The 144,179-nt window shown below is 39.6% G+C and overlaps 3 protein-coding genes across 4 annotated transcripts; 1 reads left to right on the top strand and 2 right to left on the bottom strand.

The window, feature by feature from the left end:
* Window positions 1–5,770: 5,770 nt before the first annotated feature.
* On the bottom strand, window positions 5,771–13,252 carry FBXO4 (F-box protein 4). The gene is made up of 7 exons (XM_061352169.1): window positions 13,057–13,252; window positions 12,724–12,959; window positions 10,922–11,142; window positions 9,840–9,915; window positions 9,141–9,319; window positions 8,066–8,241; window positions 5,771–6,658 (listed from the first exon to the last, which is right to left on the bottom strand). The coding sequence occupies exons 1-7, from the start codon at window positions 13,240–13,242 to the stop codon at window positions 6,569–6,571; spliced, it is 1,164 nt and encodes a 387-aa protein (XP_061208153.1). The 5' UTR covers window positions 13,243–13,252; the 3' UTR covers window positions 5,771–6,568.
* A 260-nt stretch (window positions 13,253–13,512) lies between these two features.
* Window positions 13,513–17,370, bottom strand: RIMOC1 (RAB7A interacting MON1-CCZ1 complex subunit 1). The gene is made up of 6 exons (XM_061352170.1): window positions 17,115–17,370; window positions 16,569–16,669; window positions 15,932–16,078; window positions 15,408–15,539; window positions 15,082–15,196; window positions 13,513–13,807 (listed from the first exon to the last, which is right to left on the bottom strand). The coding sequence occupies exons 1-6, from the start codon at window positions 17,221–17,223 to the stop codon at window positions 13,518–13,520; spliced, it is 894 nt and encodes a 297-aa protein (XP_061208154.1). The 5' UTR covers window positions 17,224–17,370; the 3' UTR covers window positions 13,513–13,517.
* Window positions 17,371–35,192: 17,822 nt separating this feature from the next.
* Window positions 35,193–129,018, top strand: OXCT1 (3-oxoacid CoA-transferase 1). 2 transcript variants are annotated; one of them, XM_061352168.1, is made up of 17 exons: window positions 35,193–35,350; window positions 37,831–37,939; window positions 39,342–39,432; window positions 50,741–50,876; window positions 53,540–53,689; window positions 55,376–55,482; window positions 58,828–58,888; window positions 77,252–77,359; window positions 79,963–80,074; window positions 80,555–80,649; window positions 81,303–81,351; window positions 84,607–84,679; window positions 85,403–85,478; window positions 104,851–104,940; window positions 110,565–110,645; window positions 113,651–113,752; window positions 128,630–129,018. In XM_061352168.1, exons 1-17 carry the CDS (start codon window positions 35,267–35,269, stop codon window positions 128,657–128,659), a joined length of 1,554 nt encoding a protein of 517 aa, XP_061208152.1. In that variant the 5' UTR covers window positions 35,193–35,266; the 3' UTR covers window positions 128,660–129,018. The 2 variants fall into 2 exon arrangements, with proteins under 2 accessions (XP_061208152.1, XP_061208150.1); XM_061352166.1 differs by lacking the exon at window positions 128,630–129,018 and adding an exon at window positions 120,165–120,608 and having other exon boundaries at window positions 35,194–35,350.
* Window positions 129,019–144,179: the final 15,161 nt, after the last annotated feature.

Below are 144,179 nucleotides of genomic sequence, written 5' to 3'. Positions count from 1 at the left end.
TTTAACTCAACTGCACTTGTGTTTTGGAAATACAATATTTGTTTAGCTTACAGGACATTATTACTTGAGGCCTACCTCCCATTAATTTATTTTGGAACTATTTCATAACATTTTAACCCTGTGTTAAACCCAGTGTGCTGATGCTCTTTTCCCAGGATGCGAGTATGTTGTTCTGGTGTAGTCTGAATGAACAAAGTGCTCTTATATTGGAATAGTCACACAGTAATGAACTTGCAGTTTTTTGAGAACAGCAAATTTGTCCTGAATTCACTCCATAACTGAAGGCAGCTTTCAAATGTGTTAAGGTATTTCACAGAGAAGTCAAAGAGAAGATACCCTTCCTTAGGAGTGGTGCCCTAGCTGTCATGCCAGCTTCTACCTGCACTCAGATAAATACGCAGCCTGACATTCTCTCAGTATGATTCCAAGTGCCTCTCTGGAGCAAACTGGCCTTTTTGCCATGCAGGTAGCGGTGTGACAACACTGATATTCCAGCATCCAAATATCTCCATTCCACCTTGAGGAAACTAAACTAGTAAGGTACAAATGCACAGAAACACCTGGGCAGCATTTTCACTAGGAATACAAGATCAGACCAGGAATTTCATGGGATATTGTGACATTCTGTGGATTTGGCTCAGTTCTGCATTTTCTTCCACTCCTGATTTCAGGATCATCTGCTCAGCAAATCACAGGTCAGGCCAATGAAATGAATTTGGTGCACAGAATAATAGAGCAGGAAGGAAACTGCTGTGCTGTACTGCTCAGAGACACATGGAGTATACCCCTGGGGGAAAGTGAGGCAGGAGCTGACTGAGTCTTGTACTCAGCATGTGAGACATGGCAGATGACTCAGGTGGCAGTAGGGACACCCATAGACAACAAACACTGTGGAAATATCAGTATCGAGGGTTTAGATGTTAGGCAGAATTTTCCACTTTTGGTGACTTTGAGTGCCTACCATGAGTCTTGTTGGCTGCTGTGGCAGCAGTTTCCAATGCCTCCTTTTATGCCTCTGCATACTCAAGCATACCAAGATACTCTTAAAAATCTTTATCCCAATACTTCCTTAAGCTTATTTATTTCTAACTTATTAGCTGATTGTGACTAGAACAACTGGTGAGAGAATTGCTAGGAGAAAAAATGTGTAATTGTGTGTCTGTACACCAGCTGATTTGTATCAACCCACATCCTGTGGTGAAAAGTGAATTAAAAAACATAAATACTTAGTGGATGTTTTTGGTTTTAGTGAGCTCAAAAGCAGTTTAAGTCTGTCAGCTAAAAAGAAGGATACTGATATTTTCTCAGCAGCAATTCTTTTCAACAAAAGACTGAAAGACGCCTGAATTTAAGCGCACAATTCAACCACGTTAATTAAACTCAAGAGCTGTCCATCTTATTTTACATAAATGTAGCAGTAATCAGGTAATTAGCTTCTTTGCCCTCAATAATTTCTGTTTTTACAAAATTTGAGTCTCTAATTGCAGAAAAAAAGACAAGATTCTTTTTTTTGTTAGTTAAAATTGTAATTTGCATTTATCGTCTTGCAAATAACTTGTGCTTTTTAAAAGCAGCATGATGTGCAGCTGCGTCAGTGCATCTTTATGCTCTGTTGTGCAAGGTTTGGACATGTGATGAATGAAGTTTATACTCTAAAATGAGGATTCTCAGGCAACTCATTTACTTAAATCCTCGTGCTTCCAATTCATGGCAAAATCTGAAATAATTTATCCCACAGAATTTAATGTATAGCACATATGCAGGTTAAATTTAAACTACTGCTTTCATGTGAATTAAAATTACTTACTTTAAATCTCTAGAAAATATAAGAAGAAACCAGTTGAATTTCAGAGTTAATTGGCTGTGAATACTACCACTCTTCAGGAGAAGTCTCTAAGCAACTGCTGTTTCTAGACTTATTTCCTTAGGAAACCTGTATAAAAACCTTTCATAAGACAAGCTGGATTTCATTCAAAGTAGAGAAAAAGGCTTGGTTTTGTTCTTGGCGAGTAGCCATTATATGCTCACATTTGTGGAACATGTCTCCCCTGACATCAGGCTGTAGGATTGCCTTTGTAATTCAAGTCTGTGGAGAAGACATGAAAGATGCTATACTAAAATTGTATCTCTTTACAACAGAACATTACTGATAAAGAAATACAGCCCTATCCCTCAGCCCTTCCCTATCTAACTTAGTTCCTTGATTGTGATTCCTGAGAACAGGGGGTTTATTTTATTGTTATAATTTTTTAGAGAGTAATACTAAATAATTTAGTGAATACAGTAAGTGTTTCTGTGTTGTCACTAGGATCATTTCACAATGCTACACTTCTCAGAGGCTGGTGAAATGTACTTCTGGAACAATATCAGCCTTTCATACTCACAGCCATCATCTCCCAGTTTGCCAAACCATGGGATTTATTTTGAGGCTCTAATACTGTATTGTTCAACCTTTTTGATGAAGCAGATGTCTTGATAGATTTCAGCCTTCCAGAAAAGACGGAATGCCTTTCTCCCCCAACAGGTAACTGATTCTGCATGCTCTCATGTGCAGGGCCAGTGCTCCCAGAGATACTAGGCTCCTTGTGCACAGCCAGCCAGAAAGATTGCATGCATTCTTACATGCATTCAGTTGGCCAACAGGTGCTTCAGGAACCTCCAGATGTTGAGCAAAGACGAATGCAAAGTCCTGCATCTGGGAAGGAACACACTAGGCACCAATGCAGGCCAGGTACTGGCTGTTTTGAGAGCAGCTCTGCAAAAGATACCTGAGCTCCTGGTGAACCAGTGAATCAGGATTCAGCAGTGTGCTCATCCAGTGAAAAAGGCTAACCACATATCAGGCTACACTGAGGACAAGTGCTCATTCCCCTCTGCCCAGGACTTGTAGGTCTCAATCTGAAGCAGGATGCCCAGTTTAAAGGCTGCAGTATGTGAGATATAAACTACACAGAATCTAGAAAAGGTCAAGAGGCTGGAGCACCTGCCCAGGGACCTTCGCCAGCAATGCTCAGACTAGTACCTGCAAGCAGTTGCACAGGACAAACAAACAGGGCTTTCTCCCTGACCAATGGATCAGCTGTGACCGCCTTGTTGGGAAGGATAGAGGTAGCAAACATAATGCTGGAAAGGATTAGTCTATCACTGGTTCCTAAATATACCCCTCTATCCAGACCCACTTCATTTTGCTGTTTGCTGTGTCTCACCTGTTGAACATCTCTGCTATACACCTGCCTGCATTCTTGACTTGTAGTTTCATCCTCCCAAGGGAACTGAGAGCAGCCTGTGTACAAACATCCTTTGGCCTGAGATTTAAGCATAAGTTCTAGGTATAATATCATCTTCTGTAACTGGCTGAGGAATATTATTTCTTTGATCTCATACATGAGGAAAATTACTTATCCAGAACCACTAGTGCTAAAATGACACAAAAGACAAATCACAGACCAAAGTATCTATCACCTTGAAATGACACCAGCAATTATTTCCATACAGCTTCCTGACAGTGACTCCAACTATTTTCTGTTCTACCCATCCTACCATACAAATTGATACTGATATCCACCAGCATGAAAGAATAGGCAGCACATCCCCTGTCTATAAGCCTTTGAAAAGCATGCTGATTTTCTCACAGGCTCTTCTGCAGCTGCAGCTGCTTCTGCCGTATCTGAGAAGGGATAAATTGATTACTTCAAGCAGTTTTGGCACAGGGTGGTGTAGGGATGCTGTCTGAAAAGCGTCAGAGGCTGATGTGGACCAGCAGTGCCATCCAGTGGGACACAACGAGACACAAGTCCCCTCTGAAGCTGTAAGGGCACACGGAGTCCCCACTGCCGCTCCTAGTTGGACCCGAAGGTCCACTCCATTAGAAGAAATGGCGAGAAACCTCTCAAGTTTTGGGAACACTGTCAGTGTGCTGCTGCCTCTGACCTGTGAGCTGGGTAGGTACCCTCACGTACTGCCTCTGAGATGGCAGCAGGCACTTCGATTCTTTGAAGTTTCAAAGACTTGAAAATTAGCACCCCCATAACCCTTCTTTCTGGGAAAGCTGCTCAGGTGAAGCCTCAGTAATTGAGTTTTATAAATCACAGGTATTGTCATTTTCACGTTTTGCTTTTATTTTGTGAATGCTGTTTAGATAAACATCCTGTGGGCAGGAAAGTGATTTTCTTTATAATACTATTAGAATCCTTCATCACAAGATTTCTGGGCTCCAGATTCTGATTGGGGGGGGGGCCCCCCCCATTTTATTTCACACAAATGCATCAGTTGCCTTTACTGTGATAAATACAAAAGCAAATCTATTTTTATATATATATATATATATACACATATGTGTTTAAAAATACATTTTAGTGATGTTCTAATTCCGTATCAAACTAATTTTGAATTTGTAAAAATTTAAGTGGCAAGCATAATTGACTTACAGTTCTGAACTAGCAGACCTGGGAATTTAAATAGTACAAAGGCTTTTAGGTGAATTCTAAGACGTAGTGCTAGGTGAAATCTGCAGTGCATCCATCTCTGCAGCTATCTGACACATGAATTCTTAACAGGCTGGTTGCCTCTTCCATAGCATACCTCTGTGTATGTAAGCTGTTCATTTGCACAGCACACACACTCATCTACCTTGTCTGCATTGATTCACCACAGTACTCAGTTACACAAACTACCCCACCATCAGCTCTGCAATTCCTAAGAAGCTGGAGTACTATCAGCTCTGCACCTAGGATTTCCTAGGTTTGTTTCCTAGGTTGCATCCTTAAAACTTGCAATTCTTAAGTTACCTATCTTTAAGCTAATAAAACTGATGTTCTTTAGATTAAGAAAAATGAAAATCCCTACATTATCTTGATCGTTTAAAATCACAGTGAATTACTATATGCTAATCAGAAAACATACACTAGCATTGTTCATTAACAACTAATGATAATGTTATCTGTTATGACAGCATAACTGCAGACATTGCAAGTGTGCCCATGTGTGCATGCAGATATGTGGGGGCTTAACACACTGAGAAAGACTGGAAATACTGTTCTTTAAAAATTAATTTATTCCTTATGAAGAAAGCGGAAGAAAGATTTTGCATTAAAAAATGTATTTGTTGCAGTTAACATTGCAACTGCTGGTTTCAACACCCTACAGACAGATCATTATGGAATTGTGACTAGCAGGAAAATCACATACAAACAACCAGAAAGCATGGAATTTTCCCCCAGCTACTTACAAGCTTTTGTGTCTTCTCTATTTTAAAGGGCAAAGCACACATACCCTACTAAAAAAAATCCCCAAACCAAAAACAAGGATAAAACACAAAATTACCATATCATAGCTTCCCATGGATTTTCCCTTGAAACTCCCTTATGTGCTGGTTAGAAAACATACAAAATTATCTAGAAAGCTGAGTTGTGCAAAGATGGAAATAAAAAAAAATAAAAAATACACAGTTCCTGTGTCTGTCTTTTTTTATTAAAAAAATTTTAAATTTCTCAAATGTCTTGAATGTTTCTGACATAGCTGTGTTTGTGCATCACATAAACCAGACTGAGGGCAGTTACAGCTGAAGACAATCTTATATTTAGGCCCAAGACAAGACTGTAAGACTTTCGTATTTCCATGGAGAGAGAGATGAGAAAACAACAACAGAAAACAAAACAAAACAACAAAAAAACAAACACCCAGAAACCCAGAACAAAACAAACAAAAGCACAGGCAAAAAATCCGAAAAACATTAAAAAAGGCGAAGACTAGAACTATCCCAAATGACATTAACATAAAAAATGCAATTCCAGCTCTAAAATGTTGTCCTTTTTATAAAAGTACTTGTAACCGCATAGAAAATTTCAACTCACAACTATTCAAATAACTGATAGGTCCTATGTATTCAATAAATTTCCTGAAGTACTAACAATTCTATTCAACATTTTCTCATTACATCAAAGGTTCAAGCTAGTAATTTCACTGAAACAGAAAACAGAGTATCAGTTGAAGTATTTTGTGGTTGGTTATTAAATAATACCACAAACAACTCATATATGGTACCTTGTTTGTTTACTTCTAAGAATTTTGGTCTGGAATAACTTATTGTGTAGGTGCTATTTCTTGTCTTGGTATTGTTTCTGGAAAAAAAATACATGGGAATTTACTCTTTTGAAAGAGATAGAGTATTTCTTTCAACCTATCACCATACAACATACAGTACATCTTCTTTGGTTGGGAACCGTCGCTGTCAAGATCTCCACCAGAAGTATTTACTAAATGAGCGACATGTGCCATAGTGTTATGTATACTTACAGAAGAGATTAGATTATCAGATATACTGAGATTGAATCTTAAATGCCCCATCTTGAAAGAAAGAAGAAACCAGAACACCCAGAGTGCCCCCCAAATAACTTCTGCATCAGCTGCTGGAATCCAGGTAATCCTACTTGTACTTCTAATTCAGAACTACAGTTGGAAGAATATTAAAGTATGTGCAGAGAAATACATGCAGGTTTGTCTTTAAAATCTCCAACAGTGCTCTGTCAGGACACAAAACCTCTATGCAGTAAAACAGTACACAGTTCCATTACTGTGCATTTTTACAATTTGCCTCTTCCAGGAGCCACTCAATTCCATTTAGCAATCCAGCTAAAGTTGCAGCTACAGTGTCCTGCACCTGTGAAAATAAAAAAAGCTGTAGTGGAGATCGCAGAATTTCAAAATGGTGGGGGGTTGGAAGTGACCACATCTAGACCAACCCTCTTGCTAAAGCAGCTTCATGTAGAGCAGGCTGCACAGGATTGTATGCAGGGGGCTCCGAGTATCTCCAGAGGAGACTCCACAACCTCTCTGGGTAGCCCATTCCAATGCGATCACTCTCACAGTGAAGTCCTTCCTCATGTTCAGGTGGAACTTTCTGTACTTCAGTTTGTGCCTATTGACCCTTTTCTTATCGCTGGGCACCACTGAAAAGAGCCTGTCCCTGTCCTCTCCATACACGCCCTTAGGACATTTGCACGCCTTGGTAAGACCATCTCTCAGACCTCTCTCCTCCAGGCTAAACAGCCCCAGCTCTCTCAGACTAGAGAGATAACATATAACAAGATCTAACATTTTAGCATCACTCCATCTATCCTTAAAAGTGAGAAATACTCGTACCAAGTCTAAATTTTTATCACTGGTTTAAAGGTCCTTTAGCCAAAAGAGATGTCTTAAGAGTTAGGTACAAAAAGGAAATACTACTGTACAAAATTAATTGCAAGAGGCATTAGGCAAGCCTTTCATTCTTTGTATCAAGGTGAATTTTATTCATTTAACCAGCTATTCTGGAACATTATACTTACTTTATGAATGAAAATCTACTTGAAAATTCTTCTCATAACTCTTAAAGTAAAATAGCTGCTAGCTTTGCAATTCAAGGCACATTCTCCTCAGATTTTGTAATGTAGTATAAGGAGGTATGTTTTTTAAAAAGCCTGTAAACATTTTCCTCATGAAATCAAAGGAATTAAATCAGAATTTTGGGGGGTTTTATTAAGTATTATTCTTCGGCTACACAACACCACAAAAAAGAAATTATGTGTGGCTGAGACATACTGATATATACTGTGCTTGACAAGCATAAAGGAACAGGTTCAGGGCTTCACATGCTAGGTAAAAACTGATTTGTCAAAAACTCACAAACAAGTAACAATTAAATGTGCCCTGAAAATGGCAGAAAAATCTACCGTGTCTCCAAGACCTTGGATCATGACTCAGAAAACTCGTATTTAAATTAACTGAAGCTTCCTTTTAGTCTCTTCATGGCCAGCATTTTGTCCTTCCTTACATTCTGGGTCCATCTTAACTTTCTTGTGTGTAAGTGGGCAAGCCATGTAGCTCCCCTATGTTCAGCCAGGCTAATGCTTCATCCTAGAGGACCAGAGAAATGAAATTCTTCACTTCACTGGAGACCTCATGTACTAGCTTTGAAAGCTGCACGCTTGCTTAGGCAGGTACAGTTCAGAAATACAAGAAGCCTAAATTAAATTTAAGCCAGAGAGATACAGGAAAAAAGAATAATAAAAGGTTTAAAAGCAAGTACCATCCAGGGCTGATGTAGCAGATTTAGTTGCAACTGATGTGCCACGTAAACACACGGAATTCTTTTCACATCAGTGTGAGAGACACAAGACAAAACCAGCAGAGGTCTGTTTGGAGGCCCGAGGGCTGGATCAATCATTGCCAAAATATGAGCCAGTTCCTCTTGACGATCATGCTCTAAGAAACAATTTTTAAATACAAGAGTATTAATTACATGCAAATTGCAAGGAACTATCTTTTTTACAAGAATTCACAATTTTATAGGTGAGGAAATAGGGCTGGAAGGGACATGACCTTCCTTGTCCCAAGGGTGGATCATCCACATTCATGTCATCACACAGATGGATCATGTAATACTCAGATGTTCTTAAAAGATCTCCACGGATTCTACAGGCAGCCTATTCCCATACTCAGCATCTGAGTGTTTTTCAAGTACCTCCAAGAAATCAAAACTCAATAAGCCACTAACACTCACACACTACAAAGTCAGTAGCCCTTTCCCACTGACCATACTTTTCTCCTTAGTATATTCCTTCACTCTTTTTCACTCTCTTCTGAGCAATCCCCTTCTCTCCATTTAAGTTTATGAACATTAAGACTATTATCAGAATAGGTATTTGACTTATCCTCTTATAGGACTACCCTGATTTGGACTAATTGCATCTTTACTGTAGTTTTACTGGTGTAGGTTCTATTTTGAGGCTATTAAGCCAACAGCAATTCATTTCAGGCTGCTTCTAATAGCCATGCCTAGGGTTTTTTGGTTTGGTTTTTGTTTTGGTTTTGTCTGCTTTGTTTTTAATCTGGATCATTTTACTCCCATAGCTTAGACAGCAACCTTATCAGTATCTGTCACACGAAAAAGTGCCATAAATCCTCAAAGAGAAATAAGGGAGAGTATCTCAGATAGGGAACCTCTTTTACTGGATAACCCATGAGGAAATAGCATTAGTAAAGCTAATTAGTGAAGAAATTTTTAAAGAATCAGAACAGGGATTTTGATGTATTGCACATTCTTTACATCTTTTATGACGTTCCAATCATTTGCAAAATATGAATAAAGAGAAAACCCTTACTTTTATGAGCTTCTGCATTAGCAACGTATATGAATCCATCCACTACTTCGCACACCTTTTTAACTTGAGCTATTACACTGTAGTGCACGGCTTGCTGGTTCCCTATGATGCTGTTCTCTTGGTAGAACATCTTATTCACAGCAACAGCTTGCTCTGCCTTTGCTCTCCTCCTTTCCACACTGAAAGATATTTCAGTATTTTAGCAGTCAGGTTATTTGAGAATGCAAAAACTGCATTTTGAGTCCTGGCAGCACAGGAGAGGGAAAGAAAACAGCCTGAGCCAGCAAAACAGTTTTCTTTCTCCCTGCCCACTCCCAACCTTACTTTTTTTCTAGTGTACCCACACAGATGGTTAGCAATCTGAAAGATGCGTATGAAACTACACCGCAGGATGAGTTTATACAGTGATGCAAAAGGGACCTAATTAACGCATCAAGTGAGCCAGAAGCACCTGTCATGTATTTGTCATAGCAATTTACTGTGCGTAAGGTTTGGAAAAAGTTTCCATGGACATTTATTATGTGCACATCAAAATTTAACAGCTGGAAAAAGTGAAGATATGCATTGAAGCTTTAGACTGTGACAGCCATGCATGTGAATGCACACATAAAAATCACATGATGAAAATATGCAGAAAAGTGTACACTAACCTAGAAATTGTACTTTTTCTTTTTTTTTTTGGTGGAGACCGTATCTTACCTGGTGGTTGAATACAATGTCAGAATATTGAATTTTTGATTGTTATTAAGCTGAAAACTGACTCCTGATCCAATTCCTACAGGGGAAAAATGATTATATGAGGTTACAACCATTTGGTTACTGAATTCAACTAAGTGGTAGGCTAAAAATTTCAGTGATGCTATAAAATGGGTTCATCTAAGCCTACGGTGTTGCTGCTAAGGGTAGCATATTTTCTATTTTACAATTAAATTTTATACATGCTCTGATATGACAATTTAACTAAAATCAATTAAATGGTATTAAAACATCACAAGGGGGAATTTCTGTATTTCTGATACTTAGATTGAACCTTGAAACCTAAGTCAGAGAGGAGCCAGACTTGCATTCTTCAGCTGAAATAGGGAAATGAAAGGCTCTGGTCTGTTTACTACAAACTGTATTGAAAAGGATGTGAGAGAGAAAAAAAGATAACGCCACTAAAATAGTATTTTCACACTTTCTACACATAGTGTAATTATTAAAATTCTCCTGTGCTGAAAGAAACACTAGTTAAAATTAAGACATTTTTTACTCTGGTTTGGACTGAAGTAGAATTACAGATGTTCAAGCCTATTTTTTTAAACATTGAAAAAAAATCCTTCCCTCCTCCTGTAACTCTTCTAAACTAAATTTACACCATTTGATACCAAAATACTGAATCATATGGGATCATTCTTGACTTCTTGTATAAAAACAAGTGTGGTTTTTAGCCACTTACTGCAGGAAGTGCGTAAATAAAGTTCTGTCTGCATTTATCTATTAGAAAAGCAGATATAACATGGAATTCAGGATCAAAATAGAACTACAAGGCGCAAAATGAATCCTCTGATATTGTCCAAATGTAATCATAAATGCACTGAAGCTATAATTTTATCTCAAATGCTTACTGCAATTATTCAAAGTAATACAAAGACAGATTATTTTTCTACCATTATATTTTCTACTATTATTATGAGTTTCAAGCGAAGAATAAAGCATCCTTTTTTCTCCATTTCTCCCCAAAGTTTCTTCTGCTATATCTCTTTATATAATAAAAAAGCTGAAAACAAAACCAGCATTACCATGAATTTGCCTTTGAGGTAGGCCAGCCAGCAGCAGAATTTCTGGGCATGTCATCATCTTTTGTACTAAAGAGTCGTCAAACTCTTCCAAACCTGGCCCAAACATAGCAAAGCGAGGTTCTACCTGAGTGACCAGTGATTGCAAAAAGGAAGTGACAGCCCCATACCGGGGACGGCTTGATTTCAAATTTCTTCTGCTCTGGGGACAGCATTTTTTGTATCTGTGTAAAATAGACATAACTAGAAATTAAACACAAATACAAAAGACATATTAACCAAACAACATAAATTGATTCAGGTCCCACACTTCTTGTACTTTGTCACAACTCAAGCACATGTCAAAAATGATGAAAGTTCCAAACTGATGGTTTCAAGCAGGAAAGGCATTAGTCCTTCTGAAGTCCAAATACTGACTATTCATACCTTAGTGCACTTCTGTCTATGGATCTTTTAATTCACTTTAAAATATAAAGTTACAAATTCCCCACCCTCACTGAACACAACTGGTAAAGTAACATCCAAGCTGATAAGTCACATACAATATAAAAAGTGTGAGACTTCTGAGTGCATTTCCATTAGACTGGTTTTGAATGTATTAACCATGAAACAGGTGACACCACCTAAAAAAGACCATTTCCCCTGTAGGCATAGAGAACACATGTTGTGAGACAGGTGTTGGCTGCAAGCTTATGATGATGTGCTTGTCTGATGCAGAAACTGGAAGGCATGGAAAGGCTTCAGCAATCAAAGGGAAGAGGTAACAGTCATACAAATGGCAGACATCCTAGTGAAGTAGATTCAGTCTCTGCTTCTGTGGTCACAGTAGGCTGCTGCTGGACAAACCTGTTCTAGGAAATCCTAAACATGTGCTTCAGCTGACCTCAGCAAAACCATTAAGTGCTCACAGATACAATGGGAATCAGTGGTAGGTGGTTCCCAATATGTACTGTACAGTATTCAGGCCTAAAGAGATTTAAATCCAATGTTCAAAATCAGTAGATACTTCGCACTTCAAATTCTGGGTGTGTTCCTCCCTCATCTGTAACATACAGATGAAGAGCACAGAGACTGCAGAGGTTAGGGCAGTTATCCTGAAGCAACAGATCCATAAAAATCAGATTGTAAAAAAACTGTAATCAAAACAATTAAGAAAAACAAAAAAAAAAAAACCAAAACCACCACCACAAAAACTATCTATTTAAGAGATCTTAATCATCCAAACACATTATGTGTTGTTAGACTTCAACTATACTAGCTGAAACCACAGTCTGTCTTACAGCTATTGAGCTAAAGCACTACTACTTGTTATTCTGTGCACAAAGAAACCCTCTTTTTTTTTTTTTTTTTTTTTTTTGCCCCCCCCCCCCGGTCTTCCAGGTAAGATTAAAAAAAAAAAAAAATCATTCCACTTGCTGTAAAGACTCATTAGTACCTTTATTAAAGTAAGAAATCATGTCGTACTGAGAGTGAAGAACACATCTTTATCAAGACTAACAATACACACAGATTCTGAGGACTGTATTCCTGTGGCATAATAAACATGCAGTTTACAGAGGGTTTTATTTTCTTTTTGTAGTGTTAGCTTTGACTGTTCCAACATTTTACGTTCTTTGTTCCAAACAAAAAGAGCTGAACTGTCAAAAAACAGGCAACTGTATTTTTAAAATAAACAGTGGATTTGAGACCCGTCAAAAATTTAAGCAGTAGCCTAAAGCACAGAGTGTTACTGCTGTAAATACGAAACATGCCTCTGGGCTATTACTGCTGTAGTAAGTTGTGCAAGAGGATATCAAGATACTTACACTGCCATGTAATCATACAGTGCATTATCGCTGACTTCTGAAAAGGCTTTATTAAAAATCTCGACATCTGGGAGTGATTTCCAATCAACAGATGTCCAAAAAGGGAGATCCCTCAGGAGAAAATACCTCCATAACAATGGATCTTGCACAGCAGCCCTCCAGTAACAACTCGTGCTTCCCAAATGGCACAAGTCTTGTGGCGAGAGATAGGACATGATGTTCAGCTGCACGTCTATCTGAAAACCGTCGAGAGCAGCGGTTTAACAACCCGGGACCCGAGCAATGAAGATCCAAGAGGCTTTCCCCCCTTACCCCTGCCCGGGCCTCACTCACCGGCAGTGTCTGCAAGGCGCTCACCTTCTCCGCCTCCTCCGGGAATGAAGGAGGCGAAAGACCCGCGAATGCGGCGGCAGCGCCGCCTTCTCGGGTCCCTCGCCTCCATCGTTCCCTAAGGATACGAAAACGACCTCGCACAGCACCCTCCAACCCGCCCCTCTCTGCCGTTCCACCAGCCGCCATCGCACCAAGCCCCACTGCCTCTGCCACCGCCCCTCAGAGCTACCGCGCCGGCGCTGGGGCGGAGATACAGGCGGTCCTCCGTGTGTGCCAGCTCACTGCAGTTGTTTGTGGTTTTGCCTTAGGAATAGTTGATACGGAGCTGTATTCCGGGAGTTCTCTGAATGCCCCTTTTTAATGCAAGAAAAGTGTAGTTTTGATAAGAAGGATGGTCATATCCTGAAGCAGCGAGCTAAGCGAGCTCTTCAGACACAAGATTTTTTCCAGTGCAGCCTGTTTCAGTTGTGGGGTTTCATGAGGTAACACAACATTTGTTTTGCAGCTGCTGTGTTCCACCCTTGGCCTTTTAAAGGTCCCTCGCATGCAGCCACATATTTCTCTAACATGTTTTTGCCCGTTTCTCGGAAATCCAGCCAGACACTCTTTGATCTGCAACCCAGGTCACTGTTAGAGACAGGATCTGTTGTTTCAAGGCTTTCCTGCTTCCCTTCTCCACAGTGTTGCAGTCCCCAGTAGCACATTTCTCCACCGTACATCATTGCCAGTAAGTGAGTGTCACTAAAGACACCTGCAAAAGCAATTTAGATCAAGGACTTTATTGTTCTAAGTAAGTACACAGCTTAACAACTTCAGTTTCTTTTTTCAGTAACATTGAAAAAAAAATCCAAATAGGTAGCGTAAGCCTATTAACGAGGCACACCAAAACCCCCAAGATTTTAACTATAGGATGACTGACACTGCCCAGAAGAGAACCTGGATCAAGTCCTTGATCATAACTTTATCCATTTTGCCCCTCCATACTGCTAAAGTCTTTTAAGACTGCCATACAAATGTTGTTCTGACAATTGCGTTAACCTATTTATCTTAGAAAATTTCTGTATTTCTTTACAATCCGTTTAGCACAGGCATGATTATGCATATTTACTTTAGAATACTTCTTTGCCTCCCCCAATTTAAGCCTAAAAGATGATGCTGTTTGATGATCATCTTAACTCGGGTCAATCAGCAGCAATTTGAATATTGTAATAGAAAGCCACATGTGTGTCCATGGTCATTGAAAAAAAAAAACAACCCAAAAATAAAATAAAAAAATATCAAAATATCCTGCTAAATAAATCTTTGGCTCTGTCTGTGGAGCTTAAATGGAGCAATGCCACTTTCAGATGAAATTAAGCACAGCTAGAATATGGCTAGTTTTGAGTGTGTACGATGAGGGCACCATGTCCTCAGCACCAGCCCTACAAATCCCCTCCTCCTGCACCACCCTACCTGCATCACACTCATGCAGGCGCAGATCCTCATGTACATGTATTATAGTAATGCAACTTACATAAAGCTACCTAAAGTGCATATAGAGAGACTAAAAGTTTGCCAAATCTAACCAGTTCTGTACATACACCTGTGGGAAGTCAGTAATTCAGTGCTTGTGTCTGTGTTCCCCTATATGTAAACAGGAAGGCCAATATGAGAACATGTAGCACCATCTGCTGTCATGATCGTGCTTTCAACATTTGTCAGTTAACTGGATGGCTGTAAAACACTCGTGCTGTGCATAAAACATTCATTGCCTCAGATTGTCTTCCTCCAGTGCACTCAAAAACACAGAGAAAACGAGCACTGCCACCTCCTAAATTCTGAGTCAAGAAGAAAAGGGAGAGGACCAGACAAAGCTCTGCTGCCAGCTTATCAATTTCATCTGTTTTGTTTTAAAAACTGACAGTTTTTGAACATAAATGAAGTCAAACAACAAAAATGTGCAACAAAGCATTTCATAAACTGGAGCAGTTAGTAAGAGGAGCTTGGGGTCACCGGGTTTTTGGAGTTGTTCAGGGTTTTTTTTACCTTCACTGAGTAATCTAGCTGAGTCTTTATCTTGAAGTGAGACATCTTCATTTAGCTGAAGAGGGCATCTAAAGCTGAGCATCTTCATCAGGTAATGAACTCCATCATTAAGACACTATGTACAGTTAAAACAAAAAAAAGGCAAAAACTAAGTTCTAATTAGTTAAATGACAGCCAGAAATATTTCTTGCTATGAATTTCCCAGAACACTATTTAAAGGGGGAGGAAATGGGTAACGGATGGGGAAAGGAAGCTGTATTTTCAAAGCAAATAGTCAAATTTAAAACTATATTCACATGCTGATAGAACTTTTCAATCTCCTTTACCTTCTTAAATATGGCAATGTTTTCTCGTAGCCATTCACTCCTTTCTTTTGCTGTATGACAATACATGTAAAGCAGGGCTCCTTTTCTCCAGTAAAGACATTCTAACAACTCTGCACCAAGGATGTTCACTGGCTGAAATAAAATCCAACAAACTAGACTAATCCCGAAAAACACCTGAACTACTCATATACATACTTACACATACAAATAGCATTATATTAAGCCTCTAACTTTAGAGGCTGTAGTTGACAGCAACAGTCACAGACACAAGCTTAACAGTTTGGATTTCAATTGCCAAAAGCACAGAGAATAATGAAATATTAGCAAGAAAAAAATGTGTGCATGCAACAGGCTGTTTGAAAAAAAATATTTTCAGGAATTTAAATACAAATAAGACTTGAAAAATTTTCAGAAGATCTTAAATACTGCCCATCAAAAACACAAATACTCCCATCCTGTTATAGATTTTTTATTTTAAAATACTGCAATAGCTAATTCTCTAGCTGAATAGCGTCAGTACTCACTTCTTCATTTATGCTGCATTCCCTCACTAGGGCTTCTGGCTCTGAAAGAATACAAGTAAGTTCTTTAACTTTCTGCAAGGAGGATTCTTCTGGAAAATCTTCATCCACAAGCTGGTTCTCCTCAAAATATGTAATGTCTAAAACAGCCTATGAAAACAAGAAGATAAACAATGTAGAAATGCTACCAGCAAAATAACCAGATAGTAGTGTGCAGTAACAGACAAACTTGATACAGTTTATAGAATTTTATGATTTTAAGGTATTTTTTCACATTTAGGTTACAAATGCTGGAAGAAATATTTCAAGAATGTTGACAGTGAATGTAAATTCAAACCCCTTTCTGACCTTAGGTTTTTAGGTTACATTTAGGTTACAAATGCTGGAATTAAGAAATATTTCAAGAATGTTGACAGTGAATGTAAATTCAAACCCCTTTCTGACCTTCAGTACCAGCACAATTATTACTGACTCTTATCTTCTTACTGAAACAAATGCAGTCCTGCACTTCCTGGATGTGCATTGCAGACACCAAGTTACAGAGATCTCCTTCTGATATACCCTCTTGCCTACACCCAACCCTCACCCCCTACACAGCAGACTTTCTTGAAAGGGAGCTCTTAAGGTCTTACACATATACCTGTGTATAGAGCTGCAAAAGCGTGGAAGGATGTTCTTTCCCTTCGTTACAGAAGTCCTTCAATTTATCCAGAGTAGCAGAGCCCTTTGCTAAGAAGGTATCTGAAGGAAGAACACAATGCTTCCTTAGCGCTGGAAAGCACTCAAAGCCTTGCTTACTCTCCCGTTTCATTTCATGTGGCTTTATCCTCCCTTGCACAACCTACAAGAGCAGCTGAATACAGCATTTCAACAGGCCCACTGTCCTGTCAGATTACACCTTTCACTGCTTAAGGGAATTCATGGCTGTGGTCTGATGCTTCAAAACCAATTCCACACACTCCATTCCCAAAGAAGTCGTGCATTTACAGGCACAACTCGCACACTTCAGGCCTCCTGCAGGAGGGAGACGCGGAGCCCTCAGCTGCTGTCCCAGAGCGGGCTCCGCGCCCTGGCCCGTCTCGCGGCTCTCCAAGACGCTACACAGAGCGGCGGCAGCAGAAGGCGGAGCTGCCCCGCGAAGCCGGGCAGAACCCAACCCCGTCCCCTTTCGCCTGTGGCCTCTCACCGCCGCTGCCCGCTCCCCCGGATGCCGCCAGCCGCCGGCCCAGAGCTGCCAGCCAGGGCCGCAGCACGGACACGGCACCCCGGGCCTCTGCACCGCCCGGCTCCCCCATCGCAGCCGCCCGGCACCAGAAGAGAGGGCGGGCCTGCCGCGATGGCGGCCGCTGGGAAGGTGAAAGGCACGCAGGCGCAGCGGCGCTGTGGCCTCGGTCTCCGGCTGCTCGCGCTTCACCGATGGTGAGGGGCGCCTGTCCCGGCAGAGAGGGATGGGACCGGGCGGATGCTCGTGGAGCTCACTCCCCGTTCGTACCAGCTGGGCATTCCGTAGCGACAGCGAGGACCAATAGGCCTCGCCTGACCTCCAGGGCGAGGCCGCAGGAGGAGGGCAGGCCTGCTGGGCAGGCCTTGCGTCACTGGAGGCGGGACTTCGGGGTTGGTTTTATGTGGGGTTTAAAGCTCTCGGTTACAAGAAACATTTATGGCTCGTGCAAATCTGTTTCGGGGCCCCCAGAAACACATGGCGTGTCCATATGTTGCCCCCAGAAGAATGCTCTACAGCTTCACTGTGAGATAGGGCTTGCCCATAGGTGAACTAAAACGAAAGGCAGTGGTGTTTTTTAAGACCAAACCCGTATTTTCTGTTGATAAATACATTGGTGGTTCTGACTTACATTTTAGTATTGAATTACTTAACACGTAGAGGTACAGCTGTGAAAGTACACTTAAATAATCTTGAAACTATAGCTTTGGTTAGAGACATTGGAAAGTTTTGCTCCAATGTTTTGTTCACCTTTAAATAAAACACTTGAGAAGTGCTAAATAGATTCCATATAAGTTTTCCTTCTGTTTTTAACAAAGTCTTGCTACTGCCTCCTCATCAAATCAGCTAATACTTCATGTTGTGTAGTTACAAAAATGCTGTAATTCACTACATTGCTTCTCTATCTTTCTCCACCTCTCTACCTGCCTGGAAAAAGCTAATGTCTCAGTGTTCACTGGCATAACTTGTCACCTCACAATATTCTGGATTTGTTAGATTGATTATTTTAAAAGAATAATTGACCAAAGAATTTTCTTCAAGTCATAGTGTGCATTATGTTTGTGCCCATGTCCCACTGAATTACTTAAAAACAAAAACCCAAAACAACATAAAAAAGTGCCATTTACTGAATAAACTACATTAGGTAGTGGAAAGCTATTTACTTACAGACATAGGGGTTTTTTTGCTGTTGGCTGTGTTAGCTGTCCTGGAAGAGTTGCCAAACAGATGATACTCAACAAAAGAAAGTAAACCCTAAAACGCAAAGTTGTGTTTACTTCCAGAAACAGTCTATTTCTAGGAGAAATCTCTTAACATTTTGGTTGGATGTGTATTGTCATGCATTCCTGCTTAGTCTGTAGCCAGATACAAGGAACAGACATAGGGAACAGCTGTGTTGCCAATACAAAAAGTACTATGGTAGTTAACCATATCATACCTAGGAGCAGAAGATGTGGTGCTTCATGTTTGAAGTGGAATACAACACTTTCCCTATTGTCAGTTTTGGGGACTTTCTTCAGATCCTTTGCTTGCTTGGTCCTGCCTGCACTTCTCTGTTTCAGTACTGTGTTGCTTTCTTAGTTTATTTCTTCATAACCAGTTGAGTGAGCAGGTGGGTCTGCCCTTAATGGTGCAGGATATGTCATCCAGCTTTCAAGATGTCTCTTGAAAAACAAAACAAAACATAAACCTAAAGTGTTTGTGTGCTGAGTCATTTGATTAAGGAAGTGGTCCCCTTTTTCTTACTGTGCTCCAGGCACTGTTACAGTTTATCTATATTTTGAAATCTAGATGTTTGTGCAATAACTTTTTTTTCTCACAGAATTTGTTATATACTCTTTGTTTAAATATACAGTGAAATCTGGTTTTGATGTTTCTCATCAGTGTCTGAGATGAAAGAGGTGTGTTTCTGTATATAAGCTGGTAAAATAGAAGTTGCTTCAAATGTTGAAAAGGGGAGTGATGTCCACTTCCCGGAGAAAAAGAGGACCTTGAAGATTTTTAGTTTGTTGATTTGTTTGCATCTTTTTTATTAATTTATTTACACACAAACCCTCCAACCTGATTTTGCCATGAAATGTGTGAGGAAGCAGTGAACAGCACCGGGGCTGAGCAGGCTGGAGTGCTGTCTCGTCGCTGCATTGAGCAAGCCCTCCCCATGGGCCCTGCCTCACTCCTGACTGCTGTGGCCTCTGTCCATCATTCCTCAAGATGTAGTTCCTTCAGCACTAGGTCCCCAGGCTGCGTTTTGTAGTTTGTGGAGCTGCTATGCTAAACTTCTCCCCACATCTTGCAAAGTGCTTTGGTCTGAAGGCTGGTGAAAGACTAGGTGTCTGACTGTCGGAGAGAACAGTGTGCTCAATTTGCCTTATATTTTTTTGTTTTTACTTAGAACCTGTTTAGATGGATCCCTGCTAGACATGTGAAAGAGCACGGTATGTTTTGAGGTTTGCTCCCTCTCACTGTATTTTTCAGAGCTGGGAGATCTTAAAATTCAAATTCTCAGAGCATCACACAGAGATTTGCATCCAGTCTTTCTCTGAAACACTCTTTCTGGGTGATACTTAACATAGATTACTTTGAAGCAGAAAACTGTTTCACTACATAGAGTTACTTTAGGGAAAGTAAAAAAAAGTGTAAAAAAAAATATGGTAAAAAGATGAAGGGATTTATGTTGGATTTATGGTCTTTCAGTTCCTGGCACTATGTGTTTTTAAGGCCACTGTTACTAGTAGCGAAAGGCATAACGTGTTGGCTCTTCAGAGGCAGGTTTTGTTTCTAAATTAGTGGAAGCACAACAGCAAAAGCATTGTGGCGTGTAAACAGTTGTGGTTGACGGAAGATGGAAAGCTGTTAGGATTTTTCCCTCCGAGCCAAGAATATGTCATTGCCACAGCTGTGTGTATATATGGTGTGAATATAACATAGCTTCTGTAGATTGCTACAGTAAATTTTGCTGCTTTTTTCCTTCCAAACCACATACCCTGAGCTTCTGAGATCTGTGTGTGTAAAAGTGTATGCTGCTAGAGAACACATTGTAACAAACAAAGGACAAGACAAAATAGCCTCGGGTTAGTTGCACCAGGGGAGGTTTACATTAAATGTTAGGAAATATTTCTTCACCGAAAGGGTTGTCAAGCATTGTAACAGGCTGCCCAAAGAAGTGGTGGAGTTGCCATCCCTGAAGATATTTAAAAGGTGTGTAGATGTGGTGCTTAGGGACCTGGGTTAGCTGTGGAATTGGTAGCGCCAGGTTAATGGTTAGATTTGATGATCTTAAAGGTCTTTTCCAACCCAAGCTATTCTATGGTTCTGTGATTCTGTACACATTGGAATAATTTTTGTCCTATAGTATTCCATAAACACTAACTGTCCTGATATATGTAACTATGGAACTGGGCTAGCCTCACATCTCTACATACTTGGAAACTTTGAATGAGCAATGTGCATAATCTACCTTGCTATAAAAGTCTGTGACACATTTCTGTAAGGTAAAGAAACAATACGTAAACACAAATGTGTCATTTCTCTATGTTTAGTATTATCCAAACTAGAAAAATGTTTTTTAGCTTTAATCAATGATATATAATTGTCTAGAGAAAGTAGCTTTGCACAGCAATGATTGATACACTTTTACCATTATTGGCTACATTAGTTACTGTTATCCAAGAACTTTTAACTTGTGCAGCTGTCACAGAAAGGGTGTTTGCCTTAGGCAAGTGGGCAAGATGTATTAGGGAGACACTCCTGCTGAGTCACAGGGTTCAGCAGGGAGACCCTTGCTTCCCAGCTGATACCCAGATATCAGAAGAACTGTGTGCAGCTGGATTCAATCCTAATCTCCAACTTGGTCAATGGTTTTTGCCTGAGGATTGTATAGTGCTTACACCTACCTGTCCAAATTTGTCCCGCATACCAGTACTGTCACATTATGTTTTGACCAGCCTGCCAGTGTCCCAGGAAAGATAAGACCCTTGTGCCCAACTAACCCATTTGTGTCCTGTTACGGGGACTCTACTTGACAGCCCACCAAATCTGGGGGTGATTTGACTAACCTATTCAGGCACCTGCACTGACAGCATCATCAAGTCAAATCCTGTATATCAAATGTTCAAGTCTCTGCAGACTTACACAAAATAGACTTCAGCTGAAGTCTTTTATTATATATACAAGTTTATATAAAAATACAAGTATATGTACAAGTATATGTACACAAATGTATATATAAAATACAAGTTTGTGACAGGGTAGGATTCAGAGATTGCTAGTGCTAAGGTAGTGTCTATAAAAACAAGCTTGAAGTGATACACAACCAGACTATAATAATTAATAACAGCTAGTGTGAGTTAGTCATTCAGCACGCATAAGATAAAGTTCTTAACCAATAGGCATCCCTATGGGGAGAAGACAGGTTCAACCCATTAACTGATCCCAGAAGTTATGATGGAGTCATTCCTACTTTCCCTTTCCCAATTTCACATATTTATACAATGGGATTCAGGTTAATAACTCCCTGTAACACTCCCACCATGCATGAAGGTGTCAGTTAATTTGTATAGTGTCAGTTAATTTGTATAAGGTCAAATCATTTTCATCAAAAGGACATCCTAATCAAGTTTTGCTGATGTGTGAAGCCATATGTTGACAATATTCATGTGCTTCCAAGATGTATCAGGCTTCAAGGATAGTCCTTCCCAATTAGAGATTCATTAGCCCTGTTTCTTAATCTATCCGCACAAGAGCAAGGCCACCTCTCCTGCTGTCAGTTCTTAGTTTGTCAGTGTTGTTCATCTTGGCCTCGTGGGAAGCCCTTGCATCCGTCCAGGCTTCTCCATAGTAACACAGGTTTCAGGTTTTTGATCTGTGCCTATGGAGCTGAGTGACTCTGGTCACACACATTGTTACCAGTTGGTGTAAAATTCCCTTGCTTTGCTTTTTAAAGTACAAATCCGGTTTCCTTTTTTTGCAGCTGCTGTGTGGTTTATCAGTATATGGTGCCCGCGAGTTCCCGCTCCTGCAGAGAGTACAGCAGAGCCTGGCCTTGAAGCCTTTGCTCCGCTCCACACTCTGGTCAATTTGTCTCAGGATGTGCAAGGCTGCAGGGTTACCTGGGGAACTGTCACCGGGTAGATTCCATGCATGCCAACTGCATCCCACCTTGGAAGTAGCACCTGCGCTTTACCCTAAGGTTCCCTTAGTGTTGCAATATAACTTTGTGAGTCTGGGGGAGTAATTTCCCCCATTTTCTCACAGCAGGTTTGTCATAGTTTAAGCCCAGTCAGCCACTCAGCCACGCAGTCTGCTCGCTCACTCCCTTTCTCCTGGAGGGATGGGGAGGAGAATCAAAAGAATGTAACTCCCGCGGGTTGAGATAAGGACAGTCCAGTAACTAAGATATAACACAAACCACTAGTGCTACTGCCAAGAATAATAATGATAAGGGAAATAACAAGGGAAGAGAATACAACTGCTCACCACCCGCCAACCAATATCCAGCCTGACTCGGGCAGCCATATAACCCTTCCAGGTAACTGCCCCCAGTTTATATACTGGGCATGACGTGCTGTGGTATGGAATACCCCTTTGGCTGGTTTGGGTCAGGTGTCCTGTCTCTGCTTCTTCCTGGCTTCCCCTTGTCCCTGGCAGATCATGAGTCTCAGAAAGTCCTTGGTAAGAATAAACATTACTGGGCAGCAACTAAAAGCATCGGTGCTATCAGTGCTGTTCCCAGGCTGAAAGTCAAAAACACAGCACTGCACCAGCTACTAAGAAGGAGAAAAAAAAGACTGCTACTGCTGAACCCAGGACAAGGTTTTACAAATTTTCTTTAATTATGGCAGTTTAGTGGGCGATAATTAAGTCATAGTAATTCTTGGGGAGAAAGTGGCCAGTAGCTAGAAAAATGTAGACTGCAAGGAGGGGACCCCTCAGCCCTCTGATTCTGTGTGGTTTTGAGCTCTAGAATGAAAGTTGTAAGAGAGAACTTTCAGCAAATTAGTCCTCTGGCCAGAGGTTATCAAACCTGGTGATGATTACCAGATCACTTATTATTTGCTTCGTTTATGAATTGACTCTTACTGTTTAATAAAAAAATAAAAGAAGAAGAAAAAAAAAAGGAAAAAAAAAGATTATGTATGGAGGTGGAAGTACTTAGCAATGGGAAAACTGAATGGAAAGAGATGGAAAAAATTAGATTAAACTTGGTCAAACAACACTCAAAAGATGTCAGAAATGGTCCCTTATATAGCAGATTCCTAACAGTTGTAGAGTCTGTGATCAAAGTGTGTCTTTGAAATGAAAAGGGAAGACATCATGGATATTAATACAAATGTACTTGGCTAATACGAGTTTATAGCAGCATGCTTCAAGTCCTGTAAAACCTGAGAGAAATTATAATACTGTGTGTGGTACAGCATCTTAGAATGACACTGAACTACTATGATTTCAGAATGAATCCTTGCCCTTATTTTGCAAGTATGACTAATGTGTGATCCTCATAAATTTTGTAGTTAATTTAAGTGTCAGGCAACTGTTTCTGAACTTGACACAGTAATTTTAACTTGAGACGCATGTGAGTTGACTAAGGAAAGATGAGGTAGGCTTATTCAGCTGTGCAATATATTTCACAAATGCATTTGATATCTGGTGAATTAATTAAATTAGGGAATATTTGTAAAATGTTAAGTAGTAATGGTATATTTTTGTCAGCAAAGATATTAGAGGTAAATGACTTTCTTTAGTGTTCTTTTGTTTAAGAAAATTACAATCTTTGATATTGTTAGAAAAGCATAATTGCCTAAACTAGGGACAAATTTCATTCTCTTGGGTGTTAGTATAAATTCAGGATTTAATTAGAATTTTTGTGTGTGGTGAGCATTATGCTGATTTATCTGTCTTAGAAATGAGGCTTTGCTATTGTGGTGTTCCAGTAGTGGCTAAGGAACAGTTTATAAAAATTAATCCTAGGTACTTGCTCTTTTTACTTGTTTATATGGATTAATGACATTTAGTCATACTTGTCTCATGTGATTTGAGCAACAAGTTTGCTCAAAGTAAGTTTGAAGTTTTCTTCTGGTCTATCTTGTTTCAGTTTGAATCAACAAAGGAGGTTTGGTGAGCAAAAAGATTAACTGAAGGGACGTGCCAGCTTCAAAATCTGTATTGTGGCTCAGATGGTCAGAGCTGCATCACTAACAACTGAATTGTTGCATTCAGATGTCAGACTTGCGCCATAAACTGTGTTATCTGAGGATTACAAGAAATGTTTTTTATATAAGTACTTAAGAGAATCTGAATTTATTAAACTATGTTATAGAATATTCTGTCACAGTATCACAGTATCACAGTATCACAGTAGGTTAGAGATTGGAAGGGACCTCAAAAGATCATCTAGTCCAATCCCCCTGCCGGAGCAGGAACACCTAGATAAGGTTACACAGGAACGTGTCCAGGCGGGTCTTGAATGTCTCCAAAGAAGGAGATTCCACAACCTCCCTGGGCAGCCTGTTCCAGTGTTCTGTCACCCTCACTGAGAAGAAGTTTCTTCTCAGGTTTAAGTGGAACCTCTTGTGCTCCAATTTGTATCCATTACCCCTTGTCCTTTCATTGTTTGCCACTGAGAAGAGCCTGGCTCCATCCTCGTGACACTCCCCCTTTATATATTTATATACACTAATAAGGTCACACCTCAATCTCCTCTTCTCCAAACTGTAGAGACCCAGCTCCCTCAGTCTTTCCTCATAAGGGAGATGCTCCACTCCCTTAATCATCTTAGTTGCCCTGCGCTGGACTCTCTCCAGCAGGTCCCTGTCCTTTTTAAACTGAGGGCCCCAGAACTGGACACAATATTCCAGATGAGGTCTCACCAGGGCAGAGTAGAGGGGAAGGAGGACCTCTCTCGACCTACTAACCACCCCCCTTCTAATACACCCCAGGATGCCATTGGCCTTCTTGGCCACAAGGGCACAGTGTCGGCTCATGGTCACCCTGTCGTCCACCAGGCCCCCGGTCCCTCTCCCCTACACTGCTCTCTAACAGGTCGTTCCCCAGCCTATACTGGAACCTGGGGTTGTTCCTGCCCAGATGCAGGACTCTACACTTTCCCTTGTTATATTTCATCAAGTTATTCCCCGCCCAGCTCTCCAGCCTGTCCAGGTCCCTCTGGATGGCAGCACAGCCTTCTGGCGTGTCGGCCACCCCTCCCAGCTTAGTGTCATCAGCAAACTTGCTGATAGTACACTCAATTCCCTCATCTAAATCGTTAATGAATATATTAAATAATACTGGTCCCAGTACCGACCCTTGAGGCACTCCACTAGACACAGGCCTCCAACTAGACTCCGCCCCATAGACTAAGGCCTTTCATCACTGTATTGTTGGAATGAAACATTTCTGCTCTTGAAAAAAAAAAAAAAGTATTTATTTACAGAAACTAATAATCAAGAGTGTTTATTGTATGTGAACTTCATGAGTTTATTGTACCTAATATCTGTAAGAAAGATGGTCAATATTATGGTATTACCTTTCAAATGTTCTTCAGATTCAAAAAAGAAGCAGCATGTTCTCTGTCTTTCACTGTGTGGATTTGTGGCTACCAGGGAAGGCTAAACTGGAATTTATTCAGAATAATGCTAAGAAAGTGGAAGATAGTTACCAAAGATTGTGTCCGTGTTCATGGGATTAAGTACTATGAAATAATTTCCAGAACTCAATGTCATAGTGGATAATGTCATGGCACTGAATAAGGAAGTATCAAATTTAGTCCTCTTAAAATATGGCTATGTATTCAGTCTGAAGTATATCCAAATCAGAGCATTTGATATTCATACGGTTGATACCAAATGTGAAATCAGGGCATAAGGGAGATCTGTAATGAAATTTTTCCTTTGTGTCAATAGATGTGAAATATATTTATTCTGGAGATATGTGAGGGCCAAATATCAGTAGACACTGTAGGTGTGTCATACATTTGTTTTCCTAACCTGGCATGACTGTTCTTTGTTTTACCTGCTTTCTGCTCTCTATGTAGTTTGGGTGGTGCCCTGACAAAATGTAAACCAGCTGCTTTCTTACGTTGTAGTCACCTGCAACTAGGACTACATGGTATCTGATTCACATTTAAATAGGTTCTGGATGTACAAAATGATTTAACAGTTTGGGTTTTGGTTCTTAAAAGTGGCATACACTGAACTTTGATGTTGGAACCACTCTCTTTTGAATGACCTCCCTTGAATAAGGGAGCATTAGGAATGGACAGATAGGAATGGCTTTGTGATGCTTGAGGGAGAGACGAAGTAATTTCTTTAGAAAAAGCAAGTATAAAATGTACAATATTCTGTAATGGAAGGGAATAGTTTACTTGCAACAAGGAAACCTGTGTTTTTCTATTACAGTGTTAATAATCAAAGAATGGTGTGCACTGTGGATGCCTTTATCCGGAAGAATGCCTGTGTCTGCCATATCTCATTTATGGTGTACATGTTAGTTTGGGAGAACTTGCTTAACAGCAGTCTTCACCCCGGTCTGCAACTGACAACTCTGTATGTAATTTAGGATGTGTGTAATTCATGGCTGACTTCTAGCTAATGCAGAAGTAATGTTAATAGGTCATAGTGACCAGACTTGTGTCCCTAACTGCATGTTCCCACCTGTGACTGTACTAATCCCAGTCACATGTTGGTTTCGTGTATACTGTCAGCTTGCTTATCTGACTGAAAGCTTCTACTTTTTTCCACAGACCTAGCCTGCAGTTGGATCAGAAGCTGATCTGAGTGCTGTAAGCTGAGATTTTAACTTCCTTCTAAAATCATAATGTATAACTTACCTTCAGAGAACCTTTACCTGGCTTTTAGTAAAGTTCTATGCTAAGAGGCTGTAAGAGGCTTTCTGAAGTTGAATGTTTTGGATCATAGAAATATTAAATCTACTAATTGGGGTATTGTATCAATCTGTGTAGCACTTAGCATTAATGCTTTTCTGGTTCTTCTGGGGATTCTCTTGAGGAACAAAACCAAACCGCAAAATTCCTGAAAGGATCATGGGATGGATAAGATGCAGTGTGTACTTGAGAATGCAAGACAGACATGTCAAGCTGTAGTTTAGCAAGTGTTTCTCTTGAAAGAGTACCAGTTTAAACAGCTGTTCTGCTCTCTTTCCCCTTCTTCCCACTTTACAATACTGCTTTTTAAATTGTTCTCATGTAATTGTGTCTTTCAGATGAACATGACTGGGAATCTCAGGTATGTTAAAAGCTTTCCTGCCCCTTTTCCTGTGTTGCAGTTGAATGTTCGACCATACAAATGCGTGTACTTTCCTTGCTAGGGCAAGAAGTCCATGTTTCTTGTATGCTAAGCATGGAGTGGGATCTGAAGTATCTGAGGTGTTCTGGTTGGCTTGCTGGAAATCTGCTACCTGGGAATGTAACTGCAAGAAGTCCATGTTTCTTGTATGTTAAGCATGGAGTGGGATCTGAAGTATCTGAGGTGTTCTGGTTGGCTTGCTGGAAATCTGCTACCTGGGAATGTAACTGCCAAGAGAACTCACTTCAACCTAAGTTCAACCAAATACCCTAACTTTCAAAGGCATTGGGAAATAAATACAAGCACACTGATTTTGAAGACCTGTTCTTGTCACAGGTAATCCATCCTTTACGGTATACAGCTGCTGGAGTTGCAAACCATGTTAATGGTAATCAAAGTTTTGCCCTGTGAGGTAGTTGGGAAATCCAAGATTGTTAACATATGTTCTGATTCCTGGTGTGGATAACTTGAAGGCTGAAAAAAAATCAGTAAGCACTTGCTTTAATTTATTGACAATTTAAATGCACTACAACCAAAAAGCATCATGTTTATCACCTGGGTGAATAATCTACAGTCATGTGAATGACATATTCTAAAGGTGCTTTAAAATTATGTGGGATCTGAGACTCTGTATGACATTCCCATAGTAGCTAGCTTCGACTCAGTCTTTGTGGTTACCACTGGTACGTAAAGATCCCTATGCCATACTTGCTATAGTAGTAGCAGCTTATTAGGGCCTCCGAGTCAGCTGAGAAGAGGCATCGAAAACAGTGTCAAAACACCTTGAAGTCCTTTGTGTTTGAGAGTTCAGCAGGTTTCCACGGGGTGTCACCAGTGCGCTCAGGATCGTCCAACTTTTAATGGGGATGTTTCGTGGTAGTTATGTCAATATGAAGTGAAATTCTGCAAATCCCCCAAAGTGCAGTACAGAAATTAAGAGCAAGAGGCCCCCGAGCTTTGCAGCAAGCAGCCTTGTGCTTGCAAATGCAGGGAACCTGCTGATTAGTCTTGGCAGGCTTCCAGGCTCCTTTTGAGTGTGTATTTGTAGAACTAGGCTAGAAGTCAGACAAACTTTACTGAAACTGCGGAAGAGGCAACGGAAACCCAAGACTGACTGATTAGAAGAGGCCTTTTAAAAAGATGGATGAATAAATGGTAGGGATTCATTTTAAATAACTTTACAGAACACACAACAAAAGTTTCCTGTTTTACCGTATATCCCATGTGAAAGGTAAGTTACCTTCATTACTAATTCTTCTGTTCATTGATTGTGACAGAAATGAAATATCACAGGAAATGACTGTCTGCTTTTCTTGTTAGTTTTACATCATTGATAATATTAATGAAACCGTTGATGAGTTGCCCACTGTAGAGGGGAAGCTGTTCTGAACTCCAGGCAGCTGTTCCTCCGACAGCTGGATGGACTAGAAGAATTAGGCACATCAATTCAGATGAGAATGGATTGGCACTTGTTTTTGTCAGTGCATGCAGGGAACTGTCTCCCTAGTCAGTAGATTATATATTAGTTACAAGGGCTTGGATTGCATGTGTGACTTTGCATGCTAGAAGACTCTTCTAGCCAAGAAATGGTGTTTGCCAATGAAGCTCCACACCCATGAAATGAATGACAGAGTCCAAGTTTCAGAGAGGAAACCAGAGGTGGGTGAAACTTGCAGACAGACAGGTTGCTTTCTTCATTTCCAGCTCTGGCAGCTGTCCTGTAGTGTTACTGGGCGGCACTAGCTGCTGTGAGGTATGGGGTTTTTGTGTGTGATCTGTTTACTGTGCACATCTGCAAAGTTCTGCACTATCATCCTAAGGCTCTGTGCTTTTTGTCCTAAGTTGTGTACTGAACCAAAGAAAGAAGATTTCTTCACTAGTAATTTTATGAAGTCCTCATAGGCTCTGCATGTAAAGTATACTCTTGTTGATGAGCTTTGTTTGAAAGCTTATTAATGTAGAGTTGCATTACAGAATCAAGAAAAGCTTGTTACAGTAGTGCTACCAAACATGAACTGACTTGCAGCATGACAGCTGCATAGGATTCCTGTTTGCAGTTCATTATTTCTGTAGCTTCTTTTGCTATGTTTACCTTTACTCTTTTACAACACTGTTGGTATGGACTTGTAATATAATCCCATTCTTTCAGCTTGACTGGGGAAGGGGGTGAACAGACTTTCCTGTTCTGTTGCATTCTTGCAACAAAAAAATTCCTGTCAAAAATGAGGAATAAAAGATCAGTAGGGTTTTCTGAATAAGAGTTTAGAGCAACCTCTGTAAGTATCAGTACACAAACATATGGAACTTGTGCAGCTGGTGGCTATAAGTATCCACCGAATAGACATTCTGTTTTTATGTCACTCCTGCTGTAAAGGAATGATAAGTCACTTATCCCTTCTTCAGAACTAGTAGACCTACTGACTATCACTGTTGAAGGTTATTACACTTAACTAATTTCGACAGTGTTGATGACAGTTACTCACTAAGCAATATATGAACATAAATAGGAGTGCCAAGGATCATGCTCAGTAACAGACTTCGTGACTCTATTTAAACGAAAATTGCACCTTAATTTTAAGTACTGCATAATTAGACCTTGTAAATATTGTGGTTTTGAATTGAGATGCAGCATTTGCAGTGGGCAGAAAGTCTGAGTTTTGTATTTTTAAGGCAGAATTGTTGTAACTACTTAACTTTTAACTGCTGATATTTCAGTGGCTGTTTCTTAGTTCTGTCAAAGTTAGTAAGTGAGTAACTTGCTGCGGTAACTTTAATTCTCTGATCTTGACCAAGTATAAAATGTTCAGTGGCTTCTAAGTTCTTCATAGTTGCTTATCTTAGCTTGTAATAATGACAAGATAAACTGACATGATCTAGAAACTTCTGTATTGTTTATATGAAAGCAGGGCATCCTGCCTAAAATAAAAGACTGCTCTAATGGTAACTGATTATGAAAAAAATCATGCCAGATTATTTTTCACAATGTCCAGCTCCTCATCCAATTAGGTTTTTGAAATTTTCTTAATTAGGTGAGCTCCTGTTTTCTACTATGATACTGTAACAAAAATAATTGTTGACCTTCTATTGTTTCCTCAGAGCTCCTCTAGGGATAAAGAACTTCTTTTGCCAAAGAGAAGGTTATTAATTCTTCTTATTACATAGCTCCAGGATCCTTTCATAGTTTGGTATTGCCTTTAATCTTAAAGCTTCGGACTATGAAGAGAAAATGTTGCCAGAGTTAGTCAGCAAAGGGATCCCTCCATACCTTGCATGTTATTTCCTTCAAAAATCTTGGTTCTGTGGTTCTTGCATTTGCTTTACATTTCCATAACTGTCTAGAAGATGGCTTTTGAGTATTTTGTTTTGTTTGTTTCCCAATTTAATTTTGCCTTTGGTGTTTATATTTGATTATGTATGAATTTTTGTTTACCAAATCCCTGCTGATTTTTAACATGTATACGTTTCACTAGACCTGTAAATATCCATTTTTCTTTGTAATTACCTTCCTTTCACTGGAACCTTGTTAATAAGTTGAATATTTAAGTTCATGTGGCTTACTTGTGTAATCATTGGTGATGCAGGTGGCAGCCCTTTTGTTTTCCCTAGTTAAATATATCTCCTGTAAGCTCTCTTGAGTTGATCTTAAAATAACTGAATATATCACACAGGAGCCTGTGGTTATTTTTATGTTCTCAGCTGGAATGTATTTATAATTATATAAAGCTTTTAGGTCTGTATCAAAAGTTTTATATTCTTTCTTTGTTTTCCCTGTAATACTCTATCCTTGCAGGAAGATGAGGAAGCTGTTAAATAATATATATATATATATATATATGTATTTTTTTTTTTTTTTTTTTTAGATTTTCATCTTGTAACAAGGGAATCAGGTTCATTCCACTTTATCCAAAGATGGGCTTCAAGTACTTTTCAATAATTAATATAAAAAATACTTCAGTACTTTGAGTAGCACTCAGAAGTACTTAAACACCCTTGTTTCAGGACTGAGATCTATTAACACATTCGATGTCAGTTTAGGTGTTCTCTGTGTATTCTTCATAGTTTAAAGAATTTTCCCTTCTGTGTGACTCCATATGTGATTTTTTTGCCTCAATAAGTGAATTTCTTTGCCAGATTGCAATGGATCAGGAAGAAAGGTAAATTGCTAAATTGCAGTTAGCTGGTATCAGGGTTGAGGATAAACAAATTTTAAGAAATTTTTCTAGAAACGAAGTTGTTAGTCTCAGAGTTCTGGTTCTCCCCCCTTTACAAGTAAATAAAACATACAAAAATAGCCTGCCTATCTGCTGACTCTCTGATGGCTTGTTTGGGAAATATTATTTCACTGTATTGGAGTGCTGACTTTGATGTTTTATTATGCTTGGTAGTAGTATAAGTAAGCTGGTGTTATGCGGCGTATATAAATGATTAACCTGTGGGAGCTCCAGAATGCCTCCCTGCTGACATGGTTTTGGCATCAATGGCTCAAAACTCTCCCACTACTCATTTGTAAATGCTATTGACCTTGAAAAGTGTTTGACTTGCATGCTACCACTATCATGTGATTTACTTCAGTGAATAAACTAAGATCATATTAAAAGTATTCTTGATAATTTCAGAGGCTTATTTCATATTGGCTGCTTAGTTGTAGTCGTTGTGTGAAGAGCTTTAAGACATCTTAAAAATTAAGACAAAGTAGATGATCTACTATGCTTTATAAACTAGTCCAGAACAATTTCTTTCATCTACTCATTCAGGTATGTTTGAAGCTTTTCTAAGCCGAAATAAGAGGGTTTGCAGTCTGAAGCACATGGGCTTTGCACAATATATATATATTTTAATAATTTTGATTTTAGATAGTCCAGAGCACCTGAAAAGAAGGTATATTCCCCCAATTATCTAGTTCAAAACTTGTAATTTATATAAGCAGAATTACCAGCTTTGCAAACAGTTTTTCCAAGGGAGTACAAATACTCATGCACTATACCAACTGCATGCAGTTAGCCCCCTTCCTTCAGCCTGCAACAAGGAATGTTGTTGCAGTCACAGATAGCCCAAACCCCGTGCAAAATAAATGCTCTCGGGCTATGTAACAAGTACTCAGGAGTGAACGCTTTGGTAAGTTTGAGAATGCACACTGTTGATTTAAAGAAAGATATTTATTGAACTGAAGACAATAAACTTGTTTTACACAAGTTTTTCAATGCTTATGAATTTTTTTTCAAGAAAGGAAACCTGACTTAAAGAATATACATGTTTATATGACATTTAGGTAGAACTGAAGCTCAGCAATCCACCCTCTAAAACTTTTAAGGTGATGCTTAGCCATGGAAGAACGCAAGCTGTACAGTTACTTTGTTTTTCAGTTCTTTAAGCCTGTGTAATTTGTAGCTTTTTACACCTGGAACTGCTGCAGACTTAACTGACAAGTTAAGCAGGTCGAAGGAGGTGGTCCTCCCCCTGTACTCTGCTCTTGTGAGACCTCACCTGGAGTACTGTGTGCAGTTCTGGTGTCCTCAACATAAAAAGGACATGGAACTGTTGGAACAAGTCCAGAGGACGCCATGAGGATGATCAGGGGACTGGAGCACCTCCCATGTGAAGATAGGCTGAGAAAGTTGGGGCCATTCAGCCTGGAGAAGGCCAAGTGGAGACCTCATAGCAGCCTTCCAGTATCTGAAGGGGGCCTACAGAGATGCTGAGGAGGGACTCTTCATTAGGGACTGTAGTGATAGGACAAGGGGTTGGTTGGTTAAAACTTAAACAGGGGAAGTTTAGATTGGATATAAGGAGGAAACTCTTTCCTGTTAGGGTGGTGAGGCATTGGAATAGGTTGCCGGGGGAGGCTGTGAATGCTCCATCCCTGGCAGTGTTCAAGGCCAGGCTGGACAAAGCCTTGGGTGAGATGGTTTAGTGTGAGGTGTCCCTGCCCATGGCAGGGGGGTTGGAACTAGATGATCTTAAGGTCCTTTCCAACCCTAACTATTCTATGATTCTATGATTCCTGACAGCAAAGGTGTCTCCACTGAGCTTTATGGGCATCTGCAAGGTTTGTAACATGCACTGTAACAACTGGTACCGCCACCTTTTAAAATGCATATGGCAGGGCCACAGACAGGCTGCAAGGCTTGACCAGTGCTCTGAATACAAGGGGCTGGGTGTGCCCTAACACTTTAGAAACTGACAGCACTCTTTTAAAACCTTGGTTTCCTCATTGTAAACTATACTGCTGCATGTTCATACCTCAATGGCTAAGCACAGCAGCTGTGCTGGAGACAGGCTGGAAACAGGAAAAGTAGCGTGACCTGCACAAAGTGTGACCGTTTGTCTCATGTGTGAGGGGAATTGGTCTTTTCTTTCATCTGAACAAATGTTCACAATTTTCTGTGAATCCTTCTGTTCCATCAGGCATCATTATGGCATGCGCTAATCGTTTAGGGTATTTTTAGACTGTGTAAATAATTGCAGAGGCATGCTTTGGATTTTTCTTCTAGCAGGAGCAGAAATACCAGCAGTTCACATCACGTGGCTGCTTAAACGAGTATACATCTATTCTAGTAACATTTTCCCACCCAAACACAGCATCCAAGTGCCCTGTGGAAACCATGTGCTTACTGGAGCCTGGCTCACCCCTAAGGGCTGTATGGTGGAAACTTAACCATTCAAAGTCTCTGTCCTTCCGTTGTTTCTTGTGATGTTAGTCCTTAAAGGACTATGAGCCGGCAGTGTGCCCTTTCAGCTAGGAGGGCAAATATTATCCTGGGGTGCCTCAGGATTGTGGCCAGGAGGTCAATGGAGGTGACCTGCCCCTCTACCTGACCCTGGTGAGGCCACATCTGGAGTTCTGTGTCCAGTTCTGGGATTCTCAGTACAAGAAAGACAAGAAGCTATGGGAAAGAGTCCTGTGAAGCGCCTCAAGGATGATCAGGGGTCTGGAGCATCTCTCCTATGAGGAGAGCTTCTGGGAGCTGGGCCTGTTGAGAGGAGACTGAGAGGGGATCTCATGATAAATAAACACCAACATAAATAAACATCTGGCAACAGGACAAGGAGCAATGGCCACAAACTAAAACACAAGAAGTTTCACCTCAACATGAGGAAGAGTTTTACACTGAGGGTGGTAGAGCACTGAACAGGCTGCCCAGGGGGGTTGTGGAGCCTCCCTCTCTGGAGCCATTCAAAACCCATCTGGACATGATCCTGTGCAACTTGCTCAGGGTGGCCCTGCGTTGGCAGGGGGTGGACCAGGTGATCTCCAGAGGTCCCTTCCAACCCTAATGATTCTGTGAAAGTGGCAGGGCAGAAATTTAAGCCATCTTGACTTCACAGAGAGACATCTGCAACGGCACATAGGAGTTGCCTGTGGAAGTGATGGAGAGGGAGATCCCTATGCTTTAAAACTGAAGGGACTGTAGCATTGACGTTTTTTTCCACGTGCCATTTCCGTGTCTCTGAGGGGCTTATAGATCAAAACTGGTGGTATCCGTGGGCTGCGCCGCTCCCGCTTCCCGGCTTGCCTTGGCTTGGCTTGGCTTGGCGGGGGCGGGGGCCCGACACAGAAGGAGAGGCGGCAGCTAGGGCCCCGGCGGCTGCCGCTTCACCTCCGACGGCGGCCCACCCGTCCCTCCATCGGCCACGCCTCGCAGCCGACGTCAGGGCCGAGCCCCTCAGCCTCCCTCTTTTCCTCCGCCCTCAGGCTCCGCCATCCCGCCCGCTGCCGCTTCCCCTCTCCCAGCGTTGGACAGCAGCAGCCACCACCTCGGCCCTGCCTCGCTGCCTGCCCCTCCCGCTCCCCTTCGCCGAGATCCCAGCAGCGCGAAGATGGCGGCGTACAAATTCCTCCTGCCGCCGCGCAGCCGCAGCATCCTTCTTCTCGCTGCCCGGGCTCGGGGCGCCGCGGCTGAGGTAAAGGCGAGCCCGCGGACACAGATCACGGGCCGGCGCTCGGATCCTTGCGCCCCCTCAGCAGAACCCTGCCGGGGGTGGGGGCGCCTAGAGGCCGAGTTGAAGCCGTTCATAGACAAAACCGACCCATGAGCCTGGGTTTCTCTATAAAAACAACGGCTTTTGGTGCCAGTTTTGGCCCGCGGGAGCTGGGCGGCGAGGAGAAGGGTAGAGCGCGGCTCCAGGGCAAGCCCGGCCCCCGCGGCGCGTTGGGATGCGGTGACCTTGGGGACTAGCCTGAAGGTTTGGCTTTAAGGTTTAGTTCGTTTACTTACCCCGCATTTGAAATCGCTGCACCACTGCAGTGTGTTGCCGCATGTTCCAGGCTTGTCCTCTCACCATGCTGGTGTTTCCTTGAGGTAGGGGCAGGTGTCGGGAGGAAGAGCTCCGGTCAGGAGCACAGCTCCCTGCAGCCCTCCCTGCACTGCCATTCATACAGTGTGGAGTGCAGCCACGCAGCTTACTCCTTTGCTTGATTTCCTCTTCCTGGGGGAAGCTTCTGCCTGACCTCACTGATATAATGGTTTCCAGCCCACATGCAACCATAGCAATGTTAATTTTTAGTTTCTTCAGCCAAAATTGTTCCTGTGGCTTTTCTTACTTTATTTTAATTGAAGCAGCTCATCTGTTCTTCTCATACCCATGTTTACTCTTCCTGATGTCTATATGGGCAAATAATCATAGCTCTTTCAGTCATTGTTTTGCTAAGTTGTATTTTGCTCTTCTATAAAATTTATTTAAATTTTTGTTGATCGTTCTAGAAGCTCGTCTGCCCCTGTGTTACTTCTGTTTTAAATCTGATGTGTCACAATTGCAGCCAGCTCCTAAGGTCTTAGCTTGCTGCCTCTGTCTGCAGGGGAGCGTGGGTGATCCCAGGCACCTTGCTTCTTTAAGATCTCATTGCTCTCAAAGAGCAGAGTGGGTGGGAAAGGGACTGGAAAGAACCTGTTTAGTGTAGAAGGGCATGTACCCTCATTAGAGACATCCATCCTGGGAGCACACGCATGTGTAGCACATGCTGCTCTGTTCCCCTCTGCAGCAGGCAGTTGGGAAGATTTAGGAAAAGGTACCACATGGTCTTTTTAAAAATATTTTCTGATGCGTGGGTACAGTGACACGGCAGTGATCTGGCCACCTCGAGCCTTAGTCCTCATGTCTACTTACAGACCTGTTTTGATACGTCTCCTGAGGCTGCCAGCCATAATACTCATTTTGTCCCTTGCCTGCTGAATGTGACTGGAAGAGACGTGCTTTGCAGTCTTACTGTCCTTCTGCAAAAAACATTTCTGAGAGAAACATGGTATAGTTGAGCATGGAGAAGGGTCTTTTACTCTTTCTCACTTAGCACTGTTCCATATGACCCATGTACTGATTTTTCTTCTTATTTTTGAGCCCACCAGAACAAAGAAACATCAGTGTTTCCTTTGGGAAGCAGATGAGCCTCTGTTCAGAAAGACTTTGTTAATATTAAATATAAACTCTTGCAGCCTTAATTTTATAAAAGAAGGCAGTTTGTGTAATCTTGAAACTGAGCCAAAAATTACTGGTTGTAACCAGATCTTCAGGCAACTCTTTAGGGAAGAATTAGGCTATTGTTTTTAAACAGTGTATAGGTTAGCTTCACTATATATTTATTCATTCTTCTCCCTCTTTCCCATTTTAAAGAAAAACAAACAACAACAAAAAATAGGTTACCCTGACCTAAGAATATAATAGATGAGTTATGATGGTAACTGTGCAATGGCCTTGCACTGTGAAGTCTAGTTTTGGGAGTGAGATCTGTACTGGTTTCCCTTTTGCCCTCCCCATTTCATCATTTTGTTGAAGTCTCCTGATCCTTCAACTTAAATTGTTGAAGACCTGTAAGACTGTGTTAGGAAACTGGAGAAAGGTTTACCTTGTTGAAAGGGGTCTTTTCTTACTTTGCTGCCAGCCCAGTGATGTACTTCATATTGTTCCTTGGCCTCCACTCAAATTTTGTGGTGGTGCTGGCTCTGCTTCAGCTATTTCTGGTTATGCCTCGTGTCTGGATATCCTTGAAGCTGCAAGTAACAATATATTGTTTAAAGCAGCCTTTGTGTTGCTCTGACTTATGCTGCGGAGTTGCATTTGTGGATCCGTTCACAGTAAGCACAATTTGTCAGCAGTTTAGAATGGAATTCAGAAATATAAAATAAGTTTGGATATTGTCAAGTTGATTAAGCCTAAAGCCTTCATTATGCGTGTGAACGTTGTAAAGTATGGGTGCAGGGAAGAGACGACAGAGTCCTTGTTTTGGAGACCTGAACCCTTCTCTTCCCCTCCCCCCAGTGTTTACTTTTTATAGTAGCAATACTCATTCAATGTTTTCCCACTTACCTATCCAGAGAGATGGTCATCATTATAAAACTACTATGTAATGCTTTTTATTAATTCAATTGTTTATTTTAATATTGTTTCAGAGTTTTGGATGCTATTTTTCCACTAGCTGTCATCGCAACACCAAATTTTATACTGATCCTGTTGAAGCTGTAAAAGATATACCCAATGGGGCAACTATACTTGTTGGTGGTAAATATTTAAATTATTTCTGGATGCAACTACATTCTATTAATGAGATACTTTTTACTGGTTTACCATGTTTGTTTTAATATTAGCTAATTTGAGAATACATATGCTTGTGTGGGTATTCTAAATAATTGCTTTCCTAATTATACTAAAAGGGGACACTCTTTCAGTGAGAAAATCCCACTTTGTGCCTTAGGGGAGAGAAAAAGTCTTAGAAAAATCATTATTTTTTTTTCCCCACTAGTGAGGTGATTAGACTTCACTTGTGCCAGTTTGCATGCAGAAAATCCATTCAGGATTTTTTGAGTTAGCATTGTTATTTCAGATGGTGAGGAAATAAAATTTAGTTTAATTTTTTTTTTCCTTGTGGTAGCATTTTCTGTATTCTCTATCTGCCAAGTGACTTAATCTCTGTGACCTTGAACAAATCACCTAATCTGTTTATGGCTGTAGGAAGTGAAGGTACTACTTATCAACATTACACTAAATGGTTATGTGTAGCATTTCCACAGGAATAAAGAAGTTGTGTCATACGGACTTTCACTGTGACTTGAGCTTTTGAATATTCTATATGATTTCCACAATTTCATGCTATTTGGTCTACTGAGAGAAAAATGATTTCTCTATATAGGAAGTTGTAGGTGATTTTCAGTATTGAAGAAGTAACTAATATAATGTTGTGAAACATGAGAAACCTCACTGGAGGTGTGTAATGAAATAAAATTCCTTCTAGGAAGAATTCCTGTATTTTTTTGTTGGTTTTGGGGCAAAAGAAGGTCCGAGGCTAAGTGGTTGGGAGGAAAACGGTAGTAGTTGTAGTGTTAGGGCCTGGCATAAGACTTCACCTCAGATGTGGTGTGGTGTTTCATTTTAGGCATACTGGGCTCTTGCATAATAGGTAGGAGTGTGAGGCATCTTAGCCTGGGTAGAGATCTGGGTTACTGTACTTCCAGTTGCACATCTTCATGAGAGCATTAAGTTTCCCAGATTTTTATCACCTAATTGTAGGCTAGGCTGTATGGAAGAGCTCCTTGCTCTTCCTGTTTGACACTGTTATGTGCAGCAAACCAGTGAAGATTAATTGGCTAGAAAGGGAACAAGGAATAATGAATACCATCTATAGAACACAAATCAAGGTCCTGGAGCTCTTCTCCAAAGGCCATTTGTGTGTGGGTAGAGATGATTAAATGGCTTTCCTCCAAACTGGGAACCATCTAGAGACTGGAAGATTCCAGTACTAGGGTGCAGCCCTTTCCAGAAGTGTTGTTTTATTGAAGTCAACTAGAAGGAGCTTGTTCTGCTCAAAAAAGGTTTTTAATGAAGGAGTGCACATTCTTAGACTTGTGATTAATCTGTGTTCTTTCAAACACTTGTTACATATTCAATTTTCTTTTATTTTACATAGGTTTTGGATTGTGTGGGATTCCTGAAAACCTCATTGGGGGTTTACTGAAGACTGGGGTAAAGGGAATAACAGCAGTCAGTAATAATGCAGGGTAGGTATTCATATCTTTGTGGTTTGCTAAGTACAGTTGAAATATTATGCTCATGTGAAAAGGCTGATATGTATGAAAAAGTCTTACCTTTTGTCATAAGAATCAGCCATATGCTTTGTTTGAAAATGTTAATTTTGGAATGAGTCCAGAAAGTTTAGTACTTTGTTATATATACTGCATTATTACATTTTCTGTGAACTTTTTACTTTTTAATTCCGTATTTGTGGTGAAATAATAATGACAATTTTGTATTGTTTCCATGGAACTTATAATGCTTGTAATTATGAGCCATTTTCTCATGTAGGTAGTCTCCCATCTGCTCTGTAGGAGCTCAGCCTTTATTTAGCTGCTAAAGGGAAAAAAAAAAATATCACTGGGAAACTGTTTTCTTGTGTACCTACATTAGAATGAGAGACAAGTTTATGTGAGCCAGAAAGGTTGTTTGGGTATGAAGAACCTTGTTCTTCATACAAAATGAAAATAGATGTCAAACCTTGCTCCTTCAATTCCTCCAGCCTTGCCAAAGAAGTGAATTAGTTAGGATTTATCTAATAATGCCTTGTGCTGTTTTCAGCTGTGTCATTACATCTCCCATACACTTTCTCCATAGATTTGCATCTCAATCTGTTGTTTCAACATTTTAACAGAAGTTAAAATCAGAATGCCATTCAAACCCCACAGATTTAATGTATTTATGTGTATTTCAGGCTTCTGAGGATGAGGTTTACAGTATGTTTATCTTCTTTTTTTTTCTGTTGGTTTTTTTTTTTTTTTTCTCCCCTTGTCCTTCATGCTTACTCTTGCATATTGATTGAGTGATAGATATGATTTGTGTTGGTATTTGGCACATACACTGCCAAACTCAAGCTCCTTAGACCCTTGTGAGTGTCCTGGTTTCAGCTGTAACAGTTACTTTAATCCTTCCTAGTAGCTGGTGCAGTGCTGTGTTTTGGCTTTAGCCTGAGAACAGTGCTGATAACACACCAGTGGCTGGGCTTAAAGCATGACAATGGGGAGCTATTTCTGCTGGATGATAAAAAGAGGAGAGAAAGGGACAGGAATAATTTGAGTGGAAGGATCAGTCATGTAGAGATCATTCCCTTTCCTCATACTCTTATCTCTGAATGACACATGTATATGCAGATAGAGAGATTACACAAATGCTCCTGGGGTGGAGGGGAGGGTTAGAGTGTGAGGAAAAGTGAAAAGAGAAACATTGTGGAATAGAATGGAGACAAAGCCATTTTGCATTGCATTTTTGCACATCAGTGGTGGTGTTGCAGGTTAGAATCAATTTTGATTGAAATAATGCTGTCTTTCCTGAGAATTCTTTGGAGTTTGAGGCTGGAATGATTACTGTAAAATGTTTGATTGCTGGCAGAAAACCAAAGTTGAATTTATTTTTGCTTGAAACTAGTTTTCCGTGGTCATTCATTGTAGTCTGGCAAGTTTCTCATACAACAGTGTGTTGATCTGAAAATGCCCAAGGGCATTTAGATTTTCAGAAGTCTAGTCTGTAAAAGTCCTGCTTTTGCTCTCATGGTGAACAGCATAATTTTTTAACTTATAATAAAGTATAGTCTCATCTGTTGCTTGTTTTAGTTGTATTACTGTTACATGGAACTTCTCCTGCTATAGTTCATTAGGGTTTGGGAACCAGATTAAAACACCAATGTCCTCGTTAATAGGGTCACGATCCTTATCACAGCAGTATATATCATTTAAGCATCTTCCAATACCATGTCCAAAAGTATAGTGATATTAAAAAGTATTGCAATATTAAGTTAAAATTTTAAACAGACGTAGCACAGCAATCATGTATCCTGCAGCAATAGTATTCAAAGGGTGAGTTGTCAGGTACTTTGTGGGATGAGTAATTTGTTACTTTCAAACATGCCTCAGGATTCAGTGTTTTCTTTTGGTGCTGTTGTGCTGCACTTGATGCCTTGCTGTGTTTCATCTTCCCCAGTGCAGCTGATTTCTCCAGCTTTTCTAGCAAGCAGAAGGTAATTGGTTGTGATTGAGTTTTCTCATCCTGCAGCAGGGTTAGCAGGCAGCTTGCAATTGGAGCAGGGAAGGAGCCGAGTATGCAGACAGACAACCTATTTTGGAGAACAGTGCAGCTGCGTGGATTAAGTCACATGTCTTTCAATACGCATGAACCACAAAATGTCTTACAGAGCTATCTGTTCATACCTAAAATAGCATCAATGGAGACAGTGCTTCACTTACACCTAGGTAAAAAGCAGTAATTAGGAAGTCCTGAAGCACTCTTACCAACTCTCTTCTAGCTGGAAAGAAGGTTCAGCAAAGCCTAGAAATGCTTGGCAGTGACTGGAGACAACTTTAAAGAAGAATGTTCTCAAGTTCACACTCTTCTGTTCTGTGCTGCAGTGTAATAGGAATGAGATTCCTCCCACAAACCCTTGTTCAAGTCACATAATTGCTGGCAGGTAAAATCCTTGTTCCAGCCTTTGAAAGGCTTGCCAAGGACAAGTTGTACAATAGTGTGTGGAGTGTTCTTAGGCACCCTAAGTTAGAACATCATATTGATAAACTTACTATTGCTGTGGATTATGTTAGTGCATATGCTTTGTGCTAGCTAGTGAAACAGCACCATAGTTACACTTTGCAAAGCCAAACAAAGCAAAGTGTTTGAAAAGGAAGCAGTACAAATACCCAGTATCTCTGGTATTTACACAGCTTGCTTCAGGGGAAACTGGAGCTTGTGAACCAGAGATAGAGAAAGATACCGTGGTGGGTGGGTGTGCTTCTGAAATACCACCAGTCACACCTTCCTTTATAACTTCTTTTACCTATGCTGTTTATATTTTAAATACTTCCTTGATGTTATGTTATTATAAACCCTTTAAATTTAGAAACAAAACCTGTTTTTGTTTAACCTGTCAACATAGCCAAACATTTAAAATGATATTTTAATGAATTGACACCAAATTATTATTATTAATTTTGCTTAATGGAATGCATAACTAATTTTGGCTATAATCACATTCTGAGATCAATACTTCCATTCTATCTCTGCCACATAAATAGGTTGAATTTGTACTTGGTAAAAATGAAGTCCATTACTTGAGTAGCTGCATATGTGGTCTGACTTGTATCAAATGAGCTACTTCCCTCTGGCTTTGTCTGCTTTTGGGACTTAAATACACATTCTTCTTGAGTGCAATAATGTTGAACAGTAGATCTTCACTTACAGTAAAAATAGAAAACTCACAGTTAATATCTTAATTACTAATCACGTAGGTGCTCATCTAGAAGGAGATTGACAGCATGTTGTCAGATTATCACAGGTTCAGGCTGTCTTATTAAAAGGCATTACCAGCTTTTTGAACCTGTAGTCTCCGAGCTGCTTTCAAAGTTCTTTTTATGTTACAGTGTTATACAAAAGAAAGGAGAAAATGGCTTTGAAATAAACATTCGAACCATTGATCATGATGCCTGAGTGCACTGTTATTTAGTTCTATTGAATACAGTACCCTTGTTTTTCTAATGGGCTATTTGCAATTGCCAAATCTCCAGATAAGGCACTATATGGTGTCAGATGCAATGGTAGACTTGCTGCACCCCATATTTTGAAAAACAAAGGGTATTTTTCTGTTCTTAGCATTTATGAATTCTGCCTTAAATTCAAAATATTTAACTCCTAGTTGTATTACAGTTTATCTCATTTTTCAGTCATTACTTTGAATTGTATATTTCTGCTAAAAACAAAATGTTAGCCACCTTTCCCAGAGACTCCATATTTGTTCTTGCATCCTCATTATAGATCTATATAGTTATATCTATATCTATATCATCTATATCTATAGCTATAATTAGATTATTATGATTATAGATATATAGATATTATAGATCTAATATCTGTTATATATACTTACATATACATATATATGTATTTATTTTACTTTATATATATTAAAACATATTAAAATTATATGTAAAATTTATAGTCAGGTGGAAGTTACATTCTGAATTCACATAGAGTTTAGAAGTTTTTTCACATAAAGTAAGGTGGCAAGTGGTTTAATGGAATTAGTTTGACTATCAGTTGATTCAGAGAAGTGCAATATTACTGAAAACATCTCTGAAGGCCGGGAAAAAAGCCTGTATGTCCATAAAGATGTAATCAAGATGATGCTCAGAGTATCTTACCTTGTGAGTCATTTTTGTATATACATAAAGAAATTCCTTAAACATCACAAATATACTTTCAGAAGTGAAATACAAGGTCACCAGTACCTCTTGTCTCTCTTGGTGGAAAGAGAGAAGTGAAGTAAAATCCTGCACATGGCAAGTTGCCAAAAGAATGAAGCAAGATATTTAAGATATTTTCAGTGTTGATTCCTTGAAGCAATTTATTTCTCGTTTTATCATCTTCATTCTTTGTAACATGCCTAATCAGACACTTTATTACAGCTATTAAATTGGTGACACTATGTGAACTGAAAATCTGACCAGGTCATGTTGCTGATTTTAGTATAGAGGTTAGTTAGCATTTTAGCAGCATGAGTTGTACTAAACTTTGTACTACATGCAACATGATTGAGAAATCAGATGTGCCTGTGACTTTCTGGTTGCGATTACAAATGAAAACAGAATAGGTGTAGAGCTCAGCTTTGTTGAGGAACTGTTTCAAGTTGGTTTTAGAGAAGTGACAATAGAAGTTTAACCTAGCTTTCAGCCAGGAAGCTTTTGAAGTATGATGCATTCATGATGAAATGGAAATACTTATCAGATTAAGTCTGTACAATATAGCTTCACTGAGAAGGAAAAATGTAGTAAATTTTTCAAGTTTTGAATAGAGTTGTTTTATTTGTTGAACTGAAAGCACAGTTTGTGATTTCATAGCAGAAATTTATGTGGAACAAAGAGACTTTGCTGCTGACTTAACCATGCATTATACACTAATGGTTCTCTTCAAAAATTACCTCCATTTGCAATCTTTTGATGGACTTGGCTTATATGCCTCCATCATTCCCACAGTAGTGGACCATTGTTTTTGGAGTAGGATGGTGGGGGGAGAATACTGCCATTTTGCGGAGAGACTGGAGCTGAGGTAAAGTTACTGGAGCAGAGAGGAGAGAATTCACTTAAGAAGGCTTTAGTAGTGGAGCGTTTTGCAGGGCAAACACTGCAGAGAAGGAGCAGGGGAGTTTAGGGCTTAGTCACTCTAACTTGCACACAGGGCTTTATGATTCCCACAACCTTGGGCTGCCTTATTTTCATTATTCTTTCTCCCCTCAGGAGTGGCAGAAATCCCAGGCTGCTGAGCTGAGAGAGATTCAGTGCACTGTTTCTTTTGTCCTTTGCCAGGGGCTGAAAAGGGGGTGAGACAATTTCTGTGGTTTCTGGGAGCTGACCCACTGCCCTTTTTTTCTGTCCTAGCTCTTCTCCTGATCAAGACTGCCTTAGCATATGGCAGCACCCATAATTCTCTCTTCCTTCTCTTTTCTTGGTCACCTTCCCTCAGAGAGATTCTATCTCTCCTTTCTGCTTTCCATTATGAAATTCCCATTAGGACAGGTGGGAAAATGTCCTAGGAAGCAGGAAAGAAAAAAGGTGGCTATAGGCAATTTCTCAAGAATCGATGAACAAATAAAACATTTTGCCTGTGTCTAATTGATCTTCCTATGAACTGAATCTGTTTTCAGGTTAGTTGACTGCCATTCCTCATCTTGCTTTCATTCTTTCCTCCACTTTCTGGAAGTGGGGGACAGAAAAGTAGGAGAAACAGAGTATCATCTGAGCTGGCTTAGTAAGCTTCTAGTGTAACATGGGGGATTATTGTGGGACATAGTCTCACTGTTAAGAAGCAACTAGGAGACTGGGAAAGGTAAGTCATGAAGAACTCGTACGTGGGTGATTGTCCATGTTTATTTTACTCTTGGTATGCCTGCACTTTTGTGCAGTGTCTTCTAGCAGTCACCATCTAGGAGGTATCTACTCATTTTCTGCACAATGTCTAGGGAGAATCACTTTGTGGTGCTTCCAGGATTATACTTTATGATTATTTTTGTGGACCTATGAATGTGCCTCAGTAAGAACTTGGATGGTATCCTCATACCTTTTTTCATGTTGGTAAAGTTTCATGCTATAGTAAAGCAGACAAGATGAAGACTCTTTTAATTGGAGAATGCTAGAGGGAGTTGTTTTCCTCTCCCAGTCCTAGTCTCTTGTCAGGAAAACATCTAGCTCTGGAACAGGTCTATCTGTTGTCAAATTTCTCACAGTTCTGCAGCACTGGGACCTGCTGAGTGCCTTGAGAGACTGCTCGTGGTTCTCCAGAAGATGACTAGTGTCTTAACCTATAGTCTTCAGGGGTGATGTAGTTATCCTCTCATTCCTCCAATCACCAAATTATGAGAAGAGCAAGGTCAGGTAGGTCATCTTGTTATCTCCTCTTTGAGCAATGTGTTTTAATTCTTCAAAACACATATATTTATGTTAATCTTTCCTAACATGTGACTTCTGGTCTTGGTGGGGTATCCCAGAAATATCTGCTACAGCTCCTGGAGAGTCTTTGAACAATTAATATAGAGGAAGACTGTTCTTTAAGAGATGTGGAATGAAGCCGTCATGCAAATTGATGCTACCCACCATGGGTTTCCAGTGTTCCCAGTAAGGGCAGCCAGTCTGTCCTGACCACTCCCATTTTTCTTAGACACATATACATGTCTTTACAAATGCAGAGAGAGAGAGAGAGAGGAGCGCATAATTATCTCCTTTTACTCACCCCCACACCTACCTGTAAGCCATCTTGTGTCTCTTGTCAAAGTAGCATGACATTCAAGTCTTTTTTTCTGGAAGTTGTCTCTTTTAAAATATTTTATTAGAGAAGGCAGACATTAGTTTTTGACAGGAAGGTTTTGTAGGTCTGAAAGGAACAAAACAATTGGAAGGAATGTGTTGCTAAGCAACCAGACCTCCTTAATGTTTCTTGTCCACAACAATATAATGGGAAAATTAGGTTACCTATGAGTGCCAGGTTATATTTCTTTTTCTATGTGTTTTGTGTGTTGTGTTGATTCAAGTTTTGTCTTAACACAGAAAGGGGAAGCTTCCAGAAATCTTAACATTTTTAAGAGCTGAAGAATGCATTCTCTGTCTAGGCATTAATGTGTACTTCCCCTCTTCCAACAGCACACAACTATACCAACTTACACCACCCCTTCTTCCTTCCTATCTTTGGCAACACATTTTTATTGCACTCACCTTTGTTTGAATTTCTAAAACACTCAATCCAGCTTTTAAAATAGATATACGGGATGCATGCAATCCATGCACTCATTAAAGGATCTGGTTTTCTTTTCATGGTTACCCCTAAAATATCTGTCTTGCAGGCAATGCCCTTTCTATCAAATAGTAGTATTTTCAGTATAATCATAATTTAAGTTATAAAGTTCAAAGAAATTTTTGTGCCTAAACCAACAGAATCATGAAAGCAGCAAAATATGGAAAGGGAGAGCAAGTAGCTAAAAATTGCCATGAAAAATGCTACATTGAAAGGAATTTTCCTAAACTGGAAATTTTTATTTGTATTCTAGGATAAGCATGTCAAGTGAAGAATAATATTGTGAACAGCATTTTCACTCCTACGTGAAATGTTTGTTTCTTAGGACATTTAAATATCAGAGGAAAAACATAGGAAGTGTGAAACAGGCTGAAGTGCTCAGAATGAGTTTTGGGAAGGATGAGCATGAAAAGCAAAAGGGTTATTTTAGCTGGAAAACTGAATGAAGAGTGTATCCTTAAAAAGATGGATAGCGCTGTATTTCTTTTAAGAAATTTGCATTTAAAATAAACTATAAGATGAGTAACAGCAATTGGATTTTGTGATGCTGCTCTGAAGATGAAATGTACCTGGGAATTAGTTTTTGGTTATCAGGCAGTCAGAGACTCTTGGTGCATGACTTTCTGAAGGTAAATTTTCTCTCCTCATTGTGCTGGGGAAATAAGGTTTTATGACCTGTGTGCTCAGTGACTGCTCCTCACTGCGATTTTTTGTTTTGTTTTGTTTTGTTTAATAAACAAACAGCCTTTGCGGTGAGGAGAAAGGAATGACTTAAGATGTGAAGAACATTTTGGGATGAATGTCACAGAGCTTAACTTCTGTGCAACTTTCATTTCTACAGGGGACTTCATAACAGTACTAAGTTTTGTTTGAGAGAAAATACCTGCCTGTAGCAGATGAAAAAATCAAATGTATCCATGTGGGATCCTGCAGGATGATAAGCACAATCCTATTGAGGACCGTGGGCTGCAATAGCTGCTTCTGAGACTGTAGGAGGGTGGATTATAGATCTTGGTAAATGAGGCAGAAATCTCTTTAACCATTGCAAATCTGCTGAAACTTTGTTGCTATCCCTTTCTCATGTGAACACACGCTTAGAATTTTGTCTTCTGCATGCAAAAGTCTCTTGTCTGCCCCTTTCTATTCAATAGCTTGCAAATTTTGCAGTGGTAGGAGCAATGTTAACCACCTGAATGATACACAGAAGTGGCAGACTGGTTTGTAACCAATTCAAGCTGCCGTTGTTACTGCACTATAAAGCACTGCATGGTTTTGTTTAACTTCTGTACTTTTGCTACACAGTACTTTAGTAACACAAACCGGTTAAACTGCCATCAGGTATTGGCTGGTCTGCTACATTTGCTTGCTACCTTTTGTAATGACAGGTCAGCATTTGGTGGTTTTCTTGTAAGAGAATTTGTCCTGCTGAGTGGAAGTTTTGGCATTTGTATTTTATTTTTTTTTATTTATTTGTTTTAATCCCTTTCTTTGCTCACAGATTCCTCTTTCTTCTCTTTTCCAAGGTTTTCTAGTTTGAAACTGCTGGAATCTTTCCCTGTGGGGAGGTAGAAATATAGGTTGTTTCCAGGCAACACACATTTTAGTCTCAAGGCTTTGGCACTGCGTCATTTTAAATATTGCATCAGAGTTAGATTTTTATTTATTTATTTGCTTTTTATAGGTCAGAGTCAGAGAGCAGAGCAAGCTTTCGTAGTAAGTCACATTCTTTACAATTAAAGAACATAGAATAAATTCAGAGACCCAGGTCAGAGAACTTGTTCCACGTCCTTGCACTGCAGTTTCCAAAATGCCTGAATATGCATAGAAGTGGGCTATCTTCTTAAAATAGTCCTGACCTTAAAATAGTCATTATTCTGAATGCAGCTGAGAAGTCTTTCTGATTGCATGTCTTTCCGTGCATCTATTGTGAGTATTGTGGTAGGAGGTGATGCTGATATTGCTCTGCTCAGCCCTAATCCCTTCATCTGAAGCACTGCATCATGTGATATGGGACATTGATGCTGCATCATGTGATATGGGACATTGATGCTGACAAGCAATAAAATAGTGGTGCTGTTGAAAAACTGGGTTCATCATTGCGGCTTTAATATTTGGAAATGAGTATTGCATACCAGTAAACCTTTTTAATCTGGCCTTTTGAAAGGATGTTGTGAGGTTGCAGCTGAGATGTTTGACGTGGATCCTGAAGTGGTGGGATATTAATGTACATTAAGTGGGATCTGGTTGTCGTGGCTTGGTGGATTCTTTCTTCTGATCTACACTGTTTCACTGTGTGAAACAAATACATGTCAGCTCACTCAGCAATGTGTCTTGATTTGTAAGCTGTTGTCCCCTCTCCCTGCGCCCCCTTGAGTAACATAGGTGTTTAGGGTCTTTTTGTTTTGTTGTTTTTTGTTTATTTTGGATTTTTTTTTTCATTTGTATGGGGAGCATAGATTTGTATTGCAGTACTTATGCATGTTTCCTTTACATTCTTTTTTTTTCCATCACCATAGCTTACGCAGCACACGGGATATATTGACTGATCATTTGGGTAAGGTATAAGGAGGGATAATAGAAGGGAAAAGGTCTGATGCACTGCTTTCTCCATCTGGTCATTAGTGGGAAAAGAGCTCATTTCTGATTACATAGAGAAGGAATGAGTATTGGAGATGTGGTGATGTAAGAATACCAAAAGGGTGAGATTTATACAGGAAAGGGATATATTTCATTAAAGCAAGTAATAGAATTACAAAAATACAGGCAACCTTTTTGGAGCTCTTCTTTGGGGGTGTTGTTTTGAACAGGATGCGTGTATTGTAAATACATGTTTATGCTAGTTACAGCAAGCTGGGTACTGGGTTTGGTTTCTCAAAGTATTCCTTTGATATTTTTCAATATTTTTTTAAGCTGGAATATCAAGCCATTGTGCAGATAGTGAGGTCATACTGAGTTGAGACATCTAGTGGTAGGTATATGTCACTTTTGTTAGGGTGCTTCTGGACCATGACATCTTTCTGTTCTCCACTTGTGTTGCTTGACCAACATAAATGCAGTGGAGTTTTGCACACACGTGCCAGCCTGCCAACATCCTGCATAATGTGTTGGGTATGTGAAAGAAACATGCCTTTGCAATATAACCTGATTATTTCAATTTTTATATTTTAACTTACTGTTTTTTCAAACTGAGATAAGTTCTTTTACACTTGGTCACAGGAACTCTTGAAATATGTTCTTGTTCCATCAGTACACAATAAAGGATGACAAACATCGCAAAATTTCTAAAGACTGGTAGAGAGTAATGTCTTCACAATATCAGAATTTAGAAGCACTGGGACAAGAAAAATGTGATGTGTTATCTTTGGCATTCAGTTTAAGCTGGTACTATGATACAGACAAGAAAAGCTTGACCTCAGTGTTAATATCTTTTGCTGAAATAGGCAATTTCAAATTGAATTACTTACTGTAATAAGCAAATTTAACTACAAATATTCTCTTGCCTTATACACAGACTAGCACTATAAATGTGAATGTGCCTTTCTCATCAAGCTCCTAATCAATCACTTGCCTTTTTCCTCAGGAGTAAGAGTTTAAACAAAAAATAGCTCTTCATTCACTCAAAACCAGATTATGCCATGTGTGACTTTTTATTAATTAGTAAGGCTTTGTAAAGGAGCAGGTAAGTAAAATAATGCCACTTGTTAAGCTGGTATTTGTAGCTGTTACATGTGAAATATCTTTAAAAGGAAGTTTCAGATCTATTCAGTGCCTTGGAAGAGGAGAGGTCTGAGCACTGGACTCCTAAATTTAAACTGTATCTTTGAGGTTTCTCCTTCTAAAAGGTGGAATTTGATTTTTATCTCCAATTCCTTATGTCTAAAGTGGAAGGAGATACCTTTGTTCTGTCTTTTTAAGTCATTAAAGCTTATCAAGTGCTTTGAATATCCCAAATCTGTTATAAATGCTGAGTATTGTCTGGCATTTTCCACACAGCGTTGACAATTTTGGACTTGGTCTTCTGCTTCAGACTAAGCAGATAAAACGCATGGTGTCATCATATGTTGGAGAGAATGCTGAATTTGAACGCCAGTATTTATCTGGTGAGCTTGAAGTTGAGCTTACACCTCAGGTAAGTAGTGTCTCTAGGAGACTGGTGATTTCTTCTGAAATACTACTGAGTAGAATAGTGCTGAAATGTTCTTACAAAACAATTTTGCAGTCTAAATGTTTCACCTCTGTGCAGGTGTATGGTGAAGACAGACAGCACTTGCTGCCTGGGGTAGGTTGACCCTGGCTGATGCCAGGTGCCCACCATAGCTGCTCTATCACTCTCCCTCCTCAGCTGGACAAGAAAAAGAAAATATAATGAAAGGCTGCTTGAGATAAGGACAGGGAAAGATCACTCACCTGTTATTGTCATGGGCAAAACAGACTTGACTTGGGGAAATGAGTTTAATAGAAGGACAGCTTGCTTCACCATCATCTTCACCAGTGTCTTCACCATGGTCTGCAGGGGTGCCTGGAGCAGTTTCTCCCCTCCTTCACTGACCTTGCTGATTGCAGAGCTGTTTTTCACATGTATTCTCAATTCTCTGCCTTCTCACTGCAGCTGGTGTTGCACGGTTTCCACCCCCACCCCACTCTTCTTACATATGTTATCCCAGAGGCCCTACCGCTGCTTCTGGTGGGCTTGACGTTGGAGAGCAGTGGGTCCATTTTGGAGCTGACTGGCTTTGCCTTCATTTCGACACAGGGGAAGTTTCTAGCAGCTTCTCATAGAAGCCACCCCTGTAGCCCCTGTGCCGCCAGAACTTTGCCACACAAGCCCAGTACACCGCTTAGGCTCATGGGAGGTGTGCTTCAACTAGCCTTAAGAAAGTCTGTTAAAAACCGACTGGTCATATTACGTGAATTCCTTTTATGGCTAGTTACATTATATTAACTTTGAGTGTGTGCATATATATGTATATGTATATATATACACATATATATACACACACACACATACAAACGTTTTATTGTACAGTTTGTTTTTTTGGTAGTTCTTCCCAGGTTGTATGCTTCTATGGCCTATGTAAGGGCAAAATAAGCAGCTCTTGTGTGCTTTAGGGGATGTTGTGTGTGCAGTGTCTGCCATCTAGTGGGTAGACATCAAATTGGATTTCAGTTCATTGTGAGACAACTCTTCTGGGCTTGGTCATTAAATCTTGACTAAATCAGCCAGTATTTACAGCTTACTTTTTAGTAACATAGTTTTAATTATTTTAGCACTGCCAGGCTACCTATATAGCTTGAGTACAATGAGATGCTAAAATAATGAGTATCAGTCACATTCTATTGAGATGTAGCTTTGTAAAATCAGTGCTCTAAATTTAAAGCGTACAGCATATTAGTGTATGGCAATTCCAGAGGTGACACATAACCTTTGGGCTTTAAACAGCTATTTTTTTTTTAAGTGTCTGGGTAAAGCAACAATCGTGTTTTTACAGAGAAGAGTCCATTTCTTGGGAGTGTCTCTCAGAATCCCAGAGATGGACAGAAAAGCTCATTTTATACCCAGTCAGCCAGAAAATAACCAGGCACTTGTCACTTCCCATGTTTCAAAAGTCACAAATCTCACAATTTGTTGGTTTGGGTTTTATTTTTTTCCTACTTAATGTTGAATGCTTTCATCTAGAAGGTCTTGAACTCCTTAGGGATGTAATTGGTTTTGTGGACTGCACAGACAAGCTGTGAAGATCCAAAATGAAAATACCGGGTCTACAGTGTGCAATGGTAAACAGGTGAATTAATGACCCGCTAGGATATGTGGGATTTGAAGTACTTGTTTCAAGATAAAATAGGCTTTTGGAAAATGCTCTTCAAGTTTGTATGGCTTCAGGCAAAATGGGGGACTGCTGTATCCTTGTTACACTGGAAGGGAGAGGTCCTGGTGAGATCTTGAAATGTGAAGGCTGCTTGGAAACACATTGTGTTTCTTACAAGATAACTGGTGAAAATGCAACCTGTATTTTGGAAGCTGCCAAGATTGCTAATTGACCATGACAGTCTTGTCTTGCTTGGAATCCAGAAATACATACATATATATATATAAGAAAAAAAAGAAAAGATACTAATGAAAAGCAGGCAGACATGTCTTTGGCCATAAGTCTGTAATTAAGAATGATGAGAAATTTGGACCATTAATATTCACAGTACAGTTGGAAATAGAGCAGAGTGTAGATTTGGTGGCCAAATACAGCAGAAGTGCTGTTCTCTCAGCTTCTTGATATTCTTAGCATGAGCAACCTAGATCAATGGACTCTCTTGATCTGCTGTGTGTGGCTGATCCATCTTGGAGTGAGGTATGAAGTTTTTCTTAAGATGCTGGAGAATGAAACATATTTATGTAGTTTGTATTTATGTAGAAACGTATTTTTTGTAGTTTAGGCTGTTAAAAAACAAAAACCTTCTAGCTTATTTATTTGGGAAAGAGAAAAATCTCTGTACTTACAGTAATGAACTGGAAAACAAGCTGAAGGAGAGGAGGCACAACAAAGTGCTAGGGCTTGAGAACTGACAGCAAGTTGTGTACTCTTGAGCAATTTATGGCAGTGTGTGAAGCATTTCTTGCCATATAGAGTACCAATCTGACAAAGGAGAGATAAAATGGGAGGAAAGATAGACGCGATGGTCTGCTGAGTTCAGAAAGAAAAGGTCCAAATGACAGGATGTAAAAATAAGTTAGTTACCCATTCCGCAAAGTTTGATTTGGTGTTCCCAAGTGACTAATTCTTAAATGTTTTCCCACAGGGTACGCTTGCTGAACGTATTAGAGCAGGTGGAGCAGGAATCCCAGCATTTTACACCAGTACTGGCTATGGGACGCTGGTGCAGGAAGGGGGTGCACCTATCAAATACAACACAGATGGCACCATTGCTATTGCCAGCCAGCCAAGAGAGGTAAGACGTCAATTGCTACTAAGGAAGCCGTTTTTAAAAGCTGGATTTCTTACATATTTCCAAGATAAATAGTAGTTTAAGCACCTCCTGTCCAAATTTAACCTTGGTATATTGCATTAAGAGGTTTTCTGTTGTATCAGATGCATTAGTTTTGCTTCCACTGCTTCTGTCCTCTGTGATGTGTTAGGCAAGTTTTTACATCTTCCCAGTGACTTAGTGTCAAAAGTTGGTCCAGGTGAAAGCCTGCCTTGCTGAGTTACTCTTCACTTGACAGTTTTCTGACCAGACTCCTTGTGTATTCGAAGAAAATCATATACCAGGTCAGCACAGTGCACAGTATGGATTGAGAACAGCATCCTGCTAGTGGGGCAGGATCTCCTTAAATACTGTGGAATGGAGTAAGCAGCCCTGCCACTATACATGAAGCTTTAGCAGCAGCAGAGATGGGAAGCTTTCCTGTTAGATGGGGAAGAGTTCAGTTGACACAGCCTTTCAGAAAATGCTTTTCAGAGGTGCAGTTTATTAGGAGCATTTGAAATTGTAAAGAGAGAAAAAGGTGTGGCTTCCAAGTGGGAAACAAGGGATTCATAAAGAAAATAGGTTCTTGGTGCCATAACTGTACTTCAAGAAGTGGATGCGACTAGTGCTGTAAATTCCAAATAGGATGCAAACTGCATTAAATTCTACCTCAAGAACATATTTGGGTAAAGGTAATTTCCCCCCTTGTGTTTTTTTTGTATTTTGTATGTGGTTATTTTCAGTATTTAATTAATAACTTAGGGTTGGGGGTTCCCCCCCTTTATTTTCTTACTGAATATGTCATTATGATGTTTTACAATTAGAAGGAACATTTTGTTTATTAAATAACTTATAATTTTGATAATATTTTTCTTCTACTTGTGGAAACGGCTCTCTTACCCTTCTCAGGCTTTTGGGAGGCTAATAACATGACTACTACGTTTTGATCAAATCCATTTTGAATGCAATTGTCATTTTTTAAAGCTCAGATCTCCTCTTACAGGACAGAAAAGCTGAATTCTGACTTTTAGCATACTTCCTCTGCCTCTCAGGAATTTTAACCAGGTCTCAAGTATTTGTGTATTGTCTAACTTTCTGCATTATTAAGAGAAATGCTATTTCATGTTTCTGTATAGGTGTAAAATATTAGCTGTTCATCAGTTACATATTCTCACTTTAGGCACTATATCATTACAAATATTGATCATAAATGCAGAAAAAACCAAAGGAAATTCCACCCATCACATGTTGTGAATTGAGTAGTATGTCTCACTTTGTCCATTTAATTTTACATTTGGGGTGTCTGGTGGTGGGCAGTGATTATGAACTTACTCGGTACTTCTGCTTTAGCACTTCAGTTTTTGGTTAGCTGGTAGATGTGCGTGGAAAAAAGCATGTCTAATTCCAGCAGATGGAGCAGCAGGAATATGGATCTGTTTCTCATACAGTTTCACTAAAGAACGATACTATGATGAAACTGGGGTTTATAACCTTCCCATGCTTCTCTATTATTATACAGCGGAGCTGCAGTTTTTTTCAGATAAAGCTTTGTGTAGTACCAGAAGAAGTCTAAATATAATAGTTCATAAAATTAATCCCATAAACAAATATTACATGGGAGATCTGTTTGAAGGAACCTACATTTCAATAGTGTACTTTTCTCTGTAGGTGCGAGAGTTTGATGGCCGTCACTATATTCTGGAGAAGTCAATTACAGGAGATTTTGCTCTCGTGAAGGCATGGAAAGCTGATCGTGCAGGAAACATCATTTTCAGGTATGACTTGTTTACCAGTGGGAAAAGATTCTTTAACAGTTTAGATAATGAAAGAGCAGGAGAATGCTGTCTCCTGTGCAATGGCAAAATAATATTTCACTGATTTCACTTTCTTTCATAGTGCCTTTCCCTACTGTCAATTTATACTGCTTGAAAAATCAAAATATAATTGCTTTTTATAATGACTTTCGAGAATTCAAACATAGCTGTCAATATGGCACTGGTAGTTAAAAATATGGCTTAGCAGACCAAAGTTGTTATGATGACTTTGGAGAAATGTAGTGACATTCTTCTAATATAAATTTTCATGTTAGTTTGGGTCGTTCTTATTGTGCATCTGAAGGCTGACTTTAAGAAGTGCAAGTTTATGTGCATCAGAAGAGAAGGGACCAGAGTCAGTGTCCTGGCCAGTTTGTGATGGGAAAACTTGATCCTGCCCCCGAAAACTGTATTTAAAGTCAGATTGATCTCAGTGATGCAGGGAGAGGCATTATATGAATTTAAACATCTTTTGCAGTGAAAAGTTTGGGTGTTGTGCTAGTGATAGCATAATTTATCTGATGTTATTGCTAATTGATATTTGACTTGTTGATTTATAGAGTTACTGCATTTTTGCTCTGGTTTGTCCTGAACTGAAGCAGGAGAGCTTTACTTATGTTTAATGCCTGTTTTTTATTTGTTTGTTTATGGCTATCAGATGAAAAGGCAAGTGTTGTGGTAATCAGTTGCAGTTTACTACAAGATGCTGAATCATAGAATCACAGAATGGTTTGGGTTGCAAGGAATGTCAATGATCATCTAGTTCCAAGTCCCGTGGCATGGGCAGGGACACCTTCTACTAGACCAAGCTGCTCAAAGTCCCATCCAGTCTGGCCTTGAGCACTGCCAGGGATGGGGCAGCCACAATTTCTCTGGGCAATCTGTGCCAGCCCCTCACCACCCTCACAGGGGGGAACTTCTTCCTAATGTCTAATCTGAACATCTTTAATCTAAAACTTTTGACATCCTGTCTTGCCCACTGGTTTCTGATTGAAAACTGAACTTTCTTGTGTGCATGCACATGAATTTGATGGTGCTAAACTTCTTTCCTTAGAGTCTGGGACATGGAATACAGGAAAGTCTTCCCCCTTGGGCTTGTCTTTGATCTTGAGCCTCTGCTGTCTGTGCTTTTACCCTGTATCTGTCTACTGATACTTATTTCTGAAAAAATTCATTAATTCTTCACAGAAACCAAACTGGCTCTGTTTGTTCCCTCTGTTTGTTCTGTTGGTCATTTGATACCAGATACTACTTCTGCCTGAAGTAAAGACCTGAAAATCTTGATTCCTTCTTTCAAGTGTAACTAATCAAAGATGGGAACATCATCATCCAGTGCCTTACTCCATGCTGAGTACTGCTAGCTTAAAAGAATTTGCTCATAATAAGCAGTGACCAATTCTGGTTTTGGATGAGACAAATTGCCTGATGGCCTAGAACAGAGAAATATAGGCTCATTTCAGATCCTGCGGGAGACAACAAAAGAGCAGATTGTCATAGATAATGTAACAGTAATATTTCAGTGACCTGGAGGATGAAAATGAAAATATTTTTTTCCCAACATGCCACACAGTCTATATATTCGCTGTCAATGTGCCTCTTACATACTTTTTTATTGCATGACTTTTGTTTTTGTTTGCCGAGGTACGCCTAGATAGACATAGGCTTTGTTTACTCAAATCTACCACTGCTTTCACAGCAGTGTGGGACTCTTTCTAGAATGTTTCTCATGACATAATGTGTTTTTTAGAAATGAGACGTTCAATTTTGTAAAAGACTGCTGCTTCTAAAACACCTTTACTAACACCAGAAAATCCTAAATTGTATAACTTTTATAAATTGTCAGAATCAAGCCCATTAACTCATCATAATTTGACATTAAAGTGTTTTATCGTAACTTTTTCCCCTATGTAAAAATAATTTCATTATTTATTTCTTTTACTGGCAGACTAGTCACCACTATCTTGAAAATGCTTTGGCTCAGAAAAGTGGTCATGTCTGCTTTCCCCATGTGTATCCATTTCCCTGCTCCTTTAATTCAGATTTTGTAATTCTGTTTTCTTCTCATTTTTGACTCTACATAGTTTAGGGTGACAATTTACTAATAGCTAGAACAATAGAAATTTGGGTTGTTTTTTTAATTGTTCTGTTTACTCTTAATGGTTTACATCCCTTTGTGTTTACACACTGAGGAGACCCATGGACAAAAGATATTGTCCTTTCTGTAGCTTCCATTGGAGACTTAACAGCTGCTGCATATGGCCAGTAAAACAGGATTTTCCCAAGATATGTGTCTTTGGGTTTAGCTTTGATTCTGTAGGTCTCTGCAGATTTCTCTAGAAATCCTTTTGTAGCCTCAGGAGTTGGCTGTTTCAATTCGCTACCTCCCCCAAAGCCACGAGATGGCAGCAGCATCCCAAAGTTCATCATGGCTGTGGCATTACGCAGGATCATCACGCAGAAGGATGAAGAAAGGAAGAGGTGTTGGAAAATAAGGATGTTCAGAGAAAAATAAAAGTTTGTGTGGAAAAGGAATAGGAGAGTTTGGCTTGTTATGAACCCTAGTTTCATGCATTTTGATGAAAAAATTCCAAGAATTCTACCGTTTAAAAGAGAAAAAGGCTGAGATGCGATCAGTGCAACCCCCTTAAAAATATTTTTTCTTAAATATTCTGAAAAACACATAGAGGTGTTTACACAGCTAGCTTGTTTTCCCTTGTGTCTTCTAGAATCTCGGTTTAGATCCCTTGTTACAGAAATACTGTTTGGGAATACTTAGGATGAATGCCAGAGTTTTGCAGTGAGTGCCAAAACTGGCACAGGCTTTTCAATCAGAAGGGTTGTATTAAATTTACTGCTGTGAAAAATGCTATCCCAAGTGTTAGTCTGAACTATGAAAGCACATGTGGGATTTGAGAGGTTGTTAGGCCTTGTGCTGCTCCCTGTGAAGATTAATTTAATTCTTTGTGCAGTGAAATAATAGGAAGGAGCATTGTGCAAAGCCCAGCTTGCTGCTGCTCTTGGATCTATTAAATGAAGTAACATACCCAATTCCAATTAGAGAAGGTGCTAATTGAAAAAGAGCTGTAATATTTTCTAATGTCACAAAATACGGTTTAATTTCATATGTATCTTACACAATTCATAATACTTTTTCCTCCTTTCTGTTTCTTTATTAGTCATCTAGCTATTTGTCATAAAGATTTGTGATATTTATATTACAGAGACACTTGTAGCTTATCTCTGAAAAGTCTTTCCTCATACTGTTACAGCCTTTGCTATTTATTCATTTTATATTTTTTTTTTCAGGAAAACTGCAAGAAACTTCAACCAACCTATGTGCAAAGCTGCCAAGACAACTGTGGTAGAGGTAGGAAATTGAAACATAGTAAGCCCTATAGCCCTGTAGTCAACACACCCCTTGGGTTTATATGGTATTCTGAGGACAGAGTTCTCCTTTTCTTGACTCATTGTTAAATTTCATATTAGGGGCAGTGGTATAAATTGCATCCTTGGATTGCCTACTCCTAACACTTGCTCTGTTTTAGTAATTAGTTCACCAGTGTTCCTCAGTTTATTATTGTTCATCTGATCCTGGCCAGGACTTTCTATTAACTGTGATCAGCCTTTGAAAGGGAAACAGAGCAACAACCTTCAAATTTCTAAGTAAAATGTGGATGAAAGAAGAAACAATAGTCTTAGGCTGTGCTTTATTTTTGCATAATACCTTATGCAAAAATTCCTGAAAATAAGGATAAGTACATAACAACATAGGGCAAAAAAAAATAGGGAGGTATCACAGCTGTGGGCTCTAAAATTTCGTAAGTTACATAAACGTAAGTTCAGAATAAGATACAGATATTTGGTTATGCCTTGAGAAAGAGGCTAGACTAGATGATCTGTAAGTTTCTTTTTGTTCTTTTTCCTTGTTGTCTAAAACAATAATATTTAAAACATTGGAGCAGCCTACACTGGAAATATATTAATAACTGAAGAGTTGCTAAGGCATAGCAATATCTGAAAGATAGAATGCGCTGTTCATTTTTTCATCTCTGTTAGCTTTTTATATGCCTAATGAAAGCTATATAAGGTTTGATAGTAAGATCAAGAAAAACTCTTAAGCACTATTTGTAGAAAATTCTAAATGCAATAGGCTTTTATTTCTTCAGGAATTCTGTTTTGGTTTTGCTTGGGTATTGGGTTTTGCTCTGTTTTGGGGTTTGCTTTTTTTTTTTTAAATAAAATCTCACATGGAAAACATATTTGCTATATAAATATCTCTGGATAATACATTTGGGAACTTGAGTTATTTCCTTGTGTTTAAAAGAACTATGACAAAAAGTACTATAGCATTTTTCGCATGATTTACAGTGACAATTGAGCAGCAGTACATGAATTTTCATAGTTGGTTTTCAGGAGAGGTTTAAAATATTTTTCCATTTAAAAATGAAATAATTTTCCATCATTCCCTTTCCTTCTAGACAGTTGCCCTTCAATATATTTTTCAGTCTGGCATTTAGAGAATTTAAGTAGATCAAAGCCTTCCACCTACATTCCATTTAATTCTCTCTGTCTGCTCTTCTATCCACATGTGATAGGGTAGAATTTTCTTGTCAGTGAGCAACAATTATGAGACACCCTTCTTGCTATAATTCCACTTAGCAATCTTAAGCAGAGCTGCTGTGAACTTTGTCCAGCTTGAATCTTGTTGCACTTTCAATAACACTTAGAAACTGACAGATATCTTGCAAGATGGTATCTTAATGTTTCTTCACAACTCTATTTTTTTATGGACAAATTAATGGATGAAGAGGCATAATCAGAGACATAGGACAAATAGATATTTTGAATCAAATGCAGTGCCTTATTTGCTTAACTTTTAAGTGTCTTTCTTCCAAAGTGGAATTCAGAATGTTGTGTCCGGATTTAAGAGTTGAAACCCAGGGAGTCAGAAGGAGAGACCTCGTTAAGTCATTAGCACTTTCTCAGTAAAGCATTGTCAGCTTGCAGCTGCTTAGAGCTAATCACTAGGGCACCCAGGTGACTGAAACGAGTTTTGCCTAACTCCTTATTTAACATTGTTCAAGGCTGAAGTATGAAATATTCAATAACACAGGGAGAAGAAAAATGTTTCTGTAGGGTACTAATTCAGATACTCTCTTGGTAAAGGGATTTCTGAATTCTGGTTCCTGTTCCCAGCTCTGTTTCCCTTTATCAGCCGCTGACCATTTAGCTTAATTCAAGCAGAGCCCTGTAAGTAGAGATTGGAAGTCATCTGTGCTACTTTCTATCAAACTAACTACAGGTCAAGCCTGTCTTCAGAGTCATGCATAGATTAGTTGGAAATTGCAGGGTTGTTGTTGCTCTGTCTGGCATTCCTATCCTGATTTTGATGGTGGAGCTTTCCACCTGTTATGCAACCGGACTTACACTGTCAACATTTGCTTGTCTAGCATGAAGAACAAAGCTGAGATAGTTGGCTAGGAAAAATTAGAAACATATCCCTCTAATATTTGATTCTGTTTTTTGAGTTGCTGAAATTTTTCATTTAAAATGAAGGCTATAAATACTAAGAAGATGGGAACTGTTTTGGTTTGGGTTTTTTGGTGTATTTTTGTTGTTGTTTTCTCTCATAGCTACTCTGGTAATTTATTTATTTCTCTTTTCTAGTCCTTTAGAAAGAGTGTCTTTTTCAGAAACAAAACTTAACAGAAACAGGACTTTTCAGAAACAGAACTTAATTTGTTAAACTCTAAGTTAGAAGAATGCATGCTAGGATGTTCATTTATGTCACTATTAAGCCAGTAAGTATATTCAATCAGAGTATAATTTGAATTTTGGATGATAGGTTTAATCAGAAATTTATCCTACCTTGATGCAAATAAAACAAGAGGTGGAAAAACCGTCCTTCTGTTTGTGCTTATTCCAGTGGTTAATCACCCTTACTGGTATAAATATGTCTTCTTACTGTAATTAGTTTGGTTTTGGGTTCCATCTCTTCTGCTAGATTAGAAAACTTTCTGAAGTTGGCATTTCCTTCCCACTGGATGAATTCTCAGTGCTGTTAATATGATGAAAAGATTGAGGTCATATGGATTCTAACTATAAAACATTTTCTTCAGTTCTCCTATCCTTTTTACATCCATCTTCTTGCTCTGTTTTTTTTTCCCCTGAAACTTTACTAATGTGACTAATTGGAGTGTCTTCAGCATTGTAACGCTGCTGCCACTACTGTCACCTGAAAAGTAGAGTTACTCTTTGGTCCTGCTGCTTCCTTGTTTGCATACCTGCAGTCTTTGCTGATCATTATACAGGGGCTTCTATGGCGTTGCTTACGTCTTGTTGATGCGTTGCCAGCATTCTTCAGGAAGTGTAATCAGCATTTTCCAAAATACATTCTGTAAATGTGGCAAATATTTCTTCATCACAGATGTCTAACTTTGTGTTTTGTTATAAAACATGTTATAGTTGAATAGACCGAGTTTACCTGTGTGTCTGGTTATTGATACTTTCTTCTTAGGGTTTATTATCTCACCAATCTTTCTCTCAATTTATTTTAGTTTCTGATAATTGATAAAAATATAGAATGGCACTTGGCATAGGGCATTCCATACCAAGGGAAGAATAAACTACTGTAAATCCAATCTCAAGGTATCTGTGAAATTGGTGGAAGTGGGAAGTGCCATAGGAACCAATTTCATTTGCTAACTTGTCCTTTTAAGTTAACCTGAGGATCTGTGAAATCTTCTGACATGGTTAAATACTAAAAGACACTTTTTTTTTTTTTTTTTTTCAATGTGTTAAAGCTGCTGGTCTCTTAAACTAAAGTCAGTGTGGCATTCTGTGCTCTCTTAGGTGAAGTACGTAAAGACAATTTTTGCAACAGTTCAGAGGTGGGAGAACTTGTAAGCAGAACTTGTCAGCATTTCCTGTAGGTATGGAGGATAAGAGCAGAGGCAAAAAAAACTCCACCTCACAACCCATGGACTGACAGCTATTGCTTGCTTAGAAACTATCCTGTGCTGTGAGGAGCAGGGCTTCTCACCCTTCTGAAGGAGAAGGAGTCAGGCTGTACCATCACCACCTATGTCTGTGGCAAACACTGAAGAGTTATTGATTATTAAATTTCCCCAGAATTAATTTGCAATTAAAGTGTCTGACCCTCAGCCTTGTTTATTTTGACTAAGCAAATGGTCAGAAGTAGCTGTCCAGTACCCTTTTTAGGATCAGAGTGAAATGCAAGAGGTGTTTGCTGACCTGAACTAATATTTTGAAATGCTACATGTATTTCTTTTGTTTAAGCAATAGGAAATAGAATCTGCTAACATTCAAGATAATAAGGTTATATGATGGGGAACAGAAGATCCAGCTGTGGCTGAGGTCAGTTAAATTTCTACTTTAATTTAAAGATGACTAGTATTAAAGGTCAAAAAGAAGTTTTCAACTGAACTTCATGATTCCTGTTATTTGGAAGGTAACCTTTGCAGAGAAAAAGGTTAAATAAACCAGTATTGGCAGCATTAGTTAGTTTGGTTTTAGCTATGTGTAGGTAAAATTATGAAGGGGTTTATTTGGTTTCATAGTTACACAGTGCTGCACTTAAAAAGTTCTCTGTGCACCTGCTTCTCATTTCACCTTGCAGAACTTGAGTTAGGTATGCAGAGCTGTATCTTTCTTTGTGTGGCCCTCTCACACTCAGCCTGAGGCTTTCAGTTGATTTTCCAATCTGTAAACACTTTCCTGCTCCTATTGCAGAAAGACAGGAAAGTTGGGAAATCAGTGGTGACAAGTCATATATTAGCCACCAGCCCCTGAAAAGGTGCAAAGGAAGGGCTCAGCATGTGAAGAAACTTGAGGGTTTGTGTGGCCTTATGTATGGTGCTAACATTTCCAGCACTTTGCTGAATGAGAGAGGTATCTGCTGAATACAGCAGCCAGAACTGTTGTCAGGTCCCTCAGCAGAACTGTTGAATGGTGTGATGGGAAATGAAATGTGTAGCACCTCAGAGTTACAGAGATTATGTGTGCCTAGACTGCTAGAGCAATGGCTGTGATATTAGAATGCTCTCTAATATGTGCCTCTTCCTACAGAAGCACCTGTGAGGACAGCCCCACTGGGAGTGTCAGCTTTTGATGATAATGCCTCTTTTATGGAAAAAATCGGGGCAACCCAAAGCCACAGGAAGAAACATGGTGTCACCTTGCCATGTGTGGACCTCATCTCATTGTGGGAGAGGTGAAAGGTGATGGAGACAAGCTTGATCTCTGCCATGAAGGAGTACATAAACATAGCAGCCCCAAACACCCCTCAGCTCTTGTCTGTTTTCTTGCCTTGCTCTTCTTTTTGGTGAGACCTACTCAATACTTGTTGCTGGTGAAGTGGTTTGAGATTTCAGCCACTACCATGTTATAAGTGTTTGATAGTGGTAATAGACAGTATGTTTAGAAATATTTATCGACTGACTGTTTGAATATCCAGTTTGAATAATTTTCTTCAAATTGCAGAGGATGGCTAAATATATCTCCTTGTGCAAACAGCATTTCCACCTCAAATAACATTAGGGGAGGTATAAAGAGAGTGTACTTTCTCATAAAAATGCATTAAATAAAAATCATTAAACCCAGCATTTTATCTCTGGTTGCCTAGTGACAACACAGACACGTCAGTGAATGCCATTATCTCAGGTACAATGAACTGCACCACACTAAGGGACAGAAGTAGACTGGAATAAGCTATTTGTATCCTCTTATCTGTGCTAAATCATGGCAGTGTGTTTTATTGAGGAAACTAGAAAATGAATGCCCTTTTTTGGTGTCTATTCTATTAAGTGCTCTAACAAAGGCAAAACTTTCCTCATATGCGTAGCTCTATTCTGAGAAATTCTTCAAGGTTTTTACATAGAGACAGTTTACTGTAAAAAAACAACCTGCAAGTACTATTTTAAAGTGGAAAACAGAGTCTAAAAGAATCTTTTTCCTTACTTGGATGCCCCATCCAAGGAACTTGAAATTGAACCCTAGTACAGGAAGTGGATTTGGGATGGGCACAGACTTTGCATTGGGATGTATTTCTGGGAAACTGTAGAGCAAGATTTGAGGCCAAGAATGATACAGAATTGAGGTCCTTTTGTGCGAATGATGTAACCATTGTGGTATTATGGCCTTTTCTGATATTGTTTAATTACTCAGTGATGACCCTGTGTGTGCTGAGGCAGTGGTTGCTGAGGGGGTGTCCCACAAATCTTCAGTGTGGGAATGTTTTGTTTGAGAATCCCATTTGGCACAGGATGGATGCTGAGCTGTTTAATCCTGCCACCTTACTAGAAGCATTTGGTACAAGTGGCAGTAAAATTATAGTTACCATAATACATTAGTATAATATATGCAAAAGTTATATATATATAAATATTATTAATATAAGTACGGAAGTCCTTGCATCTTAAAACACCTAGGTGGTTAGTCAGGTCTTTTTACTATATGATTGGATTTAGATGCCTAGGTTTTGGCTAAATCCTGAATATGAAATGCTTGTGGATCTGAATTCAGATAACCAAATTATACAGTATAGACATTACAACATCCTTTCCTAAAGGAATCTTAGATAAAAGATTTGAGTGAACACTTGTTGAGAGTAACTATGAATTGCAAGCTCATTATCCTTAGCAAACATGGAAGGGAAAATGGCAAAATATCTCTTAGGAAGAATGATTTTGTCAGCTCAAAGACTTGGTAGATAAAGGCTTCTGGGGGATATAGCTAAGTAGAAATGAAATTTGAGAAAGGCTGTGTTGAGAGCTTGAGAATAAACTTTTCCGCCATGGAGAAAGCATTGGAAGAGCAGTGGGAGTTTGACCTTGATCACAATCATTGTATTCTCAAACACAGAAAAGAAAAATGACAGAAAATGAGACCAAGATAAGATGTCTGAGGCTAAGCATTACAAAACCCAGACAAACAAAAAAATTTAGGCACAAAGGAGCAAACTCAGAACCAGCAAAATAAAGTAGACTTGAAAGCAGCAAGAAACGTTTCTAAGACTACATACGTAGTGGGCTGGGAGACCAAAGATGTTGATGTATCACTGCTCCATGAGGAGAGTGAAATTTTACCAACACAAGAGTACGAAAAAGGCTTAATACCTTTTCTGCTTCAGTCTTCAACTACATTAACAAGCATTTTGGTGGCTATTGTGGCTCCAATCATAGAAGGTTACAGAATGTGTCAAGAGAAGGGTTGGAATTTAAACTCAGGGACTGCTAGTACTGATTTGGAAAAGGAGCTCCTAGAAGCAGTTGCATACCATTGCCCCAGTAATTTCAGTTTTCCAAAAAGAATCCCACCCCCAGACTTGAATGCTCTTTTGTTGTTTTTATTTCACTTCATTGCTTTTGATTCCTTACTTCTGTCTGTGCATGTGTTTATTAAAAGATGGAACAGAAAAGCAAAATAGTTTTACAGCTATTGTGCAGTCCATCTTGGAATGATTTGAGATGCACTTCAGTAGGCTGAGCTAGAAGGGAGTTATTTTTACATTTAGTTAACATGTTTCTGACCTTCTTTAATAGTTAATTTAGGTATGTGGTTTTGTTTTGTGGTTTGTTGTTTTGTTGTTGGTTTGTTTTATTTCTTTTTCTTTTTTTCCTTACAGTTGCTTTTCTTTTATGTATAGCCTCTAATTATGTGGGTACGGATTTGGCACTTCATTGCTGGAGTAGTGAACATTAAGTGGTTAAAATTCATAGCAGATCAAATTGTTGCTGACTGTTGTTCAGATAGTTTCACTTGCACACAACATTGTGCTGAAAGATCTGATTATTTTTTTTAAATCTGTCTCTCATGTTTTATTCCTTTCTAAATCAGTACCTTCTTGAATGAGTTTTATAAGCTCTCTCAGCCTTCAGCTTCAGAAGCTCATTGCAGATATGAATGTAATTGTCAGTGAAAAAAAATCCTTTTATCCTTGTCACATGTGTTAAGAACAAAAATGACATTCAAAAAGCACAAGCTAAGGCAAGTCCAGGGTTGATCAGTAGATACTGCAGATTGCGAGGAAGCCCGTGTGCTGGGGAAACTGTTAGAAGGCCTTTGTTTCTATAGCTAAATTTAGTTGGGGATATTTTTTCATAAAAATTTGTAGAAAGCCTGATATGCTCTGCCTTTGAAATGTATTTCAGTAAGAGTATCCATGTCCTGCATCATGGGAATTTGAAAATTAATAGAATTTAAAATACTCTAGATTTAACTTTTCATTATATATACTAATGTGTACAATAAATTCTTATCCCCTGCTTTGTGTGTAAGATGTGTTAATCAGTGATTTATCAGTCTGCATTTTAAAATCACATATGAATATATCACTGAAAATATGGCACAAAGAGTTTTAGGCATGATTGAAGGATTTTATATGCATCTGTATTTTTATTTATGTTGTTAAGCAGTAATTTATTTTCTGTGCTATTAATAGTCCTGATGGAGATTTCTAGTACAAAATGAGAAAGATTTGACATTCAAACTGAAAATAATACAACGAGTTCACAATGTAAGTGCCGACTGACATGAAGCAAATGCATTTTTTCAGGTGGACAAACACAGACATTTGAAAAGCTACAGCTTTGTAACTATTGCTGCAGTGAGAATTTCAGAGTAAGTGTTTGAATCGGTAGCTCAGATTTTAGTGTTTTTTTACAGCATCCTTCCTTGCAAATGCTATAGAATAGAATTATTCAGTGAAGAAAGTGATCATTTAAAGAGAAGTAAAAGGAAGCCTTGGGTGGGATGGTTTAGTGTTAGGTGTGTCCCCCCCCATGGTGGGGGGGTTGGAACTTGATGATCTTAAGGTCCTTTCCAACCCTAACTATTTTATGATTCTATGATTGAGATACAAAGACTATCTTGACTTCAAATCACTTATTTTTCACACTGCAGAAGATGGTGGAAGAATGGATGAAGACCACAGAGTAGTTTTCTAGTTTGGTCTCCCAAACACTTTCCTGATGTTTATTAGAAAGTCACCTAGTCTTCCATTTCTTTCCAAAACTGCATTAGATTGCTTTGTACCTTAACATTTGTACTTCCGCAGTGATGGAGTCCACTGTGTGGAAGTGCACTCCCATTGATGTTCCCACAAATTAGATACTAAATTCCTTGGTTTGCCACATGTTTATACTGGTGTTTGGTTGTGTTTTTTTTGTTTGTTTGTTTAATTTAAATTTTTTTCATTATTATTGGAAACCAAGAACATTTCTCTTTTTTGTTAACTTTCGGTCTAAGTTAAATATGTTATGCCAGTTTTTTTTCTTCTTGCTGAAAGAAGCAAGGGAATGTAGAGAGGAGAGATAGAATATGTTCTGGTTGAAAATAGGGTAACAATTGGCTGTATAAGCAACATGCTGAGGAGTGCCTGTGCCCTCTAGATTCTCAAAGTGCTTAATTTCTCCAAGAGCATAAAGAACTGCAAATAAAGGTACAAACAGTACTGGCAATTAGTTGTTTAACTGATTTTATTGACAAATCTAGTAAACTGGATTTTTTAATAAAAATAGTTTGCATTACTTATATTTCCCACAGTACCTTCATAATAGAAACTTGTTTTTTTTGTACCAAAATCTTTGCTTATTTGAATTCCAGGCTTATGGTTCTTCATTGTTCTTTTAAGTGAGTTAGGGAATTTCTTATGCACCTTGTTTCTGTTGCTTTTATGCTGCTGTTTTTATTTTTTTTTTTCTATTGTGTATTTTGAAAATTCTTGTAGCTTTTGTAACATTTATGATGAGGCCAGATGAGATATCGGCTTCCTCGCCTGGACAGCAGCACATTCTTGATGCTGTGGCATTTGGTTACTTGTTGTAAGGCATTTAGGAGGGGTTGTACTTTGTGTTTGCCTTTGCTACCAGCAATTAAAAAGGACTACTGTCCCCCTGATTGAAGTAGACTATCCCTTGATTTTCCTCAACTATGTATACTCTGTGTCCCCTTGTGTACGTGCATTGAGCTATCTTCACATGGTTTTGATCTTAATTTTTACAGAAATGTGATTGTAGATGTGTTTCATTCATTCACAATTAGAACTAATTTGGGATTTTAAGAAAAAACATATTTAAGGGACTAAATTGAGTGATTGTACAAGTAGACATGAATTGCTGTTTGTTATGAATTCTGTCAGGTTCCATCAAGGTTGAACATATGCCAAAATAATGTATCCTATTTAGCTGTCTGCCGGGAGGCTTTTGAGAAACGGGAAAACCATGTGGGTTATGTAAATTTGGCCACTTAACTTCAAATCATAACCTCACAATAATGTACTTCTATTTTGTGGGGCTGGGGAGGGAAGGCTTAGAAACCCAAATAAACAGTTTATATAAAAATCCGTTTAAATAAGTTGCATAAGAGCTCTGTTGGGAATTTTAATCCAATTAGTATTGACTTGATGTTCTTCAAGGTTATTCCAACTGATTTATAAACACAGAGACAGAATAGAAAACTTGATATGATCAGGAGAGTAGAGATCATACCTGTTATGACTTTGAATGTCAGGTGTGCTAAAGACAATTCTTTACCGTTGCTAGAGGAAAAGCAATAAAAGATTTCTCATTAGTGTGATAAGCACAAAAACTTCTTATTTTTATAGCGGAAAGAGCTGATTTATGTTTCCATCAGCTTCATCATCAAATAAGAATTTTGGTTCTGTGAAGCACTTTATTCTTGTTTTTTATTTCCACTCATGTCTAGTGCTTTGCTTTCCAGGCAGAGTTCAGAAAGGATAATGATTAAGTATATTTAAGTTTTATTTTTCTTAAAATGTGTTACTTGCAATCTCTTGATACCCACATTCCTGTGATTTCAGATTAATCTGTTGGAAGCGTAGAAGCCACATGACATATTACCATCAGTTTTTTTCTTTCTTCTGAGCTTTTCATTGGAAAATACTCTGACTACCTTCTTCCTTAACACTACAGAAAAGTTACATCATGGATATTTTGGGTTTGGGGGCATCTGCTGTGGTTTTGAAAGTGAAATGGACCACAGTGATCCCTTGTTCAGAAAGAAAGTGGTAGCATGTAGTTTTCAAAAGTCCTTGTAACTACCACCGTCTGTAATGAGCATCTGAAAGATAACTAATATGTATGTGCATGTAAAATGTTTAGAAATGATGAGACCCTTTGTTGCCTTTATTGAAGTACAAGCAGAGTTTCTTTTAGTTACCAGAGAGACCCTGCAACATATTTGTTACAAAGTAATTGCTAATATATTGATTTGCCCTGATTACCTTCCTGTATGTCTCGTGCTTAATGTGCTCTGGTTTGATTCTGAGATGTATTCCTTGAATTTGAGAGTGGTCTAGTTGGGCTTGCATAGCCTGGAAAATGAAAAGAGCTGTATTTGAATTGTATTTGGCTTTTGTTGTGGGTTTTTGTTTTGTTTGTTTGTTTGTTTTTTGTTTGTTTGTTTTGGTTTTTCTTTTCTTTGTTACCTTCAGTACTTAATTTCCTCTTACTTCATTTTTGAAAGTAAAACTTAAGTTTAGCTCCTGACCTTTAACTTACATTTCTTTGAATGTGTAGGAGATGGGATTTCTTTCAGTATTGTCATTTGTCAGTTATTTATTTTTACCTTCTAATAGTTCAAGGGCTTTCAGTCTTCATGTATTTTAAAAATAAGTAGAGGAATAATGTATTTAAAGCAATGCACTTTTTTTTCTTCTCTTTTTTTTCTTTAATGTTGAATTATATTATTCTAGTAGAGTTAATTCTATTAGCAGCCCTTCTGGAGTGCAAGAATTAGAGATGTGGTCAGTTACTGTATTCAGCAAGGGTACCTAGTACAGGTTAAGCAGGTTGTTTCACCATTAGCGAGCCCTTAACAGATGAAGTTTGTGTTCCACTGATTGTGGGGTTTTTGTTTGTTTTCTTGTGGCTTTTCTCCCATTAATTTAGTTACCTGATTGAAAAATAATTACATAACATAATGTAAAAAAAAAAAAAATCTTCCAAAATTGCCTTTTCCAGAAGGCAATTTTATATATATTCCATATACATATATTCCTAGGCTGAATAGAAATTTGCCAGTTTGTAATTAAGATGTAAGAACATAGTTATGTTCCTGGTCTTGTCAGTACTATCATTCAGTTGAGTACAGTAAAAGTAAGCACTGAGTACTCTGAAATCACCAAATTTCATCAAGAAAGCACAAGTCACAAAATGTGATCACAACCAGCATGGGTTCATTGATGGTTTATATAAAACCAACCAGATTTTAAGAAGGGATTAGGAAGGTATCACTGCTTAGGTGCACCTGCTGCAGGAGGCGGGGTTGGTTGGTAATACTGGGACTGAGAGAATGCTGGATTATAAAGTAATTAGGTAACTTTGCAGTAGAAAAATAGTGTAAAATCCAAATGAATAAATTTAAGGAAGCGAGAAGATAACTATCATTTATCGCTAGCTTTTGATGCATACAGTTTTATATAGACCTACTTGTGCAAATCGTCAAACAAGCAATTCCATCAATTTAATGGAGTAACTTCAGGGACCAATAACATTTAGCAGACTTTGCTTTTTTCTTGCTTTTTTCTTCATTATCTATGTTGCAAACATATTGATGAAAGCCCTGCAAGTTTCATCTTATACTTGCGAAATACATTTTTACAGTATATCTTCATTGGCATGGTTGATAGCTACTCTTTTTTATACAATCACTTCTATTGTGATTTAAGTGAATCTGCCCATGTGAGTTTTTATTTTGAGTAAAACTTCCCAGTTATAAGAAAAAGAAAGGTGAAAATACATTGTTTTGAGAATGTTACGTTCTTAGGGTTATTCCTTTGAGAAATCTCAGTATCTTCTCACTTTGATCATGTTCTTGAAACTTAAGAATATTGTCTATTCTGGCTGTGCTAAAATGTGACTAGCTAAAAAAGCTCTGAAGTAATGTAGTTTTATGCCTATGGTAGAACTTTTTCAGAGGCTGGTGTGTAAATTTTTCATACTCTTTCACGCATGCACACAGCTTTACATATAGATATTTTTTGCAGTTAATAAGCATGTTTTCTCTTTCCTTTGCAATTGTTATTCCAGAATTTCTGTGCGTGAATACCTAAAGCAGGTATTTTTAGTTGTTTTCTTCTGTCAGCAGTATGGCTTGTAGGAAGATGCAAAATGCATGGACGGAAAGGGGGCAGTTAGAGGAAACAAGCAGCAGGTGCAGAGAAGTGTGAGAGAAGAGATTAAGTCTGAGGCAACTAGAAGTGGAGTTAATTGCAGAGATTTAAAACAGAAAACAAAGGTGAAGTTAGTATAATCTAGCAAGGGCTCCTAATTTATGAGGATCTATAGCAATATGATGAAAAACCTGGAGACAAGCTTAGGAGACTTATGTCAGCTTTGCTTCCCTGATGATCAGAAATGACATACTGGCACCACAACCTCACTGTTTTTCTCCATGGTGTTCACAGAGGATAAGTCTACTAGAAAAACAGGAAGAAGTGTGAAAGAACCTAGGATCTTTATTGGTGTAGAACAGTCAAAGAAGGAACAGTGCTATTTTTGTCTTGCAAAGAGAAGGAAACATACAGTGAAATTACAAGAGCTAATGAGAAATGTTTTTTTATACTAGTCAAACTGTAGGAATGTCATGATAGGGTTTCTTAGGTTCCAAGAAAACTATTGGACAAGTTTATGGTCTGTTAGAAGCTATGAAGCAAGGTGGTCTTTGTCCAGCCTCTGACTGAGAATGTCCTTAAACTGCACTTTGCTAAAAGTGGAAGAATATAACCAGAAGTATCACACTTCTAAGCTCCCTTTCTTTGCCAAAAAAAGAAGGGCTACTAGACTGTGTGACTCAGGTCAGTCTTGTTAGGTTCTTCTCTAATAAACCTGAATTTTATTTTTTTTTTAAACTGATTTTACTGTTCCCTTGCCTCTCGCTATGCTTATGAAGGCATTTATTCCAAGTCTGATGTGAATATAATGTGGTGATTATTGACCAAGATGTGCTTTTATCAAGACTACTTGGTGGGTGCTTGGTTTTTAAAGTTGTTGAAAAGGTCTCTTTTTCAGGATGGCTTCTGACTGACTGTCATTTCATTACCATAGCTGTTTGACAGGCGTAGAAACTTCATAGTTTGGCTGATCTTAGTCAGAAAAGACAGAAAGGAACTCAAGATCCTGTTCTCCCTTGCTGCATGCAGGCAGAACTGAGTAAATATTAACCTGCTTTGCTTTTTCCTGTAGCTCAATAAGTATATATGTATAGTGTGTTTTTAATTTCCAGTGACCTGTTTTCAGAGTGTATTCCACTGTTTTGCAATATCAAAGTTTCTTGTAAAGTTCAGTCTAAAAAATTGACCTTGTACCCCTCCCCCCTTTTTCTTTTTTTTAAATCTTGTTTGTCTTTAGCCATGGGAATGATTGAGCATTCTGGGATCTTGAGTATAGCAGACACACACAACTTTTCCTCATAGCTCCTATTTTGCTTTTAATTTTTCTTTTAAATTCTCATGATTTTATAAATGTTATGCTGAATTTTGCAGTGACATGCTGACTCTTCCAGTAGTGAAATGGATAACTGCTCTAATGAGTTTGTCTTGAGCATCTAATGGACTGAATTTAATTTCATCCTTAGGTTGTTTTGAACATTTGACCAGGTGTAATGTTTTATTCTATTTATGTTCTGCTGGGTAGTTTTATTTCAGTTTGAAGATCTGAAGTGTACTAGATATATAGATATATATATATATATATAGATATCTATATATATATAATAATGGAATATCTATATATCTAGATATATATAATAACTGAAATATTATTATTATTTCAGTTTGAAGATCTGAAGTGTACTAGGATAATTAAGATAGTGATAGAGAGTAAAAATAAATAAGCTACTTAAAAATGCACAGGTTTTGCTAAGCTCTCTCTCGCTCAGTCTCTTTCTCTCTGTCACTCACCCACACATGCACATTTTCATTTTTTTTTTCTCTTAATAAGGGATTTTATTGTCATTTCTGGTTATAGCTTAGTTTTATGAAAACTGAAATTTAAAACCTAAAGAGCTGAAAACATTTCATATATCATAGAGGACCTAATTAGGCTGCAGAAATAGGTTGAAAGGTACATACTCAAAGAAAGGCCTTTTTATTTTCACATGTTTGGCATGAATATTTGTGTCCTTGTAATTTCCTTGCCAATATTTGGTCAAGAACCAAAGGTCTTTATCTTTCTAATGGAAGTCCATAACCTTTGAGGTTCCTTTTCTCTCTCTGGAAGCCATCAGAAATTCTGAGATAAAGCTGTAGAAGAGTAGCTAAATTTCCATGGCCAAAAATAAATCAAAGTACTTGAAATAGGGAAAAGTAGATGTAAATTACAGAAGGAAATGATACTGCAAAACAAATGACCACTGATTCTATGAGTGCTGATACCGAAAGGAATGGCAGAAGGCTCTTGTGAATCATAGCGGAGAACAGCTTTTATGTTCTGGGTGTACTTGCAGATAAACCAGTAGTCAAGAATGATTGAATTTATTCATTATGGTCTCTGTCAGGAATCAGACAAGATTTGCAAGAACATTTATGCCCAGGAAGAAAACCAATACTGTGAAACTCTTGAGACAATGAAACTTTTGAATCACGCACACATCAGAGTCTTCCCAGAAGAGGGAACTCAGCCTGTGTGGTCTCTTGATATTACTCTTTATCCTTACCTGTGTAGCAAAGATGTAAACATTTTCTATCTTCTTCTTTACTGCTGAACTTAAAATTTAAAATTTACAAATACGATCAAAGCAATCTTGAGTATTTTGATTTGCTAATTTAAAAAAGTGCAGGAGGTGGTCTGTCCTAATTATGCTTTTGCCAGAGTTTGTGTCTCTCAGGTGGGATGCCATAGAATGACTTTTTAATGCTTACAGGGATTCTTCTGTACATGACAAAATAAAGCCTGAGGCAGGGTAAGTAAAGGGAAGAAAGAACAAAGGATAGATGAGAAGAAGAGCAGGCCAGGAAGAAAACTCACATATCCCCTTTTAAATATTAATATGAATGCTAACCTGCATGTCTCATTGAGGTTTAGCAGCTTTATGTTACAGAAAACTCAATAAAAGAATATGAAACCTGAAGGGTAATGAATATGTCCAGATATGAAACTATTTAGTTTTGCATTATCATCCTTATCTAGAAGGATGCTTGGGTTATGTCTTGCAGTGGTCACAGAAACTTAAGTTGCTGATTCCCACTGCTATCAGATTTCCTGGTTTCAGTTCTGTTGGCACAGCTTCATTTGTGGTAGCACGGCTGGCAATACTGATGGGGTAGCTGGGAGCCCACCGACAGTGTCTCAGCTGGAGTATGTTCTAGTACTCTGTGAGCAGAGTTGGGAGAGAGAGTTGGAGCAATCAGGTGACATTTCTACTTCCACTGTGCGAGTTCTTTTTGTTTCATATAACATGCTGATTAATTTCACTTGCAGAGCTGGATGATATGTATTGCAGAAATTGCGTGCAAATTTTTAATCCCTTTTCAAAATTCCTTTGTATTGCTAGATGGATATTTGAATGTGCTTTATTTTAATTACATTTGATGCTTATTTCACATAATAGTAGAAGATAGAAATTGCAAAGCACCAGTAAGAATAGTAGGGGGGCTGCCTGTGAACACAAAGATGGTCCAGTCTGTAGGGATCCTTAAGCTCATTTGAAATCCCTGGGACAAAATACAATTTGTCTCTGTTATGTTCATTTAGGAAAACATACAGAACTAATAAATAATTATGTTGATGGATCTTGAGGGGAAAAGCTATCACACTGACTGCTGTTTCCAAAGAGACAAAATACTGACCAATTAAAGGGATAGGGTGACTAACAACAAAATCCAATTTATTGTTGGATAAATTATTTTTCCTGTGTATTCTATGGGAGAAAAGATACAGCGTGTCAAGTTTTCTGATGGTATAATTCTGTTAAAGTTGGTTGAATTGTGCCAGCAATGATTCTGGTTTTATAACCTCAGCTACTGCAGCAAATAAAAGCAAGTCTTTCAGTGAGAAAGTTCAAATCAGTAGCAATTAGTATTCTTCAGGCCTAATTTTCCACCTGATAAATGAGGACAAATTTAATTAAGAAAGGTGAATTTGGGGATTCTGCTGATAGCAGATCATCTCTGCTTGTGCATGGCTTCATTGAAAAGTCTTTTCTCTGAGCATGTTCTGATAGTAGTCACTGCACCAAGAGTGCAATGTCTTTCAGCTGTGTGCTTCAGGATTTTTTCATTTTACCCTGTGTTTGACTTGGTCTCCATCTTAAGTTTCATGTATAAAATAGCAAATTTTAAGCAAGACAGGGGGTGGATGTGATTGCATCATTTTTCATGAAAACAAGTCTGACTTTTTAAAATACTCGTTCTGATTGTCCCTCTTTATCTCGTGGATAAGGACTTTTTTGGAAGTGTCTGCTCTCCATGGACAGATTTTGGTGTTGCTGTTATTGCATCTTCCTTACAGCCTTTGCCTTACAGATTTCACAACTTGCCTCATCCCATCTGTTTACCCCAGGGCTTCCTTTAAGGATCATCTGAACCTGATCCTCCTCATCTTTAGTTTATTTTTTTCTCTCCCTCTGCCATTTTTCGGGTGGATTTGTTTGTTTATTTATTGTCACACTGCAAGGCACAGTGGGAAGGTAATTGCTTATCAGATATACTATAGATTTTATTATTGATCACATTGTGTAGTAACAGTAGGATGTCAAACTGAATTTTAAGCTCTTTAATGTTGCTTCACTGGTGATGGCTGCTAAGTGATATACCCTTACAGATATGTCATAACCTGAGTCTTGTTTTTTGGGAGAGACTTCAGACATTCCTGAAAGCATAACTAGTTCTTTGTGATGAAGCAGTTTAGAAACTTAATTTATTTTTTATTAGATTGTTTCAGATGTTATCTTTGACCTGTAGCTTTAATGTTATACATTGTCTCTGTGGTCAGATGCAGCTACAGCCCTAACACAGTGTCTGTTTCATGTCAGAGAGTTGTGAGCTCTCTTCACATAAGGCTTGTAGGGAAAGCACCAGACGCAGCTGAGGGTCTGTGCTGCAGGTATCTGACCAGAGCAGGGTCTCTGCATAGACCACCCTGAATTCAGGTGTAGAAGGAAGGAAAATCCTGTTGTCTGTGGTGCTCCAAATAGGTGAAATTTCAAATATACTCTGTGTGGAATGGTGACGTTTTGTGCTGAATCCCTGTTTCACTAAATGTAGAGACTTTAGATTTTCACATCTTTCTTACAATCAATTATTACAGTTCAAATATTTACAACTTTATTTTCAAGTACACCATGGAGGAATTCCAAGCCGGCTTCTCTGTTTGTATCCTTAAAATGCCCAGTTCTGCTTTATACTCTGACATTTTGTTACCAGCATATTGCTTCTCTCCATTTAGACGGAACTTATTTGTTGGTAAAACCAATTCTGATGTAACTGTATATTGTATGTTTTTTCAAGGTGGTCATACAAATTGTGCTGTTAAAATGTAAACTACTTTCAATTTGTATGTAGAAATGTCCTTTGAAAGAAGAGGAAATTTAAGCATCTAAGCCAGTCTATTTTAAAGGGTGTATCTATTTTGTCCTATTCCTTAGTTTTCTTTATTTGATCCACTGTATATTTAATATTTGAAGCCTCCTGGCTAATGTCTTGTTGAATAAGCTTTTCTAAATGTTTTCACTTTTCCATTTCAATCTACAGGTAGAAGAAATTGTTGATATAGGAGCATTTGCCCCAGAAGACATTCATGTTCCCAAAATCTATGTTGATCGCCTGATACAAGGAGAGAAGTTTGAGAAGAGAATTGAAGTAAGTAGCTGAGTGTTTGGTCACAATATATTCCAGCTTGGCGGGTATTTTAGAATATATAGGGTTTTACTCTAGACACCAAGTCTTAGCACTGAGAACATAGTGTTAGAAACACTTGTTGAGTTTTGCTAGAAGCTTGGGTAGGTACTTATGTAGTTAGTAGTTAGGTGTGGGCCTGAGAATCAAGCATTGCTTCCTACACCTCAGCCTCTCTGGTTCATTCCCTGAATGATTTAAGAACAGCCTGTAGTCCTGGGGGCTCTGATGCACCGGCAAGTTTGATGGAAAATGCTACCTCTTTCTCCTTCCGTCTCTCACTTCACCTACTGCAGACACAACAAGGGGAGCACATAGACTAAGTATGAGGTGTCTTTAATCAGGTATTTTCTGCTGTAGAGCTTTTGACATGAGCATATAGGGCCAGCATCAGCCCCTTTTGTGCTGTGTATTGAATTGTGTTACATTGCAAAGGCCCCTTTCTTTTTCTTTAATCAGTGGCATTTCTGGTCTGTATAAGATGTCAATAGCAGCATCACGGCAATAATATTCCATCACTGAAAAATGAGGATTACATAATTGTTCTTTGTTTCTGTGGCTTTGCCCACTCAGACTATGTCCCTATATTATTCATTTTGGTGATTTGACAGTGCTCTTAAAGTGTAATTGAAAATTCTTATTTCTCCTATGTCTCCATACTCTGGAGGTGGGAATTATTCAAAATGTCATAAGAAGAGCTGTTGGAGGGGGAGATATATGACACAAGGAAAAAAAAGCATCTCCGAAAACAGTGCAGAAAAGAATAGTAATAATTAAACTTTTAATATTAAAATCAAGTCATAAAGTCATAGCAAGTCATATAAAGCTTTTTCTCTGATTAAACCCTTTCATGAATGTTAGGTTAAAAAGCTTCGCTTTCTTTTTTTTTCTTCGTTCCATCTGTTCGTTCTGCAAAAGCATATTCCATGTTGTTGAGTATTTAACTGGAAACAAATGTGTCAAATATATTTTCTTGCCTTTTTTTTTTTTCTTTGTGCATGTTTTGTTGTACTTAAGTTAATGGCCTGTATTACTGAGGATGCAATATCTCACATAAAAGCTTTTGCCTTTTAGGAGCAAAATCCATTTTGCATTAATTAAATTGCTGTTTTCACTGCAGTTTGGCAGTGGATGAAAAGGTAACTCTCTGTCCAGAGAAGATCTTTGTACAGACACCTGATTTTCTTTGGGTTGCCTGTACAAGTAAATACACCTACCTAGTCGACTGCCTTCTTTCCTATATGCTTCCGGAAAAAATGAAGGAATGGGGGAGGAGAACTACTATAATGGCTCAGCAAAGTAACAGAGATTATTTTTGGTTGTGTCATTTGAGAATTCTGGCAGTGGTGCCTTTCATTAATAGAAGCATAGGAAGGAAATGGAGATTTATTTACTCTTCCATAAAAGACTATGTATAAGGAAGTGGCTGTACATATGAAAGTGTTGAGTATGATAGTGGTAAGAGGAGAGATGAGAAATAAAGAGAATAAAAAGAATCTAGTCTGTTGTAATTCTTGCTGGATTTAAATAGCATTTCCTTCCTAATTTGGCCTAGACATGGTCCCTCTAGTGCAAGTCATACTCTGTGTCCAGCCTTCTCTTTGCTGCAGAGAAACCCTCTGTGATTGTTCTTTTTCTGTAACTTGCAAGTGAAGCAATTCTAGGGAAAATAGCCAAGGCATAAAAAGAAAGCCTCTGGGGAATTCAAGAGGATTTATACTGACTGTTTCTGACTGCCTGAGAGGAAAGTGACTTCCAACATGAAGAAAAAAGAGACTGCAACTTTTTTTTTTTTTTGTGGTGATGAAAAGTAACAGGAAAATTTTGCATGATGTGTTCATTATGGTCTGAAGTAGGAAAGTGTGTGAAAAATATGGGGGCACAGGACATAGTGCTGCCCAGAGCAGTTTTATATACATGGGAGAGATGTGCAAAGAACATAATACATGTAAACAATAATTTTCAAAGAAGTCTTGCAAACTTCAGGAATGTCATGGCATTTTCACCAACGTGTGATTTAGAAAGCATCGACTTAAGGGCAGAAAATCTCAGGAAACAACTTCAGGCACATTTTGCAAGATTATACAGATTTATGTTTGAAAATTTGGTTGTTTAGCTCCCAGTATCTTTGGATGACTGGCATTTGTCTGTCTCATGCATATAAATCTGGACTAGCACCACTGAATTCAATGCAGAAAGAGAGCAGTATTTGTATTTTAGGCTGACATTTAACAAATCTATTTAAGTATCTCTTGGGTAATGAATCTGAGACTTGCTAATATTTGCACTAATGCTTGGTGTCTTCTTAACCAGTTGTCTATGTATTACATCAGCCATGGCAATATAGACAAATAACATTTTACTTTAAGGCCATCACTGGGGATATTTGATGACTTCATTGGCTTAGATAAACTGATAGAATAAAAGGTTGGGATTTTTGTAGAAGATGTATAAATAATTTATCCTTACACTAAGTACCTCTGAGCAATCACAGATCAGGCTTTTGTTCTGTGAAAAGCAAGAATTTGGATTCTAATCATTACTTACGATTACTTCATTTCTTCCAGCGCTTATCAATTCGAAAGCCTGAAGACTCAAAGGCCAAACAAAAACAAGGAGACAATGTGAGGGAGAGAATCATCAGACGGGCTGCTTTAGAGTTTGAGGATGGCATGTATGGTATCCTTCATCTGTGCTATAGGTTAAACTGATGATTCACTAGAATAATACTACAGGTAGTTTGTTTAAGACAGGTTAATTACCATGCTCATCGTCTTTCACAGAGCTGAGCTTCTGTCATTTTATTAATACCTTATTGAAATATATAGGATGTTAGGGAATAGAGTACATGGAGTTTTTATCCAAGGATATCTGGAAAGTTTGTTAGCAGTTGAATGTTTTGAAGAATTTCTCAAAAAAGTTACGTACATTGGAAATGAAGCTTACTTGCACTGTGGATTTTTATATCGTGTAAAGCATTGACAGAATGCAGTTAGTCCAAGTGACAAAATAATTCATCACAAATATGGGGCATCTAACTAAAAATGAAAGTGTTTCTGAAGAGAACAGTTCTAACCATAGTAGAATGATAATTTTTTTTTTTTTTAACTTACTAGTTCGCAGTATGTTCCTGTTTGTGCCTTAACTTACTCTCTTCAGCTAATCTGGGTATTGGAATCCCACTGTTGGCCAGTAACTTCATCAGTCCAGACATAACTGTTCACTTACAGAGTGAAAATGGAGTCCTGGGCTTGGTAAGACTATATCTTGGTCCCTTACTGCAGTGTACTTACCTTGCAGGGACTGGGTTTCATTCCTGACACACCCCCAACTTGATTATAATTTTACTAAAAGTCATATTAAAATATATGCCATATTTCATAATCATAAAAATTCATTAGCACAGGGAAGTTTCTCAGGAAATTTTTATTTCAGGATTATAGTACTGCTTTGCTAAATATGTTTTTAAGTACATGTTTTGCTAGAAGGAGTCAGAAACTTCAGTAGTTTTCAAGACCAAGCCTTGTAAGCCTCATTAAACATAATTTTAAATAAATTTTAAACATTTTTTTCACTGTTGTTTGGTTTTATGTATTTCCACCTATCTACCTTTTTCTGAAAAATGTCTGTCACTTTGGTTAAAACGAAACCAACCAAACAAACCCCCAACTGTCTTGTTATGTAGTCATTCTAACAACCTCTAACAATATGTTCATCAGTCCTCATATGATAGTTGATGTAAATTGTGGCTTCTCTTGTCAGGGACTTTGTTCTGCTGAAGATTAAAAAAATGCATGTCTGTGATGAACTCTTTTCAGTAACAAGCATTAGAAATAATAAAGAAGTTGTGAATTCTCTCTCAACTGTATTTTAATATAAAGCAGACATATATGTATGTTGTTTTCAGGGTCCTTATCCTCTTGAAAATGAAGTAGATCCAGACCTGATCAATGCAGGTAAAATATTTAAATAAATTTATTTAATGGAAAATTATTAATGAATGTTAATCTAAAAATATACTTTTGGTTCAATATATGAACCAAGACTCTTGTTTTATTTGTTATGAATATTAATGTATTTGTCTTCTTTTAACTGAAGGTTGGTTTTGATCAATGGAGATGTTTAATATTGTAGTTAAAGAGCTTATGCTTTGATGCATTCTTGTTGCTACTAAAGGAAGCTGTCCTTGAGGCCAGGCAGTAAGGGGTCAACTCTTCCTTTTCAGAAGTGAGATTGTTTTGTTAAGCCTAGATGTGAATGTGGATTTGTTTTCCTGTTACTTTTCACCTTGTGTCTTCTAGAATATGGTTTGTGTTTGGGACATGTTTTAAAACATCCTGTGTACAATGGTCTGCTTTATTCCAGGTTAGTAAGTTGCAGGAATGCAAGTCATTTGCATTTAGAGAGAGAACAGTAGCCAGGGCAGCGGGGGGGGGGGGAAAGAGCTTCCCAAAACAGCACCTGGCCACTGGAGGACTCTGCTGCAGATAGTTGCTTTTGCCACTTTAAGGGGGAAATGCCAGTCCTCACATACTGTTCTCACCCAGCTGGTTTGGGGCATGACACCTCAGAAGTAGCCATGCAATGTAAAAATGTAAGCTTTTTATGGTTTAATGTGTCTTTTCTGTTATCTGTTTTCTTTATGGAGAGTTGTGCCTGCATCTGTTCTCTGTTTCCATGTAAAATTGCACCTACATATAGCATTGTAACAAATAAAAGTAGGCCTTGGCACGATATAAATTCTCATTAATGTTAATGGTACAGGTTATAGACCCATAGCTGACATCTTAGAGCTGTTTTTTTAATACAGAAAACCTGTGCATTTTATATTTTTTTAGTTATCTGCTTTTTATTTAATATCAGGATGAAGTCTATCAGTTGTTCACTGACTTGAAACATTTGCTACCTGGCTTAACTAATTGATAATATTATCATTCTGCTATGTTCTTGCCCCTCTTTCAGTATTATGTTTTAAATAAAAAAATTGATTTGAAATGAGAAATTATTAAGGAATTGAGTCCAGCATTTCAATAGTAGCTAGGTAACTGTTGGTGATAAACTGCACAAAGAAAAATATCTTAGGGGTATGAGAGCTATGTTAACACTTGAACTGAAAATGTTGTGTTTTGTTAGTTTGCTTTTAAAATTAAAGGTATCACTGGAAGGAAAAAATATTTAGAATAAAAAAATGGTTACTATAAAAGGTGACATTTGTCACCTTAAAATTAGATTTTAAGTTCTAATGCATTGTAAACTGATGAAAAAATATGAGACAGGGAGCACCAATCTGAGACTAGTTAGGGGCAATAGGTGGCCTCCTTGAGCTGTGGTGCCTGTTGCACATAGCACCCAGTGCTTCTAAGAGTATTGAGCTGACAAAATTCCAATTTTCTAAATTCTAAGTTCTAAATTAGAACTTAAGTTCTAATATGGGTGCATTAGAAGTGAACACATTAACAAACTGATGATGGAAAAATATCCAAGAACTTGATAAATACTCTGAAGAATCACTGTGCTCTTATATGGATGTCAAGATGATTTTGAGTTATTGTTTATAGATGATAAATATTTTTGAAGAAGTAATCTTGCAGAGATGAAGGTAATTTAGGAGGTCAGAATGCAACATTGGAAATAAGATTATTCTACTATTGTTAATTCTCTCTTAAGCATCTTTATTTACATCTTCCTCTGCAGCTGCAGTAGACAAGACACAGGATAGGCGAACCTCAGCTCCACCATCAAAATTATCATCGCCATTGCTGAAACATTCAGTAGCTGCTAAACCTCTTGGACACTTAGTTGAATTAAGACCATTCTGGATAATTTCCAGCTAAATATATAAAAACATGTGAAGAAAACAGAAACTATATGACAAAACACTAGGATTTAATTCTGTTTGTATTCATCTACTGGAATGGTCCTGTATTAGCCCCCAAAGTCCACATTTTAAAAATACACTCCTGGTTTGGGCTTTTGCCAAATATTGTCTGCAAATGCAGTTGTATTTCTCTGAAAAATGTATGGGTTATTTTTTCCCAAGGCGGAGTTCTGTCTTACAGAGTAATCTGGTGCTGCTGGATCCTCAGCCTGTGTCTCTTTTGACTTAGCATTGTCTTAGCTTGTCACTTTATCCCAGGGTTCTCACTCCATCTAGCTGCTTTCAGGCTATGCTGTCTCTCCCACTGCTTTGGGTGGGTACCTGGTAGGGAAAGACAACTGAGGCAGTTCTAGAAGGTCTGGATATTAACATGATGAACTCTTGAGGTCTGACTACGGGAGGGCTGTATAACCTTAATCCTATGGTCTTGTGTCAAAATTACGTTCTCATACAATATCTTGGCATATAATATATATCGAGTGAACTCAGTAAATTAAAGCAAGTAACATGGGTCTCCATTTTAATTTCCTGCACTTTTTTCTTCCTTTTCCCCATCCTCTCAATTAATCCCATTGTCTTTTCCCCTGTTTTCTGGAAACTGCAAAGATGTCTCGTTCCTCTTTCCCTTTTTCTTCATAAAATCATCTGGTGATAAAGGCTTGGTTTATAATTTCGCCTTCAGCTGTGTTTCTTAGGCTTTTCCAGAGGCACTCTGTATGCATGGTTGTTGCTTTAAACCTTTTCTGTGCTGGCATGAGAGGAAAGAAAGGGCCCTGGACAGAGTCAAAATAAGGCACTTCCATGTGTGCTTCATTGCTTGATCCAAGCACTGTGGAAAGAACAGTAGAGAACACAGAAGCGCATTCTGTGGTGCAGTCTAGCAAAGCAAGAGTAGACTAGATCTGTAATTTATTTTTCTCTACTGTACATTGTTATCACTCTAGACTGTTCAAAGCGGTCTGCTCACTCTTCCTTGCAACTTCCCTCTCTCCTGATGATGCTCTTTCTGTTTCAAAAGAGTTACCTCTCACTTTTTTGATAGGCAGAGCAGAAAGCTGAAATGCACAGAGATTTCTTAGCCTCTGGTGTTAGTGGTGTCTTGCCTGGAACTGTTGGTAGTGAAAGAGTGTACAGTCCTATCATTAAAAACTGCAACAAACTGCTACACAATTCATTATGATTAGGTTTACATGTGACATAGTAAGTATAATCAGGTCCATAGTTGTGCAGAATCCAAAGGAATTTGATTAAAAAAACTTATCTTGGTCAACAGCTGTGACTTCATTTGTCAAGAGACAGAACATGTACGTACTATAGCTTATTTCTTTTACAGGTAAGGAGACAGTCACTGTTCTTCCAGGTTCTTCCTATTTCTCTAGTGATGAATCATTTGCAATGATAAGAGGGTACGTAACAACACAAACCCTGATCTTTTGAAACATGAAAAGAATAAACTGAGTCAGTGACTGAACTCATTAGTAATTCTTTGAAATGTAGTTAGCGTTTAACAACCTGTAAAATAAACATGGATTTAAGCAGTGATGGTTTACAGAGGATTAGGTCACACTACTGGAAATAGAAAAACACTATAACTAGTAGATACTATAGTGATGTTCATGTCTACCACCACCTGGCCATATATAAACACATTTGTAACTATGTTTTAACAACTATTTTTTCGTCATTTCCAAGTACCTAATCTGTACTTGCACTCTGTATATCTCTTCGCTCAGCTTGCAACTGTGATCATCATTCCACTTCCCTAATGGAAATTCACAATCTGCACCTGTTTTTTGTTTGTTTTTGGGGGAAGGAGGTTGGATGCAAACAAACACAAAATCCTAATGGCTCTGAAAAGATAATGAGTGCATGTAAATATGTGAAGGAGTGCACTTAAAAGTATGAGTTCAGAACTGATTGTGCATGCAGTAGCCAAAACCAGACAAAAAGTAGTAACGTTTTTGACGCTCAGTAGAAAAATTTGCATCAGCGATACACCTGCAGGGGAACAAAAGCCTAGCTATGTGTGTGACAGAATGGTTGCTACCTCTGTGGTATGCCACCTTTTTTATATTGATGTAATAATAATGAGAACTTGATAATGCTAATTACACACTTTCTGTTGGCAGAGGCCATGTTGATTTGACAATGCTTGGAGCTATGCAAGTGTCTAAGTATGGTGACCTGGCCAACTGGATGATTCCTGTAAGTAGATGTTTGTACTACTGTCAATGCACTATATTTAGGATAATATAAATGTAGCTGAGGGTCAGGCAAAGGAGAAAAGGGCTGAAGCATAATGGGTGTTGTGAAGCTTAAAGCATTAAAATATAGGATATATTCGATTTTAAGGTTAATAGGCTTTTTGCCTGTTTCTGGCACCAAGTTGCAATTATCAGGAGTGAAACCCCTAAAATTATTCTTGTGCTAAGCACTGTAGAAAGCTAAACACTACTTATGCACAAGCCTTTTTCTTTCCTCTTGGGTCTATGCCTTTCAAATGTTATATTTCTTTTGCTGAGATCTAGTGCTTTTTCTTGAGACTGTCAACGCTTGTATAGTTGTACCTGGAGCAAGAACTTGAAGGAAGGTGTAAAATAATATGTAGCTCATAAAAAAATTATTTTTAAAATGTCTGCATTATATTTCTCAGTGTTCCTGTCAAAGGATCACAGCATTGCCATGTTGAATAATATAGAAGGCAGCAGTACTATTGTGTTCACCAAAAAATTCCTACACGTTTCAACCATAAAAGTACAAGCTAATCCCAGTATATTATTGAAGGAGTTGATGACATTAAGCCATTCTTTGCACACAGTTTATGTTTTAGCAGTAAAAAAACGTATCTACCTTTCACATGGTCTGTAAGTTTAATATTTTCCATATGGTTCTTTCTAATACAGTTTGTATCAAAGACATCTAGAAACAAAATTTCTTTTTAGCCTGGTTTAAGGTAATAGGGCATATTTCTATCTGTCTGAGCACTGCTAAAAGTTTCAGGAGAGTCTTTTGAAAACTGAAAGCTGGGTAGAGGAGATAAAAAACCCAATGAATATCCTGTCTCTTGGAGGAGCTTTATTTGAGCCTAGCAGTCTGTGTGACGTTTCCAGTGTGAGTGTACAAGTCATGGAGCAGTGACTGAAGCATAAGCTGCTTTATAGCGAGAGGGGACAAAGAAAGGGTCTGTACAGGCAGATGGGGGAGAATGGAATATGTGAAGAGTGATTCCAGGTCTCCATGTGAGTGATTGTAAGGAAATGTGAAAGGGGTTATAGCTGTGTTGGAATATAGCATATAGGAGAGAAATCCATGAGAAAACAGTCTTCCTTAGATGTTGTCACAGCATTAACCTGATTTTATGGTCACACAACTGAGAACAGACAAATTAGTGCTGCCTAGATATTTTCAGACTCCATTGATTGAAGTGATAGCTTTTCAAGACATTTTTAGTTGTGCTGTCATCAAGTATATAGCGTGAAAAACAGTGTCTGAAAATTAGTGCTTCTGTTAGTGTAGCACTCTGTTGCTGTTTTATGTGTTTTGATGGAACTCTGTTTTAAACATAATCTGATGGTCAGATACACTGTAAGGGTTCAACTGTGACATGCATTAAGTTAATACTGGTTAGCTTTGCATTGTTCAATTCCAATTTATTTTTTGTCTAGAGTTACAAAAACTTGTCACTAGAATCCAAAATGAAACCAGCCTCTGTCGTGGAATCACCAAACACTTTGAAATATGAGGGGTAAATCAAATTAAATTTTGACCCTAGGTTTGCCGTTTGAGCCAAGGCAAAATTGTAAGTTTATGTATTCAAGGAGTTAACTCCAATTTCAGTTAATCAAGGTTTTAACTTGATTTATCCATGGCTTTGTATCTCAAAGGTATGGTAAGTCACCCAAACTCAAATTACATATTTTAAATCACTAACTTTGAAACACATTTCGTCAAATGTACGTTCTTCAGATGATCGATATAAATAAATGTACACTGTCAGTCCAACACTGCAAGTAAATGTCACTGACAGGCTGAGTAGGATATTTTTTTTTTGTGTGTCAGTCTAAGAACTACTCCTTTCTTTCACTGGGTGAGGAAACTGTTTCTGTGAAAGCACTTCGTTCATGTTAATTTGTTGTTTTATACAAGTAGAAATTACTTGCTTCCATAGTGGCTTTTAAAAATGATTCTGAATTACTACATTCGCTGTCAAAATTTTAAAGACAGAGGAGAAAAAAACATTTAAACTTAGTTTATTATGCTGTTATGCTATAAACTTTTTTGGGGGGGAGGGTTTAATAGTGTTTAGAGATTTTTCTTATTGGCATAGTTCAAGATTATTTTAATCTATATCTCTTTTTCTTTCAATTTCAGATCTAGGTTTTGTTTAGCTGAATTGCTTTAAACTGACATTCTCTTTATACTTTTGCAAAATAAAATAACACTGTATATATAAAAGTGTCTCTAGACTATCTTTTTGTGTTCAAGATTACTCAGCTCCTGAGATTTTCTTCTTTGACAGTCCTTTGCAAAAGCAGTGTTAAATGGTCCTGCCCCTGTTACAGCCTTAAGTTTACTCAAGCTGTTTTTGAAAGACCTGTCAGAAAGTGGAAGGGGGTAGGTTGAATTTTAGGTAGGAAAAATAGCTGTATTTGCTTTATTGTTGTTTTTGTAAATTGAAGTGGCAAGAGAAGTATTATTCAAAATACCCAGTGAACAAGGAATAAATAAATATTCCTGCACTAAAGTATTCTTATTAAACTAGCAAAAATGTACCTCCAGTGAGAGCTCATGAAGCTGAAATATTTGAAAGAAGGCACTCCTGAATAGATGAATAGGTTTTAATGCCAAAAAATCCCAGTAATTTCAACTGACCATATTGGTATCTCAGGATATGAAATTTTATGTAGTTGCATAATAGCTTTGAATCTAAAATCTGTTCTCTACAGCATTCAATCTTGAAAGGTAATGTCATGAGCCAGAGCAATTCACTGCTTGTTTCCTTGCTTGGTTTCTTACTTGAGGTGGGTTTTTTCCTCCTTTTTTTTTTTTTTTGTTTTTTTTTTTCAATATCCTAGACTTACACTGGACAAAAGCACAGCATTCACAGGCACCTCAGGCACACATGATATGTACAATATCATACAGTGCTTTCAGGATCTAAGTAATATTAACTTTTCCAGTAGCTTTGTGCAATTCTTACTTTCTTTCAGAAAACTTTTTTCCCATATAGAAGTTAAAGTCATTTTTCTGATCATGATGTTGACATTCCTTCACTGACAGTTTTTGTGACTTGTCTTTCAAGATCTGATCTGTCAAAAGATGAAGCCAGTATTTGGCATTAATAAAACAGGTGTATTTACAAATATAGTTCATGAAACATTGAAGTTCAGATTGTATCTCTAAAACTGGGCATATATTCCTTTTTTAAATGCTTTATGTTCTCTAAAAGATACTGATTTCAATTTAGCAGCCATACCAAGGGCATTATTTTTCATGTTGTAATTGTATATTCTGCTTATGAAAATGCCTTTTCATTCTGTTCAGACACAAATTTAGGAACTATGTGTGCATTTTTAAAACAGGAAAGAATAAAATAAGACTTTTGGTAGCTTTTATCTGTCTTTTTGTTACCTTCAAGGTGTACCTTTTTACTAGCATACATGCATATATGTGACTTTTTGCTACCTTCATTTGCCACTCTTACTAAGCTTTGGCTGTCTGCACTTTTTTTTTGCAGTGACCTTGTATCTACTTCTGAGTAAATGTGTCTTAGGACACTCTAAATCCAGCCATTCAAATCATCAGTAGTTTCCCTCTGGTTCCTTTGTTTTGAGATTTGTTCAGATGATTTTTAATCTTCTTTACTGCTGTTACTACTGTTCTACAGTGCAGATTTTTAAAATGGGATTAACCAGCATGTAGACATTCAGAACTTTCTGCTTTTCCTGTAAATAAGGTGGGATGTCATTGTCAGTTAAGTTGCATTGTGAGCATGATGTGTCTTTTAGTCACAAGATTTGTGTGAGGTAATACACAGATTGACTGCTAAAAGCTCATAGTGTAACAAAACTAAACTGTATTATTGTAACATTTTTAACTCAGTTTTGCATTTAGGCTTGGTTTAAGTACTTCTTATGCACTAGTAGCTTTTGGATTCTTGGATAGATGGTATTCACCATTATTTCAGAGGCAAGTGATAACTCTAAATTTTGTGTTTTGAATGGTACCATCATTAAGCTACCCTTCTCCCGTAAGAGCCCTAGTGTGTGCATGTGAGTATTTACTTGCTGTTATTAGGAACTGAGCTAAGGAGGCTCATTGCAACAATAGCCCTTTCGTTGCGCTCATATGCTAATCTATAACGCATAGGAAAATCCTGTGAGTAAAGGAATAAGAGGGTGAGAATATTTTAAGTACCTGCAGTAAACAATGCTGTTTGCTTATGCAGAAGTTACTCCCTAAACACTGTCATTTATTGGTATTCTGTTAAGCACTACTAAGTGGCTTTTCGTGTTTCTCCCTTTGGTATTTCTCCAACTAAAAAGAGTGTTTCTGCAAAGGGAAAGGAGAAGGAGGCTGTTCTCTGGGGAGTACCTGGGAACATAGTGCAGCTGGGGGAAGGTGATGAGAAGTGGAAGAGAAACGGCCAGGCCTCCACCCCCTAGTATGGCAGACAGGCCAGAGCAGATGGGAGCCCATCGCTGCTGGGAGCCGCTGGGTGGAGCCACGTTTCACTTTGTGAGTGACAGGCACAGGATCTGACCTGTCTGTATCACTCAAGCAACTGTCAGAAATTGCTGCAGGCAGGACAGCAGCATAAAACTGTACTGTCACAGCAGTCCTGGCTCCTGTGGCAGTTTGCATTTTGTCACTTGGGATTTCAAAATTTGTGGGATTGAATGCACATCTCCTTGCCTCTACTTGTTTTGCCTGTAGTTCCTTTCTATTGGTGAATTTTTGAGACCCTTAGAATAGAAACATTTTATGAAACAGGTTTTTGTGCACTTTTGCTTGCTATACCTTACTAAGAAGTAAGGCTTTATTTGCTACAGCCTTCCTAATGGAAGATACCTGATTGCCGTTGTGACATGTCGAGAGAGTGGGCATTGGTCAAAAATAAAACACCAGAGCCTCTGTCTTCTTAATATGAATTTCTGAGCATTCCTTAACCATTAAAACATACTAATAATATGACTACTGGTACAGCTGAGGTGCTACACCAACAGAAAAAGCTTTGAACCAAGCAGAGGAGCCCTGCAGCTGGAGGTTCATGAATATGAAAAAGCAAAATGGATGAAATGTCTGTGTTGTCACATTCCAGTAGGCAGAAACTTGTTATGGGCGAAGGTATACCTAGAAAGTATACCATTAATGAGAGGGTAATATACTCAGGAGGACTAGAAAGTTGTAATGAAATTATGAATTAAGAAAATGAGAAGGGCTAAAGCCCAACTAGAATTTAATCTGGTACTGCCATAAAAGACAGTTAAAAGTGTTTCTATAAATACATTAGTAAGAAATTGAGGGCTAAGGAGAATCTCTATCCTTTATTGGGTGGGGGAATGAGAAACATAGTGACAAACGATGAGGAAAATGTTGAGGTACTTAATGCCTTCTTTGCCTCTTTCATAGTAAGATCAGGTAATCAGCCCCCTGAGTTTGAAGAGACGGACAGGGAGCAGAATCAAGCCCAATAATCCAAGGAGAAATGATGAGCAACCTCTACACTTCAGTGGGGGAGGGTGTATAGTACTCATTGTATAAGAGAAATAGGGACTGACTGAGTAAACTGGACACATATAAGTCCACAGGGGCAGACAGAATACATGCAAAGGTGTCAAGGAAGTTGGCAATTTTCTAAACCACCAGGTTCACAGCCTAGTGGCTACCAGTTCAGTTAACAAGCAGCAGCCTAAGAGGTGTTACTGACACTGAGCCGGTTTAATATCACTGTTCCCTACAATAATATAAACTAAATACAATTCTGAGCAAGAAAATTTAGCTCTAGCTTTGTATATTATTCTGCCGGAGTATAAAATTCATGTTTTAGAATCATAGAATCACAGAATAGTTAGGGTTGGAACGGGACCTTAAGATTGTCTAGTTTCAACCCCACTGCCATGAGCACGGACACAGCACACTAAGCCATCTCACCCAAGGCCTTGTTCAACCTGGCCTTGAACACTGCCAGGGATGGAGCATTCACAACCTCCTTGGGCAACCTATTCCAGTGCCTCACCACCCTAACAGGAAAGAATTTCCTCCTTATGCCCAATCTAACCTTCCCCTGTTTAAGTTTTAACCCATTACCCCTTGTCCTATCACTACAGTCCCTAGCGAAGAGTCCCTCCCCAGCATCCCTATAGGCCCCCTTCAGATACTGGAAGGCTGCTATGAGGTCTCCACGCAGCCTTCTCTTCTCCAGGCTGAACAGCCCCAACTTTCTCAGCCTATCATCATATGGGAGGTGCTCCAGTCCCCTGATCATTCTCGTGACCCTCCTCTGGACTTGTTCCAACAGTTCCATGTCCTTTTTATGTTGAGGACACCAGAACTGCACACAATACTCCAAGTGAGGTCTCACAAGAGCAGAGTACAGGGGCAGGATAACCTCCTTCGACCTACTGGTCACATTCCTCTTCATGCAGCCCAGGATACTGTTGGCTTTCTGGGCTGCAAGCGCACACTGCTGGCTCATGTTCATTTTCTCATTGACCAACACCCCCAAGTCCTTCTCCACAGGGCTGCTCTGAATCTCTTCTCTGCCCAGCCTGTAGCTGTGCCTTGGATTGCTCCGACCCAGGTGTAGGACCTTGCACTTGGCATGGTTAAACTTCATGAGGTTGGCATCAGCCCACCTCACAAGCATGTCAAGGTCCCTCTGGATGGCATTCCTTCCCTCCAGTGTATCAACCGAACCACACAGCTTGGTGTCATCGGCAAACTTGCTGAGGGCGCACTCAATCCCACTTCCATGTCAACGACGAAGATGTTAAACAAGACCGGTCCCAACACTGATCCCTGAGGGACACCACTCGTTACTGATCTCCAGCTGGACATTGAGCCATTGACCACAACTCTTTGTGTGCGGCCATCCAGCCAGTTCTTCATCCACCAAGTGGTCCATTCATCAAATTGATGTCTCTCCAATTTAGAGACAAGGATGTCGTGTTGGACAGTGTCGAACGTTTTGCACAAGTCCAGGTAGATGACATCAACTGCTCTGTCCGTCAGTTCTGTAGCCCCATCATAGAAGGCCACCAAATTGGTCAGGCAGGATTTCCCTTTGGTGAAGCCATGCTGGCTGTCACCAAGCACCTTGTTGATTTTCATGTGCCTTAGCATGCCTTCCAGGAGAATCTGCTCCAAGATTTTTGCCAGGCATGGAGGTGAGACTGACTGGTCTGTAATTGCCCAGGTCATCCTTTTTCCCCTTCTTGAAAATGGGGTTATATTTCCCTTTTTCCAGTTACTGGGAACTTCACCTGACTGCCATGATTTTTCAAATATGATGGGCAGTGGCTTAGCAACTTCATTCACCAGCTCCTTCAGGACCCATGAATGGATTTCATCAGGACCCATGGACTTGTGCATGTTCAGGTTTTTAAGATGGTCTCGAACCAGATCCTCTCTTGTAGTGAGCCTAGGGTGTTCATTCTCACAGTCCCTGTGTGTACCTTCCACGACTTGGGTGGCGTGGTCAGAGCCTTTGCAAGTGAAGACCAAGGCAAAGAAGTTATTCAGAATCTCAGCCTTCTCCAAATCCTGTGTAAGTAGCTCACTCGAGAGCTTTCAGAGGGGGCCTACATTGTCCCTATTCTGTTTTTTATTCGCTACCTACCTATAAAGTCCCTTCCCATTATCCTTAACATCCCTAGCCAAGTTTAATTCTAACTGGGCCTTAGCTTTCCTAACCTGGTCCCTAGCTTCCCGGACAACATCCCCGTACTTTTCCCAGGCCGCCTGTCCTTGCTTCCACTTTTTATAAGCCTCTTTTTTCATTTGAATTTTCTTCAGCAGCTCCTTATCCATCCAAGGAGGTCTCCTGGCCCTCCTGCTGCACTTCCTGCTGGTTGGGATGCAACACTCCTGAGCTTGTAGCAGGTGGTCCTTGAATATCAACCAAGAGTCTTGGGCCCCCTTGCCCTCTTGGGGGTTCCATATCCCATGGAACCTTACTAAGCAGGTTCCTGAAGAGGCCAAAGTCTGCTCTCTTGAAGTCCAGGGCAGTGAGCTTGCTGCACGCTCTTCTCACTGTCCTGAGGATCTCCAATTTGACCATCTCGTGATTGCTGCATCCAAGGCTGCCCTGGAGCATCACATTTACAAAGCCCTTCCCTGTTGGTGAGCACAAAGTCAAGCATGGCACCTCTCCTTGTTGGTTCCTCTATTACTTGCAGAAGGAAGTTGTCTTCCACACAGTCGAGGAACCTCCTGGGTTGCTTGTGCCGGGCCGTACTGTCGTTCCAACAGATGTCAGGGTGGTTGAAGTGCCCCATGAGAACAAGGGCCTGTGAGCGTGAGGCTTTTCCTATCTGTCTGTAGAGTGCTTCATCTGCAGGTTCTTCTTGATCAGGTGGTCTGTAACAGATCCCCACAGTAATGTCTCCCATCGCTGTTCTCCCTTTAACCCTGACCCACAAACTCTCTGTTAACTGCTCACCTGTCCCCAGACAGAGTTCCATACTCTCCAGCCTATCCCTAACATAAAGGTCAACTCCCCCTCCCCACCTGCTGGGCATGACTTTTCTAAAGAGCCTGTAACTTTCCATTCCAACACTCCAGTCATAGGAGCTATCCCACCATGTTTCTGTGATGCCTATAATATTATACCCCCGTAGACGAGCACACATCTCTAATTCCTCTTGTTTGTTCCCCATGCTACGGGCATTTGTATAGAGGCATCTGAGCCAAGCTCCAAATGAAGCTGGGTCATTGGCTGGAGGGGCTGGAATACCTTTACATTGCTCCGAGCATTTATTATAGGTGCTGGCAACTGACTGGGTGTGTTGGGATGGAATGATACCCCCTCCCCCAACACATCTGGTTTAAAGCCTCCTTGACCAGTCTGGCATGCCTCTTACCAAAACTGCTCGAGCTCCACCAGCCCCCGCCAGACCTGGCCTACAAACTTGGGTCCCATGTTCAAGACACACAAACCCCTGACTGTGACACCACCCTTTTAACCATTTGTTAACCTGGCCAGTTCTCCTAGCATTCTTTTAGGTCCTCCCCTGTATCCCGGAGAATTGACGAAAAGACTGTCTGAGCTCCAGAGCCCTCAACCACCTCTCCCAGGGCTTTGTAGTCTTTCTTTATGTTCCCCAAGCTACTACTGTCTGTATCCCTACCACCCACATGTATCACTAGAAGTGGGTAATAGTCTGGGGGATTTACTAGAACAGGCGGTCTCTCTGCAACATCCTTGATCCATGCCCCTGGTAGGCAACACACCTGCCTTGACAGCGGGTCAGGCCAACAGACGAGTGCTTCTGTCCCTTTCAAAGTAGAATCCCCTACCACCATGACCCGCTGCTTTTTCCTGCCAGCACCAGTAGTGATCTTCTTTACCAGTGCATCAGCCGGTTGTTCATGGTGAAAGTGTGTTTCCTCGTTAACCTCCTGCAGGACAGCAAAGCGGTTCTGGATGGGGACATCAGATTTAGGAGGAAGCTCTTTGCTTTTAATTGTCCTCTTCCTCCTTTTTTTTTTTTTTTTTTGTTGTTTTTTTTTCTTTTTGTTTGTTTGTTTGTTTTGTTACTGTTTCCCAGTTTCCCGGGTTGACAGCCTCTGTCTTTCCTCCATGAGCTAGAGGGGAAGCTTGAGGCCCCTGCACAGTTTGGGCCTGGAGCAAACAGTCCTCATTCCTCTCAGCTTCTCTGACATCTTTCAGCCTATTGACAGCGTTCCGCAGCTCAGCCCCTGCTGCAGGAGGACCTCCACCAGGGAGCACCGGGTGCAGCCCTGCCCACTGTGCACCCTCCCCTCCCCAGACCAGTGCAGGCACTCTCTACACTCCGAACTCTGCACTGCAGCCTACCGTGTCATCGGCTCTGTCTGGGTGCCTACGCAGGCCACCGCCGGGGCAGCCAGAGCAGAGCTCCTAGACCGGACCCTGGTCATACGGCGAGTGCTCACCGTCCCGCTCAAACTGCCACGTAAACTGCCTCGACCCGCCCTGGTCGCTCGCTCGCGTTCCCTGGGGCAGGTTTTTACCCAGCCGGGGCTGGTGCTGCTCCTCCTGGCTCCGCCCCCAGCTGAGCTGCCGGCTCCGGGGCAAGTCCCGTCTCGAATTTAAGGGTCCCTCGGTGGCTCTTGTCGCTCTGAGTTGAGGCTCCCGAACGCTGAGCTTCACCCGGCTCAGGTGTTGAAGGCGTCCTCTCTCGAGCTACTCACCTCAGCAATTTTTGATAAGTAATTTTTTGATAAGTTTTGATAAGTAATGTAGTGCAGTCAGGGGGCTTCTGAAGAAGAGGGTGATGTAATTTTTGCAGCATGATGCAGTTTGGATACATAAATCTTGATAACTCTTAAAAAAAACCCTTAAATTTTAGAAGCAACAGTCTTAGTTTTTAATGCTCTAGTCAAACCTAAATGACTAAAGCAGTAGTAATACAGTAAATTAAAAGAAAATTATATAAAACTTTTAAGCATTGGCAAAGAAGATTATCTGAAAAGAAGGCATCAGGAAACACAATTGAAATTTACTAATAAATATTTTAATTTGTTAGGTGTGTAACCTAAGGTTAGGAATATAATTTTATACATTATTAGTAGTTTTTTACAGAGCTTCAAAGTACATCTTCTGGACAGTTTTGGACACTGGCCATGAGGTGAACTGCATGTTCATTGGTAGAGATATTTTCAAAATGATAGTAAACTGGCAGAGGCTAGCTGAGTATGTGACTGTGGGATGGGGCTTTGGTTTTGGTTTTAATTACTATTTGTAGTGCCAAATGTGATAGGAGAGGGCTCTGCAGCAAACGATTTTCTGACTGGAAATTGTAATTTTAATGATGGGAGAAAGGACATGTATCCCTGCATGCCTGGGAACACAGTAAGTGTTCTCCAAGAAGCCCTGTTGCCAGCTATTTGCCACTTTGCTTGAATAGAAGAGTCTTTGCAGAAGGCTTGTTATACTTTTGAATCAGAATGCACTGTCTAGTAACACTCTTCTAATATTTCTGTTGTTTTAAGTTGTACAGCATTACGAGAAATTTTAGGAAACTTTTGTGAACTATTAACTGTAAAACTAATTAAGCACTACAAATTAGCTAAATTCTGTGTGACTAGAAAATGTGCAGGTTAATTATGCTCAATGACTGTGTTTCTCATAGTAGCAATGTGAAGTTCTTTAATGTTTAGGACATGACTGACTACGGGATATACAGCAGTAGTTGCACTAAAGAGGACAGGACCTGCAGTTAGTTATTCTCCTTGGAAATCTACATTTCAGTGGGGTATTATTTTAATATAAATAGGTGTTAGGTATTTGCAGGCATGTGTCTTGGAATAAAGTCTACAGTAGTATATCAGTTTGCTCCTTCTCTCCCAACAAACGTGTCTGGAAGCCCTACAGAGCTCTTGCAGCACATGATTACTACTACTGAAGAGTCCTGGAACCTCAAAGGAGAAAGGGAGCATATTACGTTTGCTCTACTTCTTCCATCTTTTTGAGGGTTGTTCTGCCAATTTTGTTTTTATTGATTTCTCTTTAGACTGCATGGAGGGAATGTAGGAGCTCACTGTTGGTATTTTATTCATACTTAAATTTTCATGTGGGAAGTGGCTGCTTTGCATTAGGCATCTGTAAAATGAGAACAGCTGAAGAAATTCTGCCAAGAATACAAGCGTATGTTAAAAGACTCCAAATCTGCAGGTTAGCGGTAACAATTGGGATTATGATATGGAACCATCACTTTCAAGTGAGACTAGTATTATGTTGGCAGTAATGTTTAATTATTGCATGCTATGCTGTGTGTTTTGGAAACAGTATGCAATGGTAAATGGAAGGATTAACTGTCCTGTTACAGTGAAATAACATTCACTACTGTGAAGCACATCCATTTCAGTATGCATGTTACAGGCTGTTTTGAGTTGCTTTTCTCAACTCAATACAGTTTCTCAATGTATTCATTTGAATTTCATTCAGTCATTTGAATCTGTTGCCAACTTTTTTCAGAATTATTTTTATGGGAAAATAAAGGAATAAAATTTCACCAACTAATTAAAGAATACAATTAAGCCAACTTGTAAGCCACATATTTTATGCTTCCTTAATTTTCTGGTTGTAGCAACTAAAAGTATAAATATAGTTAGTGCACATATTTGTGTATGTTATGTTTTAGGGAACAGTTATATAAATTTTGTCAGGAAGTATCAGTCATTCAAGAACTTATGCTCCATTTTTAAAAATAATTATATTTTCTTTTTCCATTGTTTTTTCATTTTGTGTATGTGTGTGTTAGGAGATATCTGATTAGCATTCTGGAAAAACAGGTCATTTTCTGTTTGGACATCCTTTAAAAAATATCTTCACCCTCATGCATGTAGAGTCTACTCAGCTTTGTTACATTCAGACAGTATTAACTCTTTGTTGTGTTATTGAATTATCAGCTCTCCTGATTAAAAAATCCCATTAATGATTTCCCATTGTTTCTTGGTAATGTTTATTCACTCATATTCTTGGAGTAAAATCTAATCTAGCTGTCATAGTTGACAGCATAATTACAATAATTCTATAAATGTGTCATATAAGGACATCAAATTAATGGAAAATAGGACAAGGAAGTATATTTTAGAATGCTTAATCTTCAGCTTTATCCATAATTTTTGATACAGTATTTATACAGTCTTTTTCACTGAATAAATGGGAAGTGAAATCTGGAAGAGTTGTGGCCTTCATTTTGTAATCAACTATAGATGTACATTTCCTTTAAACACTGGACAGGACTGTTAACAATGAGCAAAGGATTTTTATGTACATTGTTATGTAGTTAGAGCAGATCTATGCATATGTATTTTTTTTAATATTACGTTCTGCTTGGTATCTCTTTTGTACAAAGCTAAGCTCTGTGTTAATATGCACCCACCAAACAAAAAAAAACCCAACCCAAACTAGCGACATCTAACTGCACAACAATTAATGAGATATTTTTGTTAAATAACTATTTATGTCTCTGGTGAGCTTCTAACTTGTGCTGTGCATGTCATTTGAAGTTGACACATCTGTGAAAACAGACAGACCTGTATGGATAGGGAAACCTATGTGACTAATATATGTTAGTGCATACACAGCACTGCAGGGGTGGGCAGAGCAAAAAATTTTGAAGCTCATCCTCTCGACTGCAGCATTAACACCATTGATAGTGGTCATGGAAGTATCTTGTATCTAGTGCATTACATTAATTTCTGTGTCCCTGCCCATGGCAAAGGGGTTGGAACTAGATGATCTGTAAAGTCCCTTCCAACCCAAACCATGATCAGATTCCATGAACTTCATGCAATTCCAGTTCCCATGAATTTTAGTAGCCATCACTGGCACTATGTAATTATTTCCTTTCGTAAGGAACTTGAGACTGGTGATGGATTCCATACCTGCTACTTAGTCTGTGTTTGTAGCTGTCAGAGACCACACCGACATTTTTAAAATCTTCACTCTCTCATCCTAAGTAGCTTGTTCAACTGCTTGCAGGGAGATGACTGGGAATACAGGTTGAATGGGAAGCCTCTGTGGCAACTGCAGTTTGAACTAGAAGCTTTCATGATCTTCTGTAAAAGTTTTTGAAATGGTTTTCATTAACTTTAAGCATAGTGTGAAGCATATATATATTCTTTCATTTAATGGAAGGAAAAAGAAATTTCAGACTGGACGGTATTTATTTAATACGGTATTAGGGCAGTTGGCAACATGGCAGGGACTCAATAAGGAAGTACCTTAGTTCCTTTTCAAACAGGTACGCATTTTCACCTTGGCTGTCCTTTGATATTCAGTTTTAAATGGAATTATTCAAGCTTTTGTTTCTTTCAATCTGAGTATTAATCCTTCAAACTCCTCCGTTACCACAGTTTTCACTGTTCCTCAAACATATCATTAGCACCTGCTTTGCTGTACAGTTGATGTGATATCTGTTTGTGTCGAAAGTTTATGTTCTTTTAACACAACCAGATCAGTTTAGGTGCATTTTATCTTACAATGTTTGGAGTAGCTATAAAATTCAGTTATGGAAGAAAAGTCCTTCCCCCCTGGGAGTATAAAGGAAAGTTACAAGACACCAGTGTGGTTACAAGACCTTCAAAAGCTTGGAAGGCTCCTGATCTTTCCTCTTTTCTCTCAGCCGCCTCTTTTTTATCCAGTTTGGATTTTCTCATAAGTTATTTCCTGCTTGCTATCCCATTGTGAAAAAACTTCACATTCTCTTGAAAAATACCTTTACTGTCTTGCTGTCATGGCTTAAACCCAGCCAGACAGCTCATGCACACACTCCCAGTGAGTGGTGCTGGGCTGGAAGCAGTCCCTGGGGGCTCCCCACTTCCCTGGTCCCGGAGGGATGGGGAGGAGAATTGAAGAATGCAACTCCCACGGGTTGAGATAAGAACAGTCCAGCAACTGATGTACAACACAAATCACCACTGCTACCACCAATGACAACAATGATAAGAGAAAATAACAAGGGAAGAGAATATGATACCACCCCTGAAAAATGAGTCTGACCCAGAAGACCCCATGTCCTTCCGGGTAACTCCCAGTTACATCCTGGGCATGACGTGCCGTGGTATGGAATACCTCTTTGGTCATTTTGGGTCAGGTGTCCTGTCTCTGCTTCCTTCCGCTTCCCCTCCTACCTGGCAGAGCATGAGGCTCACAAAGTCCTTGGCCAAACCAAAACATCATTGTTATCAGCTCTGTTCCCAGGCCGAAAGTCAAAACACAGCACTGCACCAGCTACCAAGGAGAAAAATGACTGCTACTGCTAAACTTAGGACACTCGCGCACCTTCAGGTACACACAACCTTCTGCTGGGACACCACAAATTGTCTTGGATGGCAAAAGTGACCAAACCAGCAGGAAGTTTTTAGGGATTGTTATTAAGCTAAGTTATTTTCCCAGGCTCTTTCATAGGATCCATATAGTGATCTGGGTTGGAAGCGACCTGAAAGACCATCTACTTCCAATGCCTCTGCCACAGGCTTCTGCTAGACCAGGTTGCCCAAAGCCCCATGTAACCTGGCCTTGAACACTGCCAGGGTGGGGCAGCCACAGTTTCTCTGGACAACCTGTGCCAGTGTCTCACATACTTATAAAGAACTTCTTCCTAATGTCTGATCTAAATCTGCTTTATTCCAGTTTAAAGCCATTCCCCTTCGTCCTATATTTACATGCCCTTGTAAAATGGCCCTCTTCAGATTTCTTGTAGCTCATGTAGACACTGGAAGCTGCTCTAAGGTCTCCCCAGAGCCTTCTTTTTCCAGGCTGAACAACCCCAGCTCTCTCAGCCTGTTTCCGCAGGAGAGGTGCTCCAGCTATCTGAGCCTCCTCTGGACTTGCTTCAGCAGGACAATGTTTTTCTTGTGTTGCGAGTTTCATAGCTGAATGCAATACTGCAGGTGGGGTCTCACGAGAGCAGAGTACAAGGGAAAAATCGCTTCCCTTGACCTGCTGGTCACACTCCTTTTGATGCAGTCCAAGATACAGTTGGCTTTCTGGGCTGCAAGGGCAGAGTGACAGATCACACCTAGCTTCTCGTCAACCAGCACTCCCAAGTCCTCCTCCTCTGGGCTGCTCTCAATCCAATTTCCATCCAGCTTGTATTTGTGCTTAGGATTGCCCCAACCCAGGTGTAGGACCCTGGACTTGGCCATGTTGAACTTCATGAGGTTGGCATTGGATACCTTTCAAGCGTGTCAGGGTCCCTCTGGATGGCATTTGTCGCCTCCAGCATATCAACTGAACCACACAGCTTGGTGTCATTGGCAGACTTGCTGAGGGTGCATCAATCCCACTGTCCATGTTGCTGACAAAGACGTTGAACAGGACTGATCCCAACACCGATCCCTCTGGGACACCAGTTGTTACTGGTCTCTGGTTGGACAATGAGCCATTGACCACAACTCTTGTGTGCGGCCATCCAGCCTTTATCTACTGGGTGACTGTCCTGGGTTTAGCAGGACATCTATCAAACTGAAGTCCCTACAGTTTAGAGACAAGGATGTTGTCTGGTATAGTGTCAAATGCTTTGCAGAAGTCTGGGTAGATGCCATCAGCTGGTCTTCCATTACTCACCAATGCTAACTCTATTGTAGAAGGCCAACATATATGTCAGGCACTATTTGCCTTAGTGAAGCCATGCTGACTGACTACTAGTCACCTCCTTATTTTCCATGTTTATTAGCACAGTTTCCAGGAGAATCTGCTCCATGATCTTGCCAGGCACTGAGGTGAGACTGACTGGCTACAAAGCTATACAGATTTATACAAAGCTACAAAGCTCCCTGGGTCATCCTTTAATGTTGTATTTTGACCGCTCAAATGATGTTCAGATATGAAAACATCACATGAGAGGATACGTACCTTCTCTCATATTTTTTTAAATATGCTGCATCACCACAATAACAATTTATTTTGTAAAAAGTAGGTGTTCTATAAAATATTCCACTAATTTTGTGTGTTTATGGCTGTGAAGCTGCAGAAGATCTAAATATCTCAATTAAAAAAAAATCATCTGTTTTAAATTGATTTCCACCTCTTGCATCCCAAGGTTATTTGGACTGAAGCTTAACAATAACTGTTGATTAAGCACAATGGGAAAAGCAGAATTCTTGTCTGTAGTATGGACCTTTTCTGGAACTGAGAAGCTATAAGGAAACTGTCAGCTTGTTTCTGAACTTTGCCTCTCCCTCTGTATAAATATTGCCAACCTTAGACCCCCTCAGGAAGCACATGTCTATATTTAAATATCTTTTCTTCTCACTTCAAGCTTTTGCTGATGAAGTGGGCTTTATGATAGTGCTTCAAATTACCAGTGCTCTGCCACTGAAGTAAGTCTTCCTTTCTGTTTTCTTATGCTAACCCCACCAATGTAATTGGAAACTAACAAAAATAATCTTAAATAAATGGGAGTTTAGGGGCATGCAAACCTTACCAACATGGTAAGAAGGAGCAGGAAACCTGCAAGTACTTCATCAGTTGCTTGTTTGAAATACCTCCTATTATTACTATTATTATTATTGTTTAAAACAATTGAACTTCGTACACATTATTACATTACACTTAAATGCCTTATTAAGTAACCAAGAGTGAACAGTTTTACTGTCTGCAATTTGCCCTGTTCAATGAAAAATAAATAAAAATTAACACTCTATTGAAATGAAATATATAGTTTCCAATTAAGCTAATATCCAGCACTATAAACCAGAGATTTCACCTCAGTGGTGGCTGTGGCAAGCAGTCTTCAGTAGGAGAAAACATTTATTTCTATGACAGACTGCATATCACATGCAAAGTATTCAAATAAAACAGTCTGACTTATGTCAGATAAAATTGAATATGCTATTAAAATTTAAAAGGAACAGAAATTGCTTGTTTGTAAATGTGCAGTGTTTATAAATATCAAAACTGTTTGTTCTGTGTACTTATCCTAGGCACAAAGGAACAAGATGTCTTTGGGAAATCACTTTGAGTCTCAAGCATTTTAATTCAAATGTAATATATAGCTCTCCCCTATGCCAGTATGGTGTGGGGGAAAGAGCAAGTTGTGGGAGCTTGGTAGATGCTCAAAATAAAAACATGTAATTACTTGGCTAGTTAGAGTTAATGCTTAATTGATTTGCTTCACCAGGCACCCTACATTGATGAGTATGTTTGCTTAAAGAGGAGACATAGATGTAGCAATTCAAAGGTATACAAGTCCTTCTCTTGAAGTTTCATTCTGCATACACAAAGGGATGGAGTTTTTTCTCTGAGTCCTGTATGACATCTTCTCCAGAAGTAGATTTGTTGTCCTTCATCATCACTTACTTCTTCAGATACTTCCTACTTGCTGTAGGTCTTTACTAGTTAGTTGAACTAAAAGGCTTGGAAAATGAACTAATTGCATTGTCAGAACAGATGTATTGATAGCATAATCCTCAATGCAAACACATTCTGAGTTACTAGGGGGATAATCCATTCTCTTCAGCTTTCTGCATTATCTTGTCAGCGAGCCTTTGCCAGACAGGTGAGCGATTATTGCAGTCTCTGTAAGAGCTCTGTATTTCCAGTTAAGATGGAGAATTATCTGAATGCTAGGAAGTTAAGGATGGAGATAAATATTTTCATTCCTTTCAGGTTTATATTTGCCAAGAAATACTTACTGGTAATGTTAATTAATATGATTAACATTAAATATTAACCTGATGTGAGAAATTCCAAAGGGGTTGTTTATAGATACAGGAAGATTTTATTTATTATTTAGAGTACAAACAGTAAGAAAATAGGGTTGTTTTTTCTTGTTTGTTTGTTTGTTTGGGTTATTTTTAAGGGGAGAGCATGGGCATATTCCCTTCATGATGATCAAGAGACCAATAAGTCCCTTCCATATGTTTTATATGTTGGATCATAGGTACTGATACTAGTAAAGTACTGAATCACCTAGCTAATAAAATGAAGAGAAAAGGCTTATACTAGCAAGTTTTCCAGTCAACTGACTGTTTACTTTTAGGTTATAAAACATAAAATAAATTCTACTGTCCATAACTTACTTTAATTACAGATAATAACCAGTCAAAAGAGAGCAAATACATAACACTTGAGACAGAAATTAATTTATTTTAAGCTGTAAAATTCTTTGCCTTGTATTTCTTACTGACCTCCTGTATCATGCAGGTACCTTGATGTTTCTCTCCCCTTTCGCCCTTCTCAGCAAACGGAATATGAGGTTGTGCCTTGTTTGTAGCATTACAGAAAGTAAAAATAGAAGTAGTTGAACACCAAGCCATAATACAGCTGCTGTGACAACAGGTGAAATTCAGGCACTCTTAAGAGAAGAATGAGTCACAGATGCAGAAAACATTGTGTGGTTTGAGGGGCAAACAGAAGTGAATACTGATCCACATTAATTTATTTGGCCATGTTCTGAAATGGTATCCACAAGAGCCTGGAATAGAACAAAAAGATTGGTTTGTACTGATACAGTGATACAAGCGATGTCTTTCTAAAATGGCAGGTGGAGAGTGCTTACATGCTCTCGTTGCTACATTTCATAAGCAAAGATTTCTTTTGAAGAAGTAACATTTCTATTAACAGGAGGGTGAACACTTTGCTTTTTTAATGTCAGAGCCGTTGAACTGAATTCATCACTCCTGTGTGTCAGGGCTTCCATTAAGACAATGGTACTACTTGGATTTAAGTTACACACAGTAGGTCCTTATTCCTACTCAGCATTCTTCTTGCATTTGCATTGAATAGAACCTTCAGTGAGACTGCTGGTTTTGCTCTGGTGCAGCCAACACATTCTATCTTTTATTCTTTCTTCTTTTTTTTTTTTTTTTTTTTAGTAGTAGTCAGAATGTTACATTTCCGTTAAAAACTTTATTTTAGGGTAAGATGGTGAAAGGAATGGGAGGTGCCATGGACCTGGTATCCAGTGCACAAACCAAAGTGGTTGTCACCATGGAGCACTCAGCCAAGGTAAGTCTGTCACTTCTTTCTAGATAAGTGTTTTGTAATATACAAAAAAAGGACAGAAAAAAAAAAAGACAGAAAAAAAAAAAAAAGAAAAACACATCTTACATTCATTCTGCTATTTTGTAAGGATTTGACAGTTTTGCTGTTAATTATTATGGAGGTGCAACAGGGGGCTAGGTTAGTATGGTTCCTTTCCTATTCTAAGTGAATCATTCACTATGGAAAAAAAAAAAAGAAATAGTAAGTTGATGTTCAAAAGCTGTACACATTTTTTTAGTTACTTTATACAAGTTGAATGAGGGTGGCAATTGCCAAAGCTGCAGTAGATGCTACCCCAGAGGTTTTACTCTTTGCCTCAGAATAATTTGGAAAATGAGGCTCCCCGTATTTAAATACTTGTTACGATGGAAAAGTATTTACTTTTGAAGTTGCCAGTCAAATTGGTACTGACAGCTTAACAGCACAGATCTTTTTGGCATGATGAAATGCTGGGTGCCTTACAACATTATGTGGTAAGAGGTTAATCTAGAGACGTCAAGGTGGGGGGGGAGTTTTATAGATAGAAACAGTTTCCCACAGAAGGTCAAAGAAACTCATCATTTGAAACTTCTAAAATGGCACTATCCAAACTATGAGAAAAAAGTGCTGAAGGACAAATATCTTAATTTTCAGGGAAGTATACCAAATGTTAAAAAAAGATTTCTTTTCTTTTGTTCCTGTGTTTTTGTAATTCCAAGGTTGTTGAATGCTTGCAATAAGAATTAGTTGCATGTTGTTCAATATCCCTCTCAGCATGCATAAGGACAAACATAAGGAATTTGTATGGTAAACTATAATATGTAAATATTAAAATTAAATATAGTAACAGTTGTGTGTTTTTAAATATTGTTTGAAGAATGAATTTTCACTTAAAAAAAGTTATAAATTGTTATAAAATACAGTCGTTTCACAGTTCATGCTGTGATCTCAAGGACTGAGTTTGACCTGATGGTTTCTGTGTGCATTTGTGTCAATAAGTAAATTAAAGTACAAAGCAAATTCATTTATGTGATTTGCATCCATATCACAGCCACCCCAAAACTGAATATGTAATTATCCATTTACTCAGAGACGTACTTGAGGTGCGAATATGATCTGAATAAATATTTATGTTAAATTTCTAGTTATTGTGGAATTTGGTTAAGGCCCAGAGTCCACACAAATGTAATTATTTATGCCAGTTTTTCTCTTAAAAGTAGTATTACCAAAATCTTTTTTTCAGTACAGTTATTTGGAAGTTTTTGCATGTTTTTTTTTTGTCAGCAGGAGTACAGAAACCTGCAAAAGATGGAAACATAGATATGTTCACTGTTGCAAACAGTCCAGGCACCGACTTATTTTTATTGGTATACGTATACATCACTTGGGCTCTTAAGTACATGAGATGCCTGGTGAGCACCGCTACGGAGCCAATTGTAGGCTTTCATAAATTATTTCTCCTGCTTTTGTGAGACTGCACAGCAAAACTAAACTATATGTATGATGTTTAATTTTAATTTTACTCTTTATTTTCAAAGAGGGTATTCTTAGCGCTCTTTCCTCTTACCTTAGCTGTTTTTCGGGTCTTCATACTGCTTATTCTTGTTTGCTCATAAGTGAAGATATGAAATATGAAAATATAACATTTGGAAATCAAAAGCTGATCTTAAAGTTTTCAGGTGCTCTTCTATCTTTTTTTCCTCTTTTTGTTTTGTTTATTTTTTTTAACACAAGCAAATATAACACCTGTGAGACCAGTTCTGAAATTCAGCTTTTTGTTGGAGGGACTGTTTCTTACAGAGCTGATTTATATTCATAGAATTATAGAATAGTTTGGGTTGCAAAGGACCAAGACCATCCAGTTTCAACTCCCCTGCCATGGCCAGGGACACCTCACACTACAGCTTCCTAATTCTTCACACCAAATATTTTCTCACAAACTTACTGCATCTGTATTTATGCATCAGAGGAACATTGTTCTATCCTGCTCAAAGCCCAATGCGCTACTGAGTGAAAGAAATGTCTGCATGTACTGTGACAGTTTGTGGTGTCTGCTGACTTTTTACAATACGGGCTTTTCTGTTATCTTACTCTCCAAATACATAAGAAATCTATCATTAGACACCAAAGACTTCTGTAAATCAACAGCAGTCAAGATCTGATGGATGGAAATAAAGCGAAAGGCATGAGATGTACGCAGTACCTTCAATGGACCTGTTCAAGAGTTGCTGCAATAGGTAGTTCTTGGAGTCAGTTTTGTCTGATTTGTGACCTTGTGAAGGATATTTCAATCCTTTTTTTTTTTTTCCTTTTTTTTTTTTTGTAGTAGCAGTAATGGATTGTTAAGCAGTAAAATAAGTTTTCCAAGAGTTTAATAAAAGTGCATTCTCCTTTTCAGTACACATGTTGTAGTTTTTAAACATAGGGATAGGCTAAGTCCTTGCAGGGGAGGCAACATATTTAACTTAATTATGAAGGTGAAACTAGAATCTGTCTTAACACTGATAAACTCTGATACTAAACCTAAATACTCTCTGTCAGAAGCTATTTGCGTTTTTTAATTACTAAACTTCTTACTTGTAATGAAAACCAAAAGGTACAGAAGAATGATGACAAAGCATAAAATTAATTTTGTACAAGATAGGCTTGAGAAAGTTGGGGCTGTTCAGCCTGGGGAAGAGAAGGCTGCGTGGAGACCTCATAGCAGCCTTCCAGTATCTGAAGGGGGCTATACAGATGCTGGGGAGGGACTCTTCATTAGGGACTGTAGTGACAGGACAAGGGGTAATGGGTTAAAACTTAAACAGGGGAAGTTTAGATTGGATATAAGGAGGAAATTCTTTCCTGTTAGGGTGGTGAGGCACTGGAATAGGTTGTCCAGGGAGGTTGTGAATGCTTCATCCCTGGCAGTGTTCAAGGCCAGGTTGGACGAGGCTTTGGGTAATATGGTTTAGAGCAAGGTGTCCCTGCCCATGGCAGGGGGGTTGGAACTTGATGATCTTAAGGTCCCCTCCAACCCTAACTATTCTATGATTCTATGATAAGATTCTTTAGCTTAAGAAATGCTATTGTGGAAAGGTGACATAGAAATGAAAAAAATTACAATGGAATGGGGGAGATAGATGCATAATGGTTAGTCACTGCCTTGTAAAAGAAATAGGGGTAGTTGACTGAAATTGGCGACCACCGTGTTTAAAGCAACAAGAAACAGCCAGCTAATGAAGTTGTGGATGATCGGCAGGGACTAAACTGTTTTATGATCTTAAATTAACTAGTGACAAATAACATTGCTTTGAAGTAGTCAGTAGCTCATAAAATCTATACATTACAGCATGGCAGGAACCAGGATTACATATCTGTGGAAGGGTATCTCAATTTTTGCTCCATGTGCTTAAGCCACTGTGAAAGACTTTGCAAACAGACCTTAAGTTTAATTCATTATGATATTTCTTCATGTACTTTTTGCTAAACTAGGTTTTTGTTTATAACCATGAGGAAAAATAATAGGATGTAAGGTTGCTATTTAATCTTTTAAAAGTCACTGTGCAGCTGTGCCTAATCTGCTGATTACTGCCTAAGAGAAATAACAGTCAAATTCTTACCTGCATAGGATCATTGACATGTTTTGCAAAACATATTAAAGTAATGGCTGATAATTGTTCCATGTTGTGAAATGAGTTGTCTACACCATTCAGAAAAAGAGAATGCAAACTAGTTTTAAGCACTTGATTTGGACATGACTGAAGCATGGAGCACTGAATTGAAAACTCCTTCGTATCATTGTGAATAGTTTTGATTTTAATGTACTGTGGAAGATTAAGGACATTTTTGTTCTTCAACAACAGAATTCTCTACTTAAAGTAGACTAAACACCTTAAGGCTTTGTGTATTTGCACATCAGTCTTTTCCTTTGTCTGAACAAATTCTGTATGAACTCAATATGGTAAAAATTCATGCAGTTGCATTTGGATTCCTGTACTGATAGTGCCCTGATGAATGTCTTCCAAAAGTGGCCTTCTATGCCAACGGATAATACAACGATCTTAAGCTGAAGTGTTAGGAAGATGGAATGTAGCAGTTCTCAGGGTCACAGGAGATATTCAAGCTGTCACCTCTGCAAGTCCGTACATTTCAATCTTAGTTGAAGGCTTCATTTCATATAGCTGAGAAGTATACCTGATATCTTTTTGAAGATATTACAAATAGCACAGGTTAATCATGACTCTTAGGGAAAGCACACAGGAAGGTCCCTGAGATGGATGAGATATAAGTAGATCAACTGAAAGTAACAGTGGCAAGTCATTATTTTCATTACGAGTGAGGGAGTTTCATCAAAGCAGTTGCCTTGATACCTGATGTGGATCTTGCCAGTATAATTAGAATTAGAATGAAGAAATAGTTCTTCACAGAAAAAGATAAATTCAGAAGTGCATGGATTGCTCATTTTGTTATCACTCAGGAGTCAAACTGGCTGAGAGATGGTTCCTGAGATTTTATTAAGCCTTAAGGCAAACTGATGATTGTCAATTTAGAAAGTATTAGATTCAGACAGTTAAATGAGACACATAATACTCTGAGAGTTTCAAAATGCGTAGCTGAAAATTGATAATTAGAGAAAAAATAAAAGCATATGGTAATGGGAGAAATGTGTACTTAATGCTACCTCTGTAAAACACCTACAAATACTGACTGAAAATAAAATAATCCATCACTTTTATATTCATTCAGAGCTTTTGCAGCCTACATTCATTTAGGAGGATGTAAAGAAAAAGGAAGAAAAAAACAAAGTAAGAAAAAAAGAAGAGAAAAACCTCCCCAAACTCACCACCAAAACCTTTATATCAAAAGTTATTCCTTCTCATTAGGTAGTATTTTTCCTAGGATTTAGAGGAACAGGTATTTAATGCCTCATGAAAGGAAGTGCCTTAAAATAAATCCAATTTTATATATATATATATATATAATATTCTTCTATATTTGCATGCTAATTTGTTCTGTCTAAAATTGAAATGTAATTCCTGTGTAGCACTTGAAGATGAGCCTGTTGTACTCATATCTTGTGCTTTTGGGCTTTCCTGGAGAGATACAGGGAGTGTGAATGCAGTGTAGGTAAAGAAACTGTATTTAGTAATTTCAGAGCATGACTATGCATTTGAGCCATAGGTATTTGAAGTTCCTGTGTGTATGGCTGATCCTGCATGTACAGTTTATGAGTGTAAGACAGAAAAATGTCATGCCTATAATGTCTTTCCCTTATTCTTGTCCTTCATCATTGGGGTCTTATCATGTATCTTTTATCCTCACATTGCAGAAAGAAAGACAAATTATAAACCAGAAGAATACAGAAGTTCTAAACTCAGGAGCCCACTCAGTAGTACAGTGAGATTCTTATTGCTCATCTTCCTATGTGTGGGATTTAAGTAATAACTGTCCCAAATTACCAGAGATGTAATCTGTTATAGAAATTAATTCAAAGAGTGTTCTGAGTACAGTGAATGTTTCACTAACATTGAATGGCTACATCTGCAATTTCCATGTAAGCATTTGAATTCTAAGTAAGTTGTGTTGGTTTTTAAAATTAACAGTTGTCTTTCTGTTGTTAAACACAGGGCAATGTCCACAAAATCTTGGAAAAGTGCAATTTACCACTTACTGGGAAACAATGTGTAAACCGCATCATTACAGAGAAGGTAAAATACTTTTCTGGAATCCTTGTCAATATGTTCCTCTTCTCCAGTGCAAGTACGTGTGAACATCTGATAGTGCTGCTGCTCAAAGTACATTAGAGGATCTTTACAGCAAAGGATAAGTGACTTAAGATTTTTTCTGCAGTCATACAACTTTTATTATTAGTGTTTACATTTTTGAGAGCTTAGAATAGTCCCTCTATAAGCCATCTGTCATATAAAATAGAATTCATTAAAGGTGCTGGTGTAGATTTTGCTTTCTCCTGGTGGTATATTGCTACTGTAATTCAAAATATAGTTTGTTCTTTTTTTTTTCCTCCACAAAGTAAGGGAAAAAAATGAAAACTGGAGTTTTTTCAGTCTTCTACTAACTGACCTTATACAAATGTAAGGTACAGAAAAAATTAGAGTGAGCGAAGACTGATGATAGAAAATAAACAACAAACAGAATTTGCCCTATGTTACAAGTTGTCATGTCTTGTTGCTTCATTAGGTGATGACACAAACATGCAACAATACTTAGGTAGTGTTACAAATTCTGTTTCCACACTAACTTCCTTATGCCCAGATTTTCTTTTAAGATTTAGAGGAGCTATTGTTTTTCCATCCTATAAATAAGTCTTATGGTCAAAGGACAGCTGGATCTAAGTACACTTCTGTGATAAGTTTAAGACTGCTTTAAGTTCAGTCTTCATCGTTCTTTTGCTACTTCTTTTTTGTTTTTTTGAAAAAAATCACTATAGACCTTATGGTTTCCATGGTAACTAGCTTGCAACCTGTACATATCCTTCTGGTAGGCATCATTAAAGTGCACATGATTTTACATGTGTTTTTATTTGATGCACTTGTGAGCCTTGCAAGGGGAAAGAACAACCTTTGCTCATTCAGCCACTTCCTCCCAGGCTTTCTATTAAAAATACAACAAGAAATCTGCTCTTCCATTGCTAGCTTATGGAAATACTAAAACTTGTACTGAGTGTGCAGTAGCTTTTGGAGAATCTTATGATCTGATGAAGGTGATCAACCACACTCTACCTCTCTACTGGCCTTAAAATGAAATCAAAGAGTGAGGAAGACATTGTCTTTTCCTGGTTTTATTCATAATCTCCTTATGAGCATTATCTTGCAGCAAAGAACTTCTCAGCCCTTTCTTTTGGACCTAACAGTTCTCACCAGATTGTCTGGGAACATGGTCTTCATTTTAGAATCATAGAATCATAGAATAGTTAAGGTTGGAAAGGACCTTAAGATCATCAAGTTCCAACCCCCCTGCCATGGGCAGGGACACCTCGCTCTAAACCACATTACCCAAGGCCTCGTCCAACCTGGCCTTGAACACTGCCAGGGATGAAGCATTCACAACCTCCCTGGACAACCTATCCCAATGCCTCACCACCCTAACAGGAAAGAATTTCCTCCTTATATCCAATCTAAACTTCCCCTGTTTAAGTTTTAACCCATTACCCCTTGTCCTGTCACTACAGTCCCTAATGAAGAGTCCCTCCCCAGCATCTGTATAGCCCCCTTCAGATACTGGAAGGCTGCTATGAGGTCTCCACGCAGCCTTCTCTTCTCCAGGCTGAACAGCCCCAACTTGCTCAGCCGATCTTCATACAGGAGGTGCTCCAGTCCCCTGATCATTCTTGTGGCCCTCCTCTGGACTTGTTCCAAGAGATCCATGTCTTTTTTATGTTGAGGACACCAGAACTGTACACAATACTCCAAGTGAGGTCTCACGAGAGCAGAATAAATGGGCAGGATCACCTCCTTTGACCTGCTGGTCACGCTCCTTTTGATGCAGCCCAGGATATGGTTGGCTTTCTGGGCTGCAAGCGCACACTGCTGGCTCATGTTGAGTTTCTCATTGACCAGCACTCCCAAGTCCTTCTCCGCAGGGCTGCTCTGAATCTCTTCTCTGCCCAGCCTGTAGCTGTGTCTGGGATTGCTCCAATCCAGGTGTAGGGCCTTGCACCTGGCATGGTTAAACTTCATGAGGTTGGCATCAGCCCACCTCACAAGCGTGTAAAGGTCCTTCTGAGTAGCATTCCTTCCCTCCAGCATATCAACCGAATCACACAGCTTGGTGTCATCGGCAAACTTGCTGAGGGTGCACTCAATCCCACTGTCCATGTCAGCAACGAAGATGTTAAACAAGACCGGTCCCAACACCGATCCCTGGGGGACACCACTTGTTACAGGTCTCCAGCCGGACATTGAGCCATTGACCACAACTCTTTGGGTGCGGCCATCCAGCCAGTTCTTTATCCACCGAGTGGTGCATTCATCAAATCGATGTATTTCCAATTTAGGGACAAGAATGTCGTGTGGGACAGTGTCAAACACTTTACACAAATCCAGGTAGATGACATCAGCTGCTTTACCACTGTCCATCAGTTCTGTAGCCCCATCATAAAAGGCCACCAAATTGGTCAGGCAGGATTTCCCCTTGGTGAAGCCATGCTGGCTGTCACCAAGCACCTTGTTGATTTTCATGTGCCTTAGCATGCCTTCCAGGAGAATCTGCTCCAAGATTTTGCCAGGCACAGAGGTGAGACTGACTGGTCTGTAATTGCCCGGGTCATCCATTTTCCCCTTCTTGAAAATGGGGGTTGTATTTCCCCTTTTCCAGTCGTTGGGAGCTTCACCTGACTGCCATGATTTTTCAAATATGATGGGCAGTGGCTTAGCAACTTCATTCGCCAGCTCCTTCAGGACCCGCGGATGGATTTCATCAGGACCCATGGACTTGTGCACGTTATTTTGTGCACACTTTCCTCACAAAACTTAAATGTCTCAGACTCTAGATTCTTTCACATGCAGATAAAGGTAGCAGAAATCTTAACTGGTCAGTCAGAAAAGTGAAAAGTGAAACCCAGTGATAATGGCATCTTTTGTTACTGGCTGAACACTGCCTACTTTAGCACACCATTTTGTACAATATTACTACTTACATCCTCATTTTCTGCTTTAATAAAAAAAAAATATTTTGTACTATTTGAACCTGACAGGCTGTGTTTGATGTGGACAAGAAGAAGGGATTGACACTTGTGGAAATCTGGGAAGGACTGACAGTGGATGATATCAAGAAAAGCACTGGCTGTGACTTCACAGTAAGTAATTTTAAAAACAGATATAGTTAATCTAGTGTCAGAACATATATTCTCCACAAATACTCATCACATGAAGTCTTGGAGACACAGTTTCCTCCTTACTTGTAAGGGCTGGGTAGATTAGTTGTTGGATTTTCAATGAAAATAAGAACACAATCTAGGACTAATCTCGTATGATTATATTGAAACCATTAGCAGCTAGGATGAGCAGAAGAGATGGAGAAATCACAAAGAGTAAAAGGACAAAATGTAAACGGAACTTTCGTGATGCTTTGAAGAGACGAGCTTATTCATATCTGAGAGGTGGAGGAATATTTGTTTTTCCTGTGTAAATTAGTTTACTTAACACTGTTGCTAAGTTTTCATGCTATCTTTAGGTAGGGTTTGAGTCTTCTCAACGGGGGTGACTACACATCACTCTCTGTTACTAGTGCCAATCAATTAAGTACTCTGCTGTTGATATCTTTGCTTTTTCTCTCCCATTGCCTTGTACAAATGAAACATATGCTCTGCATTAATCCAGAAAGCCACTGCCTTTTGACCTTCACATTCGTTCTGAAGTCTTACTCAATGCTAACATAAAACTGGTTTATCAGTGGAAAAGCCAGTAGAAAAGTTGTAGCTCACAGGACTGTAACTGATTGCATGTGTGTGATTGACAACATAGAGCTTCTTCATGGTCTTCTGCATGCACATTGCAAAATCTTTTCTTACATGATGTGAAGTCTTTTGGGGCATGTCAGCCCTCCTTTGGCAAGGACAGCGAGTATGGCAGTGTACAAACTGCTGTAAAAATAGTCGGGGAATATTTGGTAATGAAGTGCAATACTCTTCCTCTTTGCAGTTACTTGGCAGGGCTAGGGCACATAATTGAAAGATTGCAGAGCAGTTAGTATGTAAAAGAGTTTGTTATTAAGGGTTGAACATACTACTGGTAGTAAGTAAAACTATCTGAGGAATGAGCTTGTGGAATTTCTCTACAATTCCTGTAATTTCTGATAACTAAATTTGGTAGTTATGTTTTTCTTAAATATTCTAAGTAAAGATGTGTTTACTTCTGAAAATACATTCATTTACCTGAGAACAATTGTTTGGTTAGAGACAAGTGTCCTGCAATTGCAGAAGCAGGAAACTGCTACAAATTCACTTTCCTTCTTTATTAATTTTCCATGTAACATTTTATAGAGTTCATTGTTATTTTTTAATTTATGCTAGAAGCAACTTTCCATGCTCAGCAATTATGTCTTTAAAATAAATTATTCATTCAGCATCCAGGAGAGGTAGGGAGGAGAATGGAAACAATGTAAACCTCACGGGTTGAGATAAGAGTCCAATAGCTAAAGTATAATATAAAACTACTACTACTAATAATAATGATAAGGGAAATAATAAGGGGAGATAATGTAAGACTAAAAGGGGAAAGGAAAAAAACAGTAAACGCAAGTGACGCACAGTACAATTGCTCACCACCCAATGATCAATACCCAGCCCGACCTGAGCAGTGACTGGGCTCTTCTGGGTCACTCCCCCCTGTTTATATACTGGGTATGATGTGCTGTGGTAAGGAATACCCCTTTGGCTACTCTGGGTCAGGTGTCCTGTTCCTGCTTCCCTCTGGCATCCTGTACCCCTCATCAGTAGCAGAACACGGGAGACTGAAAAGTCCTTGATCAGAGTAAGTGCTACTTGGCAACAATTAAACCAATCAGTACTATTGTCAGACTGAAGCCAAAGCACAGCACTGCACCAGCTCCACGGAAGGAGGAAAAAACCCCCAAAAATCAACCTGTTGCAGCTGAAACAAGGACAACCTTCTAAGTTTGTGTCTTTTGCAGTCAGGAACTTTGGTTTTGCCTTGTATATTTGATTTGGGGATAAACTTCATGATTTAATGGTATGATGTATAGTAAGCATTTAAATAGACCGACACTGCAGTAGAGGACCTTTGTTTTCAGAAGACACCAGTCATTACATGTTCCAAACCTGCTTGTTTGGAAGCAGTGGTTTCTTTCTGGTTCAGGTGGCACGTATGTATGTATTAATTCAGAGTGAGTTACTCGAAGTCCAGCAGCCTATGCTTAAGGCAATGAAAGCAGAAGCAGCCAAAGAATTCAGATAAAGAAGTGGTAATCTTAAAATGATGGGCTATGAGATTAAGCTTTACAGCAGCATGGTGGATATGATAGGGCAAGGCTATTAGAACCAAAGAAAAGATTAGCACCACCCACTATCCCTTTGTACTTTACTGTGAATGTTGCAAAGCAGTGGCATAAATCCTGAATCTTTAGGGTAGCCTGAAGTTAGCAACTGATGAGAGGTATTGCAACACTCCACTGTCTAGGTCTCTGGGATCTGTTTCACTGGGATCAGAAAGGGACATTTCACAGGCACCATTTCCTAGCGCTCATGGAGGCAAACTGATGCAGTGTGTTTTGTACAGCTGCCATCATCATGCATGAAATCCCGAGCCACACTAAAGGAGCTGTGGGCATGAAAAATGTAGATACTGCTTGGTTTATGCACTATTATATACTTACCCTAACAGCATGCAGCTTGCATAAATGCTTGCAAAGCAGATCTTGCTAGCAGAGCATGTACCTCTGCCAGGAAATGTGTGGGGGTCAGTGTTACCTACTGATTGCTAAATAGGAAAGCGCCCGAAATCTCTATAGCACTAAAGACAGGAAACATGAACCACAATTATTTCTTTATTAAAGAAAGCAGCATCCTTGGTCCTTTTTTCCACATTTCAAGACTTTGCCTCAGGCTTCCTTGCAAGAATAACAGTTGTCCCTCTGATTATTTATGTTCACTGAACGAAACATCTTGTTCTTGTTTATATCAGTGACAGGAACTTTAGTGATACTGTATTGCTACAGTTTTATGGATCATATGTTTTGCTAGTTTGAAGCAAATGATGGTTGGAAAATGAGGAGTTGACCCTTTTCTAGCAGCTTTATTCCATGAGTGCAGTGGGTGATCTGAACTGAAACAAGCATCTCTATAAGTTCATTACAAGTGAGACTGTAAGGGATAGCTGTAACTTTATATGTAACTATCTGCCTCATGCAGACTACTCCTTTATAAGCTATTTTATAGCCAATACAGCTTTTTTCGAGACACATTCAGCTGTGCATTCCCATTTTCACAGCCTGCTTATTTATTTGGGAAAACATCTTCTAAAGGACATTTGCAGCAACAGAATGTCAAAGAACATGTGATTTAGAGTCAACAATCTTCATTAAAGACTGGCATTACATAAAAAATTAACTATTCACCCTCAATTTTACTGTGCTGTGAAGACAAAATGTTGGCTTATCTTGTATGCTTAAATCAGATTTGCTGTAGCCTAGCATATAGATCACCTTGGCAGGTAATCTGTTTGGGCCAGTACTGGTTTTACAAAGGAGACCATGAGAGAACGATACTTCTGAATTTCTATTTCATTATAAAAATAATTAGGATAAGTGTCTCTCTTTTTTTTTTTTTTTTTTTTTTTTTTGGTAAAAGCTCAGTTTTACAAAATGATCTTAAAAGATAACAGTTTAGGAAAAGCATCTGCCAGTGAGTAAAAAATAATAGAGGATAAGGTTTTATTTTCTGGAAGAACATTTCCTTTGAGGAAATGGGATGTCAAGTATTGAGTCCATTTTTAAATGGATGTTGTGTTTTCTCCTGATCAATCACCCCCATTGTCAAAGTCACATTAGGAACAGAGTTTTGTACAAAAGTTGATGTTGGAAATGTAGTTTGCTTTTGTCTGCCATTTCAGATAATTAGTAGTTAATAAGGGATAAGCAACTTGTTTTAACAACTATGCTAAAGCTGGCCATCTTTTTGTTTTGGTTTGTGTTTCTTTTTTTCTGATTCTTTACATTCCTGAACAATAACTTGCTTTTGCACACCTGTTGAGGTCATTAGAAATTATTAGAACTAAGCATCATTCAGAACCAGGTCTTGAAAGAACTGCTTGCTATAAAGAAATAAAACTAAGTAAGCACAGGGCGGTGTTGTGTAGCTGGAAGGGTAGCTTGGCTTGGAAATCAGAGCCAATGAGCTTGAGCTGCAGGAAATCCTGGAGACCCTGTGTCCTTTTTCTTACGAGTTTGTAGGCTGCTTACAGGACTGCCCATTCAAACTCCTCCCCCAGTATACCTTCTTGTTTAATGGTAACAAAGTACTGTGAGGCTTCCAAGATACGCTGTTCTTCCTGTAAGTGAAATAATATCAAGAATGTGCTTAGGAGGTACTGTAAAAAAGTAGCAATTGTGTGGATGTATACTGTAAAACAGACGTCATTAAGCACATTCAGCCCTTACCAAATTGATAGACTCTTACGGGATTTAAAAGTCGGGGGCTTTCTGTATTTCAGACTTGATTAGCCTTTGTTTTCTAAGCACAAACCTTCCTTTTTGTTACATTAGCAGTTTTATGCTTATTTAATCCCATTTTATTTAAACAGCTGCATTTGAGTCCATTTCTGAGTGGTGCTGGGTTCTCACCACCTCTAGTGTCTTCATCTGGCATTCTGGCATTTCAGCAGTCAGGGGGATCTGACCATGTCTGAAGCGGACAGTGGTAGACACAAATGATAGCTGTTAGAATCAGATGTGCAGACATTACATTTAACGTAACCTGCTTATTCAAATGTAAAACACTTGAGGTTTTGATGGCACCAAAACCTACATTAGCAGAAAAGAACAATCTCCTCCAGTAACTGGCTTTTGTCATTAACTGCAGAATACGGATTTTAGTGGTGCTATCTTCACCCTCTAGTTTTTGCCTCCAATTCAATGGAACTATCCCTGTGTAAGGCAGAACTAGGCACAAACTGAGTGAGATACATAAGTACTTAGAGTCAGGAGTGTTGAAACGTTTCTGAGGTTAGTCAAGGAAAGCTGGTGCCCACAGGGAGCTTCTCCATCTCCTCTGCACTTGTATCTCTTACATCTATTTATTATCTTAGTTCACACTCAACTTTAAAAAATCAATGAACAGTTTCCATCTCCCAAAAACATTTCGTTAGCATTTGATACAGTAAACACATTCTTCATGAACGAAGCTTTTCTTGGTGGTTATTCTCCTAAGATTATAAATAATAATAGATAGTGGCTAGAGGAAGGAAAGTGTAAAAATCTAACTGGTACAGGAAATACAGCCCTGTACTCTCAAAAGAAAAGAGGCTTTAATGCTTGGAAAGGCCTTTATATGTCACTTTTGCATGAGGTAGCTTGTTCAGTACCATTAAGTGAAAAAGATGGGAGAAGGAGGCAGAAGGAATGCAGTATGTGATATTTCACAGGGATGAATTAATGAACTAGGAGCCAGATTATCTGTGGAAGTGTTTTTTATCCTGAACAAGATCACGAGTTGGTTTTGGTTTTGATACTGGAGCAAATATTTAAATAGGGCTGAGAACAGGAGATATATGAAGAGGCTTGGATCTTCAGAGCTTTTCCTCAGGATATTTGTGTAGACCTGCAGTCCAGGTTAAACCACTGCTACTCTTCAGTGTCTTATATTGTTTCCATTTAAACCTTCTTTCCTCATCTAGTTTCCTATTGAAGCTTACTGTGTTTTATTTTTGTCCTGATGGATGTCTTCCAATATCACTAATTTATTTTTACAAGTGTATGGGATTAAAACAATAGAATGTGTGCTGTCACAAAAAAAGTAATATGAATGGAAAAGGGCAAGTTTTTTTTTTTAAAGGTAAAATTAGAAATATTAAACTACATCATCATCAAACAAATCAAATGAATGTGAATGAAAGAAGGCAAATTAAAAAAAAAAACAGGTAAAATTAGAAGTACTGAATTATGTCATCTTCAAATTAATATCAAATCAAAGGTTACATATGCTGTAAGTACAATATGTATATTGTAATATACATTTGATTGTATGTCCCTTTCTAATGTGCATGTTCCAAAACTCAGTTGACTACTTCTGCACCCATAACAATTTATGGGCCGGTGCATTAACTAAGTCAAGGCCTGTTTTTGAGTGATGTTCATGCAATATACCACTGAGGAGCTCCTTCACCTGAGTACAGCTATCTCTTCTGCTGGCACTGTAAGTTACGCAAGAAGACCATGCAGTTAGCAGGGGCGAGTACAGGTTCAGCTTTCCAAGTTTATTTAATCTGCTTGTATTCTTAAAGCAATAACCCAACCCCAGATAAATGAAGTTTAGAGGACGGATACTAGCACACCACACATATCTTGCATTCCCGCATCAGAAAATATAGTGGTGGGAGTGTTTAGCTCAGAAATCCTGTAAATATATTAGTTTAAATAAATACAGTATCTCTAGTCCTCAGTGGCACAGTGTTGATAGAGGTCAAACTGAATAGTGGGTTGTACTGCTATATCTGTATGCCAACTGTTGTGTTTTTTTCCCTCTTTTCTGCTAGGTTTCACCAAAACTAACACCAATGAGGCAGATTTAAATATGAAATACAGACTGGGCTTAACTTGCCAGAAAACTTGTTTCCAAACGGACGCTCAGTGAAGAGAAATTGATGTCTGGTTTGGAATTTTACTTCTTCTTTGTCTTCTTTTTATTTTTTTTTTTTTTTCCTAAGGGCTTGTTAAGTAGTTTCCAGATACTTAAACTCAGGCTGTGACTATCAGAATTGTATTTTGCTTTCATTACATTACCAGTTTTAATGGAAGGGTGAATTTATTTTGGATGATGTTATGCTAATATTAACATTGTCAAAAAAAAAAAAGAAAAAGAAAGCCTTGTAGTCTCTCTGCCAAACATTACATTTTTTTACACAGAATCAGAAAATGTCCATGCAAACTTAAAATTGCTTCTCCTTTTCCTGATGTCATTAAACTTAGAAGTCACTCCATTGCTCTGGAACTACAGCATTTAGAATGTGCATTCTCCTGTGCCTGTAAAGGTGTGTTGTTTTTTCCTAGAGTGGTCTAGAGCAAATCTACACACCTGTAGAGAGATATCAGGAATATGAACTTCCCTTTTCTTGAAAATTTTCATGAGTGACAAAACCCTTTATACAGGTGGAAATAACTAGGTCCTTAGTACTGACTGTATCTGATGCTTCACAGTGTGTGTCTGTTGACATTAAGAGTCCTACACCTCCCACAGTCCAACTCTGATCCCTTATAATTCATAGAATCACAGAATCATAGAACAGTTAGGGTTGGAAAGGACCTTAAGAACATCTAGTTCCAATCCCCCTGCCATGGGCAGGGACACCTCACACTAAACCATCTCACCCAAGGCTCTGTCCAACCTGGCCTTGAAAACCGCCAGGGACAGAGCATTCACAACCTCCCTGGGTAACCCATTCCAGTACTTCACCACCCTTACAGTAAAGACCTTCTTCCTTATATGCAATCTAAACTTCCCCTGTTTAAGTTTTAACCCATTACTCCTCGTCCTAGCACTACAGTCCCTAATGAAGAGTCCATCCCCAGCATTCTTACAGGCCCCCTTCAGATACTGAAAGGCTGCTATGAGGTCTCCACGCAGCCTTCTCTTCTCCAGGCTGAACAACCCCAGCTTTCTCAGCCTATCTTCATATGGGAGGTGCTTCAGTCCCCTGATCATTCCCGTGGCCCTCCTCTGGACTTGTTCCAACAGTTCCATCTCCTTTTTATGTTGAGGACACCAGAACTGCACACAATACTCCAAGTGAGGTCTCATAAGAGCAGAGTAAAGCGGCAGGATCACCTCCTTCGACCTGCTGGTCACACTCCTTTTGATGCAGCCCAGGATACAGTTGGCTTTCTGGGCTGTGAGCGCATACTAAAGCCTGCTCATGTTGAGTTTCTCATTGGCCAACACCCCCAAGTCCTTCTCCGCAGGGCTGCTCTGAATCTCTTCTCTGCCCAACCTGTAGCTGTGTCTGGGATTGCTCTGACCCAGGTGTAGGACCTTGCACTTGGCTTGATTAAACTTCATTAGGCTGGCTTCAGCCCACCTCACAAGCATGTCAAGGTCCCTCTGGATGGCAAATTAAATCATGCAAACAGGAATGGGGCTAACGTGAAGGAGGAGGATTAGTCTCTGTCCCCATGCATACAACTGGCAGCTGCACAACTGTCCTACTTGAACTGCTCTTACTTTCCAGATATAATAATTCTCCCTAGCCTCCATTCAAAGGCAAATTAAGATTGTTTCTGGAGTGAGGTCTGACCTTGCAGTGTTACACAGAGAACTGGGAAGGTAATGCTGTGGGCACTTGGAAGATTCTTTCTAAAGGAATACAGTTGGTTAAGTGTAAAAAGTTTGCACCACATGTCAATTGAGGAATCAGCAGAAATTAAACAGTTTGGAAGCGACTTCATGATAACTAGAATGAACACCATGAGAGAATCAAAATGAAAAGTCAGTCTCTCACACTCGTTCTGCTATTTGATAAAGATCTTCCTTTCCCTGTTATTAATTACAAAATTACTGTTATTTTTGCAAATAGGTAGTATGACAGCATTAGATATCACATCCCAGATCAGCACAATATGTCTTTATTATACATATCTAATTGACTGGAGATCTGCATTTACTAAAATACAGTGTTCTCTCCAAGTATAATGGTTTCTGTCATTCATGTAAATAGGAACCTGTTAAACACTTCAGTTACAATAGTTCCTGACATAATTCTGACATAATTTTGACATCAGGACTGGAGCAAATTAAGTGACTGAAAAACATGTAAAATGTAGATGCGCAAATAAATATGTATGTATATATATGCCTATCATACTTGTGATATGCAGTGATAAACAGTATGGGGATATGGTATGGAAGGCATCTGAATACTAGATATGTGAGGTATTCACCATAGACAGTGTTTGTTGTGGAAAAAGTATAACTCATTTCTAGGGAACCAAAAATTGAATAAAAAAATCCAGCAATGTTTAGCTCCTGTACTAGCCTTTGTACTGCATTTTTCCATTCTGAAATAAGAAATGCTTCTCTTTCATGGACAATTTTAAAATTTGTCTTGATCCACACATAGGTTTTAAAGCAGTAAAACTATTTTGATTAGTGAGATTACTTTCTTTAGTTACACTTAACTCTAAACAGTTATTTTCAAATTTCTTGTCAATACCAGTGTAGATTATCCCTCTTCCCACAAAGGAATAAACAAAATGCCTTTGTAAGCACTTTTATGCTAGCACAAAAGTACTGCCAGAGTACCAAGTTGTATGACTTGAGCTGGTGGGTGCTAACAGGTGATAGGCTGTTGTGCAGCCTGTATGTGTAGGCAAGGCCTGATGCTGAGCCCACAGCAAAGAAACGTGTTGTACAAAGGCTACTGCTAAACATATGCTAGGGATTTTGTTGATAGCTAATTTGCATGCAAGACTTGAAACTATATTGATCAAAGTGCTTTAGAATATCTTAATGCAGGATTAGCACAAGCTAGTTTTTACCTAGATTTAGTTTTCAGCTATTTTCTCTGTTTAAATGTATTTGCTATGTTACTTACTCATTCCAAACAAGTGACATTCTTAAGTTTGGCTATTTCTATTGCTATGGAGGTAGCCTGAAGTTCTGCTCACAGAGTTTTGCAGATTAAAATTCTCTATATAGTTTACTCCATTTTAGCTCAGTATGAAACAGTTTTGGTTTTGGATAGAGCAGACCAGAGGCCTCTTCCCAGTACATAAAGACACTTCAGTGACAATTCTGACCCTTGTGGAGTGCTGTACACAGCAAAAGGTGCCTGCCTTTACCTTCATGGCCAAGGATGGGTGAAAAGTTGCTCTGATGGGATGCGTGTGATCCCTGAAGGTGTCTTGTTCGTCATCCCCCAAAGTTCTCATAAAGAGTACCCAGAATGGATGCTGGTTTTAGGGAAGGAATATAAAAACTATTATACAAGGAAAGGGAGTAACAGTATATCCAAACAAGCAAACAAACAAATGTATTTAAATAGCTGGGAAGTGTTTAAGAAGTCTGTAAGTGAAATGCGGATCTATTGCAATTACCTCTGCTACATTAATTGTAAGACTGATTAGTTTATTGCAACGAACATTTATTGACGTATATAAAGTACAAGGGAAGTGTCTAAGGGCAGCATCAGGAGTATGCTGCTTCTGCAATAGAACTGTGCTTTGCTGGCGTACGCACAGAAGCCGTATCTGTCATTAATGTATGGCTATAAAAAGACTGATGACTTAATGCCTGAGAGGTTAGCACCTTGGTTTCTGAAGCAAAGAACTAAGAGCCAAGAACTCCTGAGTTTCAGTTTTTCCAGTTCTCCACATACTGCCTTGACAAATGTCATCTGTGCTCTCTGCCTTGTCTCCTGTTGCTGGAAAGGAGATGTTTTTCTTCCTACCTCACAGGGATGTTGTGAGAAATAACCAGCAAAGGTCTGTGCAACAGATTATTTTTTTCTCTTCAGTTTGCAGATTGCACTTCACCAACAGCTCTCTGTCTTGTCTTATTTGTATCACTGTTAATGCAAGAGAGTGAAAGTCACTATAGTGCTGAAAACTGGGGAAGAAAGGAGAACAGGCTTTCTCCATATACAAGTGGTGCAAATATCTGCATGTCACCCTTTAATTTTTTTATCTTGAGGACAATATGTTGTGGTAGAATATTGGTATTGTTAAGAAAATTTCATGTGTCCGCACAAGCTAATTGCAACAAGCTGTGACTCCACTTTTTAGCTGATTTGTAAAGTAGGATTAGAAATTAAAGCACTTCTAAGTATCTGCCTTTCTGTGGGGCAAGTGTGGTTTTGTAGGTGAGGTTTACTCTGAGTAGTAGTTGTGATGATTGGTATTACAGGGATGAGAGCATCTTATTCCTCTTCAGTGGTTGATGACATTCATGAATGTTTATTGGGACATCACTGAGATATCCCCTGCTTGACAGCACTTCACAAGACAGGACAGCTGATATCATTTGTCCTGAAGAAGAAGATGATTCTACTATATTATCACATTGGACTTATTTAACTTTATATTTTATTGACTCTTGCCCTGAAAAAGCAAAAAAATGAAATGTTATAGAAAATGTAGTTGTACTGTAAACTCTGCAAACTAAATGTTGAAGTCCTTCTATGTATTTGCAAAACAATCAGTAAAATAAAAATGAAAAATCTTGGGTTTCACATATTACTACCGTATTTCATGGTGCTCTGTTCTGTCATTTGTGCAGTAAAATATTACTTCATGTTCTCACCAGCCCATCACATCTCAGCACACATAAAAAGCTTAAGATCTTTTCTGAAGATGGAAGGATTTGATAGACAGGAATAATAAAGCTTGAAACTCAGTTAACAGCTGGATTCTCCATGTATTCTCACCTCACTGATGTATCGGTTGGGTCAATCTCAAATATAATTATCACATTCATTTTCACAATTACTTGTTTTTCAATCAAGCCAAATAATGGACTACATACGTAGTCCTTAGAGAAGTGATTTTTTACCTTTTGATTAAAACTGCTGTAGAAATAATACCATTTGAGATGTTAATCATTGATGATAGTGTGTGGCTGCACTCTGAAAATAGTACTAGATGACACATGAAGATGAATTCCATTAACCACCTAGTGAATGATAAAAGTAGATGACTGCAAAATGATGAAAATGCTTGTCTGGGTCATCCTTCCATACATGTATAAGGTCATGAGTAAATATGTCATATTTTCATTTTATCTTTAGTATCATCAGAAAGCAGGTTGATGGATGTGAAGAAGAATGTTTAGGCTCAGGAAAAAAACCTTGATTTCCTCTGAAATGAAACTATTGAGTAATTTATATGCACAGTCAAAATCCAACAGTCTGTCACCCATGTGACAGGGGATACAAGGTAAGTGGCAAAAGCCCTGAGACAGATAATACACTGGTCTTGCAGCTCTAATATCCACTCGCACAAATGTTGAAGGAAAAGTTTTACTAGACAAGAGGGAAAAAAGTTGCTTATAGCCATATCTGAGCAGTTTTGCTCCATTTTGCATTTCTTCTGTTGCTGCCAATTGTTCACAGTAGCTTGTGGGGAGCTATGTTTTACATTTGTGCTGCTAAGTGTTGATAACACAGGGATGTTTTCACTATTGCTGAGCAGTGTTTACATAGAGTCAAAGCCTTTGCTCCTTACACCACTCCACCAGTGAGCAGGCTGGGGGTGTGCAAGGAGTTGTGAGAGGACAGCTGGGACAGGTGACTCCCACTGACCCAAGGCATATCCCCTACCATATGGTATGGTGTCATGCTCAGCATGTACAGCTGGGGCAAGAAAAGGGAAGAGTGACTTTTGGAGTGATGGTGTTTTTCTTCCCAAGTAACCACTACATGTGATGGAGCTCTGCTCTCCTGGAGACAGCTGAACACCTGCCTGACCATGGGAAGTAGTGAATGAATTACTTTTTCTGCCTTGCTTGTGTGTGCAGCTTTTGCTTTACCCATTAAACCATATTTATCTCAACCCAGGAATTTTCTCACTTTACCCTTCCAGTTCTTTCCCACGTCCCACTGCAGGGGAAAAGAGCAAGTGGCTGTGTGGTGCTTAGGTGCTGGCTGGGGTTAAACAACAACTGTTTTACAATTTCCCATCATTTCTTTGATACACTGCAGTATTCTGTGCCTCTCTTCTACCCGTATCCATCTGCTGCTATAGACCATGGGGTTTTAGCTCTGCATATACTTACAGTGCAGGATGTATAGCAGTTTTTAATGGAACAACTTTAGGAGATGCCTGGGGAGAAGAAGGGAGGCTGTGGCAGGAGAAATTCCTTTCCTGAATGCATTTATGTAACATGAGATTTTGAGGTTTCAGCAAAGGTAAAAGTACTATTGTGTTTGTGTTGCTTTTCCTGTTTCATGTATTCATGTACATATTTAGAATAAATGAGAGCATGGAAGAAATGCTTGCCTTCAAGGCCAATGGGTTCTCCATCTGCCTCCCATGGTACTTGGATTTTATTTATTGCATTTTATTATTGTAATAGCATGAAAAAGCAAGTAGAACATTACTTATTTGTGGGAGCAGTAGGGTCTAAAACTAGAATTTCTATTTCCATTCTCTTAAACTGTCCCCTGAGCATGTACTAAGGACAAAACTCTCAAATTTTTGTAAAGCTGTGGTAGACGCTTAGGCTGCAGCTGCTGCAATACTTTCAGCATTGTGAGTACTGTTGTTGCACAGGGTGAGAGAACTGCTACTTTTGGTGCCATGCAAGTCATGACATTTATCTCAAACATGTGCCTGTATAAGATTCACAAGTCGGTGTCAATCCACCTGACTGCTGAGGGGTCTCACCAAGTAGGTATGTCTGTGCAGGTTTCAACACAGCAATGGCACAGCCATAGCTCCTTTAAAAAATGGCAACACTGCTTCTTTCCCTGTATTAACTTAGCGAGGAGACTGTGTGTGAATGTTCAGTTCCTAACTCTTGTTGAGGAAGATCCAAAGCTCATCTCGCTTGTTGCAGGAAAGCACCTAACTTGCCACTCTATGAGGTGAGCTGGGTAAGACAGCTGCTTTGGGGGGAAACAACTTATTTTACAGAAAGGATTGAAAGGGCTACGAGGCTGTGAATAAAGCAGTAAAGAAAGAGCAGGAGACCATAATCTTAATGTGTAAGTCATTCACCCAGTAATGGCAAGGTCTGAAATATCCCTTGAAGAATGGCTTTTGTTTTATTGACATGGGGTTTAAACCATGAAAACAACTCAGTTCCCCTCCTTTCTGGGTCCCTTGCATGTAGGCATCTCCCTGCAGTTAGCCAGGTGTTTCAGGGCAAATGCAGAACAGAAGGATGAAGGCTTCTGCCTAACTGGCAGGTCAAGCAGTGTGGTGCTCTGGCACCTCAGCATGGCATAGAGAGGGACTTTGACTTTCAAGACTGGATTGCCCGAATTAATTATACTCTCTTGCTGGTGCCTATGTCAATTACTTTTATTTTTTGGATGAGTTTCTGAACAGTCCCTTTTGTTCTGTCAGCTGGAAAGTATGTAATGCATAGGTAGAAAAGGAAATTGGAAAAAAAAATTAAATGCAGGGAAAACATGTTACAAGAAGCACAAAAACTGCAGCCAGGAGAAGAATTAGTTTGCATAAATTTGGCAAAAGCAACTTGGAAAGCAAATTTAATATGTTAACCCTAAAATATAAAGGGAAACCACAGAAGCAGCACATTGGTACCACCTACAGAAAACATACATTAATTCTAGGACAAATTTAATCTCTGTTTGGCTGGTGAGTAAATAAAGACTATAAATTGTGTCTGATGCCCATACCCTGCAAAACAGTGCTTCTACCATCACTTTGGAAAATCCAGTTTTGTGAGAAATTAAAACTTTCTCTCAGATTCGTCCAAGAAATAAACAATGAGTGTGACCCTACAGCAAGCAAAGCTGTCTTGTCCAATGGACATCCCTAAAAATATGAACTCTAAGGCTATAATAGGGTGCTCTGGCTACTAGTAATTTCCATCTAGTTCCATCTTGCCTTTGCTCCTATAAAGTCCATCACCTGTGGTGGCACCCACCTAACACTAAAGGAGTATGTCCCTTTGACCAAGGAAGACTGCTCAATTCTCATTAGTCTTCCTGCTTCCTGGGCTCATTCTCAGCTGAAGGAGAGAAGGCAGAAGCATGTCTCTTTGCATCAGCTGAGCTGTGTCAGTGGGTGAAGTGAGACCAGAAGGGCAGAGTTGATGTGTGCAGTGCCTGACTGTATGGCTGCAGGGGGGAAGTGATCACTCCTGATGCTCTCAGCCAAAACATGGCTGCAATGGATGGTGTAGGCAGAGGCGGTGCTGAGGAATGGTGTTACAGAGCTAACACTGAGATCAGCCGGTCTAGTTTGCTGACATGCTTATAATGCACTGCTACTCATGCATTTAGAAGAATAAAGAAGATGCATGTCTGTCGTTTCATTTCAGCTTGGAGATCACATGGATGCCTCTGTTTGAAAAATGAATATTATGCCCTCCTGTGAAATGGATGCATCTTGGTGAAGAGCCAGGGGCTGGCTGGTCCAAGCACTGGGCAAACTCCTGGCTGCAATGCCTGCTGGTGCGAGGAGGAAGATGCCAAGCTTGGACGTGGTTCTTCTCAGATCTTAGATGCTCATTGTACAGGACATGCTTAAACAGCAGCAGGCCACAGGGCTGTACCACCAGGTCGGACTGCCTTGACTGAGAATGGCTCAGGATGTCTTTGGAACAAAGGGCTGGGCTGAGAAAAGGGACGGAAGTGGTACAGAAACACTTCCTTGCCCTGTGCGGCAGAACTATCATTGAAGCTTTGGCTTGCGTAAAGAGATGATTATGGTATTGTTGATACTCCCTTCTTCTTCGGGCTTACAAGCTTGTATTTGCTGATTCTCTGATGCTGTATTGATTAATACTGACATTTCGAGGTTCTTTGTCAGACAACCTATATCCTGGAAAAGAAAAAAAAAACAACAAAAAAGCTAACTGCATAAATCCAGTAGCTATAAAACTGAAGGATGGGGAAATTAGTCTGCAATAGCATATCCATGTTCTCATTAAGAGCAATTCAGCATTTTTAGGACATGTTAACAGCTGCAGATCAATATAAAATAAAACACAGCCTTGCAAAATCCCATTTATAATTTCCAAAGTACTTTCCCTCAGTCATGTAGGAAAGTCATTCTCAGTACATCAGAGGGGCAATAGTTACAAAGAACATGTTGCAGACCAGTCCAGGTGTGGAGCTGTAGAACTCATCCAATCTGAAAAAAAAATCTCCATGTTTGCACATGGATAAAAAATAAAGCTATTGTGTATTATCACAGAGAAACTGAGAAAGGGTAACAATCACTGGGAACGGCACTTCAAAAGCAGAAGTCACTCCCCACTAGTGACCTCTAGAAATTAATTATCAAAATCACCACTTCTATATGTCTGTACTTAACAGCCTGCCTGACTGACCCTTCGCAAAACAATCCCTCTGAGTAGGTATCAACCTGAGAGCTTTTTCCATGGGGATTTTAATTGTGCATCAGATTACATTCACAGCACAACTAAAAAGGGGTAGAGGGACCATGGAGCAGCAAATGAAAGTTGATTTCAGTCACAGCTGTGGGTCACAGATGAACAGCCCAACGCATCACATCATGGCGCTGCTGGTCCTGGGGACCAATGCAGCTTCCAATAGACCCACCCTCCAAAAGTCATTACTCATGGTTATTGATTTGGATGGGATCCTCTTTTGGGTGATCTCTACTAGTGCATGTTTAGTTTAAGCATATCTTCAAATTTAATCAGATTTGAACTTGTGCCTGGGGACCTCCAGGAGCAAGGGCTTAGTGGCAGAGGCCAGAGGAAAGCAGGGGACAGGCACCCTGCTGTCAAATGGCTTTTTGGCTGCAGCAGACATGCCAGAAGCCAGGGGGCACTTGTTTGCCATGTGTGCGGGACATGCCGCTACCCTCTGGGCAGAGCAAGTGACGGTGGACTGGGGAGCTGGGAAGTGCTGTACATGCTGCTGCTGGTGTCACAGTTGCCGCATGCTGTTACAGCCCATCTCAAAGTCTCATCGAGGCTGTGCAAAGCTGTCTGAAAAGAGGAGGCACTTCAGCCTGTTTTCCAGAGATTTTGCATCTTCTCCCTGAGAAGCTGAGTGCTGAACTCTGGCTGGTGTGGGGCATTTCTGAAGGTTATCATAAATATTCAGAAAGTGTTCAAGGCCAGCTTGGATGGGGCTTTGAGCAGCCTGGTCTAGTGGAAGGTGTCCTTGCCTTAGAGGCAATGGAGATCTTTAAGGATAAAATGGAGCTGTTGCAGAGATACTATTCAAAGCAGAGGGCTCTTACTTCTATTTGAGTGGTTCAAAAATTGCAGAGATATTTACTAATCCCAGTAAACAAAAAAATCTTTGCAGCTGAGAACCATCTCCAGAAAGCACGGGCAGAGTTGGCTCTCCCACATCATTTCCCCACAGTTTCCTTTCCTCTCAGTCATGTACAAACAGAATATTCATTTTTCACCTGTGTAGATAAAAAAAGCAGCCTTTTTCTTTTTTTTTCTTGGAACAAGAGATATGGTGGCTTTTGTACCTTATTTTCCACAGATGATCAGGATCCTCAGCATGTGTGCATCTGCATGAGTGTAAGACAAAGTGGGAGAAGACTGCAAACGTGTTGCAGTGATACTAAGAGGCATGGCGCTCGATATGCTGTGGTTAGTGATAAATTTAAAATCTCTTTGCCTGGGTCACTGTCTTGTTACCAGCCCTTGGAAAGGGACTGCATATCAGGTTATGAGCCATAGTGCCTGAAAATCCTATGACTTGCGGTTGCAACCATTTAAAATAAGGGAACAGTGAGGCAGAAGGCAAATCTCCAGCTTTCAGAGTCTCTGAGCTTTTTAGATAGCCAAAGAGCATACACAAAGTTTGCTACTTAGTATTCTGGACAGCACTAGAGCTGACGGAGCATGTGAAGTGCTGGCAGGGCAAGACGCGGTTTCGGTACTGGAGATGTGCATTACTCCCCATGGATTATTTTTGGACAGGTGAAAGAATTTTTTTCTGATTACAAATTGGGGCATGTGTGTGATGTGAGGGCCATGGGTACTGATGTGAGCTGCCCATGGAGACTCGAGCCTGCAGGCAGGGACCTGCTGAGGACAGGGCTTGGAGCAAGGCTGCTCTGTGTGCACTCAGTCAGAGCTTTGTCTTTTAATCAGGTTCTGGAATCATCCCCAGAACATCCTAGTACAATAAAACAAAAACAAACCCCCCAAAACAAACAAAACAAAACCAAAGAAAAATATAATAGTATCCAGGAGAATACACTCATTTTAAAATTCAGATGAAGCCTGGGAGAGGAGTGGCTCCCATAGTCCCAAGGCCAGGAGAACAATTTGCTCACTGCCCATGCCAATAGCTGGAAAAAGTCTCTCTAAACTTGTTTTAAAGGACATTTCTGTGCAATGGTGGTAGTTTTCCTGTTACCAGAAGAAGTTATTTCCCTTCAGTTATGTCCCATCTGACTGTATCCTTGAAAGCTCGTCCTCTTGCTTAACCTTCACTTCAGCTCCTAATGAGTGTAAAGTAGGTTTGACCATCTGTATATTCCTCCAATCAAATGCTCTTTTCATAATAAATTATACAGTAACTCTCTCAGGGGCGGTAAGTCTGGCACAATAACAGTTTATTCCAACACAGTCATTGCTCTTGATAGGGCAAACCTGCACCAAGAGAGCAGAGAGGGACAGTGCAGCCTTCACCCATGACCCTTTAGCAGGCTCATTTCTGTCGTTTATGGCAACAGGGACTTTTGCAATAATGTTGTTCAAGGCCATTTCTCAGGCTGCTCACAATGGAAGTCTTCAAGTAACCCCAGACAAAGATGACGATATGACTATTTCTTGGGATTTACCATGCTGTGTATAACACTGCAGGGACAGAGGGAAGTGAGAATCAAACATAGGGAGAGGAGTGTGTTCCTGAATTATCAGCAAGGGGGTTCTAACAGAGAAGGGACCTGCTCTGCCACACGACAACACAAGAGGGAAGAGCTCTAGTCAGTTAGACTGAGACTGGAAATGTAGAAAATTCCTGATTTTTTCCCTTATCAAAGCTGAAAGCCTTCAGCCCTGTCAAAGCTGTGCCACCTGATCTTAGGCACTGACCCACCTCGGCCATGCCTGGCACCTCATTTTTCTACAGTACACACTTTGGCAACAAAGGTATACTCTCCAAGGAAGCTGCAACCATGGTAAAAGCCTGGGAACAAGCACTGAAGGCAAATGAGCGTGATTTCAGACCATATTTTTGCTTTTAGAGAATCACTGGAGCAGCTGATTACCCTTCCACCAGCTTTCAGCTCAGCTGGCCCAGGACCCTCCTCCATCACCTTCGCATGGCTTCACCCCTCTTTGCTTCTGTGGTCAGGCTGCAAAGGTGCTGGTTTCAATTTTTCCTCTCAGTGGCCTTTCATGAAATTATATTTATAGTCCTGTGTCCATTCACATCATCTTTATTCTCTAACAATAAACTTAACAATACCTTTGCAGCCTTTGTTATTTGCTGAATGCTGTGGGATGTTGTGTTTCTGAGCTAACAAGCGCTTCAAAGAGCCTATGAATTGTCTCTCGGGCATGTTATCTTGCTATTAGCTGTAAATAAGGATGCAGATAATGTTTTACATCTGTACCATTAAGAAGCAACAAATTAGACTCTTCCCCAGCCTCTTCCTGTAGCTCACAAATCTTTGTTAACTCCAGGGAAAACAGAATAAAAAAATCATTATTTGTAAAGATACAGACAAAACTCTGCAATTCATATGCTTGTGATTTTTAACAAGATCTTGTTGAAATTCAATATTCCTTTGCCTGGGAAAGCTGCACAATATTGCTACTTGTTTTCACAGCAAAATGAAAAGAAAGCCCAAAGCATCAAAGTTTCCTTTACAAAACAAGATAAAAAGCAATTAATTTCAGATCAGCCATTTAGAACATTTTGTTACAATGAAACAGATTTTCTCTTTTCAGTAAGGTGCAAAGCAAAATAAAACACTTCAGAATGAAAAGCCACTTAAGAATAAAAAAATCCCAAAATATTTCTTTTCAGTGCAACTGAAACATTTCTTTTCAATGCATTTGCAAAATAACATAAGCAGTTTCTAGGTACCCTCTGGAAAGTTTTGTTTCACAGGCTCAGCTTTCAGCTGCCTTCTCCCCAGCCAAAAGCCTGGCAGACTCCCTCCAACAGTCAAACCAGAGGGCAAAGGCAGGTAGCAAAGAGTTGCAGACACTCAAACAAATAATGCTCCAGTTCTTGCTCACCAGAGCCAGAGAGCTTTTGATCAACTTCCAAAAGGCAGAAGAGCAAATGCTTGTTAGAATTCTACTTTCATATTGACAAAACTCTAGTGTTTTGGCTTTTCTAAAGCAATGATTTGGTAGGTGAAGTTTGGGGCTGAAAAGCACAGCCTAGTTTTGGAGAAAGGGGCTTTCCAGAGACACAGACTGTGCTGGATAGTATGGTGAGCTGGTGGGACAGACAGTTTCGGCTCCCTGCTGTCCTCCAGCCACTTGCCCTCCCAAGAGGCTAATGTTTTGCAGGGCCTCTTCACAAAAATGTGCATCCCACTCAGTATAGTGTTTTCAGAAGTGATATTTTCAAAAGTTTGAAATCCCATCTGAGCACTCCAAAATCAGGATTAAACACCATGGGTAGCTTTTGGAGACTTATAGGGGCTGACATCCAGCTTCTCCAGTTCTGGAGAACTTCTGCATCTAACCCATAACATGTCTTGCTTAGTTTGGCAAGGAGTTCATTTCAGCTAAATGAAAATCTCAAGATTAATCTGCTATCAAAGAACCCCTGTTGGGGTTTTGCACTAAATTAAATTGCTTTTTGAAACTGATTTTTGTTAAAATAGGGCCACTTCCCACATGCCCAAAGTTTCCACAGCTACAAACATGTGATAACCTGCCTGGAGACTTCCAAAGCCTCCATCAGTAACTGGCTGATGTAACCCCTAAAGCAGGACAGTTTCTACACAGATGCTGTGTAAGGGGAAGTACTCTTTCCTGCACACACCAAAGGTTTGTTCTGAGAACGTCTCCCTCCTGCACGGCTTTGAGTGGAAGTTGTCCCTGCCCGTGGCAGGGGATTGAAACTAGAAGATCTTTGAGGTCCCTTCCAATGCAAACCATTCTAGGGTTCTATGATCAGCTCTCGAGTCATCAGGAAACACCCCACAAGTAGTTTTTCGCCTTTTTCTTCCACACTTGATTTTCCCCCTCTAAGTTTTTCCAAACTGGGAGCAGTGTTATCATCTGACACTGAGGGAAAAGGTCTTGGGAATACACTGCCAACTCACCTGCATGCTGGCATGAGGAAAGGAATGCAATCCATAGATATGCTGTTTTTTCAATGAATTCACATTTCTCCATCTGTGAACATATTAACCAGTGGTAAGGTTGACATGACTCAAGCTTTCTGCTTACAGAAACTGATTTGTTTTGTTGGAAGCTACCACCAGGATGGGGAGTGGATGTGTCCACAGCCAAGCAGACATTGATCCCTGTGAATACCTAATTGTGGAGAGAGATTTTAGCTTTTTTTTTAATCAAAAGACCATTGAAATAGCTTGAATAGAGTCATTATTGCCTGGGGAAGGGGCATGGAGGGGGAGGTGGTGCTTGAGGTAAAGCTCTGCAAAACACAGCAAGTGCCCGCTCTCCTGGTTTCTCCTGTGAAAGCAGATGTGGTTCAGCACCTCTCAGTGTCAGGCACCATCCTGCAGTGCTGCACACTATGGGCAGAGCACAAAAGTTGCTATCCCAGCTCATAGGCCCCAGTGACGCGTAGGGTGGCATCTGCTATAATGGTGACTGATGGAAGCAAATTAGATTTCTCTGCAATATTCATAGCTTTCTTAACTATCACCTTCCTACCACAGGTGATTTTACTCCTTTCCAGTTTTCACTGTCAAATTTCAGGTGCCCTTCCCTCTGGCTCTGCAATTTTTCTTTCTCATTACCTGCAGGAGATCTATTTTGTTTTATTAATTGAGAGTGCTTGTTCTTTGTTGATTTTAAGAAGCTCCCCATGAGCCTGCAGTGTGCGCTTGCAGCCCAGAAACCAACCATGTCCTGGGCTGCATCAAAAGAAGCATGAGCAGCAGGTTGATGGAGGTGATTCTGCCCCTCTACTCTGCTCTGGTGAGACCCCACCTAGACCACTCTGCCCAGCTGTGGAGCAACAACATGAGAAGGACGTGCACCTGCTGAAGCAAGTCCAAAGAAGGCCACAAAAATGCTCCAAGGCCTGGAGCACCTTTTCCATGAAATAGGCTGAGAAAGTTGGGGTTGTTCAGCCTGGAGAAGAGAACGCTTCAGGGAGACCTTATGTCATGGTTTAATGTTAACTGGAAACTCAGAACCATGCAACCGCTTGCCCAGTCCCACCTTTTTCTCCCCCCTCTCCCACAGGGATGGGGAGGAGAATTGAAAGTATGCAAATCTCATGGGTTGAGGTGAGAACAGTCCAGCAACTAAGGTATAGTAATACAAACCCACTACTACTACTAATAATTATAAGGTAAAAAACAAAGGGATACAATATAAAACTAAAAAGCGAAAGGGAAAAATGAAAACAAAACCCCCTCAAAACAAAAACAAGTGATGCACAATCACTTGTTGAACAAGACCGGTCCCAACACGGATTGCTGAGGGACACCATTTGTTACTGGTCTCCAACCAGGCATTGAGCCATTGACCACAACTCTTTGTGTGAGGCCATCCAGCCAGTTCTTTATCCACAGAGTGGTCCACCTATCAAATTGATGTCTCTCCAATTTAGAGACAAGGATGTCATGCAGGACAGTATCGAACACTTTGCACAAGTCCAGGTAGATGACATCAACTGCTCTACCCCTGTCCATCAGTTCTGTAGCTCCATCATAGAAGGCCACCAAATGGGTGAGGCAGGATTTCCCCTTTGTTGTCTTTCTTAAAATGATTTATTTAGGTCTGTCTTTATTTTTAGACAGTCTTATGTGCTGCTGAGTGATGTGAAAATATGTAATGTAATTTCCAAGCAGAGCTTATTTGTGTTGAAAATGATAAGTAGGACAATACTTGCATCAACCAGTTTCTCAATGACATTTAATAATAAAGGACATTGCTTCCGTCTGGGGAACCTGAAAAGATCTTAAGTATGCAGTGGGATTGAGTGTGCCCTCAGCAAGTTTGCCGATGACACCAAACTGTGTGGTTTGTTTGATACACTGGAGGGAAGGAATGCCATCCAGAGGAACCTTGATATGCTTGTGAGGTGGGCTGATGCCAACTTCATGAAGTTTAACCATGCCAAGTACAAGGTCCTACACCTGAGTTGGAGCAATCCAAGGCACAGCTACAGGTTGGGCAGAGAAGAGATTCAGAGCAGCCCTGCGGAGAAGGACTTTGGGGTGCTGGTCGATGAGAAATAACATGAGCTAGCTTCAGTGTGCGTTCACAGCCCAGAAAGCCAACCGTATCCTGGGCTGCATCAAAAGGAGTGTGACCAGCAGGTCAAAGGAGGTGATCCTGCCCCTCTACTCTGCTCTTGTGAGACCTCACTTGGAGTGTTGTGTGCAGTTCTGGTGTCCTCAACACAAAAAAAAGACATGGAACTGTTAGAACAAGTCCAGAGGAGGGCCACAAGAACGATCAGGGGACTGGAGCACCTCCTGTATGAAGATCGGCTGAGCAAGTTGGGGCTGTTCAGCCTGGAGAAAAGAAGGCTGCGTGGACACCTCATAGCAGCCTTCCAGTATCTGAAAGGGGGCTATAGGGATGTTGGGGATGGACTCTTCATTAGGGACTGTAGTGACAGGAAACACTTCCTGTCTATAGTAACTATAGACATAGGGACTATAGTAACAGGTAAAAACTTAAACAGGGGAAGTTTAGATTGGATATAATCAGCAAGTTCTTTACTGTAAGGGTGGTGAGGCACTGGAATGGGCTGCCCAAGGAAGTTGTGAATGCTCCATCCCTGGTGGTATTGAAGGCCAGGTTGGACAGATCCTTGGGTGAGATGGTTTAGTGTGAGGTGTCCCTGCCCATGGCAGGGGGGCTGGAACTAGATGATCTTAAGGTCCTTTCCAAACCTGACTATTCTATGATTCTGTAATTCTATGACAATACAATTGCTCACCACCCAACAACTGATACTCAACCCAAACGGAGCAGCAATCGTCACCTCCCAGCCAATTTCTTCCTGTGTGCTGTGGTATGGAATGCCCTTTTGGCTAGTTTGGGTCAGGTGTCCTGCTTCCTCCTGGCTTCCCGTGCCCTTTGTCTCTGGCAGACCATGAGACTGAAAAGTCCTTGATCAGGGTAAGTGCTACTTAGCAACAGATAAAACATTGGTGTGTTATCAGCATGGTTGTCACACTAAAGCCAAAACACAGCACTGCACCAGCTAACAGGAAGATAATTAAGTGTTACAGCTGAATCCAGGACACTTTATAGCAGTCTTACAATAACTAAAGGGGTGAAAAAGAAAGCTCTAGGGGGACTTTTTACAAAGGCATGTAGAGACAGGACAAGGGAGAATGGCTGAAAGAGGGTAGATTTACGTTAGGTATAAGGAAGGAATTCTTCCCTGTGAGGGTGGTGAGGCCCTGGCACAGGGTGCCCAGAGAAGCTGTAGCTGCCCCATCCCTGGCAGCATTCAAGGCCAGGTTGAATGGGGTTTGGTGCACCCTGGTCTAAGTGGAAGGTGTCCCTGCCCATGACAGGGATTGGAATGAGATGGTCCCTTCCAACCCAAACCATTCTATGGTTCTTTTAGGCATGTGATGAGCTAGGCAGTAGTTCTGCCTCCACGGGTACAACCTCTCAAACACCAGCTTAAAGTAACTGGCTTCTTCTCGCTGAATATTTGCTAAAGGAGACTCACCCCTACCACTCAGCCCTAAGATACTCCTCCTGCCCCCTGCTGCTGTTTTCTTCAAGACAAGTTTCCATTTATTTAGTCCAGCTGTGCACTATGCAATTAAGAACAAGACTAAGCGATGCATTTTCAGTCCCTCTTCTTAAATCCTGCCTCTTCATTTCTGTCCGTGGTAATTGGTCCTATCTGCTACTTATTTTCTGGCTCATATAAGCCAGCAGTCAGAAGGGTTACCTGTTCTTTCACTCTCTTCACATACTCAGGAATGTTTCTAGGAAAAGCAAGCTAAGGCAGTGGTGTTTCGTATCTGCATGCGGTAAGAAAAAGGAAGGATTTTTCTTCACAGAAATACGTGCTATCTCATCCACAGGGTAAGTTATTGCACAGTGTGAGAATATTGTGGCACTGGGTTTGCAAGCGTGGAAGCTGAAACCATAATTTTTGTACCCCTGGGAAAAGCAAAGCCAGCTCTGGCTGTGAGCCTGTACTTGCTGGATGTGTTGGAGCAGGAGGGACTGGGCAGAAGCTCCTGTTATTTTAACATGTCCAAATAGGCTTACACAGGGATGTCATGGAGCATCTCAGAGAAGCAGGAGTCAGGGTAAGGACATGAATAACTTTAAGTACTTAAGGTACTGTGTTGTCAAAATTTTAAGACAAGGGTATAACTCCTTTCTGTGTCTTTTGTTTCTTTGTCATCTTCCCCCATGTCCCCTTTGTAAAAACACTAAGTTAAAAGATCCCTGAAAGATCAAGGGCAAATATACCCACAGCAAATGTTAAAGCATTAGACAGGGGTTGAATTGTGTTGGGATTTGGTGGAAGTGCTGTGCCCGCTCCAGCTTCAGCAGCCTGTGTAGGGGAGGCAAACTGTCCCACAGGTTACTACTTCCCACCACCTCCTGCAGCTTGGTCTGCAAGCCAAAACAGCAGGAGCTGCCCCAGGGAAGCTGATGTTTATTAATGCACAGGTTTTACACAGATCTTCTGCAGAAGGCACCTGTCCTCCATGTCAGGCAGAAGAAAGATCCTTTTCTAAACTTAGATGCAAACCTCAGCAACCTTAATGCTCTACTTCAGGAATCTCACACTCCTGCACATCTACCAGCTGAGCAAGGATGTGCCAGTGAGCAGATCGTGCTCTCCCTGGTATTCACCTAGAGGTGTTCACAAGCATTTAGGCAGTATTATTATTGAATTAATGAACACCAAAGAGGATTCTAAGCAGACCAGGTGCATTAGCTAATATAAGGACAGTGATGAAACTGATTGGGTGCGCCAGGGCTGGCATGACTGGAATGACTCTGGGGAGAGTAGTAAAAAGATGGATAGGTTGGCCCTTGCTCTGCTTCCTCCGAGCATCCCTTCCCCTGCAGGCGAAAAAGCCAAGGAAAAGAGAAGCAAAGACTGTTCTAAGATCATGAACTGAGGGTCTTGCCTTTATGGGGTGTTAGCCACAGCAAGGGCCATGCCCAGACTTTGTGCTGACATTCAGACTGCAGACTTCCCAGATCGCTCTGCCTGAGCAGCTACTTCCAAGGGCTGGGCTGAACTGGTAGGGATGCAGCAGCGGGCACCTGCTGGGAATAGTGTTAGATGCCTTTCCCAGTATTTCAGGAAAGTGCTGCTGCAACAGATTGAAATCTCAGCCAGCAACTCCCCTGGGGCTGTTCTGTGTGGCAGCAGAGATGGCTGGGTGCTGCAAAGAACCTGGCAGGCTTTGGTACACTGCAGGCACATGTTTACTGGGCAGGCCAGCAAGGCTGCAGCCACCAAGCACACTACCAGTGAGGTCAGTGGGATGGGACACTGCTTGAGTGTTCCTGCTTGTCCCTGAAGAAAGGCACCTTGCATGGAGTATATCTGGTCCTCTCTGGTTGGTATCATGTAGAGTATTAACTGATGTTCAAGTCTCATTGTAAGCAAGCAAATCCACTGAATAACAAAGGGATTAATATCTGGAAAGGGCAAGCCTGAGTAAAAGGCAATATGTGGTTTTTGTAGTCTGCTTGTGCTAATAAACCCAAGTGTAGGATCTCAGCAGATCACAGTGACATGTTCATACGCAGCAGAGCCTATGCTTGTAAAGGGCAGCTTGCCCTGCTCGCCCCAGGGCCTGGCAGAGGGGTAGGCTGCTGCTGGAAGTATTTTCATACAAGAGGAATTATGGATTGCGCACCACAGCAGACTCTAGTTCTTTGTATTTTTCCGTCTATGTCTCTTACAATTGGACTGTATGATCTTAAAGGTCTTTCCCAGCCTAAATGATTCTAGTCTTAATTTAGTGGGAAATATGTTTCATGGTATGCATCTGAAGCTGGTGGAAACTGACGTTCATAATGGTGCTAAGCATGAGCATAGAGAGAGAGAAGCTACTATTTATACTGCCACATTAGAAAAGCTGAAACTGAAATACCTGTGATAGTGATATCACACTTAATAGGCCATGCCTCATACTTTGGCCAGCCCAGAGAGAGTATGCAGTCTCCATCTTGGAGGAGGTTTGAAACCTGGCTGGGTGCTACACTGAGCAATGTGTTCTGGGTGACCTGGTAGAGCAGGGGTGTTGGACAAGATGATCCAAGAGGTGTCTTCCCACCTCACCAAGTCTGTGATATTACAAATGATGAGGTTTCAGAAGCTTTGACATTTTTTGTATATCTTAAGCTCTTTCATATTGTCTTTGAGTGAAAATGAGATACTCCATGGATCAATCCCCCTTTCCCTCTGGTGAGTGTCTGTGGTGGGCTTCTGCCTGGTGGCAGCTCTGAGGACAGCTGCAGCACCTCTTCAAAACACAATCCCTGAGCTCCAGCAGCGAACTGAAAATTGATGAAAAACCATAAAGTGAGACAGAATAGAAGAGTTAAACAGACAACCAAAAAACCCAAAAACCCCACCAAAATCACTTTGCTCCCTAGTGCACCCTGCAGAGTGGTCCTTTTTTTTCAGGCTTTAGTCACTCTGTATTTACTTACTGGCTTTTTCAGTTTCCTACAACCTCCTGTGCTCCTGAATAGTGATGGCTCTATCCCCAAAACGTGTCTTGCAATTCCCTTTGATGACACATGGTCAGCTTGACAAACCCATTTCTGCTGTGGGTTCAATTCAGCTGTCTGCAAAAAAACTTGGGTTCTTGGAAGAGGTCAAAACTGAAGTGCATTCCTTTCTGGCTGGGTTTATGCCTTTGCATACAGACTGCATTGAAACTACTTCATTAATCTCTTTTCTCTCACACACCCACAGCTCACAGGGAGGTGCTGAGGGAAAGCGCTTGCTGCAGGAGACCTACAGAGACAGGGGAAAGAGGCAAAAAGGACTTTCCTTCTGGAGTAGCAGTAGCTGCAAAAATCAGACTATCCTGTGTAAAGGTTTATCTGATTTAAAAAGAAAAAAGTATCCTAAGAAAAATAAATGCATTACAGACTAAAATTTGACATTAAGGAAGATCGACCTCTGGTCCTTTAGAGGAAAGTTTAACTATTTGGCTCTGTCTTGCTTTAATACTGCTTTTAAATCACCTACTTTGAAAATAGATTCGTGTATTTCAGTTTATCTACAGTGTAGGGAACTGATGAAAAAATCCTTTGCTGAAGGAATGGTTGTCATTAATGTGTAGTAAGAAAAGGTTTGATTAATTTGTTCTAGAGTCTGTTTTAACATGTCAAACTACAGTGTTTTACAGTCTAATCTGTCATTTCTTAGAAGAAAACCATCAACTGATGATTTTAATCACTCATTCATTGCCTAAGTTGGCTGGTCATGAAAACTGTATCTTTCATAGGAACTGGCTTTAATTAATGTGGGATTGCAGTCTGTTTAAATTAAGTTAACTGTAGCATTTTCCTTGGTGTCGTCAGAGGGTGTTCCTCTGTTGTAGCACCTCTCAAATGATTCCCTTTATGGCTGAAGAAAAAGCAGATACCTTTTTTTACCTACTCCAGGATATTTCCTGAGGGATTCAGCAGCTGTATAAAGTTGCAAGATCTTCCAACTGCAAGATTTTTATTGGCCCTTCATCCTCCTAGTGGGCTCTTGCTTAGTAGGAGGGGAAGGAAAGGAAAATCAGCCTTGGCCAAATACTAAATGGTGCATGTGAACATCCTCACACATGCTTCTTTTCATGTGCTGTGTCCAGCAGACTCAGGCCAGGGGGTCTCTGCCAGGGTGCTGGGAGACTGCATGGGACCATGCTGAGGACCTGAAGGCCTTGCAGTGTTCGGGGGCTGGAGATGCATGTGCTAATTAAACCTGAGGCCGTATTTAGAATCTCTTAAATGCAAAATATCTGTTAAAGCCAACAGTAAAAACAAGGCAAAAGGAAGAAAGGAGTTATTCCTTTTAGAAAATAATTTCTGTTCTTTGTTTAATAGCTCATCATAGAGTCATAAAATGGTTGGAAAGTACCTTACTGGTTCCAACCCATTCCCACAAGCAGGGACACATTCCACTAGACCAGGTTGCTCCAAGCCCTGTCCAACCTGGTCTTGAACACTGCCAGGGATGGGGCAGCCACAACTTCTTCGGATAACCTGTGCCAGTGCCTCACCACCCTCTGAGGGAAGATTTTTTTTTTCCTTATATCTAATGTAGGTCTCCCTATTTAATCTCTAATATTAAGTCAGTCACCTTCCATTTGCATTTTAATGTATTCTGCCGTGTATAGTGCTGTAGACTTCTGAAAATGTCTGTGAAATTAGAGTATGATTTGAATGGAACATAAAGGCTAATTTTATTTAGTCATATTATCTTCAAACTGAAGCCCAGTGTCCAGGTTATATTCTGTTACTATTTATTTCTTTAACTGCCAATGTGTCTTGGAGCCTAAATCCTCACTGTGTGAAGTGCTTATGGAAAAGGGTCTACTCTGCCCCATCTCCCCATCTCTTCCTCCAAGGCGATGATTTTTTTTCTCTTATGCAGCTTATGTATGTTTTATGGGCAAGGCAGGTATCACACTAGGTGGAGCCAGGATTAATCCAGTGAGAAAAGAGATGCAGGGATGCACCCCACAACATGATCAAAGCCCAGTCCTGGCATGCTCTTCTGGGCAGCTCTAGCACAGATTGCCTGCTGCGGTCCGTCTCCAGGAGCAGTGGTGTGCAGCAGGCTCAAGCAGTGCACTGCAAGCAAGCCACCTCCACTCATCTGCACAGCACCCTTCAGCCATATGGTGACATTTGCATCTTCATCCATTGCTCAATATAACAAAAATACAGGCATTTGTTTTGCTGCGCCACTTGTCTTCCAAGAATGTCTTGACATTTATGTACCACCAAGAGACATTATGTTATATCAGGTTTTTATTCTTCTGGCATTATCTACCCTAATTAAGGCTGTCACTACCTGCTTCAGCCATATAGCAAAGTAAAAATGAGGTTTTTTAAATTTCTGAGTCTTTTGAAGTTATAACAAAGGAAGCAGTTGATGACAGGAGGATGGGCTCTGCATCCCTGCAGTCTGTCTTGAAAACTGATCCTGCAGTGCCCTGCAGTAAAGCTCTCCATGGCATGTTCAGAGCAAACCTGTGTCCTCAGGTGACTGGCACCAAGGATGTGTCGAGCAGTGCCAGCACTGGAAACACTATTTCTTAGCACTGCATCTCTATTGTAGATCAGCTACTATAAAACAAAGGAATTGTGTTCATATGACTGTTCATATGATACTTTGGAAAGCTAACTATGGCTAGGCTTAAATCAGCCTGAGCAATTGGAAAAGCACTCACCATGCAGATGGCTGCAGGCAGTATCCACGTGTAGCCTGGGTGGGCAATAAGTGGGGCGGGTAATAAGTGGGGCAGCTCTGTGGAAATACTCCAGGCTCTTGTATGATCCAAGTGTCTCAGCACCTCCTGTAGACAACCCAGTTGTCATCTGGTGCCATTTGCTCACCTTCAGCTTCTGCCAGGTGCTGCCTGTCATGTCCTCTTTTCTAACCTTCCTAACGTGCACCAGGTCTGGTCCAAACACACATAAGGCCACATGCAAGATGTAAATATGTAGTTTGCTACTGAACAGCTGTAGTTTCCTACTTTTGTTCATGGAGGAAAATGTAATGGTTTGGAAA

The sequence above is a fragment of the Neopsephotus bourkii genome, unplaced genomic scaffold, assembly GCF_033783945.1.
Source record: "Neopsephotus bourkii isolate Nb327-2 ecotype Australia unplaced genomic scaffold, CSIRO-AGI_Nbou_v1 NB_631, whole genome shotgun sequence".
In the NCBI taxonomy this organism is placed as follows: Eukaryota; Metazoa; Chordata; class Aves; order Psittaciformes; family Psittacidae; genus Neopsephotus; species Neopsephotus bourkii.
The sequence above is the reverse complement of the archived record's forward strand: the minus strand, read 5'-3'. Positions and strand labels throughout refer to the sequence as shown.

Bases quoted from the DNA above. Each gene is read 5' to 3' on its own strand.
- FBXO4 (XM_061352169.1), bottom strand. From the start codon at position 13,242: ATGGCGGCTGGTGGAACGGCAGAGAGGGGCGGGTTGGAGGGTGCTGTG. The intron at 11,143-12,723 runs GTAAGTATCTTG...TATTTTACACAG, and splicing joins CTGTATGATTACATGGCAGT to ATACAAAAAATGCTGTCCCC. The intron at 8,242-9,140 runs GTAAGGGTTTTC...ATTGTTTCTTAG, and splicing joins TAATGCAGAAGCTCATAAAA to AGCATGATCGTCAAGAGGAA.
- OXCT1 (XM_061352166.1), top strand. From the start codon at position 35,267: ATGGCGGCGTACAAATTCCTCCTGCCGCCGCGCAGCCGCAGCATCCTT. The intron at 35,351-37,830 runs GTAAAGGCGAGC...ATATTGTTTCAG, and splicing joins CTCGGGGCGCCGCGGCTGAG to AGTTTTGGATGCTATTTTTC. The intron at 50,877-53,539 runs GTAAGTAGTGTC...GTTTTCCCACAG, and splicing joins AAGTTGAGCTTACACCTCAG to GGTACGCTTGCTGAACGTAT.
- RIMOC1 (XM_061352170.1), bottom strand. From the start codon at position 17,223: ATGGGGGAGCCGGGCGGTGCAGAGGCCCGGGGTGCCGTGTCCGTGCTG. The intron at 15,540-15,931 runs GTGAGTACTGAC...ATTTTATTTCAG, and splicing joins AATGCAGCATAAATGAAGAA to CCAGTGAACATCCTTGGTGC. The intron at 13,808-15,081 runs GTAAAAAAAACC...TTGCTTTTGCAG, and splicing joins AGCTAGATTACTCAGTGAAG to GTGTCTTTAGTGACACTCAC.